Genomic DNA, 144,179 nt, shown 5'->3' with positions numbered 1-144,179 from the left:
TGTTTTTTTTCCCTCTTCAGATTGTACATTTGAAGCGCTTTCAATTTGTAAATGGTCGCTGGATTAAGTCCCAAAAAATTGTGAAGTTTCCTTGTGAAAACTTTGACGCTAGTGCTTTTCTGGTCCCACGAGATCTCAGTCACTGTCAAGCTAACAAAGACTTTCCTCAGGTAGATGATCAATGTAGGCCAAGAAAATGGGATGAATCTACAGTGCCGTGCCCTGGAAACAGTGACTTCATTATATCATCCACAGCAGCTGTTAACAGCTGTGTGAAAGGTATGCTGTTTCAAGTAATTTTTAGACTTACCTTGAGGTTTAAATGCTACCGTAATAATACCAATAGAAAACAGAATAGCAAAAGTCTGGGTATATACATGGTGTTAGAAAAGCTTACTGAAAATTAGCAGTGTCAAAGGTGGACGTTTTTCTAAGCAGCTTTTTAATTCAACAGTCAATATGATGCATAAGTTTATGTTCTCCCATGTCCAAACAGAAAGGTCTCACTCTCTCTCTGTTTCTGGTGTGTTTTGGTCTCTGATGTCACCTCCTGTGTCATTCCTCCTCGATCTTTCAGACAGGCATTATTTATGTTGAAATCCCATGTATATTTGCTAGCTGGCCTAGTGATTGATGACTTTACTCAAAAGCTTTAATCCTCTGTGTATCCTTTTTTACCATTAAGTTGTAAACTGCACGAAACAGCTGTGGTCCTGTGTGTATCCGTACTGTTTTCAGTTCATTTGTACCATCAGATTGTAAACTAATTGAAACAAGTGCCATACTATACAGGAAGAATGTATAAGAGAGGATGCCTAAATGTAAATTGTCCCTATAGTTAACTGACTCCACTCACAAGAAAAAAAAAGTACATTGTATTTTAAAATGAACATTTCTTTTGATGTATAAATAACAATTTCACTGTACTCTATACATGTGATAATATGATTACTGTTATTAATATAACTGTTACTTATGCTACACTGTATTATTGAATATGACTTTTGTTCTGCATGAATCTATTCCAAGATTAGAAGAAATAAGTTGATCAAAATGGCAGCGTCATAATGTACCAATACAGGAAATTAGGAGGAGGAGAAAGAGAATTGGCAAGACTCTGTAAATCCAATGAACTAGAATTATAAATTTAAAAACAAGATCTGAATAGCCACAACAGAATCTTTAAATCAATAATGCTAATATCATGAGTTTTCATGATAGGGGCTGCAATGTCTCTTAATTTTGCTGAATGGGACATTTTAGGGTTTCAGAGCCCTATACCTGAAAGTTTTACCTTAATTTTTTTTTTTTTTTTTTTTGCATCTGAAGACCACAGTTTTATAAACAGACAGATAGAACTTTATCTCCAGTGGAAATTTGTCCATTTGTCCATGTTAATTAAGTTTTTTTAATTAATAGATAAAAATGAAATCATATATGCACTCTGTGGTCTGAACATGCACCAGAATGACTGAAAAGAAATAAAGAAAACTAGCCAACCCACGGCGTAACATACGCCGCATAATTATGTATTGATGGGTGAACACTTGCTGAACAACACAGTTGTCCAAATGGGGTGGGTTTGTGGATACCAGTGTGAGTGAATGAAAAGATGGACCTCTGGAGAGAGCAACATACAATTGTCTGTGACTGAAAGCGGGATCCTCTGTGACAATGGAGGCCACGCTGGTGAAAGTTACTTCCCAGCCCCCCCCCCCCACAACCCTCTCTCTCAGCAGCACGCAGCCACCCCTCTCTCTCAGCAGCACGACGAGCCTCCCCAGCCCCCCCTCTCTCTCTCTCAGCTGCACGCAGCCACCCCAGCCCCCCCTCTCTCTCAGCAGCACTTGAGCCCCCTCCCCCTCTCTCAGCAGCACAGCCTCCCCAGCCCCCTCCTCTCTCTCTCTCAGCAGCATGCAGCCCGCCCAGCCCCCCCTCTCTCTCTCTCTCAGCAGCACGCAAGCCTCCCCAGCCCCCCCTCTCTCTCTCTCTCTCAGCAGCACCAGCCTCCCCAGCCCCCCCTCTCTCTCAGCAGCATGCAGCCTCCCCAGCCCCCCCCTCTCTCTCTCTCAGCAGCATGCAGCCTCCCCAGCCCACCCCTCTCAGCAGCACGTGAGCCCCCTCCCCCTCTGTCTCTCTGTCTCTCAGAAGCACACGAGCCCTCTCTCTCTCTCTCAGCAGCACGCGAGCCCTCACCCCCTCTGTCTCTCTGCTTCGGGCATTTCTCCCCTGTGCAGTATGTGAGCGAGTGAGGAGAGAGAGAAAGCCGGTACGTTACAGTGAGCGAGAGCAGGCTCGAAGGCAATGTGTTCCTGTGGTATAGCGGGTCCATAGCTCCCCTTCAAAAGGCCATTTTTAATCAGGCGACTGACAGTAGTGGAGTCAGGCACAGAGAAGGTCAGCTGCAGAGAGAGCGTCTCGACTGTTGCAGGGCCTGAAGCAGGTGAGAGCTAATGAAAATGAGGCACAGGGCTTATTGGGTTTTAAAGACTGCTTCCTTCATTGTGTTTTAACTTCAGTTTTAAAGGATTGCGCGGCTCTCACTTGCGCTGCCTGTGTGTGCCTCTGTCTCTCTCTGGCGTTGCCTCTCTGTGTGTGTGTGTGTGCGTGCGCGCCCCTCTGTCTCTCTGGCGCTGACTGTGTGTGCGCGGCTCTCTCAATCGCGCTGCCTGTGTGTGCGCCTCTGTATCTCTCTGGTGCTGCCTCTGTGTGAACCAAGGTTCCACTGAGGTTGACTAATGAAAAGTCAACGTGGCTCAGAGCTGCAACTGTACTGTGGCACAGACAAACAGAAATGACGGCATGTTTCCCTTGGCTTCGCGTCCGAGTTGGTGGGCGTGGCTCTGTGATTCTTTCGTCGTATCCAATGGTCTAAGAGTTGGTGGGCGTGGCTCCTTCCTGCGTGCGCCATTGGCGTCTTACTTGTCGGCGGTTTAGTGAATCCACGCCCCTTCCGGCGTGCTTTCCATGGTCGGCTACTTGTCTTCTGGCTTAGTGAATTATATATATAGATTATTGACTTGGCAGTTAAAGACACACTTCTGCTGAATGATTAGTTGGCTGAAAGTACTTGGTGTTAGTGTGTCAGAGAGATGATATGCAGAATTGTTCATAATGGCAATGTTGGCCTATTTCCTGCACTTTTAAGATTATCACACATACAGATGCACATACACATAGGGATTTTGTAGACAAAGCCTCAGGTGAAAGCCTAATTGTCAGTCACTCGGCAATTTTCTACTTAGAATTCCCTTCGCATTCAAACATAGATATCCTTAAATAGACAATGGAGCCATAATATGTCTAATGATTTTCTATAGAATTCTCGACTTAAGAACTTGGTATCACCAGCACTGACGAATATATGGGTGTCATTGTGACACGATTAAAACACTTTTTGGTTATGCCACTTACCATCCAAACAATATGCACTGCTTTTACCACAGTTGTCTTTTCTTTTGAGGAGTGACCTTAGCCTTGATAAACCCTACGGGAAAGTAATATACCAATCCCCATACAGGTGTCTTAATTTTCAATTTATTATTTCAGTCAGTCTAGATATAAAGACAAAGTATGGAAATTTAAAAGCAACTTGGTATATATTAAATAATAATAATAATAATGCCAGTAGAAAAAACTATAATAGGAAATCTAAGTAGCAAATTAGTCTTTAGAAAATGAATGTCAAGGATTAAAAGCTGTCCTGGAGCAGCTTTTGACTTAGCAATCAGTGTTATTCATTTGTTGCTTTAGTTGATGATCAGTCGCACATCTCTTGGTCTCTTTGGATGTTGCCTTTGCCCACTTCTGACATCCTTCCTATCTTTGCTGTTTCTCCTTATCTCCTCTTTCCGTTCTTCTCCTGGTCCATTGGTCAAGCCATATTTATATTAACATTACACATTTTTGTGATATGACGTGGGCTATTGTGCAACTTTGATTGGCTGGCTGTTAAAGTTCTGTTTCCAAGTGATAAGATAATCAACACAGCCTGAGTAAAACCATCAAAACAGATGTTTTAATTTGATAACTTGTACTCTCAAATTCATCTTGTTTCTCTGAGCAACATATAAAGAAATTATAGGCATCTGTTGTTTAAAAAAATTGCAGATATGGCATACCAGGACAGCTAGTACCTCTAAGGGGTCCAAATGTGTCCCAAAACTGAGCTTTCCCTTTTAATTATCCTGTCTATTCAGAGGGCCTTTTTTTGAAGTGATGTTACCAGCCCAGCACACCACATTGTAGAAAATAGCACTGTTCTCTCACAGAGCTGTCGAAGATGTGAAGAATGTTATTTATTTATTATTTTAAACAAAGAATGTATTTCAGTTTATGTCCTGAAATATACCCATGTTCCTTGGCAACTTAGCTAAATGAACATTTTTATGGAATTAATGCCTGCCTCAGGATAGGCCAGGTAAATTTGCCTGCTTTCAAATGAAGCTGGAGCTGAAATAGAAGCAGCATAAAATAGGAAAAGCCACTGCTCCATCAAAAAGAAATCCCTGTTTAAGAGTCGTCTAGAGCCCCCTTTTTTTTTTTTTTTTTAAAGTGGTTTTCAATTAAGTCTGATAACTTACTTTTTACTATATGGTATTGTATCATTTATATTTTTAATTTCTCTTTTATTAAATTGCAGCTTTTAGTTCTAATAAACTTTTCTAAAAGGAAAGTTTGTCCTATTCCTGACAAATGCACTGTTTTTTTCAGTCCCTCCCTCACCAGGACAAAAAGCTAATATATCAACCAGCAAAAGTAGTAATGTGTGCAATAGTCCAAAAACTGTGGTGAAACCAAGAGGACGACTACGTTTGCCACAACTAGGAGGAAAGCACAAACTGTCTGCTAGTAAAGAAAACCTGGACTGTAGCAGGGATGGAAGCCCAGATCTTGGCCAAAAAGATTCTTCAGACTGTGCTGTCAATGCCAGCAATAAAAACGGTATTGCTGAAGGCAATTCTTGTGACTCATCACTAGGAGACCTGTCAGCCAAAGACACTGAGGCAGTTTTGGTTAATGGTACCCTGTCAGAAAAGGAACCAACTGACTCTATTAACAGTAGCAGCAGTGATGGCCATGCTGAAAACCAAGCTGATGAAGACAGCAATGATGACCAAAGAGAGGAAATCTGTCTTAAACCTATATACAACTTATATGCAATTTCAGTAAGTACATTGATATTTTTACCCTTTTAACCTTGGCCATATCTGTGTACTTTTAATTTCTGCAGATTGTTGTTGAAATTGTGGTTTGTCTTTAAAAATCCAAATATTTAATGAAGAGTAGAAACAGTATCAACAGTGTTGCCCAGCAAGTTTTTAAGTTTTATTTTCTTGTGATTTATTATAGAATTGTTTGGACATAGTCACAGATGTACAGGGTGATGCAAAAAGAATTGAATACTTTTAAAAATTATTACTCACTAACTAAGCATCATTTGAATATGCAGTGTAAGTTAATCTGTAAAAGAACTCTTTCAGTTTTTTAGTAATCCTAAAAATGTTTCCCTCGTGTCAATCCTCTTCAATTTCAAAGACTCTTTGTAGTATGTCACTGCTGATGATTGAGATGACAACAATGAATGCATTCCTTCATTTTCCTCAAGTGCAAAAATCTGAAAACAAATTAAGATGACTAATATTCTGTACATACTTATATGTTCATTATTACACTTCATTTCTGAAGTATTTGATTCTTTTGAATAGCCCTGTTTTCGGTGCAGTTATTTTCAACATGATCTCTGCCAGCTTCAACAGCCTTTTCCAGTGAGATGCAAAAGCATGTATACCCAACTTGCAACAGTAAATCACAGTAAACTTGTCAGTAATTCCCAGCTTTCCCAACTAAACTCATTTTTGAAGGGTCTGGAAAAGTTCAAAATGTAAAGGAACACATTCTGCAAGTTTTGTGACTGTTACTGTTTTCACACTTGTGTCTGGTTGTATAGTGTCATATTTAATTAAGTTTTCAGCAACATTTTTGTGATGCCAAACTCTCCTTAAATGCTTCAGCAACTTCATAAAAGTTTAAATGTACAGATCTGAATTAAAGGTTTCACTTGGTCATGACTTTCTCTACTGAAAGGATGCTGTGTTCGCCAGTGACATTGTTCACCAAAAATGTTCCTGCAGATTTGCTGTGTTGTTGGCTTAGGCAAACATTTTCTTTGCAAGCACCACATGATGCTTTGCAAAGGCCAACATGACATTACAGAGCTGTAGCAGCCATAGTTACTGTATCATTGTTGCCATCTCTGTGTTGCAAGCACATGAGGGAACAAAAAATATCATTTCAGGTAATGAGATGTAGTGAAACCACACCCTCAACCAAATAGTGCTATGCGATATTTTCCCCTCTGTAACTACATTTCTTTCTTCCAGTCAAGGTCGTTTAAAGCTCCTGCGCTCTTTGATTGCGGTGTGTGGGTTGTCAGTAAACTTAATATGGTAAAAATGTATCCCAAAGCCACAAAGGCTGAGAAACACTATCAGATTACCATTCTGCATAGGTTTTAAAAAAATCTTGTATACTGAGATAGAGAAAAAGGTAATCAGATATACATTACCTAGATTACGTGCAAAGTAAAAAGAGTTATAGTCACCTAAAAAAAGTGTTAGTATCATATAATATTTGTTGCAGTTTTACCTATAGCAATTTATTGCATTTAGCTACATTTAATTAGGGTAATGATAGTGTAAATGAAAAAATGAATAAAATACACAACTAGAACGTAGCAGCTTATTATTCCCATTACATCTTTATATTTACGTGTGCCTAGCAACAATCTTAAAATAAACATTAAAGAAGCCCACACCCCATCCCCTTATCAGAAAACACAAGACACACCATGAAAAACTAAAAACAAAAGATTTCTGTTTTCAAGGCGGTTCTTTATTCTAGATGAAAGAAGAAAATGTGAAGCATCTGCACATGTATACGTACAACAAAAAAAGATTCCTGCTGTGCCCAGAGCCATAACTTCAAATGATGGAATGAGCCAGTTCCACGCCAATGCTTCAGGGTATGGCTAATGTGTGCCCCAAGACTGGCAGTCTCTTTTATTTTCATATTGCTAGCTTGTGGCCATTTGTTGCATTTTATTAGTGGTATTCGTCCCATCTGGGTCTTGTTGTTTGAGGCATGGTGATATAACGGTTAGTACTGCTGCCTCACAGCTGAAATCACATATTTGGCCACAATAATCTGTTCAGAATTGTTGGCAGACCTTTCCTTTAAAAGACCATTGCACCATTATAATCCCCTTAAAACTAGTTCAGTTCCCCCTTCCACGTTGACTTTAATGCATTTCAAGGAGTTTGGTTATTTTTGTGAACATTTCCTTCCGTGATGTGACTGAACTCTAGGTTAAGCAAATTCAGCGGGTTTGCTCATCACTAATCCAGAATATTAAATTATAAAGCAGTCATATATGTAACACTTGCATGATTCTAATCACAAAAGAAAGAACATGTATGTATTTGTTAATTTTTTATTATAAAGGAATTTCTAGAATTAACATGTTAAGTTGTTAGGAATAAGATAAAATCTTTAATCTATTTTTTTCTTTAAGTGTCATTCAGGAATATTGGGAGGTGGACATTATGTGACATATGCCAAAAACCCAAATAACAAATGGTACTGTTACAACGACAGCAGCTGTAAGGTAGTTTTTTTGTTTTTTATTCACTATACTGTATATGGAGTTTTATTTATTAGTATCTTGTCAGCTTTTAATGTGAGCCTGGTGGGATCATGTTTTGAAACTTCTGCTTTAAAATAAACTAGTATAAGCTCTTCTTGGAAATCTTTTTTCTTGAATGGCTAGAAACAAAACTGACACTCTTGACAGAGTTTGCACACCTGGAACAGGTTGACAGCAGCTTAGACTTTGCATTTAAACAAGCACATGTCACAATGTATGGAGTGGATGGACCCAAATATCAAAACACCACACTTTTTGATTAAGGATGGTTTCTTGTATCAGGTTATTTCTGATTGCATAGGGGAAGGCCTGATTGAACAGTTGGTGGTCCCATGCAGGCATAGAGAGACAGTTTTAAAAAATTACTCACACCCATGTTTTGGGGGGTCATCTTGGCACAGAGAAGACAAGGGATCACATTTTGAAACATTTTTATTGGCTGAATTGGCTGCCCCGACTGTCAAGTTATTTCCGCTCATAGACCTGCTAGGACTCCTCTCTCACTGATGCCTATTTTGGATGTCTCTTTGGAGAAGGGTGGGTTAGATATTGTTAGCCCACTTCCCAAGAGTAAGAATGGTTATCGAATGGTTATCAGTACATGCTCGTGTTTGTTGATTATGTCCTAGGTTGATTATACACACATATTGGCATTCCTTGTGAGATTTTAACTGACCAGGCTATGCCCCTTACTTCTCACATCATGAGCATGTAAAAATACCATTATTGCTTTTGCTTGACTTGTGGGTTAATTTTAACATACAAAAACAACACTGGCGGTACACCTTGTGCATAAGTGGCTACTATCATAAACACTTACCTCCGAAAGGAAACTGTGTGATTACATTTTAAATCCTAAGGGTATCTTGTTTATGTCAGGTATAACTCAACCGTAGTGTTGCAGTTTATTCAGTAGAATGTAATTTTTCATTTGAGATTATTACATTCATTGCTGGTACTTGTAAAGGTAATACAAGATACTAAAGCTTCACTACTAACCCCCCTTCTTCAACAAGTTTGTTCGCTAGAGACTAGTCCTTTACAAAATCCACAACCGACTTGTCCATTCACAGACCAAAAATTTTTTAACCAGTCAAACTTTCACAACACATGCTTTAGCTGAAATCTGTGGGGTCTGCCAGAACCTGGGCACCATCACAGTGGGAAAATTTTTAAAATGACTTGACAACAAACCGGGCAACGTGCTTTTTACTTGTCCAATGGTGGAAAATACCATAACCGTCCCCTAATAATAAAAAGCACCAATAATAATTTATACATAGTAGTTTTAAAATGATGGAAGAGAGAAAAAACTAATTTAGAGACACATCCTCTCTACCTAGTTCAATCCCCTAATAAGACATGCCCACCCCAGACAGCACTAATCGAGCAACAAGCATACAGCAAGATAAGCTAATAGATAGCATTTAACACTGAGACAGCACTGAGCCAGTAATGGTGTCATTCAGTTGTGACTGATACAGTCTTATCAGATGGTAGACCTAGAAAGTGAATTAATTTGACTTACTGCCAGGTAGAGAAATTGTTGATGCTAATGACCCCCCACAAAATAAATCTGTACATAATCATTCAGTTGCTGAATGAATCGGTTTAAACACATATGTAAGATTACATTTCCTCCTTTTTACAATGCTATACTATATACATTTGGCAGCAACTACAAAAATGCACAATGTTATGAATAACATTTTCAGCTCTGGACTCTTATTAGAATGGTTTTCAATTTCGTTTTCTGAAAAAGAATTTGATACAATGATCTTATATTTGATTTGCTTGAAATACTACAAAAGTATATACTAATCAGATATTTTTGTGAACTGTAAGTTTCTCAATGTAATATAAAAATGAAACTTATTTTTTCTACCTGGTGAAATGACAAAGGATTTATATATTTCATTGCAGGAGGTACATTCAGATGAGATAGACACAGATTCTGCCTACATTCTCTTCTATGAGCAGCAAGGGGTGGACTATGCACAGTTTCTGCCAAAGATAGATGGAAAGAAAATGGCTGATACTAGCAGTATGGATGAAGACTTTGAGTCCGATTACAAAAAATACTGTGTCCTCCAATGATATTTTCTCTGTTTGCACATGCAGACTTGTCTACAAAACTGTGCTAAACCACTGAAGCCTGTAGCAAAGGAAACCATGTTTTACCAATTAGTTCTGTACACTTTAAGCACAAGCTGTCTTTTTCAACGGCCACTGCATCTTGGTACATTATATGTGGAATGTCAGTATGACAGCTAACTAAACACATCATTTACTGTCCAGCCATTCAATTTAATGTGTTGAAAGCACTTTCAGGACAGCTGTAGTAGGATTTTAATCTTTTTGTGTTAAAGTATGATAGAAAATACTGTGTCATGCAAAATGCTTTCCTGGCCATGCCTGTTCTGAGTGTTTGGTTTTTAAACTACAGGCAGTTATTTCAGTTTTTAATATTTTGGCATTGCAAGCAGAAACTTTTATATGCTACCTCAGACATTTCTTGCAGTGTACTTATTTAAAGCTAACAGTAGCATGTCCCAAGCTTACTTTCCCTAACCATTGTGTGACAGTGGAGCCTTCAAATGTACTTCCGTATTACACATCATCTGAAAGAAATGGAAACACTTTGAATTCTGTACCGAGCCTTTGAAGAGTTAAGTGATTGATGGATTATTTCAAGTTTATTTCAAGTTGCTTTTCCTTTCTTCTTTTTATTTTATTTTAATGTGTGGGGTTATGTGCATTTTCCATGCATCTGGAAAGGTTTGTATTTTTCAACTTTGCTTTTATTTATTTTCTTGGACATTTTAAATTAAATATTCTGTTTTAATTTTTCATTTTTTTGTGTTTGAATTCCAGACCCCTTTTTTAATAAAATCACCTTTCATTTTCTCACTTACATTGAATGTTTGGAAATTCTGGGCTTAAATATGCCTTTTACATGAAATACATTTCTATTTATGTTTAAATGTACCTCTTGCCTCTTTGTTTTCCATCTTTAAATGATGAACAAACTAGTCACTGCTTGATTAATTGGTTTGCTAAATATTTCACATTCATGAGCCACTTATCTCTTATGGCCATTGTCAACTTATCGAATTGAATATGACGTTGTAGGCTGAATGTCATTTTGTTCTGAGCGCTGATTTTTGGCAATAGCAATAGTTCTGCCTTACATGCAAGGATGTTTAAGCTGGTAAGCCCAGATTTCTAAACTGATGATCAAAAATGCTGGAAAATCACATGAGGTTTATATATATAAAATTACAATGAATTGTAATTTTCTGACAATATAGTTCCAAAACATCAATACCATTTTCTTTAATTTAAACCGTTTTATTGTTTGATACTTTTGTAAAAGTAAAAACACAAACTGTAAAGTGTGTATTAATGAAAAAATACACTACTGTCTACACTACCATCTACTAGTACTAAAATAGAGTACTACTATTAAATATCAAGTATACTATTAAGTATTGATTGCCACATGATACTTGAGATATCTCTTCTTTTGCCACATGAGATATCAGTAATGAAAGCCATTGCTTGTCCTGCCGCCCTGATCCGATGTGGTAGTGCAGTCTTATTGTTCTTGCCTGTTATTTACTTTGGTTATTAATTTTTAAGGATTCCTATGAAATTTATTAAATTAATTTTTATTTTGTAAATATATGTAAAAAAAACTATTCACATTGCACTGACTAATTTTTTTCTGTACATAGATGATGTGTAAATAAGTTAATGAAAGTGATGTATTCAGATATTATATGTAAAAATGTTCCAGTTATTGTATAGTGTGATTTGTTCCTCTGTAACCAATATTCAGAAAACAAATTAAATAACATTATTGCAATTATAAAACTAAGGTGGTTTATTTAATGGATAATTTGACTGTTTTGTTTGTCATACCTTATTTCTTTTTACTTGTCTCTCTCAGAAATTATCCATACTGTACACTAAAATGCCCTCATGAACAGCTGATTTCTGACAGGCATGTACACTGATGTGCAGCAGGATAATACCTCTGACATTTTATAGATACTTTCAATTATAAAGCACAATTTTTAAGCATTCATTGCTGATAGATACTATGTTTATGCTAAGGATGCTCTTTGTCACCCTCTCATACTTATACTCCTGTGTAAATGCTTTTCCCAAGATTTCCTTGTAGAACAACACTGAATAGAAATAAACCTGAAGGTCTGACTGCATTTACTGCATCAAGACTAATTTCTACTCAGAATGACCTGTACCTTTAAAGTTACTGTACATTATTAATTTGGCTTATTCAAAAATAATGGTTTGTACAAAATGTTCACAATGTACAAAGGACAAACATTTACCTCTATAGTGAAGAAGGGGCCTGAGTTGCCTCGAAAGCTTGCATATTGTAATCTTTCTAGTTAGCCAATAAAAGGTGTCATTTTGCTTGGCTTTTCTCTACCTCTATAGTGAAGAAAAATAGGCATTGTGTTCAAAAAGGATGCATTTGCTTAAAATTCAATACTTTTGGCAGTGAGCTTTTGTTTTGTTTTAATATTTTATTTACTATGTTCTGTTTCCAATGGATTCATTTGAAAATAAGATATTACTGAGGCAGACATCATGGTGTAGTGGTAAATGTTGTTGGTTTCATATGAATAGGATATTTGCACAGTGTGCCGGGGTGACCCTTAGTAACTTCAACTACTCATGCCCATGATATAAAGCTACTGTATGCTAATAATATATTGAACACTGAAAAATCACACATTTCTTCTGCTGAATAAAGTAAACCTAATTTTATTACTGAATCCTAGTAACTACATTAACAGAACTTGTTTAGATGTTTGCATACTTCATAAATATCCCTAATAGCCTGTGCCAAGTAAAACCAAACAAAAAAAAAGCAGAAGCTAGAGTTTGAGACCATGTGCAGGTGAACTATGAGGTGTTAACCGTATTATAGCATTTATGCTCAGAGAATCATGAGAAATGTGACCAGCAGCTAGCCTCTCATCCATTGTAATAGAAACATACTAACATAAATACAGAAACCAGCGAAGCTGACAGCCATTATGGTGAAGTCTGCTGCAGAGGATGGAAAAATAAATGCTTTAGAACTTCTGATGGAGAAATTCTTTTTTCAGAGTCATATTCCAGTGTCTTTTGAATTAAGTCAAAAAATGCAATGTGATCAGAATCTTCACTAGTCCGATAGTTCTAAGAAGAGCAAAAAAAAAATAATTACTGTTAAGTTAATTTTCAGATTTATACATATATATGTAGTACAGTTGCATTCTGTCTTACCAAAAACACCTTGACTTAATATTTCATTTTGTTAATATCTTTTCATAGTCCTTTTCAACAATAAAAATTGGAACTGCTAACATTTGCATCTGAAGCAAAAGTCATATGGAGTTTTATGCCAAATGTCTTAACCAAACCAAACTTCATACTTTGTGTCTTGCCTGTAAGTAAGTGTGGTCTTTTTTGATTGTGCTTAGCTTTTTCTTGTTTTACTGATTTCCTGTAATTACATTTTAAGCATTTGAAATGGACAGTGGCTGGTGTATTGCACATTATAAATGACACAGGGCAGGCCCAGATGCTCACTGTGCCTTAGTAAGTAACTCTTGTCTGGAACAGCATCTCTGGTGTAAATGCTTTTGTAAAGTTGTCACATTGGGACATTCTAAAATCTGTGAATTATTGAAAAAGGCTTACCATCTAAATTGCATGTGAATTTTTCTTCCTAATTATGTGTGATTTATTACCTTCAGTGGTCTGCAGCGTTTCCTGATTTGTGCCCTTGTTGCAGTGTATTCACAGCTGTCAAGGTGATCCCCAGTAACATATCTTTGCCTCCTTAAAGAACGGGGAAGAGGAAAAACAAGTGGAATCAATATGGAAACATTCAATACAATGCTTTACGGTATTTCACTTTTTAATTTGTTTTCTAAAATACTAGGAGCGCATGGGCAAGTCTAAGATATTCCTACTTTGTTTGAAGGAATATGCTGAGTGGTATCGGCCCAAGGATCCTTTCCATCATTGCAAGATGCTCTTTGCTGTCATGAGTCTAAAAAAAAAAAAAATTAGTGTAAAAAATAAGAATATATCAATATTCAAAGTAAAATATTTAGTTGAATAATTGTCCTTAATTGAATTCACATATCCCATTATTAGTTATGCTTTTCATATTCAAAATGTAATTATCAAAATGAATCCTGCTGTTTATCAGACTTTGATCATATGCTATTTACTCCTGGCAATGTTGAAAATTTTACAATTTAAAGGATGTCACACTATAAGAATAAAAACACTTTATCAAGCTTCATTAAGACTGTGAGAAACTCTGACCTTAATCCTAAAGCAGTTGACATAACTAGTTATAACTAATATCTGAAACAAGCTTTATAACCTGTGACTAACAAAATTAAATTATTTATAGCAAGAAAAAGGGAAAAAAAAAACCCTCCGATTTAAAGATAACACACAAGTATTTAACCAAAGTCTTCAAAGTCATACTGTAGTAACTGCAGTTTTGTTTTCCTCTCCCCCATTGGCTATACAGTATGTTGTATCTATTGTTATCCGCCATGTCTTTGTTTATATTATAACCAATGATTGGTTTCTGGTTTGTTTGCTTACAATCGTATGTGTGTTAGTTTTTGCACTTTAGTGTTACTGTATTATATTTGTAAAAATGTGGATCCAATCAGTCTGCTTAATCTAGGTCACGGTCACTGGGGTGAGGATAACCCGAGTACCTAGGCATAAACCTGCAATGAGAATATGCATGTTACACAAACATCTGGGATTTGAACCCTGTATTCTGGAGCTCAGAGCAACAAGTGCTCACCATTACACCACTAAACCAGAGTTCTGAATCATCCTGTTTTCTGTAATTAGGGAAAGATTGATGTGCAGGTAGGAAACACATTTGAACATCTGTGTTCTTACACACCGGGCTAATTTATGGACCCTTGTCAACCCTATTAGCCCGTAGAAGGAAACACAAACACAGAAAGAACATGCAAAATCAACAGCAAAGGCACCCCAGTCTGTAGATGTGTTCGAGAAGAGCAAGAGCACACATTGGAACTCAGTAAATGCATGCACTTTATTATCCTTGTACAACATATTAGGTCACTAACCCCCATGGTGTGTATGGTTGTTTAGCAGTACCCATACAAAATAATCCAACATGTTACACCGTTAGTGCCATACTAAATTATTATGGGGCCCAAGCCTTGTGTGAAGATCTAGCAGACTGGTATAATAAAAATCCTCATTTTTTCTACTTGTTCTCTACATTGCTAACACATAACAGACTAGCAAGGCTTTCCATAGCATGGCCAAAATGACACCAATAACTTCATTAACCTAAAGGTGAAAACTGAAAGTTCATTATATTGTACGTATGTATTGAGATCTTTCAGATAGTGCTGGACTTCCAGCTCCTTTCACAGTAGCATTATTATGTACATCAGATAGGATTTAACTGTCTAGTAATAAACTCCCAATGATTTCCTATGCTACAGCTTAAGCACACCAGGTAAGTGTGTTTAACTGGAAGAACTGTAATGCACCCTACATAACTGGAAAAATGATGTGTTATTATCTAAAACTAGAAAAAAATCAAATTTTCATTGTGTGGAACGGTGCTTTTTTTTTTGTTTGTTTTTTTTGTTTGTTTTTTTTTTTGTTACTGTTGTGTTTTCCTTAAAGAAGAATTAATCTATGCTAATTTAAAATAGTCAACTGGGCCACTGCCTGACTTTCTGTTTTACTTCCGGTGTTTCAGTTAATAAGAAGAACCACAGTACGAGTATATCTTTGGCTTTTTGTTATCAAACAGCTTACTTCACTGGGTAAGGGGGAGATTTCACTTTTCTGATACTCACTTTTGGTATAATGTAAATCATATGTTGTATAATTTATATTTTTTTGTTCAGTGTTTTATTATGACAACAACATTTAAAAGAAAAACTGTTCAAATGTTTTAAAAAAACAAAGTCTGTATGAAATCTTGCTCAGGAACACCTAGATTCTAAACAAGCTGCACTCTCTCAATTACAAGTTTTTGTTCAAATGGGCTGCACTGAACCTTAAAGACTTATGTTGGCAGTTTACTGACTAACTACATGTGCATTCTTTTTTTCCCGCAACCAATGCATTTGTGCATTTTCTTTTTCTTGTTTAATTACCTCTAAACATTCTTTAATTCATAGTACTTAGTTTAAAATGATCAAACAATTTTACAGATTGCACATATAAAGTATGAGGATTAAAAACGTTTTAACCAAAGCCATCCATCACCAGGATAGGTTGCCATTCATACAAGTGGCATGCAAAAGTTTGGGAGCCCTTACTTAAAATGTCTGTTATTGTGAATAGCTAAGTAATTAGATGATGAACTGATCACCAAAAGGCATAAAGTTAAAGTTGAAACATTTGTTTTAATATTTTGAGCAAGATTACATTTTTATTTCCATCATTTATAGGTATAAAATTCCAAAAAAAATGAAAGGACCTGAAGAAAAAGTTTGGGAATGTGTCATGGTCAGTATTTAGTAACACTTTGGCAAGTATCACAGCTTATCAACGCTTTTTGTAGTCAGCTGAGTGTCTTTCAGTTCTTATTTGGTGTATTTTCACCCATTTGGCTTTGCATAAGACTTCTAATTCTGCAAGACTCTTGGACCGTCTTGAATGCATTGCACTTTTCAGATCTATCCACAGATTTTCAACAACATTTAGGTTTTGGGGATTTTAGGGGCCATGGCAAAACCATCAGCTTATCCCTCTTGTGGTATATTTCATTGTAGATTTTGAGGTGTGTTTCGGATCATTATCTTGTTGAAGGACCCATGCTCCTTTTAACTTCAGTTTTTTTTTTTTTTTTTTTTTTTCAGATGGTGTGATATTGCTTTCAAAGTTTGCTGGTATTTGAGTCCATTCTATCCTCTAAAATGACATGCTCCCTGTGCCACTGGCTGTAACACAAGCATAAAGCATGATTGATCCACCCCATACTTAATAGTTGTCGAGAACTTCTTTTCCTAGAATTCAGCACCCTTTTCTCTCCAAACATACCTTTGTACCAGTGCACAGGACTTGAATTCAGAATGCACCAGGCTTGTTTAGATACATACTTCAGGCACTGAAATCTGTGGCTAGGATACAGTAAAGGTTTTCTTCTGCTGACTCTGCCATGAATTTAATATTTGCTCAAATGTTGCTGCATAGTAACACAGCCCACCCCCACTCCAGAGTCTGCTAAATCTTCCTGAAGATCTTTTGCAGTCAAATGTTTTTTTTTATTTTCCTTTTCAGCAATCCAACGAGCAGTTCTTTCAGAAAGTTTTCTTGGTCTTCCAAACTTCCACCTTTCTGTTAACTGCCATTTCTTAATAAAATTATGAACTGAGGAAACGGCTACCTGAAAACTCTTCGCTGTCTTCTTGTTGCCTTCTCCTGCTTTGTGAGCATCAGTTATTTTATTTTTAAGAGTTCTGGGCAGCTGCTTAGAGGAGACCATGGCTGCTGATTTCTGGGACAAGGTTTGAGGAGTCAGAGAATTTACACAGTTTTGCAGTTTGCATCATCTGGGGTTTCCAACAGGTGACCATGAACAAGCCATAGCCCTAATTAGCTAAGGTAAATAAGGTCTGAGCTCTTGGTAAAAGTTACCCAAGACTTCAAATATATTAAGAGTGCCCTAACTTTTGCATGTTGCTCTTTTCCTTTTTTCACTGTACAATTGTACAAAAGAAAAACAATGCACTAATATTGCATAAAATGCTGAAAAGAAATGTAATCTTTAACTTTCTGCCTTTTTGTAATCAGTTCATCTTCTGCTGACTTAGCTATTCACAGCAACAGACTTTTTAAGCAAGGATGCCCAAACCTTTGCATGCAATTGTACAAAAGAAAAACAATGCACTAATATTGCATAAAATGCTGAAAAGAAATGTAATCTTTAACTTTCTGCCTTTTTGTAATCAGTTCATCTTCTGCTGACTTAGCTATTCACAGCAACAGACTTTTTAAGCAAGGATGCCCAAACCTTTGCATGCCACTGTAGTAGTATCATGAAGTATGAAGCCCCACGTGAATTTTTGACATCAATAACAGTCTGTCTGAGAGACCAGAGAGCGACGTCAGACAGGTGCATCAGAGAAGGAAACATTTCATCTGGATATCAGCCCAAATACTAAATCTAAAAGCAGCCCAGGACAACATCCTCATTTGACATTGCTGCTAATCTTCAGTAAGCTTTCCAAGATGTTTCTGTTTATATTTTGTATTGCTTTTTTTCTATTGCTATTATTTGATTTTAATAAATATCACATTGCTTTTAAATATCTATACTTGTCTTTACATCTAGAGTGATTGAAGTAATAAATTACAGGGCACTTGGTGCAGGAGAGACTGCCACTGTTCTTTTCTTAAAGGGGAATCAGACAGAGGAAGAACATTTCTAATAGAACAACAATGTGGTAACATCTTTGGATGGTGAGTAGTATATAAAGTTTTCCTGTGTCTAGAATATTCTTATAGACCAAAGTAACATTTAGATCTGGGTTATATCCAGACACTCCTGTATGTTGTTCATGCCAAAGATAGCAAGTCCCTATATGGAGTACTGTAGAGTGATGGGCACTGCAGCACATTTTTCTTACATTGCTTAAGTGAATTGGGTCTATGTGTGCATGCAAATTTTTGTGCGTGTTAAGCTTTGGGCATGATAGTAGACCAATCCAGTAACAAATTTGGTGAGTTCCACTCATCCCAAGGATACAAGCAGACTAGTGTATAGAAAAGACGAAACCATGCAACCTCCTATATATCGTACAAAATTAAACCTTCTTAGCATTAGACTTGAGCATCACTCGGACAATTGTATAGACTCACATAAGCGTTAGACCCAAGGATTACTCAGACTATAAAAGTTCGAACAGCGCTAGTGCCGAGCATTGCTCAGGAAATGATATAGGCATGTCTTGTGTAAGCAACAGGCTCAAGTGTTACCCAGGCAATGGTGCAGAAACGTTTTTTAGCCGCCCAGGTGTTGAACGCTCTTGACAGTGATATGAGCAGTGAAGATGAAGTGAATCTGTCTTCAGGCAGTGCAATTGAAATAGACAGTGAAATCGAAACTGATTCTGATAAATCCAAAGGTGACGCTCGTGTCAATCGCACATGTGCAGTGTGCTTTTCAAAAGCTGATCAATCTGGAAAGAAAATCCACAAGGAATCACACTATTATTGTCCTGACTGTGACTTTGGATAGTGCGTTTCACCATACTTTAAGATATACCACACAAATGACACAATTTGGCAGTATATAAAATATTTGCATTTTTATTATTTATATTATTATACTTTCTACTCTTCTGACTTAGTATTTTTAGAGTTTGGCACGTTTTACAGTAAAAAGATGAGTTTGTGACTCTCTGTATGACAGTAAAAACTACAAATTCAGGTAAAGGACAATTTTGAGAAAAATCTCAAATGCAAAGCATATAATTATACGGAATTTGTTTAATAAAACTTGCCATGAACACCACATATCCAAGGTAGTATTCCAATAGGATGCACCCTAGACTCCACACGTCACATGACTGATCCCATTTCAAGCCTAGATGGGAAATGTGAGAATCAAGTAAAAAATCCTGCACCCTATTCCCGATGAGTAACGGTTGATGACCAGCTGAAGTTGTGAAGTTTTGGCCCCCACAATGTATACATACCCAGGACGACCTCCGGTGCTCTGTAGTGCCGTGTCTGAATTTCTGAGCTGTGGTCTTCATTGTGATATACGGAATTGCCAAAATCTGCTATCTTTACATCAGGGTTCTTAATTTTTTTCTCGTACCTCTTCTTAAAAATAGCACAAGGGTTCAAATGAGAAGAGATTATGGATTTATTTAAAAAAATAGAGAGTACAGTAAAAGTATGTGTACCATTTTGTCATTGTATTCCACAGAATGCTCCGAATTAATGAACAGGATATTTTCAGGCTTGAGGTCCGTGTGTATCAGTTTACTCTGATGTAGAACTGTACATAAAGACAAAATGGTAAAATGATTTATCATTTGAAAATGTTGTACAAGTGCAACTTACTGAAACTTAAATCCCATTATTCCCTTGCCACAGACATGTCCGCTGGTTGTATAGCGGGCACCATTTCTTTGGTCATAAAAGGAAATGCAACACCAGTAAGGAAGCCCTAATGAAAAAGCAGAGACTTTATCTTTGAGAACTGAAAAACAAAGGATTGTTACAAATATGCTGGTGTAGCTATTTGTGCCTAAGGGTCGGATTTCAGCTGGTGGGTCCAATGTGCATTTTAAAGGCATAAAAAAAGCATGTCGAACAGTTTGAGGATTCCAAAACGGTAATGTGATGCTGGAAGTCTCTGCTCCATGCTGGTTATTTTTTAAAGCTATGAAAAAATATATTGGGTGCACATTTAATATCACAACTGAGAATGTTATTGTTAAAGTTGTTGTTGTCAACTTCCAGTTGAATATTTCTTCACATTACCTTTATGTATAAAGGTCTACAATTGTGGTAAGCCGGAGATACAAATCAGAATGTGAACCGGGGTCTTTCAATAAGCACTGGCCAGGCTTTCAACCATCAGGTAATTCTCCTTTTGAATTTTTTGTGATTAATTCTTTTTGTTTCTCAGTTTCCAGTTGGGATGTCATAAACGTAACGTTTCTGGCAGCTTGGCATTTCTACTTACTTTGATAAAGATATCTCCAGCCTTCCTTGAATGGACGCTACTTTGAGCGACATTACAAAATGAATCCACTGGCACAGTGAGACACCCAAGTTTCTCTCATACTGCCTCTTAACATTAGGATGGCAAAGACGGTAAAAAGAGCTGGGCATTAGCTACATTTCCACGCAGGGCTTTCCAGGCCTTTGGGTTTGCTGTCCTCCTTGTACTTATGCAAGGAATCTCCATTGGGGGCTCTAAAGTGGCCCTGTGATGGGCTGGTGCCGCCTTCTGGGAATGTGTCCTGCCTTGTTCCCAGTGCTACTGGGATAGGCTCTGGACCTGAGTCACCCTGAGCTGGATGAGCAGGTTGGAAAGTGTTGTGTGTTTAAAGTTGTCAGCAGGCCGGGTTCAAGGTCCATTCACCTGGTTTATGCTCCCTCTCACTCCCGTATTCCTATGGCTTCATTAAGTATGTGCCACTCCATCACAGTGTACCCCCAAGTAAACCCACACTTGGTCTACCTACGAGTCACTAGTTAGCACACGTTTCTAGATAAAGAAGAGAACTGGACTTGAAAGGACATGGAAGCTCCACACTTTGGAACTGAGTCAGAGTTCAGATTTGCACCACTTTGCCTCTGTCTCCACTCCACCATTAAATTCAATCCTTCACCCCATTTCTAATGAGTAAAAGTGGATGACCAGCAAAAGATGTGAAGTTTTGGTCCCAACAATGTGTACATACCCAGGACGACCTCAGATGCTCTGTAGTCCCATGTCTGAATTTCTTCAGCTGTGATCAGGCTGTCGCATCAGTCAAATAAGTCAAGACAAACATCCAGGCATTTTAAAGAGATAAATGTGTTAAAACAAATGTAAGAATTCCCAATTCTAAAGGAAGCAAGAAAGCAGAGGCAGAGTGCCGGTGACTATGCAAGAGTTAATGTAACAAAATGGGCTAATATGAAAAATGTATTGGCATTTGAGCTACACTAGCTATAGAAGCCCATGCACAATCAGAATTGGAGAGAAACAAGACAAGGCAGTAAGTGTGATTGGACCAAAAAAATGAGAATTAGCTATAGAAATTGGCGTGAGCCCACTGCTGTTCTTTTATGCCACTCATAGGCCATCTTAACATAACAATGCCAATTTCCTATGCGCTGCCATCCCCAAGTTTTAAATACAGATATTTTATAAATTACACACAGTCGACAGCCCTGAAGATCTGCCAGCCCATGTGTCGGATCTGCTCCAGGGGATAGGGGTAGAAGTTGTTCTCCTGAAGAAAGTCATATGTGCTAAGACCCAGCAGTTCAAACACAATGCAGACGTGGCCATGGAAATGAAACCAGTTTAGCATTTGCACGCAAGAGCTGTGGAAAAAAAATAAACACGTTTCAGGGTATCGTAGGTTATTTTGGATACATGGAGCCCATCACATGTTTGGATTACGGCCTAGAAGTCAATCCAGTGAGCATGCTCCACCTGGTGGTATCCCATGATAAAACTTTCATCAGTTCTGGTCAGGGATCTGGTAGTTGAGTCATGGCAACTGGACTTCTTTCTTGTTAGGTAGATACGTTTCACTGCTAATCCAAGCAGCTTCGTCAGTCAGGGAAGTGTGGAGATGGAGCAAGTCCTCCATTAAAACCACATTTTCTGAACTAGCGTTTTCTACCTCTGAATCATTTGTATGACTGCCACTATGCAGGAACAAACAGCTTTGTGGCCATTGTGGACTGAGTGCCCATCAATCGTAGTTTACTCTAAACATGACTTTTTAATTTTTTTTTATTCAATCAGTTTAAATAACAACTTTTGAATGGCGTGCACCATCACAGGCTATGAGGTACTCATAAAAATTATCATCTTGCTCCAATCATTAATGTGTTTGTTAAACTTGATGTCACATCCCTCCATTTTACACAGCATCATGGGGAAATGGGCCAATCCACACAGTGAGTGACAAGACTGGCATTTGATCTCAAAACTGGGGAACAGTGGCACTAAGCCATGGATCAGCTACCCCAAAATGAAGAAATGCCATCTTTCTATATTGAAATGTTTCACTTTCACAACTGTTTTGTATGATGAAGGTGTTAATGCTGCATCTCATTAACCAAACATGACACAACTCTACACATTATTGGTGCTGAATCGCATACTGTAGATAGAGGGGACACCTTAAGAAATGCACGTCGGTAGAGTAGACGGAGTTCTGCTTCGGGCAGACTTCACACATAAAACTAATGCAACTTACGATGGAGGTACAAGGGCCATGGTTCTCTGCAGCCTTTTAGCTGCTTTGAAGAGAAAACTGAGTGCCATTCTGAACAATGCCATACTTCCTCCTTGTGATACACTAACACTGAGGACTTTCAGCCAACGAATCGTTCAGCAGAAGTGTGTCAAGAAAATGCTACTGGAGCTCCTTTATACCAACTGCAATATGCCTGCCTGACTGTGACTATGACAGCCAAGTCAAAGGTTTTCTTTCTATATAATAATTCTTGTGTGTGTATTTGTTTGTTACAATATATATGTATTTAATTGCTTATTTATCAAGCTTCTTTAAAGGCCAGCTTGGTCAAATAATGTTCTGTCTGTCTGTTAATCCCTCTCCATGTGAAAGTGTGGCATCAAGAAACAACGATCATTAGATACGTTTCCTGGGCATGGTTTAATTTCAGGAAACAACGATCATTAGATACGTTTCCTGGGCATGGTTTAATTTCAGGAACAGAACACACACTTTGAGGCTGCCTGGCAGAGGTGGTTGAACCTTTTCTGCAGAAAAATTACTTCATAATTAATAATGAAAGGAATTCACTGACAACATACTGTTGGTCTTCTGGGTCGCACAAATTAATGTGTGCTAGGATCCTGGCCTCCGATCTCGCAGCTTTGCGGTAGGAATCCATGCCTTTGGCTATCTTCAGGGCCACCTGAATATCTCCCCTAAAAAAAATTAAAATTGGGTACTAATGTGTGAATTTCAATGTTTTAGACATTTTACATATGTCATAGATAAAGGTTTTGCTGTCTGTACTACTGTGACTTACAAAAGTTGTTTTGTACCATCATTTTGATACTCTCTGTAGGTTTTAAGCAATGGAAGAAATTACCAGCATTCACTCAGTAATAAACCTCCACCTTTAGACACAAATATGACGTAGACCTTCGCCTTCACTGGGCATGCACTTGTGAGTGGGAAAAACCCTTGAAGGGATAATAAAATCACCAACTAAAAGATTTATCACAAAACTGTAGCGTCTGGTCAATTATTTGCCTTCAACGCATGTATGCAATATTTAAATTGTGTGTTTTATGTCAACTGTGCGAAATGGAATGCATACAGGTAAGCAACACTTTTTATTGCTGTGATCACATTCTCTTGGACAGACTTTAAATACAAATTTCCAAATCAGAAATTTGGCATGAATCAAATTAGGTGTAACAAGTCAGGCAGTTCGGAGAAAGCAGTCCACTATTTTGGAATTTTGATTTTCTCGTGTGAGAGGTGTCCAATCAGGTTATTGAGACATCTTAATGGTCAGGATCCAATCAGGGAAGGCCTACATAATAATTATGAACATATCCAGCACAATTAAAGTTTATGTTTTGAAAAGTCTACGTTTTCATCCACTCACATTGCATTTTTCACAAGTGTACATCTCTCATACGTCTCCATTTTCGGAGGTTAGAAACACCAGGATAAGTGTGGATGAAGGGTGAAAATGGAGACTAATATCTGTGTTTTCAAATAAAAAAAACATAGGAATGTGGACGTAGCCCTTAGTGTCCTGCACTACAACTGAACACTCGTGTTGGTTGAATGTTCATTTATAAGTGTGGACCATGGAGCATTAAGGTGACGTGAAAAACAGTGATCTGAAGCCCCGTGACTATGCAGGGGCACTGACAGGGTGACAGGAACACTTGTCCCAGTGCCTGGGCTTGTGGTGGGCCCTAGATTGTCTATGCGGAAATTCAGTGTTAATGTAACGGCTCCCTTTGGTAACGATATTAACAAGAGCATCGGCAAGAACTGCATGGGGCTTTAGAAGGTGAGATAAGCATGATGACTTGAACCAAGTGGGCTGCTCTGCAAATCAGTTTGCTGCTTGTAGTGTCCCACTGCCCACCACAGGATTCAAGTTGCCTCCCACCTCAGCCAGATAGCATTCACTCCAGAGTGCCTAACTGAGCGGTCCTTAAAGGCCGCAGTCTGAAATCCATGAGAAATGACTTGGTTGCACACAACAATGTATTAAGAAAGACTAAATAGCCCTGCAAGCCTGTCCATCCATCGGGAGCTTGTGGGAAAAGCGATGTTTGTGGATGTCAGTAATGACTTTGTAACTGCGAAAGCTCAGAGGCGGATTCTGCAGAAATGAGTGCAGTAAGGTAGGACCTGCTGTTTACTAGATTTGTTTTCCATGATGTTAAACAGGATATTTTGTTGATAATCTTTGTTTCTAACTTCAAATGAAACGTTTTGAATTTGGGTTGAAATGTTACATAGTATCTGTTTATAATGTTTCGCATTTGGTGTGTAATGCTATAAAATACGTGTTGCTAATGTTCTGTTAGTACAGTGATCCCTCGCTATATCGCGCTTTGCCTTTCGCGGCTTCACTCTATCGCGGATTTTATATGTAAGCATATTTAAATATATATCGCGGATTTTTTGCTGGTTCGCGGATTTCTGAGGACAATGGGTCTTTTAATTTCTGGTACATGCTTCCTCAGTTGGTTTGCCCAGTTGATTTCATACAAGGGACGCTATTGGCAGATGACTGCGAAGCTACCCAACTTACTTTTCGTTCTCTCTCTCTTGCGCTGACTATCTGTGATCCTGACGTAGGGGGTGTGAGCAGGGGGGCTGTTCGCACACCTAGACGATACGGACGCTCGTCTAAAAATGCTGAAAGATTATCTTCACGTTGCTACCTTCTGTGTGCAGCTTTTAAGTATGCTGCACGGTGCTTCGCATACTTAAAAGCTCAAAGGGCACGTATTGATTTTTGACTTTGTTTTTCTCTCTCTCTCTCCCTGCTCCTGACGGAGGGGGTGTGAGCTGCCGCCTTCAACAGCTTTGTGCCACGGTGCTTCGCATACTTAAAAGCCAAACAGCCCTATTGATTTGTTTGCTTTCCTCTCTGTTTCCTTTGAAGAGGAAGATATGTTTGCATACTTTTAATTGTGAGACAGAACTGTCATCTCTGTCTTGTCATGGAGCACAGTTTAAACTTTTGAAAAAGAGACAAATGTTTGTTTGCAGTGTTTGAATAACGTTCCTGTCTCTCTACAACCTCCTGTGTTTCTGCGCAAATCTGTGACCCAAGCATGACAATATAAAAATAACCATATAAACATATGGTTTCTACTTCACGGATTTTCTTATTTCGCGGGTGGCTCTGGAACGCAACCCCCGCGATGGAGGAGGGATTACTGTAATGATGTTAAATGGCTCACACACTGCGAGGCTGAGGATGTGACCGTCAGTCCAGTTCTATCCCAACCCTCACTTGGACCAAATATTTTTCTTTGTAGCTTTTGTGGATTCTTGACATTCTCTTTATTGCATTGTGATTTATCGTGTTGAATTTTTTTTACACTTGCTTTCTGTTTCACTTTTGTATATTTTATAAAGTGTATGACGCTGTGCTCTCAGAAAGGTGATTTATAAAATCAACTCTTATTTGTTGACTGAAACATGCACATCTTCTAATAGTGAAGCTAATGGCGCATAGTAAGTGACAGCTATGAAAGACACTAAACACTCCTTCCCTCTATTCCTGAAGCACAGGGTCATAAAGTGTTGTGAACTTGGAGCCCTAAAGTATGCAGGTCTCAAAAGCACTTTCAAAAATGTCCACTAGAGGGGGAAAACACCGTCAAAACCCTGGGCAAGACACAGAAAGGGCCTCATTGGATCTGTATGCAATAATTGATTTATTCTTCACAAAGTAGTATTTCAATTACACCGAAGCTCTGATGCGCACCAAGTCAAAATGTAATTGCCACACAAGACAATTCAAAACAATATAGTGATCCAGAAAACACAGTCAAACAACAGAGCATGAAGGTCAAAATGCCAGTTAGTCACGAAAGCGCAGAAAAAGGCACAAAAACTCATCAAATTCTCTGAGCACATTCATAATGAGCGCCAAGGACTGTGGGAGACTCTCCGTATTTATAGGGCGAAGGGCAGTTCTGGTGGTGATTGGCAAGTGACCACCACCTTGAGGGAACCACCCAAAAAAAACACATGGAACATAGCCGAGGCAATGAACCGTAAAGAAAAATTGTTACATACAATTAAAAATGAACAAAGACAACAAAAATCATGAATTTCAACCTCAGCCAGGGGAGGAACCCCAGATGAGACAAAACACGAGATGAAAAGACATTAACTCAGCAGCACTTGAGGCAAGTAGGTACCGGTCTTGAGTGAGAAGTCTGCCCATCAAAAGCCGCACTTTCACTCAGAAATCCACAAATAAAACACACCAGCTAATCGAATATGCAAGTCTTTGTAATATTAGCTCATTAGGAGAAGTTAGACAAGGACAGGCCATTCCACCCAGCCAGACACTCCAATCTTATCCACTTAACTCCTTCAAAATAACACCAAGTCGAGTTTCAAAGGTCCCTAAACTTCTACTGTCTACCACACTACTTGGTTATTTATTCCATGCATCTGTGGTTCTTGGTGTGGAAAAAAAAAAAACCTCAAACATTTGTGTCAAATTTGCCCTTAATAAGCCTCAAACCGTGCACATGTATAATGAATTAATTCCTTTCATAATTCTGAACACTTAAGTCATGTCACCTCTCTGTTATCTTAAACTGAAAAGGTTCAGCCCCTTCAGTGTTTCCTCATAGCTCAAACCTCCCAGTCCCAGGATCAGCCTAGTTGCTCTCCTGTGGACTTTCTCTAGTGCTGTTATGTCTTTTTTCTAATATGGAGTCTAAAACTGAACTCCAGATGAGGCCTCCCTAGTACGGTATATAACTTGGAACATAACCTCCTTTAACTTGTACTGCACACCTTTTGATATATGTTACCTAATATCTCGATTGTCTTCTCGATCACTTCTAAACACTGTCTGGATGTAGACAGTGATGAGTCCACAAAGACTACTGGGTCCTCCTCATAAGCAGTATTCTCAAGTTTCAGACCTTCCGTTGTGTACTCAGATCTAACATTTTTATTTCCTACATGTAACATATTATATTTCATCTGCTACACATCTTCTCAATCTGTATGTTGTGCAAGTCCCTCTGCTACAATCCTATCCTGTCAATAAAGTTCACAAGTGGCAAGTTCACTTCTATATTATCCGCCATCTCACCCATCTTCGTATCATCTGCAAAATTAATCAGCTTGTTTTTTTTATATTCTTGTCCAGACCTTCTATGGATATTAAGTTGAGTAGCAGGCCCAACACTGACTTCTGAGAGACACCACATTTGACATCGTCCAATTCTGGTAAGGTTATTTGCAACATCACCCTTCACTTCCTGTGTTTTAGCCAATTTTGCACCCACCTACTCACTGTGCCCTTAATTACTACTTCTTTTAGCTTGATTCCCAACCTCCCATATGCTTTCTGAATAGCATGGCAGATAATATTGGGGACAATTAGAGAAAATCAAACTAATAGAATTTGCTGCACCCGTATCTCACACAGGCAGTGACCGAGTTGCGGCTTGACACCAGAACTGTTAATCTGGGCTGACACCACACTTGGCCTACTGTAAATATATCCTCAGTGTATTGAACTGTCTTAAATTATTGTATCATTTTTAACCACCTAGTTCTGTCCCTTTAACATTTATCACTTTTATGCCAGGTGTTTCAGAAACCCACCTTTCGTGATCGGTGCATTCCAACACTGTCCCAAAGACTCCTTGTCCTAAGGTTCGGATTACCTCATCTATAATGATAATAAAATTTACAATCTGTAAATGCATTTTAATGGATTCCAAGGTGGAATCGAGCATGACAGAATGACTATACATGTTTCTGTAATTTATTTTAACATGAGTTTCCATGACTTTAATCAATTTTAGAACATTCATTCCCATAGAAACACAAGCAATACTAAAATGCTTATAGAAACATTTTAATCAAAAGTAATTAAATGTCACTTTAATTAATGGGACAAATCAAACCCATACATGTCCTCCTCTACATGTAAAAGTCAGAATTGAAATCAATAAAAATCATCTCTACATCTTGCTCTTATGAAGTCTCCAGGCTGAGTAATCAGGTGACCCTCCTCATCATCCCTAACACTCCTTGATCTTTTCCTCTGTGGGCTCCTCTGGCACTGTCATCATCATTAGCATCATAGAAAACCGGATTTAAAATGGGGTGGAAAGCGGCATGCATGTGTTCAGACATCCAAGAATTGGAACAAGGCGTCATGACAAGGGTGGTTGGCAGGAACAAATTCAAATTCATCCCCAGAAGTGACAGGGTGACACAAATTGTGTTGCAAGAGAAAAACACAGCAAACAAATAAGTTTGTTCTCAGTTCAACACTGCATAAAATTCAGTCATTAGAAATACTGAGGAGTTCAGTACATTACGTGATTACTTCTTAATGACAGGACACTTCTAAAGAGCTCGGTGGCTGGCTTTCATATTTCTAATTTATCTGATAGCCAGCAAGAAAACCCCTCAGTTCGGATGGTGAGCAAAGTACACTGACAAGCAAGCACACCCGACTCTCGATTTACACGTTTCTGAAGTATGGTGATAGAACGATTGCCTCACAAAAACAAGTGGAAGGAAAATCCACAACTTCTTGAAATTATTATTATTTTCAGGCCATTCCTGCAGAGGATCCTGGGGATAGGAACCCTCTATCATGCCTCAGCCAGGGTTTCCCAGACGGCTGTTGGTCAAATTCATGCTTTAGGTCTTTTTTTGCCACTGTAACTTTTGTTCATTACTGGTATTATTCTTTGTTTTTGAGCTTGTCTTTAAGCAGCTTGTGTTGTGTTCCATGTGTTTTGTGGGTGGTTCCCCCCAATTGGCCAGGCCATGTGCCAGTCACCATCAGGAACTGCCCTATAAACATGAAGGGTCTCCCACAGTTCCTGGTGGTTCACGTCACACGTCTGGGAGTGTGGTGAGTTTTCTTAGGTTTTGCTGTCCTTCTTTTGCTTAGATTTCTTGACTTCTTGTGCCTTCGGATTGTGTTTTTAGGATGTTGTTCCCCTGGGATTGCCTCATTCATGCATTTTGTGGTTTTGGGTGATTTTTAGTGAGCATTTTTTGTGATAAAAAATCTTTTTATAAATAAAGGTGCCGAATAAAGACGCCATGTTTGCTTTTATTTTATTTTATTTTTTTTTGGGGGAAGAACGTATTGGAACTTATGTACTTTGGGACTCCTAGTTCACGACACCTTCATCCCTGACTCTGGCACCATCACACAGATACCTGCACTCCCTGGTACCAACGATCCTGTTTTACATCATGACTCATGTCAAACAGTGTGGTGGTGGCGGCACACAGAGTGGCAAATGCTGAGTGACAGTGTTACTCATAGCCCATAGCCAGAGCACATTGAGTCTGTCTGCTGGGGAAATGCCTCTGTTTCCTTCAGAGAATTGATACTCACATGTCTAATCGAATTTGATCTAATGATCGATGCCCTGTGTGTTCTTTAATACCATCATTTTTAATATACAGATCTTTCTAAAACTTAAATGTACCTGATACTGAAGAAATGAAAAGTAAAGTGTAGCAAATAGGAATAGGAATTACTACTATGGGGATGGGCTGCTCCTCCTTCCACCCGTTTTTCACTGTTCAAACACAAGCTTGCCAAGAGGGTGCTCACTTTGGGGCACAAAGTCAAATGTAGGCTGTACTGACTTGAGAAGGGTGCAGCCCAGCCAAAAATACTGAGGTACAGGAGAAAGAACAAAATCAAGGGAAAAGCAAATGTTTAAAGCCGAATGTCAAAAACTAAATATCACAAAAAAAAAATCAGGGCCAAAAATACAGAGCTTTGTTTCAGATATCCCGTAATCAAGAGCACAAAGAAGTGTCACTAGCTTCAGTCCAATCTTAATAGTTTCTGGAGACTGTTTTGGGGTGACTTTTTATACTGGCTCACTGATGATTTCACATACAGTGCAGCACCAATGAATTATGGGAAGGTCCCCATGGAAACAGGACAGCACAAAAGCCATAAATTGCTGGTACCCATTGTCAAAACAAAATCACGTCGGAAGGGCAGAAAAAAAATAATCAATTTTTAAATGGACAACCTGATTAAAATTTTCATTACAGAATTCGATTCCTTAATTGTTGCAACCCCCCAAAATGACACGAGATAGATTAAAAAAAAAGGAACTCAAATCATAACATTCATTGAGGGATGTCTGTTACCATTTAGTGTTCACACCAAATCCTAACCACACTAACGTCTAAACTTCAATTTCATTCTAAAACTGTGCTGAACGTTATGTTCTAAAACTTTATGGCGTTGTGACTCTGAAAATGTGTAATATTTCTGCATTCTGATACAGTAGAGGATGGTATTTACCTTGTATGTTTAAGAATAAATAAAATCATTATTATGGAATTTGATTAAAAAATTTAATTACTAGTGAATTGATTAAATCAATGCACATTTAATATCATACATACCTTTCTTATGTGCTAACACTCAAGACAGAGGCTCACTGTACATGGGAGGGTTCTGTCATTTGACTCCGCCCAAATCAATCCCCGCCTCCTCTTGTGACCCGCCCCAAAGTGTAGTTGTGCAGGCCAAGAAACACATGCAGCCAGTCGCGCAATGAGACTGCCAAAAGCTGCGCTGTTCTGATATGGCATAAATTATTGCCTAGAGCTATTTCACTGGAATAAATGGTAATCATGAAAATATGGGCTAAAAGTCTATAAGATAATGTGGTGACACCACCAACATGATGAAACACATGAAAATCATCTCCATGAAAGAGAGAAGTTTATACTCCAAAACTGAAGAGACACAGACACGTGCGAATGTGGCCATGGACAGAGGATGTACACCCTGTTCTGTTTGTTGTACATACAGGGTGGTCCAGATCTAATTATGCAATTATTGCTTTGCATTGCATTAAAAGTTGCATAATTAGATCTGGACCAACCTATAGTATGGTGTGTGCATGGCAATTGGGCGTAATTAGGATATTAGCCTTGGTGTTGTTTGGTATTAGATTGAAAATAAATTCAGTAATCTCACCCATCCCTACATGCCGACACACATCCTGGTTTTGCTGTACCACAAAGATCTGCTGTGGTCACATGGATATTGCTAGAATTGGATTGACACAGCCAGCATTGAAGCGGGCTCTTGCAAGTAGGGGTGGTGTCAAGGCCGTGACCCAATTGACATGTAACACTTGGGTCATTTGGAATCTTTCGACTTAAGTCCTTATAAAAAGGCCCACATTTCTTTGATGGAAGTTTGTGTTGTGGTACAGATTATAGGGTCGCCCAGAAGTGCTTCTTTTTAAACTTTTGTTTTAGTATTTTTGATTTTTTTTAATGTTTTACTTTGTTTATTGCATTTTTTTTAACATCACCAGATCCAAGTATGTCTTTCTTGGGCTAATTTTTAGCCAAACGTATTTTCGTATTACTTCACCTTTGCGTAAATCAAGAGGGTGGGTGCTTGTCATTTTCAGTTTGAACAAGTTAAGAGAAGTACAGTATGTTGGAAAAAAAAGTAACCACTTAGAGGTTAATAAATTATGAGAGCTTGACAGCCAGCATACATGTTTTCTAGTCTGGAGACCAATCAATATTCTCTGAACGTTTTTATGTAGATTTGTTGGCGTTAAAACTAAATCGTCTCACCCAGTCACCCCCGGCTTCCCTGTGCTGCCGCTTTGCCTCTTCTTTGTTCTCATTCTGCATCCTGTTCCACTCAGCTCGGTCACATCTGTGATTCTTCCAGGAGCGTCGTGTTTTATGTGGCTTGCAGCAATAGTTTTGTTGCGACTTCCACAGTTTGTAGGTAAACCATTTGTGTTTTGTTTTCCTAATTAAGTATCGACAACTGAAAACACAAAATAACAGATTTCATAAAGTTAATCTCTGGTGTTATGGTGGCAGGGGAAAATTATTTGAGCCATTACTACACTACAGTTATAGAGAGCCAGCCGTGGTACCCAGCATTGCCTGGGTGTATTATGCAATTAACATAAGAAAGCAAATGTTTCTGTCATTGCTGGCTGAAATGGTGCAACCATCCTCTACACCACCTCTCCGATAACCATCAGTTCCACAGCAGTGTGTGACTGGACTCCATAATTGTGGTAGTTCTTTGCTGGGCTGGAGCCATGACTGCTAGTTCTTGGCGTTTCCTAGTTTAGTGTCCTTTCACAAATGGATGTTTAATCACACAATAATAAATTGGCTTGTTGAATAATTAAATTGTTGATACGGTTGATATGTGGAACAAAACTACCATTTTTTGTGTTGATAGTATTGAAGCTTCTATTCATGATGAAACTTTTGAAATTCCATAAAATCTATACGTTTGTTGGATTACCTGTTATATATGTACAAAATTTCACAAAATCCCATTCTACTGGTTTGGAGTAATGCATGGTTTTTGTGGTACTGGCCCACCCATTACAACACCCCAGTGAAGTTCTTGAAACTCTGCAAAGCGTTAAGTTTAATATTTCGTGAGATTAGACACAAACGTTTTTTTAGTGTTGCACTATTTTTGTGCTGCTCCCCACCACACAACTGCCACCGTCATTTCCATTGAGTCACTGACATGGAATGTAGCCTTAACTGTAAGGTGGGCCAAATCCAAACAATATGCTCAATTCAATGGCTGAAACATTTTGGCTTGATAAAGCTGTCTTAGTTTTTCTCTCTGAAAATGTCTCGTCTCGCGTCTCTGAAAAAGTCTTGTCCCAAGATTTTTTTAAGGGACAAAACTAAAAGAAAAAACAGTGACGTTAGAAGAGGACGAAGACAACGTCAGAAAAGGAAGCCAAGAGATGTGCGACCATTTCATATGATCGCCAACGAAACCCTCTCATCAATAAAACCAATTGTTGAGTCAAAAGCCGCTGCAGGACAGCTTCCAGTCCTTGACATTCTTTGTAAGCTTTTTCTTAAGACATTATATATATATATATATATATATATATATATATATATATATATATATATATATATATATATATATATTGTGGCCGACAGCCGGGGTCCATGACCAGCCAGGACGCACCTTTGCTATATGTTCAGGGGGAGCAGCCATGGGCTGTGCAATACCTCCCCCTGGACGCTAGATGGCCACCTCCCTGGGTTGGAGCGGTGCCTCGGTTTCCTGCAGGGCTCCATGGGAATTGGAGTCGGGTGCAGCCCTGTTGGGTCCCGCAGGTGCCGCCAGGGGGTGCTGCAGCTGTGACTCCTGAGCTCGTATGGGCAGTGTATTCGCAACTCCCGGAAGTGCAGCTGGAACTCAGCAGTCAAACACCTGAAGCACTTCCGGGTGAACAATAAAAGGGGCCACCAGCCACCACTCAATGGCCAGAGTCAGGAGGAGGAGGACGAAGCTTGGAGGAGGAGTGGTGGTGCCAGAGAAGAGTGCTTGTGCTTGTGTTTGTTTACTTGTGGGACTGTGTGGTGCCTGTGAGTGTCACAGGGAAGATGTGTCCCACAGGTGAAGAAAAATAAAATTTTCTTTGTTTAATGTCACGCGAGACAAGGCAGTGAGACAACATTTAAAACAAGCTTACGGACATCTAACCTAGCAGCTGTTGGATGCTTTTGGCAGACACACTTCATGTGCTCCCAGCTCTTAAAACAACAACAACCGACAAGCAGAACATGCAGCAGCAGCAGCAAGCCAGCAGATGATCTGACCGCTTCTCCTTAGCGTCTGTTCAGCACAGACCCCCCCCACCCCACCCCTTCACAACGCGAGCGGCAGAGACAAGAAATGGCAAAAGGACAGCTGCTGTACAGGCTTTTAAATGATTGACGCGCAGCACAACAAACAGAAAACACAGCTCGCCAGCAACAGAAGATGATCCGACCGCTTCTCCTTAGCATGTGTTCAGCCACCCCCTTCACAACGTGAGCAGCGTTATACGACCTGCGAGAAAGAGATGTAACCACGCCCAGGACCAGAAATAAAGGACAAGTATTGTTTTTACAAAAGTTATAAAGTAAAAGTGAAAATAATGCATATGTAACAATTCCCATGAAAATAACAATCTCTTTAATTTGTATATCCAGTAAACCAAACCCGGGTGTGGGTGAGCGAGGCGAGCAGGGGGCAGAGCCCCCCTAGTGTGTGTGTATATATATATATATATATATATATATATATATATATATATATATATATATATATATATATCCATCCATCCATTATCCAACCCCCTGAATCCGAACACAGGGTCATGGGGGTCTGCTGGAGCCAATCCCAGCCAACACAGGGTACAAGGCAGGAACCAATCCCGGGCAGGGTGCCAACCCACCGCAGGATAGACACACTCACACACCAAGCACACACTAGGGCTAATTTAGAATCGCCAATCCACCTAACCAGCATGTCTTTGGACTGTGGGAGGAAACCGGAGCGCCCGGAGGAAACCCACGCAGACACGGGGAGAACATGCCGACTCCATGCAGGGAGGACCCGCGAAGCGATCCCAGGTCTCCTAACTGTGAGGCAACTGCGCTACCCACTGCGCCACCGTGCCGCCATATATATATATATATATATATATATATATATATATTATATATATACTGTGCAAAAGTTTTAGGCAGGTGTGAAAAAATGCTTTAAACAAAGAATACTTTCAGAAATATAAATAATGATTGTTTATTGTTATCAATTTACAAAATGCAAAGTGAGCGAACAAAAAAACGAAAAATCTAAATCAAATCAATATTTGGTGTTACTACCTTTTGCCTTCAAACCAGCATCAATTCTTATATGTACACTTGCACAAAGTCAGGGATTTTGTAGGATTATAGTCAGGTGTATGATCAACCAATTCTACCAAACAGGTGCTAATGATCATCAATGTCACACGTAGGTTGAAACACAGTCATTAACTGAAACAGAAACAGCTGTGTAGGAGGCTTAAAACTGGGTGAGAAACAGCCAAACTCTGCTACCAAGGTGAGGTTGTGGAAGACAGTTTCATGTCATGGCAAGATTGAGCACAGCAACAAGACACAAGGTAGTTATACTGCATCAGCAAGGTCTCTCCCAGACAAAGATTTCAAAGCAGACTGGGGTTTCAAGATGTGCTGTTCAAGCTCTTTTGAAGAAGCACAAAGAAACGGACAACGCTGAGGATCATAGACGCAGTGGTCGGCCAAGGAAACTTAGTGCAGCAGATGAAACACACATCAAGCTTATTACCCTTCGAAATCAGAAGATGTCCAGCAGTGCCATCAGCTCAGAACTGGCAGAAACCAGTGGGACGCAGGTACATCCATCTACTATCCGGAGAAGTCTGGCCAGAAGTGGTCTTCATGGAAGAGTTGCAGCCAAAAAGCCATACCTCCGACGTGAAAACAAGGCCAAGCGACTCAAGTATGCATGAAAACATAGGAACTGGGGTGTAGAAAAATGGCAGCAGGTGCTCTGGACTGATGAGTCAAAATTTGAAATATCTGGCTGTAGCAGAAGGCAGTTTGTTCGTTGAAGGGCTGGAGAGCGATACAATAATGAGTGTCTGCAGGCAACAGTGAACCATGGTGGAGGTTCCTTGAACGTTTGGGGCTGCATTTCTGCAAATGGAGTTGGAGATTTGGTCAGGATTAATGGTGTTCTCAATGCTGAGAAATACAGGCAGATACTTATCCATCATGCAATACCATCAGGGAGGCGTATGATTGGGCCCAAATTTATTCTGCAGCAGGACAACGACCCCAAACACACAGCCAAAGTCATTAAGAACTATCTTCAGCGTAAAGAAGAACAAGAAGTCCTGGAAGTGATGGTATGGCCCCCACAAAGCCCTGATCTCAACATCATCAAGTGTATCTGGGATTACATGAAGAGACAGAAGGATGTGAGGAAGCCTACATCCACAGAAGATCTGTGGTTAGTTCTCCAAGATGTTTGGAACAACCTACCAGCCGAGTTCCTTCAAAAACTGTGTGCAAGTGTACCTAGAAGAATTGATGCTGTTTTGAAGGCAAAGGGTGGTCACACCAAATATTGATTTGATTTAGATTTCTCTTTTGTTCATTCACTGCATTTTGTTGATTGATGAAAATAAATGATTAACACTTCCATTTTTGGAAGCATTCTTTGTTTACAGCATTTTTTCCACACCTGCCTAAAACCTTTGCACAGTACTGTATATATAATATATATCTATATATCCATCCATCCATTTTCCAACCCGCTGAATCTGAACACAGGGTCACGGGGGTCTGCTGGAGCCAATCCCAGCCAACACAGGGCACAAGGCAGGAAACAATCCTGGGCAGGGTGCCAACCCACCGCAGGACACACACAAACACACCCACACACCAAGCACACACTAGGGCCAATTTAGAATCGCCAATCCACCTAACCTGCATGTCTTTGGACTGTGGGAGGAAACCGGAGCGCCCGGAGGAAACCCACGCAGACACGGGGAGAACATGCAAACTCCACGCAGGGACGACCCGGGAATCGAACCCAGGTCCCCAGATCTCCCAACTGCGAGGCAGCAGCGCTACCCACTGTGCCACCGTGCCGCCCTATATCTATATATAATATATATATATCCAGACTTTGCTATCTACATTTTCTTTTATACTTTCTTCTACTTGTATTGTTATTATTTAATAAACACCATGTTGCTTTGAAATTTTTATGCTTTGTCTTTATATCTAGAGTGATTGAAATAATAAATTGAAAATTAAGAGTAGACACATAGGGTTTATCAAGGCTAAGAGGTCGCTCCTCAAAAGAAAAGATAACTGCAGTAAAAGGCAGGCATATTGTTTGGTTGCTAAGTGGCATAACCAAAAGAGTTTTTAATTGTGTCACAATGACACCTGTATATCCGTCAGTGCTGGTGATACTAAGTTCTTAAGTTGAGAATTCTATAGAATACTAGCTGATTACCCAGTGGCTTCGCTCACTGAGTGCATGGGAAAAATATAAAATGTAGTATTTATAAAATAAGTTTAATTGCCAATTTTATTTTTCAACAAATAAAGAGCACTTACAATAACATAGAAATCAACATAAACAACATTATTAACATCATTATCATATGAGAATATGAAGTAATAAATAAGAAGCACATTGCATATAAATATAAATTATTAAACAGTAAAATCTTCTTCTATAATACGCTACTGTGGCTGTTCATTTGTCTGTCCAGGATTTTAAATCCCCTGTAGCTTGCAAACAGTTTCACCCATTGACTTGAAATTTGGTACACATATAGTACGTGACGTCTACTATCCGCTTTTCAGGGTGATGATTTTATTACTCTTTTTATCTTTATTTTATTTAATTGTAGAATCAACTCTCGGCAGCGTGCAGCAGGGCGGCCATGCAGCGCATGCGTACGGGCGCTGTTCTCATTCCCTACCACCTTCGCTAATCATTCTTGAGGCAGATTGAAGACTTAAGTGCCAGATTAAGTGAAAGGTTAAAGAAAACGTACTAAGTAATTGTAACACAAAAACTAACTTAATCAGTTTTAACGCAAAAAGATGCCGACGAAAGAGAAGCAGCGGGCCGCTAGGGTGGAGTAAAGAAGAGCTGCTCAGGAAGCAGCAAGCGCATCAACCTCTGAGCAAACAAATGATAAACATACAGAGAAAGAAGATAAATAACATGAATGCTCATGTCAAGTGTATTCACTCCACGTTATCGTGAAGTACGCCGTTACTGGTATTTTGATACAAGAATTTGAACAACATATAAGAAGCGTATAAATTATTAAAGAGTAAAACATTAACATTTAAGAAGTAAAGATACATTGAGTACTACTGCAGTGCTTAACAGGTATACTACATTTTTTGTTTGCCCATTACGTGCATAAATGTATACATTTTTTGGTGTGCCTACCCGAGAACACGCGACATATAACTGACTATGGGAGACTGTGCGTTGAGTTCTTCTGCTGGTGTCCCTCATGGAATAACTGGTAATGTTTGACGAAAATCTCCTGTGAGTAAAACGACAGTACCTCCCATTATTTTGGTAGGATCTCGGAGATCTTGCATTGTTCAGTTCAAGGCATCATAAGCTCTTTTATGTGCCATGGTGCACTCATCCCAAACTCTTATCTTTGAATGTTGCAAGACGGTTGCCTTTCCAGAGCCCTTGCGTATGTTGCAAATTGGATTTTCGTCATGAGCAAGGTTTAATGGTAATTGCAATGCCGAATGTGCTGTACGGCCTCGCATCTAATAATGTAGAAGCGATTCCCCATGACGCTACAGCCAGAGCTGTGTCACCATTCGCTCTCTCTGCAAGAATCAGGTTTATTAAGAATGTTTTTCCTGTTCCTCTGTGGTCATACGTAATTTCCATCTCAAACGCTCATATGTAATTTCCGTTTCAAACGCGAAAAGAATTTAATATGTATAGATTGTGAGACATATTAAGGTTCCATTGTCTATTTAAGGATGTCTATGTTTGAATGCGAAGGGAATTCTAAATAGAATATTGCCGGGTAACTGACAATTAGACTTTCACCTGAGGCTTTGTCTACAGGATCCCTATGGATGATGATCTTAAAGTGCGAGAGTAGACCAACCTTTTAATGGACTCGGGAAGTCCTACAGAAACCCACGATATTACGCTCTGTCAACTACGGTCTGATCTTGCAGACACTGTGTAGAGTGAATCTCAAAGACTGAGAGACTGTATTAATCTATCTATCTAATATGGCCTCTGAAGGACAGCTGATCATCGAAACCACCCCATGGTATGCATGTAAAATTTCATGAACTTTTTCAGCCTTTTTTGGAGTGATGCACACATCCCATTATCCCTATTACAGCCACCCTTTCCAATGAAATTTTTGAAACGCCTTGTAGCCAGAATTTTAAGTTGTTTGATAAACATGCCAAAAAAATCATTAAGATCACTGGAAAAAATTTTTGGTTTTCTGAACCACATTACATTCCCTGTCTTTGATTACATTTCTGAAATGCACATATTTCAAGTAAAACCAACGGCAACTTGCATGCAAAATTTTGTGAAAATCGTTTTTACGTGATTGTCAAACAAACAGCCAAGATGCGATCCAAGGGTTGAAACAAGGCCCTTAGTGTGCAGAACAGATTCAGAATATTCAAAGGATTGTATTAAATATGTATTTATTTTGATGATATTCAACTTTCAAATGGTAATATTTAGCGTATGAGACAACAAAATGAAGTTGATCAAAGCACTGCTCCTGCAGAACTTGCTGATATGCTGTTTACGCCCCTCATATTTTGTTCTTTTTCATTCACTAGCAAGCAACCTGTTCTTTTTGCACCTACATAATTTATTTTTTTCTTCTAAACCCTGCCCTGCATTAGGAAAGCCATGCTTCATGAAGGCTGTGACGACATTGTGGCTTCAGTCAAATGTCCTGCTGCAGATGACAAGACCAGACTAGCTGAAGTATCGTCGCTTGTCTCACCATTTGTAAATGCTTGTTTAGATTGATTCCATTTTGTGCAGTGCTGTTTTGGCACACTTTGTACTCACAGTTGGCACAAATGAAATTCAAACACCAATTGGCAAGGTGCCACTTGTACAAATGGCATCATTTAGCTAAATATTAAAGAAGCATGAAGAAATGAAACGACTGTAAAAAGGTGACTTCCTGTGTTCTGTGTAGGTAATTACAGAAGAATGTACCGCTTCCTTGTGACGTAATTAATGTGCAGGTAAGGCACATTTGTAATTCTAAAAACATCTACACAATCAGGTCATCAGTATGGTTCTTATTCCTGGTATTGGTCGAAAAATCGATTCTGAACTTGTTTCGAGTACAGTAATCCCTCCTCATCGCGGGGGTTGCGTTCCAGAGCCACCCGCGAAATAAGAAAATCCGCGAAGTAGAAACCATATGTTTATATGGTTATTTTTATATTGTCATGCTTTGGTCACAGATTTGCGCAGAAACACAGGAGGTTGTAGAGAGACAGGAACGTTATTCAAACACTGCAAACAAACATTTGTCTCTTTTTCAAAACTTTAAACTGTGCTCCATGACAAGACAGAGATGACATTTCCGTCTCACAATTAAAAGAATGCAAACATATCTTCCTCTTCAAAGGAGTGCGCGTCAGGAGCAGAGACTGTCAGAAAGATAGAGAGGAAACCAAACAAATCAATAGGGCTGTTTGGCTTTTAAGTATGCGAAGCACTGCGGCACAAAGCTGTTGAAGGCGGCAGCTCACACCCCCTCCGTCAGGAGCAGAGAAAGAGAGAGAGAGAGAAAAACAAACATCAAAAATCAATACGTGCCCTTCGAGCTTTTAAGTATGCGAAGCACCGTGCAGCATGTCGCTTCAGGAAGCAGCTGCACAGAAGGTAGCAACGTGAAGATAATCTTTCAGCATTTTTAGACGAGCGTCCGTATCGTCTAGGTGTGCGAACAGCCCCCCTGCTCAATCCCCCTACGTCAGGATCAGAGAAAGTCAGCGCAAGAGAGAGAGAGAGAGAAAAGTAAGTTGGGTAGCTTCTCAGCCATCTGCCAATAGCGTCCCTTGTATGAAATCAACTGGGCAAACCAACTGAGGAAGCATGTACAAGAAATTAAAAGACCCATTGTCCGCAGAAATCCGCGAACCAGCAAAAAATCCACGATATATATTTAAATATGCTTACATATAAAATCCGCGATAGAGTGAAGCCGCGAAAGGCGAAGCGCGATATAGCGAGGGATTACTGTATTATGGGGTGCAGAGTCCTTTCCTGCAGAAACCGACCCTGGGCAGGTTGCCAGTCACTCGTACTGTGCCAATGCAGAAGTTCCATTTATCGGGCTGCGCACGTTTTTGGAAAGGTTGGAATTAAACTAACGCTCCTGCCTGAAGTCCAGACAGACATGAAGACAATACACAATAACAAGATTATCGGAATCAAGTGAGGGTACTGTGCAATCTCAAACCCAAGTCCAAGAAGCAGTGAGTCCACCATCTTATGCTGGGTTTTGTTCGGTGCATCCTGTGCGTTTGCAATGGCTAATACCATCGTACATTAATACTGCATTCATTCATTCATACAGCGTGATTTAGTGTGCTGTTTTCACATGTTCTTTGCCTGTTGGGATTTCAACCTCTCCCACTATGATAAAGAGGTCCATGCCAAAGTGTGATTTTAAATAAATAATCGAGTCCCAAAGCATCTGGGCTTTGATCAGGTGTGGGTGTGTGCATGTCGGTGCTCACTCTGGGCTTGATTGGGGTGCTTGGTTGATTATGCACTGGCGCGCAAATGCGAGCAGATCAGTCAGGTGCCTCATTCACACCTCCGAGTGGGCGGAGGATCAGAACTGCGCCCAATCAGACAGGATAAAGGGAGCCTGCATGGCAGAAAAAGGAGAGACAACAGAGGATTGAGGTGCCAGGAGAGGACAAGCCATGTAGTGAAAGCACGAGCGAAAGGCAGTGGGATCATTGGCGCCACCTAAGGGCAATGGATAAGTGTCTAGGGGCAGATCATCCCCGCTGAAGTTACAGTGGAACAATTGCAATAGCAGTAGAGTCCTCCCTAGGGATTCGAGGGGGCAAGAAGGAAGACAGGTGAACAACTGACCCCGAGCGATCTGGCAGACGCTGATGGAGGCGACAAAGACGGGTTTGATGACACGAAGTCTTAGCCGGCTGAGTGATCTGTGGATGAGCCAGAGAGACTAAAAGGGTGTGGCACTGGGCTCGGCACGGAATAGATAAGGAACATTAGGTATCCAATAGCTTTGTTTTATTCTTGGATTATTTATTTAGTTTTAACTCAGAAGACTATTCACTGTTTTTATTGGATTGTTTCTTGAAGGAAGATCACTGCACTGTGTGCACTTTTGTTTGGATTTTAATTAAAACATTTGGCACTACTGCGCCACCCCATTGCTGAAAGTGAGTGTGTGTCCTCATTTGCCCAGCTCATCTTGGTTCATGCCTAGCGATGGTTACAGGTTCAAGTGGCTCCTGGAAGCAACCAGATGGCTTTGAGCTAACTCAGACTTTTATGCTAAAAATTATTTTCCGGCCACTTAAGGGCTTTTCCCCTTACTATGGTGAACTATGAAACAACCAAGGAGAAAACTGATCTTCTGTTAAAGAATGAAGACAGTGGCTTTCCTCATAGTTACAAGACAAGCGACTCGCTTCAGGTAGTGGGTGGGACATTGACATTCGAAAATTCCTCCATCCATCAAACCCACTTAATCATTTAAACCCCATGCCTCCCCTGTTATTTAGACAATGTCTCACATGCAGAACTGATTAACATGGCCAGTCAGTAAGAGCCAAATCAACAACAAATCCGTCTTTCTATCACAGAGACTCACCGCCAAGCTACTTTCTGATAATGTTGTCTCATGGTGTCAAAGAAGGTCCTCTGCTGTCTGCACAGAGCAGTGCCTTTCCGGGGATCCCATGGCATGGCATCCACACAGTGAGAGCGATGGCTTCTGTGTAGTAACGTCTACAAGAAATGCAATATGAAAACAGATAAGGGATACTAGTTTTTGATTGTTTGAATTGAAAATGTCATCAGCTAGTCATTTACGTATTCTCAATACATGCTGAGAGAGCTGGAATACTCCATGGCACACATCTACTGGAGGCACCTCACGTTTTTTAGATAAACTAGGGGGCTTCGCTCGCCAACCCCCATGTTTGGTTTTCCGGATAGACACTTTTAAGATTTTTTTTTTTCTTTGAATTGTTGCTATTTCATTAGTTTCACTTTTATTTCAGAACTTCTGTAAAAACAATATTTGGAATCTTTCGAGTCCCAATATGCTGAATCTTTTAAATGAGGTCAGTGAGACACGTGTTTAATGACTTTGTACCATAATTCAGGATCAATTTCTCTGTTTGGAATTTCAGCACAGACAAAGCGATCTACATCATCAGCAGTTAATAATTTTTTTTGCAAAGTAACCAATAAAATGCATGTGAGGTAAAACACATTTTTGAAATTCTCTTGACTTAAACTTCAAAGCCTTACAATATTTACATACTTCTAACATATCACCTGTGTCCATATATTCAATCTCTATTCGTCTTTTCGTTATTTCTCCTAGTAATAATTTCTCTTTCTTTGTGCTAATGCGATGTTTACTGTCTTTGTTTTGACACTGTCATTTTTTTCTGCTTTCATATTCTGTATCTTGCTCTGCATGTGTTTCGCGCCTACATTTTTTTTTGAGTCTTTTGAATTCCAGTTTTCATTATCTCTAACCTGCTCTGCATGTGTTTGGCCCCTTTGTTTTTTAACCTTTTTATGACGTTTTACTTTATTGTCTACTCTGTCTTTTATTTTTGACCTCGCTTTGTCCTGCTTTTTTTTTTAATGGCACCTGGTCCATGGTGATTATTTTCCCTTTTTCAAGTAATAATTTCCATTTGTTTGCGCTCCTGCGATCTTTACTTTCTTTTTTTTTATACTTTCTAATTTTCCTACTTTCATATTCTTTAACTTTCTCCATGTGTGTATTGCGCATACATTTTTTTTTTTTTTGAGCCTTTCGAATTCCACTGCTTTCATAATCTCTAACCTGCTCTGCATGTGCATAGCGCCAACGTCTGGATTGGACATGTTTTTTTTTTTTTTTTTCAATTCCACTTGTTCCAGGCTAATAATTACTTTCCTTATTTTCTGAATTTGCACCTAGATTATTATTTTTATTTTTTGTCTCTCCAACACTTTTGAGTCTCTTTTCTCCGCGCTTTTTTCTTTTTCACTTTATCGTCTACGTTTCATTTATAACATATTTTCCTTATATGCTTTATATGCGCTGAGAGCCCTGGATCTGTGTGTGCTCAAAGCCAAAAAACATGAGTGAGTGTGTTGCCCGTCCCTTGCTCTTATTTGGTTGTAAGTAGGGCGTGTCTTGCAAGAATCTCGTGTTCTACGTCATCGTGAGACAGTCCTGGGTCAATCTCTTGGCACAAAGTCTCATGTTTAAGGTCCCCGCAAGACGCTCTGTGGCCAGTCTCTCTATTCTCGTGGGTCTATTAAGTGTCTTCCGTGATCTTAACGTGAAGATCACGTATCATAACCGTACTGTTTCTCTACAGGATTTTTTTTTATAATAGATTAAAATAACACATGGCAGTCGAGAAGAATCAACCCGATTTATATCCCATTTACATCTGTCACAAATAAAGTACATATATGAAGCCATTAAGGCCGGGTTTATACTTCATGAGACGCCTCCTGCAAACGCTACTGCTATGCAAGCGTTGTGCTATTTATACTTGTGCACATACTCTACGTACATCTGGAAGATTCCACCAGGTGGCAGTCCGAGATATCATCACTATGAGAAAATGGTCGCCTTCGCTGTGTTGTGAATTGCCTGAAACATCCATTAAATTTCGAGGACACCTTGCCATGATATCTCTGAAATGGATGGATGTTTAAAAATTCCATCCATCAATCCAGGGACGCACCCATTCCAGCTAGCATCAGGCATGAGGCAGAAATGATCCCTGGATGGGGCATCAGCTCATTGCAAGGTGAATCAAGCACACATATACACTACCGTCATTTTAGTATCCCCAAATCCCCAAACCTTCATGTCTTTGGAAGGAAACCGGAGCACACTGTGGAATCCCACCACAAAAACATGCGAACACCAGGGATGTGACTCCCTGCAAGGCAGCAAGCGCTACCACTCCGCCACCGTGCTGCCCCCACATGTGTAACTATTAACAGTATTCATTATTTAAATGAAGTTAATGGTTTATCTGTAAAATGTAATACACATTTCATCATGAAAGTGATGTCAAGTATAACTCTAAGGATTCTAAATGTGCAGAGGGCTGGAATATCATAAATTTAATGTGTTCTGTGTGGCGATTGCTGCTTGCTGCTGCTGTCAGTTCAGGATGAAGCCCCAGAAGCACATAGCGATTAACAACTTGGTCAATTTTAAGAAGACTTTTACGACTGTCTACTTTAATGATAAAATAAACTACGGGATTAGAGGAAATTTCCACTTTAATCATAAAATAAGCCTTTTTTAGTGTGTCTCTATTTTTTTCCCTGTGGGTCAAATATGCTGCCATAAATTCTGATGCTGTTGTGAAAGTGCAAAAAAAAACAAAAGACGGCACAGGAGATTTGATGTGAGACCTTTAAGATGTGGAAAATGCGACGCTTAAATATATAAGCAGCACAAATATATTTGTCTGTTGGGATTTTGCTTCACCACATTGAACCATTCATCAAACATCGAAGCACGCACATCAATCCCGTAGGATCACGGCATTCTGTCACATGTAGATAGTAAAAAGACGTCGCATTCAGACTTGATCACACTGCGCCCCGCGACTTTTTGCTGATACTACAACTCACACACATGGCGCGTTAATTTCTGAGGATGTGCTCAGAGGACACATCAAATGAATGCTGGGAACGCGTGGCAGCCATGATGCATGGGCATATGCGTTCTAAGCATGAAGTATAAACCAACCCTTAAGAAGGCTATCAGAATGTCAGCAAATCCAAGGAGGTTATGCTCAAGCTGTATAAGGCACTGGTGAGGCCTCATCTGGAGTACTGTGTGCAGTTTTGGTCTCTGGGCTACAAAATGACAGAGCAGCACTAGAAAAGGTCCAGAGAAGAGCGACAAGGCTGATTCCACGGCTACAGGGGTCAAATTATGAAGAAAGATTTAAAGAGCTGAGCCTATACAGTTTAAGCAAAAGAAGATTAAGAGGAGACATGATTGAAATGATGAAAATTATGAAGGAAATTAGTACAGTGGATCGAGACTGCTATTTTATTCATCGAGAACATGGGGACACCTTGTTAACGGTAAATGTCACACAAACATTTTTCTTCAAATAGAGAACCATAGAGATAATAAGCAACCAAGTAGCGTGGTAGACAGTAGGACTTTAGGGGCAGTTCTGGTGTGGAAAATCTGCAGACTGTTTAGATTTAAATTATTCTGCTCAAACAAGCCAGGATGAACTGAATTTAGAGAGCTTTGATTACAGGTATTGCACACGTCTGTTTTTGTACATTTTCCCTATGATGTACTAGTCTGTGTTTATTGGTTTACACGTTAATGGTGGAGAGAAAAGAAGGCACGTACATACCACAGAGCCTGTTTCTATTAAATTAAAACCTGCAAACAGACGGATGCTGTAAGACAAGATATTATCAAATCAGTTTACAGCTAGCGAAAGGAAGGAGTGAGGAGTTACTTAAAAGATCATAAAGATCAAACACTTTGATCAGAGTCCTTCATCATTAGGACAAGAGAGCCAATCAAACTGTCTGCAGTGTCCCAAAACCTAACGTATAGCTCATCTGATGGACCAAAAAAAAAAGAAGGTACAACATCAGAGATCAAGAGACATGAGAACATCTGATTTGAACGACAGAAAACATAATTATGAACAACGCTATTCGCTAAACCAAAAGCCCCCCAGGATGTTAACCTCTTGACACTTCTAACTTTTTCAGTCTTTTCTAAGATTGTTCAGATCCAAACTTTGCTGTCTATTTTATTTTCTATTATATTTTCTTCTGTTTGGCATTGTTTTACAGTATGTTAATAAACACCGCATTGCTTTTTATATTTTCCTATACGTTATTTATCTAGAGTGATTGAGGTAATCAACGGGTATCAAGTGTGAATTAGGTGACTACTGTCTCATTCACAGGGTTTATTAAGGCTATTGAGGTCACTCATCGATAATTAGAAATAACTGCGGTATACGCAAGACATATTTTGGTGTTGTGGTGTCAAATTTTGCATATAAGTTGATAAATATTTCCTATGTCTATTTGTAAGTCAGACAAAGCCAATGTAATATTAGTGATTCAAGAGAAATATTTTATTTCATTGAGAAAAGCAATACTTTCATGTCTAACCAAACCCCCCTTTCAGTCTTTAGGACTGACTCAGGATGAAAATTTTATGGCAGGCCTGGGGTGCCTCAGACTGGTTTCTCAAGGGTTTCTGTGTAGTACATTCATATGAGAAAATCCCCACGGGGTGGCTATAAACTACTGAGCTGGCAAGCTTCATTCAGCACAACAAAGGGTCTTGGGGGCAGGTGTGAAAAGGCAGCGTGTGCACCCACTGGTCTGAAGTATGGCTGTTCGGGATTGGTTTTGGATCAGACGCCATTCTGTAGCAGACACCCTGTTGGTGTAAGGATTTGGACAGAGAATCTATAAATTTGCTTGCTTTGGTTGCTAGCTCTAATCTCTCTCTCTCTCTCACACACACACACACACACACACTATGGCCATGAAGAGAAGAACACAAGCAGAAGGCACAACTTGGCCACCATATTGAGACAGGCATGTGTCTTGTCCTGAAGAAAGCGGACTAGAAATGATGGCTTAACTACAGACATTTGAGTAACTACAAGACTGTGTGCCATGTGAAACTACACATCTAGCATTGATCAGGTTGTATGGGCTTTCTAATATTCACATGTACTTTGCTTATAGTTATTATTTTATGAATATTATCAACTCCTCCTTGTCTTTTATTCTATGTAATAGCCTGAGGTTATAGATGTAGAAGGGAAGGTTGGGAGAAGTTATAAAGTACAATACCTTAAAAAGCATGGTAAGTCTATGGGATTTGAGGCATTTTGATAAAGTCTACACAATAAAGAAGACAAAAGGAGAAAGTCGAGTAATATAGAACTCTACCAAGACATTTGGTTAGTAAGTGGCATTTAGCCAAAAGAGCCGCGCTTTGGTGTGTGTTGCGATGACACCCACGGGTTTGTTATAGCTGCTGATAGTCAATCTGTAGATATGCAGAATATCGTGGCGTGAACAGCATTGGCACCACACTCGAGACTTTGCCCAGCTATGTGTGTGTGTGTGCATTAATCTTCAAGGGTGAGAGCATATGAACCCAATAAACATCTTAGACGATAATAAAGGGACCTCCAAAGCTCAACTTGATGTCATTTGAGAAGAATTAATTGGATAGGATGGGTGAGCTTTGAGGGCTGAATGGTCTGCTGTCGTCCAGATTGTTCTAGTATAGAAAGAACCAAAATACAATATGACCAAACTAAAAATAAGTTGCTCAGCCGCTGACAGTGAGGGGCACAGCAGAGCAGGAGGTTTATTTGGCTGAACTTGAAGAAGCATTTGATCACAATTTAGAAGTTAATAGGAAACATAAGAAAAGTAGAGAGCATGGACATAGTAGCAATAAGAAGAAACTTGCCATGTCTGGGAACAATGTTGGGTGGGGGGGTGGAGATAAAGTGATAAGCACAGATGTCCTATGTAAAGTCGCAGCACCCCACTGTTGATAACAAATGAATCCTTGCCAGCTGATAGCTGAAACATTTAAGGCCGTAAAGTCTCACGAGATCATCTCGAACATGGAATCCTAGCAACACCATTAGAAGAAATGAAAGACTGAAGAAATGCTTTTATTTTTTAACTGGATTACTATTGACATCGATTTGTGGTGTGGCTATCAACAGTAGATTATACAAAATGAATTAAAGAACAGAGCTAGCAATTGCACTGAGATCTCAAACCAGAATTGTTGTGCAGTAAATATGGCTTGCTTGATGGCAGGCTTCTCTTACAATTTGAAAGCAAATGCACCCTTAAAAGACTTAATAACAGCTCTGAGATAAAGATGTGGAAAGCTACAGAGCAGTGTAAGGGTGCGGAGAGCCGTTTAGAGCTCGGACATTTTGGACATCTGAACCAAACAGCATACAACACCAGCAGCTCCAAGCCGATTGTCCTCTCATGGTCAGTGGCTTTGCTTGAGACTTCGCTTAGATTCCATTGTCATGCCTGGCTGGGAAATGTCAATATATTATATTCGGATTGAAAGGATTTTATCATTTTAATAAGGCTTTTGCTTTAATGTCAGATTTTGTTCTTGTTTAATGACAGAACTCCTGTAACTCTTCTTATATGTGAATTTCCCCTTGGGGATTAATAAAGTTATCCATCTGTCTATCTGATAATGAAGGTCTAAGCATGCATTAATGTGCAAGAAAACACAATTTATTTGGAAGCCCTTTACTGCATTGGGATGGGTTGTCCAGTGGAGCACAAGAGGGGCAAACGATGAGGACAGTGTGTCTCCACCATGGGGTGCTTGTGTTCTTTACTGAGGCCGAACAGCCTGGACCCATACACATCCCTTTAGTAACCATGGTGAGAGCAGTGTGATGCAAAGAGATCTATGTATTTAACTGGCTTTAAAATGTAGGTTCCACCCTCAAAATATAAATTATAATAATTTATTACATACATATCCAGGCCAGAGAGAAGCCAAAGGAACTTTCATTTGTCATTCAGTTGTTCAATAGGGAACCTTGACAGCTATCTGAGTCTGGTCCGGCAGGGTGGGAGGCAGCATTGGTTGGCTTCTGGTTTCAAAATGGCGGTGGAAATCTTATTTGTAACATGATCGCTCAATCTACACAGAGAAGCTGAGCTCTGTCAGCCAAAATGAAAGTGTTGGTATGTTTTTTGGCCAAAGGGAGGATGTAGCTTTGCAGTGGTGATGTTTTGAACATATCACAATCAACCGGTTCTCAAATATTACACCAAACTTTGCATTCTCTTATAAAGTGTGAGGTACCACACAGATTTATACAGTCCACGTGAGATAATGTTAAAGGTGAAGGTGAATTCATGCAGATCGCTGGTTTTCATGGAGTTGTTGATGTGTGACGGCACACACGTTAAATTTATTTGCCCCGAGTGTGGGCTCGATATTACAGTATCAACACACTGGTGCTAACAGATGTCAAGTTGTATTGTGGCGGCTGGCGTATTACCCTGAAAATATGCATGACAGGGTGGGTGATTGACAACAAAATGTCTTGCATGTACACTGGGGTTTGCACTCCATGAGATCCTGGAACATACGTGTTACACATTACAAGGCCAGAAAGGTTCAAGATGGGGGGGGACCACGGGGTGAGGCATTCTTATTAGATCCATGAACCTTCAAACCATTCATTTAAATGAAAAATGAATGCAAATAGCTGAATATAAATTTGGGTAATGATTGTTTACATTTATTCTCACTCGATTGTTTTCATAGGGAACATCCTTTGTTATTTGAAACTGCTCAAAAAAAAAAATAACAGAACACTTAATCATCACAGTCTAACACCAAGTCAGTTAAGCTTCAGGGATATCAATCTGTCCAGTTAGGATACGCAAGTGACTGTGAATCAACTTCACCTGCTTTGGTGCAAATGAAAGAGACAACAGCAAGACAGCCCCCAAAAAGGCAATGGTGGCCACAGACAAGTGCTCTTTCTTCATCCTTCCTGGCTAATTCTTTTCTAGTTTTGTGTCTTGCTAGTGTCCTTGTCACTAATGGTAGCATAAAGCGGTACCTGCAGCTGATTCAGGCTGCACAGGTAGTCCAGCTCCTCCAAGATGGCACATCTATACTTGCCCTCACAAGGTTTGCTGCGTCTCCCAGCAGTCTCAAGAGCATGGAAGATATACCAGGGGAAGGGCCATTACACGAGGACAGCTGGAACATCATTATGTGAAAGAACATCAACCCAGCAGCAGGTCTGGTATCTGCTTCTTTGTGTGATGCGGAAAAGGAGGAGCACTGATAGCTTTACAAAATGACCTCCAGCTGGCTATTCGTGTGCATGTTTCTATCCAAACCATCAGAAACAGACTCCATCAAGGTGGCATGAAGGTCCAACATCCTCTAGTAGGACCTGTGCTCACAGCCCATCAACCTTGCTGCACAATTGGCATCAGTGTGAACCTGCTCTCATCAGTGAAGAGAACAGGTTACCAATGGCGAAGCTGGGAATTGTGGTATTCTCTGGCGAATGCTTTCCCCCTTGTCTTTCACCAATCAAAAGATGTCCATAGCCTTACTGTAGCCAGACTGTAAACTTTCCTCTATCTGTATCTATTGCTGACTCTCTCCATTTCCTCTCATCTTCAATCTGGTGCTCCTCATTATCAGTTGATGAAGGCTCATGGTAGGGTAACGTTCAGCAACAGGGCTGGACATTTTGAATTGTATGAGAGGTTGTTGTCTAAATAGTTAGAACAATGGTTCATTGTCCCTGTACTAAATGTGTTTTACTCACCACTAAACTAAATTGCGCTGGCAGCATTCATGACTACCATTAACTACACTCCTGGGGGGTGAACTCTTGTCTTGTCTGGAAAGAAAAGATGAAGTAAACAGGGAAGCTGGACTTCTTTTAAAATGATAAAGTCTGACAAAAATGAATACTGTGATATGGATGCACTTTCTAGAAGATGCTTTTACATCAAAGTGTACATATCTCTAAGTTTTAGGTCCACTGTGTTAATTTTTTGTGGGCAAAATTCATAGCTGGGTTGGGAGACAAAGCAAAAAAATTATTTTTTAATTACAGTCTGAGTTAATTTACAATCTGAGAAAAAATATAGCATGAATACGAAAACAGAACTTTAACATAACTTTAAATTCAAAAACTATGCTGCTGAAGCCTGCAAGTATCTGAAAACATCCCTGGATGACACACCACACACCCCGAGGAAATGTAAATACACCTGCCCACCCAACTTCGTGTCTCTGAAGAGCTGGACAGTGAGAGGTCACCGAGATCCTTGGAGGTAACCCATGAGAACAAAGAAAGAATATGAAAACTGCACACTGAGGTGACCCCATCCTGGAAATGAAAGGAAGTTTAGGTATACTGAAAGAGCAATATTACCTGCTACTATGTTATTTTTCTGAGGTTTGCATAACACAAAATTGCAGAATAAATCCAAGTTACTATGCTCGGTCAGGGGGCACAGTGGCAGCAGGTTTTCACTGAGGCCAACCTCTTTATGAAATAATGATTACAACACAACAGAAATCTACTTGTAAGGTTATACTAACAATGTAGGTTTAACATAAAATATTAATGGGCAAATTACCAAAAATAATTATCAATTTGGATTTTATATCAAATTAAGTAGATTATCATGTTAACTTGTAATATGTAAGAACATGATTACATAAATTGCAATTAAACACAGACATTTTGTTAGATATTCCAGTTTTAGACACTACAGCATTTCCCAGTATGACTTATTTCAGAATACATTAGACAATCACTAATGGTTGAAATGAAGGTTTTATTAGATCATCCATACAAAGGGCGTCAACAAAGACAATATTAACTTAATTGTACTTACGGAATTCTGTAATGGGGATGTAGAAAAATAATCCATCAAAAATCCCAATAATCAATTAGGACGAGGGATTATGAATTGATACCTATATCAAAATGTATTATATAACAAGTTACATACTATCTAACCTGTAATGGAAAAGGCGGCTTCCAAATGAATTTGGTGGATTGAAGGTTGTCAGATATAATCACGGTAAAACTATCAGTATTCTGATGCACTCTCTGGGCAGTAAAGCTTAATAAGGTGCTGGAGTTCAGTGGGATATCCAGTCAGTGGACACCTCTGATGAAGTTTCACATATGTATAAACACAGCGGTAGCAGAACACATAACCAGAGGTCGCCAAAGCGGTATCGTTTGAGCAAAACTTATGACAAAGAGGGCAAAGGGGCATCTGCCTGTGTACATCTAAGGGACTATTTTGTTGGTCCAAATGTACAGGAGGAGGAGGGGTTGGGAGAGAAGTTAATGATTTAATTGTGTCCTGGTTTTCAGAAGAGTACCACCAGCTGAGAAACTGCATGAAGAAGACTCCAACCGAGAGGCCCGTCGAAAGAGATGAGGCAACTTTTCCAATGGTCCGGTTCAGAAAAAGCTTCAATTTCTCTGAACAGCTGAAAATAGAAAAATGATTTTATTTAAGAAAATGTTTTCTGACTTTAGATGTCAATTGTCAAAAATAAAAGTCACATGCAGCTGTCTCATAGCATTACTGTGCTTAAACACCAGCATAAATAGGATTTCTCCTAAAATAATCTCCCAAGAATCAAGAAAAGCTGGTTTAGCAGATAAAACTCCAGTCTACAAGTTTCCTATAAATGTAAGAGCAATTTTTAGCTGTCACTTAAAATACCTAATTATGGCAACTATTATAGTTTCATTGTGAAAGTCACTCTGAAGTCCATGCATTTCATCAAAATGTATTATGAGAAAAAAAAAGTTTTATTCTTGCAAAGCTTTACTTTTTATTTCAAGAATAAATAACACAAGTTTACATAAAAGCTTTAAATCGCATAATCTCACTGTTGTCAATTACAGACTTGCTGTAAATGCTTTAATTTTCTTAAGCTATCCACTAAAAAAATAAACTTTTAATTCATCCAAAATTTTCAAGATTGAACATTTTATAGAAAAATATTTTAAAAATAAACATGCAAACATAGACATGAGGAGAAATAAATAATACAATATTTAAATAAGCTTTAACAGCTTTTCCGTAAAGCTATTGAATTTGTAATGATGGTGGTGAAAATGTAACTATTTGAGGCCTTGTTTGTATTCTTGTACTAGACACACTCGGACCTTCAGTCCCCAAACAAGCGTCTCCCATGAAACACAGCCCCCCGGGTCATTCCGCCAAGGCTGCTGCAATGTGCTTCACTGGCACCTGACAGGCATGCCGTTTGTTTCTTTTTTACTTTTTCTTCTTAAACAGGCTGCATGCATCCATGTTTCTTCTGTTCTGGCGCATGGACGACCTGCCTCTTGCCGAGTGAAGGACACAAAGACATCTTTCACTATCTGGCTGAGCCAAGTTTTAATTATGCTAACAACTGCTCAATTTTCCAAAACTATCTTAGCTCTGTTGTAGGTAAGCGCTGCATGCTGCACCACAGTGCCATCTGTGATTATCTTCCTTCCATCCATCCATCCATTATCCAACCCGCTATATCCTAACTACAGGGTCACGGGGGTCTGCTGGAGCCAATCCAAGCCAACACAGGGCGCAAGGCAGGAAACAAACTCCGGGCAGAGCACCAGCCCACCGCAGTGTGATTACCTTGTAGAAGTTGGTGGTCTGCTCATGGAACTATGTCTTTACACCTGTAGTGTGAAATTCTTTTCCTCCATGCGGCTGTGTATTTCTTCATGTTACAGGCCATACTTTTATTGTGTTCTCTTTTGCTTCCCATGCATGTTTAAAGTAATGTGCAGTCAGCGACTATGCTGAAGATTACCTTAGGAGGCCAAATGGCAGGGGTATAGCTTGATAGTGAAAAAAAGCCTGTAAGGACAGCATATCACTATAAAATCACTTCTGGCTGAAGATAACACAAAAATAATAAATGACTTAACTGATGAGGAATTAGCAGCTTTTGATATGAAAAAAAAAGTCCATGGGTGCCATTATTATATCACTTAGAAATGAATGATATTGATGATAATTTCAACATCAGTAAGCCTACAGACACATTTGTGAATGCTTGACTGCATACGGGATAAAGATCCAAATGTCTTCATTGCGTTTGCCCTGTCCTTGTTGCTGTACAAAAAGACAAACAGGTCCTAGCTGTGTCTAGTGTTTTCATTATAAGGTAGAACTTGATTTAACAAGCTGAACAATGGCACAATTGACAGGGATGTTGGTTTACAGCACTCTAGAGCAGGGGTCTCCAACTCCAGTCCTGCAAGTTTTCATTCTAACTCTTTTCTTAATTAGTGACCAGTTTTTGCTGCTAATTAACTATTTCCCTTTGTTTTAATTGACTTTTCTTGAGACTCTGACCGCTGAATTGATTCTTTTTTCCTTAAACGGCACCTAAACATAAATTTGATGTGAAGTGAGCCAACAGATGAGCAACCAAGTTGGGGCCTCAAACTCCAACCAACTTCACTTCATTCAGTTTCTTAATTTGAAGCCAATTCTCATTGCTAATTAAACCCGTTATTTAATTCCATGGCGCTCATTCTGCCATGGCAGACATTTCCAAAACTGTTGGTTTTCTTTTTTTAAGAGTGCTGTCAAAATGTTGTGGACCTGAGCAGATCAGCATTACTGAGGCCTTCACCTTTCTTTATTTTCAGTTATTGTGTGATGGACACAGGTTGTTGTTTATGTGTTGGTTCATTTTGTGTCTTAATATTGTTTGGTTGTTAATTAAGTAAAAAAGAAATTATTAAGGGGCCTGAGTCTTAAGATGTGCATCAATTAAAATTAAGGCACAGAGTTAATTAGCAGCAAAATCTGGTCATTGATTAAGAAAAGGGTTAGAATGAAAACCTGCAGCCACAGTAGCTCTCCAGGACCGGAGTTGGAGACCCCTGCACTAGAGTCTTAGCCAATACACTTCAGATGGGCATTTATATCTTTATGTGGTTTCTGTTTTTTTCTCACGAATTTCAAAAATGCTAAATATATTTTAGGTTAAGAGGATTATCCTAAATTAGTCCTCTGTAACTCTGTATAGATGTGTCTGTGTATGTGTGGATTGAGTTTGAGTAAGATACAACTTTATTAAACTTGAAGATTTCATTAACACATTCTCAAATATTTGAGTAGTTTTACTTATCTTGTTTAAATTATTCACCTTTGATGCAAACCTGATCCAGGACTTGGAGGAATACTTTCAAGTGCATGGATATCAGCTGCTGTCAGGTATGCAAGGCGCACTCCAGCCAACTTAAGAAGAGGTGAATGATGTTTAGTCCTACCAAATACATACAGCAACTGCTGGGAGAATATCCAGCCCTCCCAAGACATGCTGACAAAGGGGTACGCTGCAAGAAAAGCCTTGTAAAACTTCTTCTTAGGTGAGGCAGAGAGCTGAATAGCATAGTCATCTTCTTCCCGTAGCCTAGATGCAAACTTTTCCAGTTTTGTCCGTATGTAGGGAAATAGTACTAGGAGAAGAAGGGAATACAAGTGCTGTTTTTTGGGGAGGCCCTGGCTGGCAGGTGGTTGGGAAACCAAAGGTCGTCTTAAGGACATGCGTTTCAGGCCATAAAAGTTTTCTGCAAAGGAAGCACTTGCTTGGGAAAGAAAGTGATGCTGAAGTAAAAGGTTTAACACAGTATAGATCTCATCAAACCATTTCCATAAGAAACAATAGCGGGCTGGGTTGGCATCCACCAGGACCTACAACAACACAAGTGCATATCAGTTGGCTATGCAGAGAAGAGAGAGCATCTGAGCACTGGATAAAGTGAAAATTAATTATGTATGAACAAACACAATCAATATCACACAATTAACAGTCATAATAAAACAATTATTAATCTGCATAATTGGACTAGTGACTGTAAGGACAAGTAAAGGATAAAGGAATTGATATCACAAAATGAGTTGAATGACTTCTGGGCATCATGGGGATACGACAGTGGGTGCACAATCACTAATACTTCAACTGAAGACCGGCATCTAACAAAGCCCAAATTCTGTAGTGAAACACTCACGGTAAGCTCAAAATTTTGTGACCTCTTGGATCCATCCTGCATTGTGCCCACAGCATGTGCTAGTGGTGGTTGTGGAAGTGTGGAAATGCTTTCTTTCCTAGGCATCTAAATGCCATAACATACCAGCTAATGTTGCTAACCACGTACATCAGTTTATTGCCATGTTGCCATTTTTCAAGTGGCCACATCCAGCAAGATAATGCACCACATCACAAAGTATGCCTCATCTGAGACGGATTCCATGAAGATGACAATGACTTCACATTACTATAATGATTTGCACAGCCCAAAAACCACAATCCATTAAAGTACTGTTAAGACATGGTTACGGCTTTGGACTTCAAACCTGACACTGTGTGACCTGAGCAAGTCACGCGACCTGCCTGTGCTCCAATTTGAAAACCATAAAAACATGTAACCAACTGCAGCAAGTCGCCTTGGATAAAGGTGTCAGCCCCATAAAATAATGTAAATGTAAAATGAGGTGGAATAACAAGTCACACTGTGTCTTACAGAATCGAATATAAAATCCTACTAATAACTTACAAAGCCTTAAACGACCTTGTGCCAAACTACATCAGTGACCTTCTCCATCACTATGTGCCTGTCCGCCCACTAAGGTCCTCTGATTCTGGCAATCTTGTTGTACCCCTCACTAATCTACACTCCATGGGTGACAGGGCCTTCAGCTGTATAGCGCACAGACTCTGGAATGACCTACCAAAATTAATCAGGTCAGCTGACTCCATGAATTCTTTTAAAAAACAACTCAAAACTCATCTGTTAAGGAAGGCTTTTAGCTCTATTTGACTTTATTACCCTTTTCTCAGTTTACTTCTCTGTCAAGATGCTAATGTAACCTGTGTGTGTGTGCGAGACCATCAATTATGTTGTCTGTTTCTTTTTTTATTTTTTTCAGAATTCACTGTCTTAATCTTCTTTATTTATTTATCTGGTTTGTACAATGCTATATACGCTGCCGTTCTTTATTATATTCTGTAAGTGCCTTGAGCATGGGAAAGGCGCTATATAAATAAAATGTATTATTATTATTATTTACATTAAGAATATTTGGTCAAGACATCTGCAAAATATTGAGTCATCATGGACCAAATTCGCCAAGGAATGGTTGCAGTACCTTATATTATCTAAGTCTTGAAGAATCCAGGCTGCTTCTGGAGGCAAAATTATCTCCTACCAGCTACTAGAAAAAGGTATCTAAACTAACTAAATTAGCCTCTAGTACTCAAGTAAAGATAAACTAGTCCTCTTTAAAATTTGATACACCTATCCTGGGGTGACAGCACATAAACAGATCAACATTTATTTAACAAAAAATAAAACATGCCAACACGTAGAATTTATAGAGGGTTTTCGTTTATTTTTGCATCAACGTGGAATATCCATCCATCCATCCATTTTCCAAACCGCTGAATCCAAACACAGGGTCACGGGGGTCTGTCAACGTGGAATATACTGTATAAAAATACTGAATTTGCCTGGCATGGATTTGTAACATTATTCTAGTTCAAGTGAGCAGTACTATTAGATTATAATTTAGAGTTGTGCCAGATGTCTAATTTGACAAAATACAGACTGTGCGATGCATTTATCGATAATGGACCTCTACACGTTTTTCACACATATCACGTTAAAGATAGAAAAACATATTTAAATGTGGTACCTTAATGGCGTGTTCCAGAGCTGGTCTTACAGTTTCCATGAGGCTCTCTTGGGCAATAACCTCAAATATTGATGGTCTGTCGTCCACATCTGCGACGATGGTGGTGAGGTGCGCAGCTCCTTGAGCCATGGCGAAGTTAATCGCGTCCAAAGTAAATCGATGCGTTCTCGACTTTACCATACATCAAATGCGCCATAAATTGAGCCTCCCCTTAAACAACCCTGTAATCCCATATTCTCTCAAATAAGTAAGTAAACCGCTTTCCCGGGGAAAGAACGACATCAGATTATTCAACTCGTGTTCAACAAATAGTCACAGCATTGTAGATGCAAAGGTCCGTCACTCAACTTCCGGTTTACTAATCGATATGCAGACAACCCGGCCACCGTAGGACCGTGGGGGCGTGGTTATGGGGTGACGCAAGGATATAAACACGTCCGCCCCGCGCTTCCAAGTTTTCAATGCAAAGGTTAGGCTGTGACAAATACTTATTTATGTACTTACTGTCTTACAGTTTCTACCTGCAGAGATCAGTTTTGGTAGTAATACTATAATATTAGTAAAAGACGCGTCAAACTCGCCTCGTGTAAATTTGATCTCATGGCGAGGCTGTAACCTTATTTACTGGGATGATTTTGACCGTCTGTTGCAAGCAGTTTGTTTCTTTTTTCGGGGGTAGTCAAAATATGTGTCTTCACTGTATAAAGGAAGATAAAATTGAAGTAGGGATTTCTTGGTTTCACAGAGGCTCTTTCAGGTTGCTTCTGTATTAATTGAATCTATGAATATTTAATATTGCTCAATTAAATATTAGGTGATTGTAAATGTGTGCCAATCTGGACTGGTTTGTTTACAGCCTAATAAATTACACACAATAGTCATCAAATTCCCGTAGCTGGGAAAAAGCAGGTTAAAAAAATAAACATAGATGTAGGGTAACTGATATTTATAATATCGTAATAGTATTACTGACAATTCAAATCATCAAAGGTTTAACCGTTCTTATTATATGCATCATAAAACATATATAGAATTTTCCATGTTCACATAGGGTTCACTTATAAAGAATAGCGACTTATTAATATAGTGAACCAAAGTCTGTCCTGTGTGATTTAGCCTGTCTGTATTTAATCCTTCCATGCATTTTCTAAAGTGTATTTTTCCATTACAGGGATCTGGGGAGCCAGAATCAGATGTAAGACAATCAGCTCCAGACTGGGCAAAAGTCCATTGAAGGGCACATACACAGATGTCATTTGACTCTTTTAGAAGAGGTCAATTTAGAGTTGTCAGTCAGCCCATCAATAAGTGTCTTTGTGAAGATGAAGGGAACTGAATTTCCAGGAGAAAAGCAACAAATGGAAACTGCAGATTTCACACTGGCAATGACCAGGGGGAAAGGTTCAAACTTACGCCTCTAGTGCTTGAAGATAAAATTATCAGCTACTGTGCTCCCTGTAACAGAAACATTTTTTTAAAAACTGGGGTACAAATAAGTAAATGTTATTAGACAATTTTAGAATGAGGTTATGGTGAGTTTTGAAGTACAGATCCCAAGCAAATAGACGTTGTTGATTTTGCTTGGAAAAGTGGAAGGCATTTAGTCTCAAACCCAGAGGTATGCATTATGGCGTTCTGTTGCAGATTGTCAGGCAGAGTCAGAGGGGATTCTATTAGATATGCCTTGTGTAACAACTGGTCATAAGTAAAAGGTCCTGTTGAAGAAAAGTATTACAGGAATAGTGAGAACAACGCGATAAAGGGATTATGGGGTAAGAAGGTTGAGTAATATGCCACAACGTCGGTGGGAAAAGCAACCCGAGGTGTAACGTTCCCAGCTTCAACGAATATTTTACTGCAGTATTTGAACGTAACCGTTTTTATGAATTTGTTGGAAAGGTATAAATATATACATATATAGTCTTTCAATTTCAAAAATCAAGAACTGCAGCTTTTTGTTTAGATCATAGATTATCAAGATCTAGGTCAAGAATGTTCATCAAGAAAAAGAAAATGAAGCAAACGACTAAAGTAACCTGCATAGATTTCTTTCAGTGTGTTTATTCTTTCTCTTCTGAATATATGTTATATTACCGCTACACCTTCCTCTTGTAATTTTTTCTAACGGGGTTATGTACAACTATCTACAGTATATATATAAAACGAGCCTCTTTTTTAACTTTCAAAGCGTCTGTGTACATTTGAGTAAAATGATAAACGTCTAGACTCCGCCCACCAATGACATCATCGCATGGCTCTGAACTTTCACTTGGTGCTTCTCCGTTACTATTTCCGGGTGAAGCCCTCGGCGTTGTTTCCTCTGCAGGTAGCCTGTGCTCTGCCTGGGTTGCTGTTGGTCTTTTTGGGATAGCGGCACCTATTCTGTTTACCTAGAATTGCTTTGCGCGCATTTGGATTCTTTGCTGTTCGTTGGCAGGTCAGATATATCTGTTTTATTTGCATGGTCATATATGTTTAAGAAGATTTTTTTGTCATAATAGGAATGAGTAGGTCACACCCAACTCGGCTGCTTTAAAGTCCACATCCTTGATGTTAAATAATGACGATTGCGATCTTCCACATTTTAAAATATATAGTGTTATTATTGTTTATGTTGGTCTGTTGCGAGCTGATTCTGATATTTAATATTTCAAAACCTTTTTATTCCATGTGTTATATCTGATGATGGATAGAGAGGCGGAGAATGAGTTGCCTCAAAACACCAGTTTGATCTCGATATTCACCAATTTTAACTGATTCTGTGTGTTAGACAACATTGTTTAAAAAAAGTTAACTTATAAACTGCCTTGTTTAATAAAAATCGTAAAGGAAGTTGTAGCGATTAACGACTTATTCCTTGTTATCCTGTATTTCGATCGCTAGTAGTAGTTAACCTTTTGGAAGATTTACCGAGAACGTAATAGACTCTCGAAAATGTTGGCAGTTTTCCACAATTTACCTGAAGTACAAACATTTAAAGAAATTTAGTGGGGGGGGGGGGGGGGGGGAATTACCCTTTAATCCTTCACTTTATGTTAAATGATAAATACCTTCGCAAACCTCTTTGGAATTTTCAGAAATACCGTTACAGCATGCATTACAGCAAAACGGGTATCGCACATAAGATCCTGTTTTCACAGTAAAGATTCATCATTAACTATTTCAACCTTAAAAATCTATGTCCTGCACTTTTTGAGATACAAAATATGTACTAAAATATAGTATTAAAATATATTATTATAAAAAACTAAATATTTAGGCCAGCTTTAAGGATATTAAAACCCCTAAATTTGTATGACGGTATGATCAAAAAGTTCTAAAACTGACCTATTAAGACAAACACCAGTAAGTTTTTATTTTTCAGCATTAAAGCCTTCAACACTAATACACTTCCATGCATCCATCCATCCATTTTCCAACCTGCTGAATCTAAACACAGGGTCACGGGGGTCTGCTGGAGCCAATCCCAGCCAACACAGGGCACAAGGCAGGGAACCAATCCCAGGCAGGGTGCCAACCCACCGCAGGACACACACAAACACACCCACACACCAAGCACACACTAGGGCCAATTTAGAATCGCCAATCCACCTAACCTGCATGTCTTTGGACTGTGGGAGGAAACTGGAGCGCCCGGAGGAAACCCACACAGACACGGGGAAAACATGCAAACTCCACACAGGGAGGACCCGGGAAGCGAACCCGGGTCTCCTAACTGCGAGGCAGCAGCGCTACCACTGCGCCACCGTGCCGCCCTACTAATACACTTATATAATGTTAATGAAACTTTTCTACAATTTGTCTTGCTTCTGCCAGACCTGATGTCTGCATTATTGGCATAGTGGCCTCCCACGGAGGAAGTCCTTCAGATCTGAGAACAGGGTATATTCACATAGGGCTATGTCTGGAGACCCATAGAATCCATAATATTGCAAAGCGGCTTTTGAAACTAGGGCAGTGTGAGTGGGGGTATTACGTGAAATAGAAGGGGGGTGGATGACCGCTTTCTTTACTGCCTTCCCTTATTCTAGTGTAATATTTAGGCATATGCGTTACATAATCAATATGATCTACATGCTTAGTTTGCAAATGATCATGCGGAAACTGACTTGGACCATGGATTTCTTTGGTTTTGGTGTGGAATATAGTGGATAATATATATATTTAGAAGGTATGGCCTGTGGCATTCATTTTCAACCAAATAAAGAAGCAATATCAGAAACTGTTTTTAGCATATCATTTCCTAATACCAGTATTCATTATTGAAGGTGCATGCATTACATGATGGTACAGTGTTCTGTATGTAGGTGTGTGTATGTATGTGTTTATATATATATATATATATATATATATATATATACAGTGGTGTGAAAAACTATTTGCCCCCTTCCTGATTTCTTATTCTTTTGCATGTTTGTCACACAAAATGTTTCTGATCATCAAACACATTTAACCATTAGACAAATATAACACAAGTAAACACAAAATGCAGTTTGTAAATGGTGGTTTTTATTATTTAGGGAGAAAAAAAAATCCAAACCTACATGGCCCTGTGTGAAAAAGTAATTGCCCCCCTGAACCTAATAACTGGTTGGGCCACCCTTTAGCAGCAATAACTGCAATCAAGCGTTTGCGATAACTTGCAATGAGTCTTTTTACAGCGCTCTGGAGGAATTTTGGCCCACTCATCTTTGCAAAATTGTTGTAATTCAGCTTTATTTGAGGGTTTTCTAGCATGAACCCGCCTTTTTAAGGTCATGCCATAGCATCTCAATTGGATTCAGGTCAGGACTTTGACTAGGCCACTCCAAAGTCTTCATTTTGTTTTTCTTCAGCCATTCAGAGGTGGATTTGCTGGTGTGTTTTGGGGTCATTGTCCTGTTGCAGCACCCAAGATCGCTTCAGCTTGAGTTGACGAACAGATGGCCGGACATTCTCCTTCAGGATTTTTTGGTAGACAGTAGAATTCATGGTTCCATCTATCACAGCAAGCCTTCCAGGTCCTGAAGCAGCAAAACAACCCCAGACCATCACACTACCACCACCATATTTTACTGTTGGTATGATGTTCTTTTTCTGAAATGCTGTGTTCCTTTTACGCCAGATGTAACGGGACATTTGCCTTCCAAAAAGTTCAACTTTTGACTCATCAGTCCACAAGGTATTTTCCCAAAAGTCTTGGCAATCATTGAGATGTTTCTTAGCAAAATTGAGACGAGCCCTAATGTTCTTTTTACTTAACAGTGGTTTGCGTCTTGGAAATCTGCCATGCAGGCCGTTTTTGCCCAGTCTCTTTCTTATGGTGGAGTCGTGAACACTGACCTTAATTGAGGCAAGTGAGGCCTGCAGTTCTTTAGACGTTGTCCTGGGGTCTTTTGTGACCTCTCGGATGAGTCGTCTCTGCGCTCTTGGGGTAATTTTGGTCGGCCGGCCACTCCTGGGAAGGTTCACCACTGTTCCATGTTTTTGCCATTTGTGGATAATGGCTCTCACTGTGGTTCGCTGGAGTCCCAAAGCTTTAGAAATGGCTTTATAACCTTTACCAGACTGATAGATCTCAACTACTTCTGTTCTCATTTGTTCCTGAATTTCTTTGGATCTTGGCATGATGTCTAGCTTTTGAGGTGCTTTTGGTCTACTTCTCTGTGTCAGGCAGCTCCTATTTAAGTGATTTCTTGATTGAAACAGGTGTGGCAGTAATCAGGCCTGGGGGTGGCTACGGAAATTGAACTCAGTTGTGATACACCACAGTTAGGTAATTTTTTAACAAGGGGGCAATTACTTTTTCACACAGGGCCATGTAGGTTTGGATTTTTTTTCTCCCTAAATAATAAAAACCATCATTTAAAAACTGCATTTTGTGTTTACTTGTGTTATATTTGACTAATGGTTAAATGTGTTTGATGATCAGAAACATTTTGTGTGACAAACATGCAAAAGAATAAGAAATCAGGAAGGGGGCAAATAGTTTTTCACACCACTGTATATATATATATTATATACACACACACACAAGTCTTAAGTTAATACATTTATGTATTAATAATATATCCTAATGTTCTTACTTCTAGGTGGCCAGATAATCCTAAAGCCATGACAGATTCCAAATATTTTACAACAAATAAAAAAGGTATGTTTTCATTGTGTTATTTTCTGTTGTTCCCAGCAATGTGCCTAAAGTAAATACAATAAGGGAGAGTGAGGACAAGGTGAGCTGACTTATAATCCTGCTGCAAACAGACAATCCAGAAATGTTTATCAACCTGTTTCTTCTTTTACTTTGGAGGACACTGAAAGCTATATGATGAATTACAATTCATGCACCTAATGTAAAGCTAAATGGATTGCTGGATTTTAAAATGTACAAAGAACACAGTGGGCATCCTGTTTCACCCTGGCAAAAATTAAACTTGAGATTATTGAAACAGCCATAGAAAATGCAAATATGAAGAGTAATTTATCAAAAGGACATATTTATTTTAATACAGGTTAACTGTTTATAAAGGCTAGTATTTCTGTGTCAGATGTAAATCCCAGAGCTTATTTACATTTCAGATTTCTGACTTAACTATTTTTCAGACTTTAGATTAATTGATTTGAATTTTATTACTAACAGATGCTAGATGAACAGTTTTTTTCTTATCCTGCTTTATTAACCCAATCTCCTTAAAGTGGACCTGAGAGCATTCTAATAAATTGCTAAATTAGCATAAAGTATTTGAGAAAATGTACATCACATGCAAAATGACAATTTAATTGTCAAGTCGGTATTAATTGGACAGAATTAATCATATGCCACTCTTTTGTTAATGCATATTACATACAATCCATTAACAGCTAAATAGAAATACATGTAAAAATAAAATACATATTTGAAACAATGTATATGAGACTGAAGTACAGAATGTCGTTTTTTTATTTCTGTTTTTTTGTTTTACATATAGCACATACAATTTTAGTAAAATTACATTTCCTGTGTTTAGTCCCCCAATTTCAGCTGTGCAGAGGTTTTGGAGCAAATGAACCTGAAGCAAAAAAAAAAACAAAACCTGGTTAAAGTTAGTATGTGGTGATGTACCTTTGTTAACCATTAATGCCCCAACCCATTGACATCACCAGACACTAGATAACTTCTCTTGGAATGCTCTGTGGAACCTTTATGGTAACCTCTTTCAGTTGGTGCTTGTTTTGGGGTTTTCTGGCTTTAGTTTCATCTTCAATGGGTGAAATGCATTTTCAATTGGGTTTTAATCAGGAGACTGACTAGGTCAGTCCTTAACTTTCCACTGTTTTTGTTTCTCATTAACTCCTTCATTAAGTGAGTTATTGTCTTGCTGTATTGCTATCCTGTCCAATAAGCTTGGAGACATTTTTTGGATTTGATAACACAAGGTGTTTCTGTACACTTTGGGGATTCATTTTGCTGCTTCTGTCATCATTTACATCATCAATAAAGACCAGTGAGCCAGTTCCAGAAGCTGTCATGCATACACAGGCTGTGATGCTTCCTCCATGCTTCACAGATGAACGGTTGTGCTAAGGATCATTTGCATCTCTATACACGTTTCCCTCCCCGTCACTCATTTTGGCTTATTTATACTACTTTGGGAATTCCAGTCTGGTCTTTCTGTTGTTGGTTATGAGAGGTTTGCATCTTGCTGTACATCTTCTGTATTTCTTCTCTTTAATTCTTCTGCCAATGGTGAATACTGACACTTTCACTCCTGCAATTGGTAGATCAGCTGATCAGGTCTGCCTGGGGTGAGCTGCTCATTGTAAATTGCTTACATCTCTGGTGGTTTCTTTCTTTTTTACATATTCAATGCTGTTGATTTTGGAATGCCAAGGTGTTCACCAGTGGTTCTGACTGGTATTTCTTTAAACTCATTTATAAAATTACTTGCATTTCTGTTATAGTCAATTCTCTAGTTTTATTCTTTTTTTTTTTTTTTTTTGTTCATTTGATTTCAATACCGGACTCCAGTGACTACAACCAAACTTCCACACTCCTTTATATATTGTTAATTAAGGGATCAGGGAAAATGTAACACATGAGCAATTGAAATCAGCTGTTGATCATTTATCCTAATACTTAGGCCCTTCTAGAAATTTTGACTACTTAATGCCCTTCTAGAAATTTTGACTAAACACAGCAAATCTCATTTTTTTTTAATATTGTTTTTATATTTAAAATATTGCCCATAAATAAATGATGATATTCTGTACTATAGTCTCATACTAGCCGTCCTCTGTGGTTTCACCCATGTAGTAGTGAAACAGAACAGTGAAGAGGGCCCCGCCTGGCTCCCCACTCCTGATGTCCCCCTTCCCTTGGCCCGCAGCCTCTGTCTCGGATTAGTACGAATATATCGCTCCTGCAAGCGAACCATGATTCTTAGTGTGATGAGAGAAGTCACAAAATCAACTGGAATGTTCAAGCAAATTATAGAAGAAGAAACCCGATCTGAATCCATTAAGTAGTTCTCTCGTGTACCTTACCGGTGCTTAGCTAGAGAACGTTTCCGAGGCTTGAGCATGAGTGAGGAGGTCCCCACCCCCCTTGGCCCGCTACATGTCTCTTGGATTTGCGCAAATAAATAGGTACCACAAGCGAACTATGGTACATAGTACAATGAGAGAAGTCGCAAAATCAACCAAATTGTTCAAGCAAATTTTAGAAAAACCTGATTTAAATCCGTTAATTAGTTCTCTCGTGAAAAGCAGATAGACAGACAGACAGGCGTTGGATTCTAATATATATATATACATATATATAATATCAGAATAGCACACAAACCTACGAACAATCTGCGCACCGTCCTGTTTAATGCCAAAAACAAGAAATTGGCAGCAGAGACACGGTATAAGGGCTGAACGCACGCTAAGGAGAAGTGCTCGGATCATCTGCTGGCTTGCTGCAGCTGCTGCTGGCAAGCTGTATGTTCTGCTTGTCGTTGTTTTAAGAGCTGGGAGCACCTGAAGTTTGTCTGCCAAAAGCATTCCAACAACTGCTAGGTTAGATGTCAGTGAACTTGTTTTAAATTGTAAGTAGAGCGTGATGTGCAAAACTCACCGTCTCATGGGTTTTGCTTCCTAAGGTTGTAATGTCTAGTCTTGCGTGTCATCAAAGTTTCTCTCCGAGATGATCTGGTCTCGATCGCTTCGCTCAACCCCCCCGGAGGCGCACTACGATCCTGCCACATCGCGTCTCTCCTGCTCTCGTTGTGAAGGGGGGAACTGAACACACACTAAGCAGAAGTGAACGGATCAGCTACTGGCTTTGTTCTGCTTCTGCCAAGATTCCTGTTCTGCTTGTCGCTCTGCGTGTCAATCATTTAAAAGCCTGTACAGCAGCTGTCCTTCTGTCTCACTGCCTTGTCTTGCATGACGTTAAAATGTCTCTTGTGGGACGTCAAATTGTCTTCTGAAAAGATCAAGCCTCGTCTCCCTGCCAAGATTTTTTTTTTTTTAATATAATAGAGAGATGTCACTCATATCCTTACCCCGACATCCACATATCATATGTGTTTACAAAGTGTGTTTTAATAAGTTTAACATGTGTTTAAAGCGTGTGGGAGGGGTATTTTAAGGCTTAAACTATAAAAAAAAATATTTATATGGTCTTTCTATATTGCGGATTTTCACCTATCGCTGATGGGTCTGGAACGTAACTTCCGCGATAGGCAGGGGATCACTGTATAACAGCCTCTAGACACCTCCTATAGCCTTTGATGTGTGTCTGGATTCTGGATGGAGGTATTTTTGACCATTCTTCCATACAAAATCTCTCCTGTTCAGTTAAATTTAATGGCTGCCGAGCATGGACAGCCTGCTTCAAATCATCCCATAGATTTTTGATGATATTCAAGTCGGGAGACTGTGATGGCCATTCCAGAACATTGTACTTCTCCCTCTGCATGAATGCCTTTGTAGATTTCAAACTGTATTTTGGGTCATTGTCTTGTTGGAATATCCAACCCCTGCGTAACTTCAACTTTGTGACTGATGCTTGAACATTATCCTGAAGAATCTTTTTATATTGGGTTGAATTCATCCGACCCTCGACTTTAACAAAGGCCCCAGTCCCTGAACTAGCCACACAGCCCCACAGCATCGTGGAACCTCCACCAAATTTGACAGTAGGTAGCAGGTGTTTTTTTTGGAATGTGGTGGTGTTCTTCCACCATGCAAAGTGCTTTTTGTTATGACCAAGTAACTCAGTTTTTGTCTCATCAGTCCAAAGCACTTTGTTTCAAAATGAATCTGGCTTATCTAAATGAGCATTTGCATACAACAAGCGATTCTGTTTGTGGCGGGAGTGCAGAAAGGGCTTCTTTCTCATCACTCTGCCATACAGATGTTCTTTGTGCAAATTGCGCTGAATTGTAGAACAATGTACAGACATCTGCAGCAGGATGTTCTTGCAGGTCTTTGGAGGTGATCTGTGGTTTGTCTGTAACCATTCTCACATTCCTGCACATATCCAGCTCCTGTAATTTTCTTGGCCTGCCAGACATGGGTTTAACAGCAGCTGTGCCTGTGGCCTTCCATTTCCTGATTACATTCCTTACAGTTGAAACTGACAGTTTAAACCTCTGAGATAGCCTTTTGTTGCCTTCCCCTAATCAGTATTGAGCAGTTACATGCATTCAAATTACAGGGGTACCCAAATTTTTGCACAGCCAGTTTTTCACATTTGATTTAATTTCATACAACTAAATACTGCTTCACTAAAAATCTTTGTTCGGAAAACACCCCAGTACTCAGATGTTCCTAGGAAATGAAAGACATACCACTGTTATCTTTTTTGTTGAAAGTTGAGTAAATTATTATGCAGGCTAAGAGGGGTTCCCATAATTTTTTGGAATTGTGATAATAAAGCAACACAGACATCATAAAGATTTGGGGCAGCCACCCGTATATTGTTTTCCCAGCTGAAAGTTGAGTTTTTGAAGCACAATGTGCATAGAACAGTGTCCAAAACAGAACTGATCATTACAGATAAAGATGGAAGCTTTAAAGGCCCGTAAAGGAAGTGATGTTATTAAAGGGGCTGGAATCGGAAGTGATGTGTTCTGGCCCGGAAGTGATGGCAGCAAAGGGGTCAGCACCAGAAGTGATGTCTTTTGAGGTGCCGGAACCTTGCAGGATTTCCCGGGAAAGGTCTGTAGGGAACTGAAAAAGACAGTCAGCGCACTCCGCCGCCCCCTGGTTGGATGTTTTATTACAATTACTCAGACCCTTTAGCTGCCTCCTACTCGCATGTGTGTGACAGACTATATTACAAAATTAACCCCTATTACCTCATTATCCTATTATTTTTGTTTCTTACTGTATTCAGCACATCTTCCTTGAGACAGTACATTAACATAAAAGACTGAAGATTGTGCATTTTATATTGGCAAAAATTCTGCTACACTTTTGTCTAGCATAAGATCTCACATAATTCAATATTTTGGATTGATTACCTTTGTGTACAACCTTTTTGTTTGTATATTTTTCTGTGACTGGTATATTAATTGCCGTCAGAATTAAAGAAAAAAAAAAGTGTATCAGTTGAAAACTACCCGGGTCTGTATTTTGCATGTTTTGTAAGGGCTTTTTAGAAGCAGACCACACATGTCATAGACTCCATTAATTTATTCTAATGCAATTTGTTGTTGTGCTGGGGGTCAGACTGTATCACGGCTGTACAGGTTTTTGGCTGGGTGAGCATCATGATGGGGAGAGAGAAACAAAGTCTGGAATTGAGTAGTATTGTCTACTTATAATTTCATATAATGAAAAATGAGTGTTAGTGTGTTTACAGTAAGTTTCCTCTACAGTTTTACACTATCCAGTGATGCATAAAGCAAGAGTTTAACTTTTATAGCAAACATGTGACACAGATAATTTCATATAGGGAAATGCCAGTTACACTGTGCAGGTGTTGGATTCTTACTTTCCTACTTCATCATTTCCAAAAAGATGGTTTGTGTGTTTACCAAGTAATCCTCTGCTGCACTCCAACAAGCCTAACTAATGGATCAAATTTATAGATCAGATATCTATTTATTGTACCGTAGGTTTGAGGATCTAAAAATGTTGTTGCTCTGTGTCTGTAGTTCAGTGGTCCGCCAGTTCCATTTTAAACTCCCTTGATTGCAGGTTTTGGATCCAGTTAGTTCTTCACTGAATGAGTCATTTTGCCTGTACAATTGTTTAATCAGCTGATCTTTTTTTATTCTCCATTAAGAAAAGTGCAGTAGTGTAAGGTGTATGATGATAACAGTTTAGTAGGTTTAAATATCCAGACGTTGGGAGCGTGCGCTGATTACAGCACATTGCCATACCCACCACACGACGAACCACCTGAATTGGGACCCGAGTCTAGCCGTGCAACACCTCAGCACCTCGCTGGAACAGTGTGAGGTTTTTTTGCAGTGGCTGGAGTGCTAATCCTGCCACCAACCCCCAAGTTTCACCCACAAGTTAAATATCCAGAACACAGCAAAACAGTTGAATGAAAATTATTAAGAGAAAAATTATAAAAACCATGATTAACAATTTTAAATTATTTTCTTGTAATATATTTAAATGCTTTCTGCAATCCAATAAAAATTTAGCTGCACAGTTTTGTAATTTGTTGATTAATAACAAAGCATTGAAACTGAGAAATAATAGCTAGCTTAATTAGGATTGGAGTGCAATTGCTATAGTTCCCGTTATACAGTGAGTAAAGGTAGTCTTAATGACTTATGTGTATTGGTACAAACACAGGATCTGTAGCAGCCAGAAAATAATGTAGTACCACACCACCATAAAGAGATCTGGAAGGATGTCAAATAAATTTAGCATAGACAAATCTTAGTTTTAACCCTTTAGTTACTATTTCCTAGACATTTTCCTTGGTCTTTGTATTAATGGTATCTGCAACGTTTAAAGAGACTAGATTGAATACATAAATTAAAAAAAAAAAAAATAGAATCTTTTGTAGCATACATGTAAAACAAAACAATTTCATAAAAGCAGAAAGACAAACGCATTATCTGCCATGTTTTATCAAATTTAAACTTAGTTGACGTTAATGTATTAAGGATAGAAATGCATAAATAAACTTCAACTATTAAGAGTATTCAAAGATCAAAGTATGTCACACACAGAAAAATGTTGGACTTTATGCTAACAATAAGTTTTTAATTGTAGATTTTCCCATAGGGCAGTAAACTACTTCTCCTTCCTGTGACTGTCTTTTGTTATATAGCACTTGCATAAATTCTGTTTTTATGTAACAGCATGCATATAATATCGCAAAGCTTCTAAATTCATTAACAGTTTCATGAAAGTTTTCTGCAATACTGTACTCAAAATGTGTAACTTTGTGTATCCTATAATGAGATGCAGTGAGCCAGACGGAGGTGTATTTTTCCTTCTCCAGCTGGAATGCTAGAATTATGAAGAAATCTATTGAGGTGACATCAGTAATCTGAACTTTATATATATTTACACATTGGCTGTCTTTACCCTAACTACAAAGTTTAAAACAACAGTCTCAGAGTCAAAGTATAAAGTGTCCGTGACTGTTTGATTCTAGCAGTCTCTCCTTGGAGATGATACTTTCTCCAGGATTCCTACAAGATCAGCTGTCCCTCGGAAGGATGTTGATTGTGCTTTGTTTTTTTTCCGGGTACATTTCACTTTTTTCACTTTGGTCACACATTGTGTTTGCAGACTGCATTGCAGTTTTACAATATTTGAGGTTTCTGACACACACACACAGGTCCGTTATTGTAATTATTAAATAATTGCATCTGTTGGGTGGTTGGTGGTCATTATTATCAGATGAGACCCAGAAACCAAAGAGAGGCCCCTCTGAGGAGAACTCATACTTTAGCTAAAGTGTTGTTGAAAGAGGGGCTTATAGCTGAAGCTTAAACAAAAGAATTGTTTGCCATGTTAAGCAAATTGTGCAATTCTGCCTTATCCTGTACCTTTCCTGTCTCTGCTTATTCTTAAAGTATTCAGAGTATGAGATTTGCACAGTGATGTACAGTACATCCGGAAAGTATTCACAGCGCATCACTTTTTCCACATTTTGTTATGTTACAGCCTTATTCCAAAATGGAGTAAATTAATTTTTTTCCTCAGAATTCTACACACAACACCCCATAATGACAACGTGAAAAAAGTTAAATTGAGATTTTTGCAAATTTATTAAAAATGAAAAAATTGAGAAAGCGCATGTACATAAGTATTCACAGCCTTTGCCATGAAGCTCAAAATTGATCTCAGGTGCATCATGTTTCCCCTGATCATCCTTGAGATGTTTCTGCAGCTTAATTGGAGTCCACCTGTGGTAAATTCAGTTGATTGGACGTGATTTGGAAAGGCACACACCTGTCTATATATGGTCCCACAGTTGACAGTTCATGTCAGAGTACAAACCAAGTATGAAGTCAAAGGAATTGTCTGTAGACCTCCGAGACAGGATTGTCTCGAGGCACAAATCTGGGGAAGGTTACAGAAAAATTTCTGCTGCTTTGAAGGTCTCAATGAGGACAGTGGCCTCCATCATCCGTAAGTGGAAGAAGTTGGAAACCACCAGGACTCTTCCTAGAGGTGGCTGGCCATCTAAACTGAACGATCGGGGGAGAAGGGCCTTAGTCAGGGAGGTGACTAAGAACCCGATGGTCACTCTGTCAGAGCTCCAGAGGTCATCTGTGGAGAGAGGAGAACCTTCCAGAAGGACAACCATCTCTGCAGCAATCCACCAATCAGGCCTGTATGGTAGACAGGCCACACGGAAGCCACTCCTTAGTAAAAGGCACAGCAGCCCACCTGGAGTTTGCCAAAATGCACCTGAAGGACTCTCAGACCATGAGAAAGAAAATTATCTGGTCTGATGAGGCAAAGATTGAACTCTTTGGTGTGAATGCCAGGCGTCACGTTTGGAGGAAACCTGGCACCATCCCTACAGTGAAGCATGGTGGTGGCAGCATCATGCTGTGGGGATGTTTTTCAGCGGCAGGGACTGGGAGACCAGTCAGGATAAAGGGAAAGATGACTGCAGCAATGTACAGAGACATCCTGGATGAAAACCTGCTCCAGAGCGCTGTTGACCTCAGACTGGGGCGACAGTTCATCTTTCAGCAGGACAACGACCCTAAGCACACAGCCAAGATATCAAAGGAGTGGCTTCAGGACAACTCTGTGAATGTCCTTGAGTGGCCCAGCCAGAGCCCAGACTTGAATCCGATTGAACATCTCTGGAGAGATCTTAAAATGGCTGTGCACCGGCGCTTCCCATCCAAGCTGATGGAGCTTGAGAGGTGCTGCAAAGAGGAATGGGCGATACTGGCCAAGGATAGGTGTGCCAAGCTTGTGGCATCATATTCAAAAAGACTTGAGGCTGTAATTGCTGCCAAAGGTGCATCGACAAAGTATTGAGCAAAGGCTGTGAATACTTATGTACATGTGATTTCTCAGTTTTTTTTATTTTTAATAAATTTGCAAAAACCTCAAGTAAATTTTTTCACGTTGTCATTATGGGGTGTTGTGTGTAGAATTCTGAGGGAAAAAAATGAATTTAATCCATTTTGGAATAAGGCTGTAACATAACAAAATGTGGAAAAGGTGATGCGCTGTGAATACTTTCCGGATGCACTGTATATTAACATACAGTTACAATTCAGGCTGCCACATGAAATAATACAAGGCCTTTAAGTATCAATACAGTTGAATGGTACAAATGGCGACTCTTCCGTGCTAATTATTGTGTTTAGTCTCAAAAATGTAGTCATGACCATGATTACAGTGCTATCTTGCATTTTATCAATGCATCCAAAAACTCCCAGACTTAGAGTGGTGTTAAGTATTACATTCAGTTTGCAAATTATAAAGAAGCAACCCCTTCATGAATTAGTAACTCCCAGTTCATTTTTGTGACAGTGGTACTTAATTATGTTTGTATAAACACAGTTATACTCAAACAATTAATTAACTTGTGAATTTCATGTGTTAAAAGCCTTCATGTATTTAGAAGCATCCAACAGTGTTGTCTTCTTTATTTTGTTTGTCTCTAAATGTGCATACATCTTTTGTTGTAGGTGAGATATTTGAGCTTAAAGCAGAGCTGAACAATGAAAAGAAGGAGAAGAGGAAAGAAGCTGTCAAGAAGGTAATTGCAGCCATGACTGTGGGCAAAGATGTTAGGTAAGTCTGTTTTTTAAGAGTGTTACTATTACTACCCTTTGATCAGTCTTTGTCAGTATTCAAGACCAGTACAGAATGTTTACTCTGTTTGTATGTTCTACTGTTTTAAAAAAGTGTATATAGTGTTTTATTTTTAAACGCAGCCTCAAAAAGTGGTAGTTGGACTCAGATACTGTAACTATTATAAAAAGAATACATATTTAGTAGCATTGTTAAAAATAGTGGCATCCCAACTTATATTGTATATTCTTTTGCATTTTCAAATGAAATACCTTCAGAATCTGGACAATTCTTAACACGGCAATTTTAAATCTTTAGGAGTTAAGCGGCAAGTTTAAGAATCAAGAGCAATGTAAAAAAAAAAAAGAGACGATTATAGCAAGTTTTAAAGTAATTTCATAATTAGAAAAGAAAATGTTATCCTAAAAAACCAATAAAGCAAAATGATGAAATATTACACTTACTTAGCAGATCAGTTGTGAAGACATTTAAACCTTTAACTCCTGTTAACATTGTGTGCAAGTACCCAGAAAAAAGTTTGATGGGTTTGCTTGTGCATTGTTACACCTTTACTTAAATATTTTTGCTTTGAGAGTTCTGCTCTCATATAACCATTTATCCACAACTCTGGCTCACACTTACTCTTTCACATACTCACCTTTGATGATAAGGCCCAAAGGTTAAAAAAAAAAAAAAAAAAAAGTCTTGGTTTCTTTTTTTCTTTATTTTATTGACTTTAATGATCACATTAAAATAAGTAAAAAGCAGAAAATGTGGTTCATTCTTTTGAAAATAAACACCAACAACTATAGTAGCAACAGAACAAAAACACTTCTGCAGTACTAGATGAGCCTGAATGTGACATGGCAGTGATTTGCTCCGGCCTAAATCGTGTGTGTGTCTGTGGTTTATTATATATTTATTTTTTTAAGACTGTTCTAGTTGGATCTTTGTGTGAATTTGCAAAGAAATATTACCTGTGCACTTCTTTGTGTATACTTTAAATAATCAGATTACTTATGTTTTTCAGTTCTGTTGATATTTGAAAAAAGAAAAAATATTTCAATATGTTATGTGATAAACACCAACTGTCGTTCCTCATTCAACCCAAAAGATTATGGGTTTTCGACTTTGAGCCAAACTTGTGTTATAGACTTTTAAAAATTCCAGCTATAGCTGCAACTAACAGTATAATGTTTCCTCATTCTGCTCTTCTAGTTCTTTGTTTCCTGATGTGGTGAATTGTATGCAGACAGATAACTTGGAGCTTAAGAAACTGGTATACTTGTATCTCATGAATTATGCCAAAAGTCAGCCGGATATGGCAATCATGGCTGTCAACAGCTTTGTTAAGGTGAGATTTTAATCATTGAACTTAGTTATTTTAATACTCTATGTCCTTTATTGCATGCTTTAATTTTGTGTTTTGTGTATTTTTTATTGAAATAGTGTGATTACCTATATTATAGTAGTTTCAAATTTTTGTATTATGTTCAGTTTGTTTATCAAAACTTCGTTTTAAACATATAATGGAAAAGAATAAGTTGTAATTTTTAAAAATGTCAGAAAATAGTTTAAGGAGTCAATATCCTAGGTATTGTGGTACCATGTGTACAGTATACTATCATTCTTTAAAGAATGAATTTCCATTGTTCACAAACTGGTTCATTGATATGCTCTTGCTCCTTGGGATTCTGAGCAAAAAGTTTGTTTGTTTCGCATTTGTATTCATTTTATTGCCACTTACCACCAGTGACTGAAAAGTACAGAAGCATGTTCAGTAAGGACAATATTGCACAAAATATAATTTAAGCTTTGAAATGGAATGTGTTTTTAAACATTCATAGTGGCAAATGCATTTTACACCCATTTTGTAATGTGAGTATAGTTAGTATCTTACTAACCAACCAGAAGAAGTTAGTTTATCTTCTTTTTGAAAGTAGGAGTATGTGATTTATGCAGCATCAGCAATACTGCCAGGAGCATTACAATGCCTGATTCCTCTCTTTAGGCATATGTGGTCCAAATGTTAAGTAAAGTGAGTTGGAAGGAAGTGCAGCTGAAATACAGTAATACCACATCTAGTTTAATAGGTTTGGCACCAATATTGTGAGTTAAGAATTAATCCTTTTTGTTAAGTTCTGCAAAAATGAAATGGCACTTTTAATGTTCTCAACAACAGTCAGTTTATTAGCAATTTTTACCCTCATATGTCATATTGAAGCAGGTTGTAATTCTTGTTATAAATCTGCTAGCACTCTTTTTGCCAATTACAGTAACCTTGGACGTTCTATTCAGTCTCTATTTTACCATATCTCTTTGGTATTCTGTGAGATTTGGAGAAAATATTACCTTTCTTTTAATACTTTTTTCTTCTTTATTAGGATTGTGAAGATCCTAACCCACTAATCCGAGCCCTTGCTGTCCGTACTATGGGATGTATTCGGGTGGATAAAATCACGGAGTACCTATGTGAGCCTTTGCGAAAGTGCCTGAAGGATGAAGATCCTTATGTGAGGAAGACTGCAGCTGTCTGTGTTGCAAAGCTTCATGACATTAATGCCCAGATGGTGGAAGATCAGGGGTTTCTGGATTCACTAAGAGACCTTATTGCAGATTCCAACCCAATGGTAATTTTTTTTAACTCTGCTTTTTTTTTTTTTTTTCAATTATGCCTTCATATTAAGGTTTTAACATTTGTTTTCAATTAATATTTTAATGAAACACGATTAACATATACACTTTTTTCATATGAAAAAGTTTGGGAACCCCTCTTAATTCTTTGGATTTTTGTTTATCATTGGCTGAGCTTTCAAAGTAGCAACTTCCTTTTAATATATGACATGCCTAATGGAAACAGTAGTATTTCAGCAGTGACATATGCAATATACATCATAAAAAATTAGACTGGTGCATAAATTTGGGCACCCCAACAGAGATATTACATCAATACTTAGTTGAGCCTCCTTTTGCAAATATAACAGCCTCTAGACCCCTCCTATAGCCTTTGATGAGTGTCTGGATTCTGGATGGAGGTATTTTTGACCATTCTTACATACAAAATCTCTCCAGTTCAATTAAATTTGATGGCTGCCGAGCATGGACAGCCTGCTTCAAATCATCCCATAGATTTTCTATGCCTTTCTAGATTTCGAACTGTGTTTTGGGTCATTGTCTTGTTGGAATATCCAACCCCTGCGTAACTTCAACTTTGTGACTGATGCTTGAACATTATCCTGAAGAATGTGTTGGTTTTGGGTTGAATTCATCTGACCCTCGACTTTAACAAGGGCCCCAGTCCCAGAACTAGCCACACAGCCCCACAGCATGATGGAACCTCCACCAAATTTGACAGTAGATAGCAGGTGTTTTTTTTTTGGAATGCGGTGTTCTTCTTCCGCCATGCAAAGAGCTTTTTGTTATGACCAAATAACTCAATTTTTGTCTCATCAGTCCAACACACTTTGTTTCAAAATTAATCTGGCTTGTCTAAATGAGCATTTGGATACAACAAACGACTCTGTTTGTGGCGTGAGTGCAGAATGGGCTTCTTTCTCATCACCCTGCCATGCAGATGTTCTTTGTGCAAATTGTGCTGAATTGTAGAACGATGTACAGATACACCATCTGCAGCAAGATGTTCTTGCAGGTCGTTGGAGGTGATCTGTGGGTTGTCTGTAACCATTCTCACAATGCTGCGCATATGCTGCTCCTGTATTTTTCTTGGCCTGCCAGACCTAGGTTTAACAGCAGCTGTGCCTGTGGCCTTCCATTTCCTGATTACATTCCTTACAGTTGAAACTGACAGTTTAAACCTTTGGGTTAGCTTTTTGTAGCCTTCCCCTAAACCATGATACTGAACAATGTTTGTTTTCAGATCTTTTGAGTTGCTTTGAGGATTCCATGCTGTCACTCTTCAGAGGAGAGTCAAAGGGAAACACAACTTGCAATTGACCACCTTAAATACCTTTTCTCATGATTGGACACACCTGTCTATGAAGTTCAAGGCTTAACAAGCTAATCCTACCAATTTGGTGTTGCAAGTAATCAGTATTGAGCATTTACATGCATTCAAATCAGCAAAATTACAAGGGTACCCAAATTTTTGCACAGCCAATTTTTCACATTTGATTTAATTTCACACAACTAAATACTGCTTCACTAAAAATCTTTGTTCAGAAAACACCCCAGTACTCAGATGTTCCTAGGAAATAAAAGACATACCACTGTTACCTTTTTTGTTGAAAGTAGAGTAAATTATTATGCAGGCTGAGAGGGGTTCCCAAACTTTTTCATATGACACTGTATTATATAGAGTACAGCATAATGGATTGTCATAATAGCCACATTCAAGTCATTTACTGCATCTTTAGGCTTCACACCTATAGTTTTCCCCTGCCATTGAAGGTTGTTCTGTATATTTTTGAGTTTCTGCAGCCTTCTAATACACAACTTAAGTGTTTATTTGTAACAGCCTGGTTGCTGCCCAAAGGTTGTGGTATGAAATAAGAATATGTCTGTGAGAAATGTATCTTAAGACTAAAACCATGCAGCACACCAGCTGACTTTCTTGTACAAGGAATTTGTAGGGTATCATTTGTCATTGAGTTGATTCACAATGAGCCAGCAGGAGTGATGAATGAGAGCAAGTGAGAACTTTATTACTGAACAACAGGAATATGTGGTCTGTCCAAAAAGAAACCAAATATTATTTTTAAAATGCTTACACTTTAATCAGACTCGTCTCCTTCAAAGTATTCCATTCCTCTATGTGTTCACCACTCCCAACAGTTTTTCCATGTCTGGAATGCGTCCTGAAACCTGTTTTGTGGAATGTCACGTGTGTCCCTTGACGAATTTTCTATCATTTGAAATCTGTGACTTTTCAGGGTGGATTTCAACTTCAGGAACAAAGAAGAGTCAGCAGGGACAGTACTCCCACGTTTAATCGACAGTTATGACATGTTTCAGAGAGTTTTCAGCAGCTTTTAAACAATCTAAACTTCTGACTGTCTGTAACACGGTTTGCTTTTTGCTCATCTGCCAAGATTAATTGACATGGCGTGATCGAATAATTAAGGATTTTAAAGGTTAAGGTTGCCACTGCACATAACTAATATCACAAGTCTAACACATTGGCTCATTTACACACTATTTAGGAAGTTCTGTTTATTTTTGGACAGGCCTTATACTTTTTGTATGCATCCTTCACTGTTTATTAAATGCAGGAATGTGTACTGACTTCTACCACTATTCTCCATCACTGTAACTCTTTTAGCTAGCTGTCACTAATATGTTACTAGTTGTATCAGTGAATGAAAGGCCATGTAATACAAAAACATCTGTTACTTTCCATGTTTGCATTAAGATGTATAAAAATGAAACAGCGTAAAGCCACACACATTCTCACAGAATCTTCCCCCCTTGCATAGGCACTTTTCTGCTCGGTTTTGCAAACTGGCAGCACCCAGTTTCAAAGCAATCCTGTTTCTGTGTGGTCTCCCTTTTTTCAGATTCGCATCAGTGACGCGGGATTTATCAAATATATCGAAATTAACTGCATATCGTTTACAAATTTAATTCACTTGATTTTAATCATTCTTCATCAATATAATAGTGCACAGAATGAACAAACTATTCCAAATGCCATAGCAATGCTGCCTAAAGAAAGCTACCAGCATCTGCATGGATTCCACTCAGCTATGCTGCAGTCCATTTGAACTTCTCTTTGCCTTGCTTATTTGAACTTTTTCTTACTTTATGCTTGCTGGGACTGGCGCGACCCTGGATGGATGGAATAATTAAACATTTAAAAGGAAGATTTTTCAGTGTTTCTTAAAAGTTTTGAAGAATCGTTGTTCTAAGCTTATAGCTGGCTTTTCATTTATTGCAGAGTTTATTGTGTGGCAATTGGTTATGTAGAGAAGGATAGCAGAAAGACAGGAATTGGGGGTTGGTACGTTTGACAGCTGCATTTAATGAATCCATTCAGTGTCATGCTTTAATGCATTTCATCATGAAAATGATATTAAGCATATATCTTACTATTCTTAAATATTCAGAGAACTGTAATGTCATGAATGTAATGTATTCTGTGTGGCAGTCAGTGCCTGCTCACTGTTGTTTGCATAAGAGAAAGCCTGTTTAAGAAGCATGTAGTGATTAATGACTGGGTTGGGGAACACATGCTACTTAAAGTTACGATGGGATTTGAGAAACTCTAGCAAATTAAACATTGATTTTAAGATGAAGTTTAAGATGTTCTACTTTAATGACTAAACAAACTATGAGATTAAAGTGGAAATTTGAGATTAAATTCTACATTTCAACCAAAGATCAAATTAGAGTTGCTAATTAATCTAATGTATAAATTCTTTTTAGAATTCTCAGGTACTGTGACATAAACCTACACATACACAGTCATCTGTCCGACATGTTTCAGTGCACTAGCCACTGTGTAGCATACGTTGAAATTTCAAAGAAAAAACAAGAGTTGTGGATAGATTTTTTTTTCCTTTTCATGGTTGGCTTTTTGGCTTATTCTTGGTGTAATATTTCTGCTATTTTCAACCAAAGTCAACAGTAACTTTTACCATATGCCCAAAGTGTATCACCTCTATTATTGAAGTGAAGCCTAAAATAAATTTGTAAATTAGGTTATGCTTTGGAAAGTCACCCTTGCAAATGTACTACTGCAGGTGTTACTTTTTTTTTAGGTTGTGGCTAATGCTGTGGCAGCATTATCTGAGATAAGTGAATCTCATCCAAACAGCAATTTGCTTGATCTAAACCCTCAAAATATCAACAAACTTCTGACTGCCCTGAATGAGTGCACTGAATGGGGTCAAATCTTTATTCTGGATTGCCTATCTAATTATAATCCCAAAGATGAACGAGAGGCTCAGAGGTACGTATTCATAGAATCTCTGCCCACATCATCATCAGTAACTCTTTGTGCTTCCTGAGGCTGGTATTGTATTAAATTACTTGAATTAATAACTAGCATTATTTGTGTTAAACTTGCATTTTAGTTGCTTTATCAGTACATGCCTAAGTAGATCATTGTTATTATTTGTTTGTTTGTTTAAAAAGGTAATACACTCCCAAGCTTCTGCTTAAAGGTATTTTAGGACTTGGCAGTTGATGAAATCTCATGTTCACATGATTGAAAAAGGGATAATGATGGCATGAAAACTCACCACAAACTGATAATTGATCCTTTAGCAGAGGCATGCTTTCTTTGTTGAGGAATTGCTAAGAGTGACATCTCCCCCTCCCAGCAACTATGCTTTCTAAGGTGACAGGGCTGAGATGTATGTTTAATATGTTGGGAATTGAATGCATCAGTTTATGCCACTCAATTACAGCTGCTAATCTAGCAGTTAAACTTTGATGGAGCCATGCACGTCACAGGTTACATTCTGTGATGCATCTGAATGAAAGCACAAAATGATTGAAAATGGTTACAAAATACCTTCCATACATGTTGTTCCTCTTCATTAGTGGTGACTGCTAATTAGTTATCCATGTCAAAACTAGTTTACTTTGTTAGTAAGTAAAAGGTCCCTAGATGAAAATGAATTCATATTCAGTTGACAAGAAAAATCTTGGCTGTTTTATGTGCACATTTTTATATCTCTGGAATTGCTGTAGGTTGACACTCCAGAACCTAAGAGACACCTGTATATGGAGAAAGTGGAACTGTGACGAACACACACACTTTTGGTAAAAGCTATTGTTCATGGTAAAAGTTAATTTTATTTTTTGTATTTCAGTATTTGTGAACGTGTTACCCCTCGACTGTCTCATGCAAACTCTGCTGTTGTACTTTCTGCGGTGAAGGTGTTAATGAAATTCCTTGAGCTGCTGCCAAAAGACTCAGACTATTATACTACTTTGCTAAAGAAGTTGTCTCCTCCTCTTGTTACTTTACTTTCTGGAGAACCAGAAGTCCAGTATGTGGCACTCAGAAATATAAATCTCATCGTACAGAAAAGGTGAGCAAGTATTGTATTCCTGCCTCATTTACAGTTTTAGTTTGATAACATAACCCTGTAACACTTGCATTAATTCTAGCTTTGTCAGTTCTGTTAGTGTCTCAGTGTACATACAAAATTAATTAACAGTGCCATGCAGAAAATATTCAGTCCAAAAATATTCAAATTCTCTAATTTTACATAACGACAGTTTTTCTTAATTAATTTTGCATGTAAAGAATGTGACAGTGCCATGCAGAAAATATTCAGTCCCAAAAATATTCAGATCAATTCTTTAATTTTACATAATGACAATTTCTCTTACATTCTTTACTTGTTTTCATTCATCCATTCTTCTTTCTGTATTAATTGTATGCCCTGTTCCTGATAATGAACAGAACCAGTCCATGAGAATATTCCCACCACAATACTACACTTTAGTTGTGGTGTTTATTTGAACCATCGGCAGTGCTGCGTTAGTGCTACGTATACCTCTTTGATCACATCTCTCCTGTAGTTATCTTGAAAAACTCCAGATGTGATTTCACACAGCTGTCTTTGAGCAGTGGCTTCTTTTGTACCTAACTTCTTATAGGCCAGTATAATGCAGAGCTCTTGATAGTGTTAACTGGCGCACAATTACTTCAGTCTCCGCTATTGAACTCTTTAGCTCATTCACAGTAATTGTTTGCATTTTGTAAACTTGTGAGCAAAGCCACATTCTTCTTTCTTTCTCTTTTTGCACAGAGAATTTTGAGGGAAGACATTTTCTTAGCACTGTCTGGGTGGCAGCTTTACCGTCCTGATAACTGAGCCATCCATAAACTTTTTTTTACCCTTTTCCTAATTTATTAAGTTGTACATTTTAATGTCTAAATTGTTAAGAATGGATTTTAGACTTTATTTCTCACATCCTTCCTTCATATTTACTACTTGAATAATAATCTCTTAACTATAGTGCCCTCCACTAATATTGGCACCATTTGTAAATAAGAGCAAAATATCTTAGTTTATCTTATTGATCTTTCCTTCAATGTATTAAAAAATCTAAATTTTAATTGACTTGAAAAAAAAATTAAGAGAAGAATTTCTTACCATTTACCACTTATTTTTCTCAGAACTGTGTACCACAGTTACTGGCACCACCTTGAAAGTCATAAAAGTAAAATATAACTGAAGTATGTTCAATTCATATTTTATGTTTTTACGTTCATCATATGAGGTGTCAATATTAATGAAGGATGCTGTATGGCTTCCTTATCCAGAAAAATGTGACCGTTATGTAGGTCAGTCATAAGGTTGATGTCCTGATTAGGCAGGTGTTTTTCACTTGTGTAAACTTGAGTCCTTCCGCCACACAGGAAGCAAATAGCATATTTCCTTTTTTCCAAAAGATTTTTTTCTAATATGTAACATGTCACATTTAAAAAAAAAAAAAAAAAAAATTCAGTGCTTTAAGTTAAAATATCTCAGAAACAAATATCAGTGTAGGATTGATTATTCGGTAAAATGAGAGAATTGCTTAAGGGCTTGAATACTTACGTAGTAATTTTACATATATGGATAGTAAAAAATGTTGAAGCATCATTCAGTAATTGTGGCAAGTGATCTAATGTTTTAGAACTGAAACCTCAGTAAATAATTTAGCTACAGATAATCTAAATAATAAATCTTAGTTTTGTTTTTTTTTTTTTTTAATTGCTTGCATTTACAAAATTCACCAGCAAAACAGAATTTTATATTAATTCAGAAATTAAATCCTATGGGTAATATATATGTTTCATTTCAATTTTATCAGTTCATACAAGGTGTCATTCATAGAAAAGCAAGTTGTAAAAGTTAGAAGCAAAATTAAATTTTCTGTCATAGCAATGAAAATAAAGTAGTAATACTTTAATAAGTATAGCCATAAACTCACAATGTTCATATATAACTCAGGGTTTTAAAAAAGAAAAAACGTGAAATGTTGTTTCATATGTAAACATTCACACTAACTGTGAATTTGGGTGTTTTCTCAGGCCGAAACCGCAAAAGAGCACCCATTGCCTTCACATAAAAATTCTAAATGAAGGGAGTTGCATTGTTATCAGTAGTTTAATTTGTATTGTGATCTGGTAGTCATGCTGGATAAAAACTTTGGCTGAATATAAAAATATACTTTTGCAGTCATGAAAATAAAAATACTTAGAACCTTTAAAGATGCATCTTCCAATTACATCACTAGTTTTATTGTTCATGTTGTAAGTGCAGTTGTTTGTATTGTTTAAAAGCTGATTTGTAGTGGTGTTCTTACTTAAAACACTTCACTAAATTTGGACTCTGAAGGAGCCCAGGTCCAGTTATTCAGTCTGATTGCCATATGCTTGAGTTCCATGCTCAGATTTGTTATGGGGTGTCATGTTTGTGGAGTTTTATGTGTAGTTCCGGCATACAACAAACTTAACATTAGTTAAACTTAATATGCTTAGCAAAAATGTTCCATACTGTAAAAAAGATTGAAGATAAACTTTGAATCCTATCGTATTTATTATTTACAGGCCTGAAATTCTTAAACAGGAGATCAAAGTTTTCTTTGTCAAGTATAATGATCCAATATATGTGAAGCTAGAGAAACTTGATATCATGATTCGATTGGCTTCACAAGCTAACATTGCTCAGGTAAGCAACCCTTATAGCGTTAAAGTCTTACTTGGATATCTTTTAAAATCTATATTACTTTGCAAATTAATGTTTGAGACAAAATTATTTGTTGGTTGATATTAAAGGTCACAAACTGAAATCTGCTACTTACACAATTAAGTAGATCTTACACTTCAATTTAAAACTACAGGTTGACCCTTGCGATTCGTGGGTTTATGGTTTGTGGATCTGCCTGTTTGCTGGTTTGTCATCAATATTTAAATGGAGATTATTTTGTGAGTTTTGCGATCTATTGTGGAAAACTCGGTAATGCTGTTGCAGCGTTTTTTAAATGAACTGCAAATTCGAGCAACATCTGGGGTACTGCATCATTGGGCAGCTTAGGTGGTTGCCACGAGGGCTGCTGGGTAAAAGATGAGGGTGCTAGTTTTAAATGTATGCCAGAAGAAGCCAACTGGATCACAGTCAGTGGTTTCTTATTGTTTCAACACAACACTACACAATTGGAGTACAATTACACCCACTGGTTACAGTTTTCTCTGGGTTTATGTTCTTGTCTTGTGTCTACTCGTTCATGTGATTTCATCTGGATTGCAAAAACATCTTCATCTGGGAGTGCTCCAAACTTCTGCAAATCTTCACATACGCCAGCATCACAGTAGAACTAGTTATGACCATTACGCGTAGAATTTCAAAATGAAACCTGCCTAATTTTTGTAAGTAAGCTGTAAGGAATGAGCCTGCCAAATTTCAGCCTTCCACCTACACGGGAAGTTGGAGAATTAGTGATGAGTCAGTCAGTGAGTCAGTGAGGGCTTTGCCTTTTATTAGTATAGATGATACAAATGCAAATCATCTTGAACACCTGGACAAAGGGGGTAAACAGAAAGAAGTGTTAGAATGGCAGGGTTAGTTAAAAAAAATAAAAAGCATAATATTAAAACTCATTTGTTTAAGAATGAATTTTAGTTTGGGGCACAAAAAGATTGCCAGAATCAGAAGATGAAGGAGATTACTAATGTAGTCTGGTACAAGGCCATTTAAAACTTTACCGTATATGCTGGTTATAGAATTTTATATTCAATTCTGTAAGACACAGGGAGCCAGTAGAGGAGGAATAGGATGGGTGTTTTGTGCTCACTGGTGTTGGTCTGTGTAACGACACTTGCAGCAAAGTTTTGAACCAGCTGGAGCTGTGATAACAGATGAGAAGAGGCACCTGCCAGTAAGGAACTATACTAGTTAATGCGGGATGTAATTAAAGCATGGACACGTTTCTCTGCATCAGAAAAGGGCAGGAATGAGAGAACATGGGATATGTTATGGAGGTGGAAGTAAGAAAGTTTCCTAATGTGATTTTATGTGGGTAGAATAAGAAAGAGAGGAATCAAAAATGGCACCAACATTCCTTTCAGATGAAGATCTGATGATATTATCATCAAAAGTAATTGAAAAGGAGTTCATTTTCCTAAGCTGAGCTTTAGTGCCAGTTAACATGACTTTGGTTTTGCTAGTTTTATTTTAATCAGTTATGCTCTGTCCAGCTTTTAATTTTTTTATTGATGAACTTTCACTTCTACGTTAAAATAGATGTGAGTATCTTCTGCATATAAAAGATGAAATAGTCCATAGCTAAGAATTATATGGCCAAGGGAGAGCATGTAGATAAAGAACAGTAGAGAGCCACAGAGAGCCTTGTGGAACTCCTTGTATGACTGGTAACGTTTTCAGTCCCAAGCACTTTGTTCTAGCAGAATTTGAACTGTATATTACACACTTACTCTGCAAATTATTAGAAACACCTGTGTACCTGGTCATCTATGCAATTATCTAATCAGCCAATCATGTTGGAGCAGCACAATGCCTAAAATCATATCATGCAGTTACAGGTCAGGAGCTTCAGTTAATATTCACTTCATCAAACACCAGAATGGGGAAAAAATGTGATTTCCATGATTTCGGCCATGACATGATTGTTGGTGCCATACAGGCTGGTTTGAGTATTTCTGTAATTGCTGATCTCCTGGAATTTTCATGCACAACAATCTCTATAGTTAACTCAGAATGGCAGGGAAAAACAAATAACACCTTTTTGATGGGAGTTGTTAGAGGAATGGCCAGACTGGTTTAAGCTGACAGAAAGGGTATGATAACTCAGCTAACCACTCTGTACAACTGTGGCGAGCAGAAAAGCATCTCAGAATGCAGAATACATTGAGGCAGATGGACTACAACAGCAGAAGACCATGTCAGGTTGCACTCCATCACCCATGAACAGAACACTGAGGCTGCAGTAGGCACAGACTCAGCCACGGCCAAACGTAAAGGCCTGATTCTTATACTTTTCAGTTGAACCCAGCAGTCGTTGTCATTGGTGCTGTTAAGGGTAGTGATAGGAATATTTATGGCACTGGTAGATGAAAATGTTCATGAAAAATAAACAGTGTAATCTAGTCTCTAAATTTGTAGCAAGATTTTTGACTGTATTTGTTATGTTCTCCTCTTGTCTGCTTGGATTTTGTCTCCCGATTACTGTGCTTTTCTTCCCAAATCCCCAAAATGTTTGTTGATTAACTGGACACTCTAAACTGGCCCTGTGATGTTCTAGCACAAAATCTATGATTGGATCCTGCATTGCACCTTCTGATATCTGAATAAGCTCTAGGATACCTCAGTTTTAAAGCTGACATAAGTAGAGTCAGAATTTTGATATATGGATTGCTTACAATGGAAACATAAGTTACAGTGAAAACATTTGGTATATATTTAATTTTTGCATGATACACATTAACATAAGTTAAAATTGTAATGTGATGTTAAATTGCATGCCTCAGAATTGCAAATAGTTTTTTGTTTTTAACTACGTGACTCTGCCCTCTGCTCGCTTCACTCGCCCACCCCTGGGTTTGCTTTACTGAATAAACAATTTAAAGAGATGGTTATTTTCATGGGAATTGTTACATATGCATTATTTTTACTTTTACTTTAAAACTTTTGTAGAATCAATTTTTGTCCTTTATTTCCTGCCCCTGGTGTGGCTAAATACAGTATCTTTCTCGCAGGATGTATAACGCTGCTCTTGTTGTGGTGGGGGGCGGGGTGAGCGCACACTAAGGAGATGCAGACGGATCAACTGCTGGCGAGCTGCATGTTCTGTTTTTTGCTTGTTGTCGTTTTAAGAGCTGGGAGCACTTGAAGTGTGTTTGCCAAAAGCATTCCAAAAACTGCTAGGTTATATCTCCGTGAACTTGTTTTAAATTGTTTGTAAGTAGGGCGTGACATGCAAAAGTCACCTTCTCACGGGTGTTGCTTCCTAAGGTTGTAATGTCTAGTCTCGCGTGTCGTCAAAGTGTCTCTCTGAGATAATCAGGTCTCGTTTGCTTCACTCAACCCCCCACCCCCGGAGGCGCGCTATGCTCCTGCCACTTCTTGTCTCTCCCGCTCGCATTGTGAAAGGGGAGAGCCGAACGCACACTAAGGAGATGCGGACAGATCAGCTGCTAGCTTTGTTCTCCTGCTGCTCAGGTGCATGTTCTGCTTGTCGCGCTGCGCATCGATCATTTAAAAGCCTGTACGGCAGCTGTCCTTCTGTCTCACTGCCTTGTCTCGCATGACGTTGAAGTGTCTCTTGCGGGACGTCAAATTACCTTCCGAGAAGATCACGTCTCATCTCCCTGGTGTCCCTGCCAGGATTTTTTTTTTTATAATAGAGAGATATGTTTATGAAAATATCAGTAAATTAAGTTTTGAATGATAAACCTTTCACCAGGGTTGTTCATTTATAAGAAGAAGACAGTCTAATGTAAAACAGGTTTTTGTAATATTTCTTAACTTTAAAATATGTCCACACTTGGTGGATATGTATTATAATTATATTTGACTACAAGGAGTTTATTTTAAATAATAATGTAGGTAAATGCAGATAGCATTCTGGGTTTCTTGAGTAGGCACATAATTTTGAGAATGTTTATAGTCTTGTGTGAATTGGGACTTGAAGTTAAAGTTTAAAATATGGTATAAGCCAGGTCTGTTCAAGTCATGGCATGTTTTTTGGTTAAAGATGTACATTTAAAGTTTTTCTAACTGCCTATATATTTACCACTATAAAGTTGGACATGTTTTGTATTGTAAGGTACAGCACTGCCCTATAAGCTTCTGTCCTGTACAATACTTTAACAATCTTGTCGTTTTTTTTTCCTTGTTACTCATTTCAGGTTTTGGCCGAGTTAAAGGAATATGCTACTGAAGTTGATGTTGATTTTGTCCGAAAAGCTGTCCGAGCCATTGGAAGATGTGCTATTAAAGTTGAGGTAATGTGTGCTAAGAAAAAAGTCCCTAGTATAGTACTGTTCATTGCACAGTTCATTGTTCATTCTTAATATGCAAGAATGGAAAATTATAGTTTAAACAAAGTGATTGCAGCAACAGTAATCATTAAAATAAAGTCAGTTTAATTCAAAACTTTACCTCAACCCATACCATAAAAATTTTATTTGTTTCACAATAAGTGGTTATAGAACCGTGCCTCTACTATAGGTGAAATAGTAAACCATCCTACTGGAGTGAAACAGTAATGTATATTTCCTGAGCTGTATAAATTTCTCTAAAGAAGATTTTGTGTAGCTCTGAAATTTTAAACACAGTTTCTGCCCATTGACATGGTTAGGTGATGTTAATGTTTTTAAATTCTTTAACACTTCGGTTTTTATTTGGCATTAAACCTGAAAACGTAATGCATAATAAATACTTCTGTTATACAGGTAAAATCCCATTATAGTGAATACTGAAGTACCAAAATTTTCAGAATATAGAATACTTTTTGTGGGCCCAGACAAACATTTATACAACATCATGTTTAATGGATTTCGTTTTAAACAAAAATGGCCCTCTGCAGATAATAATGCAAAAAAGTATAATAATACTAAGTAAGTATAATAATTTACAAAAAATACTTGTTGCTCCTACACGTTTCACTGAGTCTTGAGGACCCTGCAGTAGGCTGTTTTTATTCCTGTTAGAGTAAAAGAAAGAAAGTGACAGTTTGTTGCAAAATTTCCGGTCTCAGGCTGTCTCGGCGAGAATGTTGGTGCGACCTCATACTAATAGCCGAATTCTGAGTTAGTGCTCCACTAAACGTCAATGTGGGTAGTTGTGTCGTGAGCAGATACTGTGCTGTTCTGTATTCATGCCTGTATTTCTATAACCAAAAAAGTTACATCTAATGTCTCATTTTCAAATAAAATATTTATTTTTTGCATTTTAAGAAGCATTTTTTTTCTGTCATTGTACCATTATAACGAAATTGTTAAAGCTACATCTGTAAACAGTTATACAGGTGTTTTCAAGCTTGGGTCACAGAGTTGCACAAAAGACATGAAGATTAGTCTAGGTTTCCATGGAAAATGCAGATACTTGAGACCTGTACCTGCCATCTCCATACAGAAATAAAGATTTATATAGGAGCTATTACTTCAGCACTCAAGATAGGAGCCATGACACGGGCAGTTGTCGTGCTTTATCTCCCATCTTCAGAATAGAACAACACCAGCGACTCGCAGTCATCACTGTCGAAGAGCAGGTCAAATCCTGGTGTTAAATGTTCTAAACATTTTTTTAACCATTTGATCACTTCTCTGTTACATTATATAAAGTTGTTGCATTCATTACTAAATCACATTTACATATATGCATTTAAATCAGTATTTCCAGCATGTAGAAATTGGAGGGCGAAGGCCTCAAACTTGAAACCTTTATTAAGTTTTTCTTAGTGAAAAACCTTCAGCCTCGATTTACCTTGGCAGTCGTACAAGGTTTCTTAGACTCCAACAGTTTATACACATAAGAGCACACCATACAAGATTTCACTTTAGCATAGTAATTGTGCTGGTAATTCTTTGTTAGACAAAGCCTTTATAGTGTGTGAATATACATATACCATGCAGCTAATAACATGTTAATCTAATATAAATAGGTCCATATATGGGACATTAGATCATCCTGTCATAGATTACATAGAGAGATGCATGATGCCTTCTTCCTCAAGTTCAGAGGTGACTAAAAGGAGCTGCATGCTACAAGTACAATAATTTCATCCTACTTGAAGCATTTAGACAAAAGGCAATATGTCTGAAAAAACCTAAAAAGCTAAAAATGTTATCAAAATACTTTACTGCTGGAGTCTTTCACTTGAGCATAATGTTCGCAGAATTTGGATTCATTATTCACAGCTCCATGAGTCGCCTCTACCATACTCAAGTTAAATGTTTGCTTTACTTTTTAATGAGTGTAAAAATTCAGCCAGTATCAAGCTCCTGTAGCATAATTCTTTTTGGAAACTTAAAAAAAATGCATTAATGCATTTTTTGTTATTCTGTTCCTTTTTGCATAATGTAGATCGTCATTTTAGGTTAAGTGAACTTCAGATTTGTGTTTAGTACCACATTTTTTTTCTGTTTCTTCCTATCATTTTAAATCAATGTATGGTCCTGACAGTCAACGAATTTACACTGTATTTGCATTAGATGACATTGTCTTTCCATCTAACTTTCATCCCGTCATCATTTTAGCCAAACACTGTAGTTCTTTGTGACATATCAGAAAGTTGAGTAGTGTTTGCCAGTGACGCTGTTCTCAAAAGTTCCTTAACAATCTTTCTGTCTCTCTCTCTCTCTCTCTCTCTCTCTCTCTCTCTCTCTCTCTCAAAGTCACTGACATTCCTTCTTTGTGCTGTGGTGCCCTCGTAAAGAGCAGCTGAATCTGGCAAACATTTTTATACATGACTCCATGACACTTAATGACATTTTTATTGTTGTTGTTTTATTCCCTTAATGACTTCACTTGTGTTGAAACTGCAATAAATTGTATCATTATTTTACTCAAATGCTTCCATTATCTGACCAGTGGATCAATTTCTGGGTCATAGGAAGCAGGTTCCTAAGTTGTAAAACTGAATGAAAAGTGGGAATCAGTCCTGGGCAAGATGAACCTTGTTACTGTCATCAATTTGACTAACAAGCATTTTTTGGGATGTGGGAGGAAAATGCACACAAACAAAAAGATGCTGTCTAAAGTCCACACAAGCAGTTGTAGACTGGGATTCCAACACAAGATTGTTAGTGAGCAGTACCTACTGTATATTCTATTTATTTTTTTTATATAACCACTGGCAGGATAACTTGACTAGTGTTGCAAAATGAGTCATGATCGAACCAATTGAGTGTTCTAGTCATTACATCACACTACTTGTATTTTTTTTGGCTGTTTTTGTATGTGTTTATTATTTGAAAGTGTTTTTTTTTCCCCAGCAATCTGCGGAGCGTTGTGTCAGCACTCTCTTGGATTTAATTCAAACAAAAGTTAATTATGTAGTTCAAGAAGCTATTGTGGTGATTAGAGATATTTTCCGCAAATATCCCAACAAGTAAGTGCTATATTGTTATACAAACTTTTCACAAAATTTTTTCTCTAAAACTACAGTATGTATTATATGTGTCTTCTAAAATTTCTTTACGTTACTGCATACAAAGATTTCAGTCATTTGTATAAATGTTCAAGAAAATTATTTTGAAGTGTTTGGTACTGAAAATAAATATCTTATGTATGCTTTATTAGTTAATATTTTCCTATCCTATGTACTATTTAATCAGTGATGGTTATTGGCCCAAATAAATTTAAAACAAGCAGATAGGTAACAGTGGATTTTATATGTGTATGTTTTTCAGGTAGGGAATGAACAAATCTAAAGATTATAGTGAATCAAAACATAAAGAAAGTGCTCCTGGCAGTCTAAGCCACCCCAAGTCCACTTTGAAAGTATTGAGGTCATGTAACCACCTTAAAAATAATAGGCTAGCAATTATTTTGTTTGGAAAGTACTATTGTGCATTCAGCAAACAAAGGAGCACAACATTTCCAATTTCACTTTATTTTTGTAAATATAATACAATTCATAGAGTACAGACACAGAACACTTGTACACATTTACACCTACAGTGCAGTAACAGTAGTAGTCAAACCAGACATTTTTTTATTTTATATATATATATATATATATATATATATATATATATATATATATAAGGGCGGCATGGTTCGCTTCCCAGGTCCTCCCTGTGTGGAGTTTGCATGTTCTCCCCATGTCTATATGGGTTTCCTCCGGGTGCTCCAGTTTCCTCCCACAGTCCAAAGACATGCAGGTTAGGTGCATTGGCGATCCTAAATTGTCCCTAGTGTGTGCTTAGTGTGTGTGTGTGCCCTGCGGTAGGCTGGTGCCCTGCCCAGGGGTTTGCTCCTGCCTTGCACCCTAAGCTGGCTGGGATGTGACAGGTGACAGTGGAGGTAAGGATAATAAAACCTCCAGTAATTGGCATTAATGGAAAAATAAGCCTCTGGGGCAAATGTGCAATCACTTATAACAGGCAAAGGCTCAGTCAGAGTAAAACATAGTCAAAGTTTTGGTGCTATGCCAAATTGCTGTCCACCCCATCCTGAGCTTTCTACAATTTTCTGAAAACATGCTAGACATCTATTAAAAAGACTGAATCATTTCATCCTTTTTTTTTTTGCCAAAGTTTGAAATATCATTGGTATCTTTCTTTTGGGTAGGAGTAGCAGCTTGCCAATATAACAGTGGCACCAACAGCCATAGCAGGACACTGAGGAGAGAAACAAAACAGATAACAATCTCTAATAATTCATTGTGATTTTCACACTTACAATTTTGTGCAAATGACTAGCAAACTGAAATGCAGTCAGCAAATCAAATTTGGGTATGATACATTAAACTATGGAGTGTTCTTCCTAGATTTAAATGCTGAGGCACGGTAGGCATTTCTTATGTAAGCAGGCAGGTCATTCTAAATCTTTCCATAGATTTGTACTCTTTTTAAAAATATTCTGTTTGTTATTACAGGCATAGCAAAATACACACCTTGTTTTACTTTTATCATGAATGGTATATGGCAGCATACAACTGGGCTAATGGTAACTAAAATACCGGGCATTAGATGTGTTTTTCATTATATAGCCTCTTCTTGTATATTACACATGAATCATAAGAGAAATGCAATTTTTAATTTAGTGACCATTTTGATTTTTTTTAACTTTATGCCAATGTTACATTGCATAGTTAAACTGACAGCCAATAATGTCCTGCCTGACAGAGCCAGTGGCCATGCACAAGCTTTATGGGTACAGCGAGTTCAGCCTCAATCTCTGACCTTTTTTTTTTTTTTTTTTTTTCCCTTTTTTAGTTTTTCCATTCTGTCATGGTGCATTAAACATGAGACATCAAAGCTTTTCTGTTTGCAAGGTCTAAAACAACTGTGTTCCTTATTCCTTATTGTTACATTATAGGAAATGTGCTTCTTGGTAGGTGCTCATTGGTTGTCAGCTGTCATACACGCAAGCTCGTCCCTATGACTTGAGACAAAATCAAGCCTCTGACTCACTAAGATTATGTACTGGAAATGGACTGAAAATCACTGGAGTAGTGGTTTGATGTGACATGATGTTTAAATGAGAGATTGCTTTAAGAAAGAATTACTTATACTTTGAAAATGTATAAATAAGGAATATAATTTAGATAAAGTGGGAACTGGAATTTAGTGTTTCAAGTTCATTGATGTACAGTCCACTCAGTTATTTACACCCCTTGTAAAGGTGAGTAAAAGGGTTGTAGGCAAAAAATAATTTTTTGGTGAGTTACCTTAATCTCACATTGAAAAAATTATTTAATTCAACTTTTAATTTAAGTAAATTTATTCTGAGAAAAAATAATCCCTCATCAGGAAATATTTTTTTTTAACAAAACCAAAAATGCCACAATTATTATTGGCACCTGTAAAAATTCTTATGAACAAAGTAAAACTGAAACTTTTTTTTTCCATTTATATATGACTTTTTGAAGTTGATCCAAGTGTAGAAACTGTCAAGTTGTAAGCCATTATTTAATGTTTTAATAAGGTGGCACATAGACCAAATTCCCTTATTTATTTAGCAACATGGGAAAGATAAGAGAATGCACAATTCAAACAAGAGAAAAGTGTATTGACCCTCATAAGTCAGGGAATGGCTATAGAAAATTGTGCCTGTCTGAAAATGCCCCAGTCTACTGTGTTAGAAATACAACACCAAAAGTCATAAATTGGGGTGCCGGCTGATGATCTCCATATAATTGATGCAAGATTGAAAAGGTTTTGACAAATTAAGTAAGTTCTTCTCAGATGAGAGTCCCAACAGAGACTGAGGAAGAATGGCAGTGGAGAAGTTTATAAGGCAGGGAGGCGGAAGAGGTGGATTCAGGTGACTGAATTGATCTTCAGGCCTGTAGATCGCCATTGATCTTCTGGTCTGCAGGAAGAAGAAGAGGAGAGGTATTAAGTGACATTGCCTACCCTCAATTCTTGTTGAAATTGCAATTCATTGAGCCCTGAAGTCTTCTTTCAGTTCGATTAATAATTAAATATGGAAGTATTACCAACGTGGTGGAAAGACGGGTAAAAAAAAAAATCCCCAAGGATCACTGTTGGGGAAATACAAAACAAAGAAACATCTTGGAGTCTCCATAACTACTATCATACACCACCTCCATGCCAGCAGATTATTTGGAAGGCATCCAGAAAAAAAAAAGGCCTTTGCTATCTTTTAAAGATAAATTTGAGCACATGAAAATTTGATTAGAACTGTGTTCTTTGATCAAGTGAAACAAAAATTCAGCTTTTTGTCATCAAGCACTCAAGGTAGTTGTAGCGTATGGTGGATGTTCTGTGTTGATGTGGGGCTGTTTTTCCTCCAAATGCTCTGGGAATCTCGTTGGGGCACATGACATCATGAAATACCAGGACATTTTAAGTTTAAATCTAGCTGTCTCTGCTAAGAAACTAAAACTGGGTCATCGTTGGATCTTCATCAGGACATTGATCCAAAAAAATATATCTAGCACAAAATCATGCTTCTACTATGTTACTGGCAAAGGGAGGTTGAACAAAGTATTAAATGCAGTGGTGGCAATAACTGTGGAACGTGTGTTTTGTTAATATTATTTTGTGATGAGGAATTATTTTTCCTTGGAATAAATTTACTTCAGCCAAAGGTTTGATTTCTCTCATTTGTATCAGTGTGTGATTCAGGTAATTCTTCAAAAAGTGTTTTTTTTTAATACATTTTTACTTATTTTTTCCAGGGGAGCTGGTAATTGTGGAAGGGCTGTAAATGTGAAACTTTCTGAGTTTGATATTCATTAATAAATGTATCCTTATTATTAGCTAAAAATGTGAAATCATACTTTACATATTAATTGCTGTAAAGTTAGTAAGTTTTCTGGCTATCAATAACATTTTTTTATTAATAATACAATTCAGTGTCAAAATACTGGGGTTTTCTCTTTCATGTCCTAAGATCATACAGTTCATATGCAAGTAACTGGATGATCTTAGTAGTGATTTCATAAACCTAAATAATCATCTTTATAATGCTAAATAAATGCATCAAAAACTCAAATTTACATAGGTGGTGAGTCATTAAACTTCGTTTTGAAGAGTATGATGCATCTTATGTAAGCCTTTTTTGTACAAAAGACCTGATAGAAGTACAACAAACTTTTTAAAAATATTGCCAAATTTAATAAAATCATCCTCCAATCAGAATTGCAAAACTTCCTTTCTGTGTTCTTCCAGGTATGAGAGCATCATTGCCACATTATGTGAAAACTTAGATTCACTAGATGAGCCGGATGCACGAGCTGCAATGATATGGATAGTGGGAGAGTATGCTGAAAGGATCGACAATGCAGATGAACTGCTAGAGAGCTTCCTTGAAGGCTTTCATGATGAGAGCACCCAGGTGTGTATTTGCATTGATTAATAAATGTGATTGATAAATAAAAGAAGACTATTCTTGACAACCCCTTTTTTAGCAGTGTTTTACTCAGATAAGTCCTAGACTTTGTGTTATTGTTTTTTTTCTTTTGATGTATAGATTAAAAGTATAGATTACTGTTTTCTTTTTGTATGTATTGGCTTATTTATGTTTTCAACTTTTAATGTCCAAGAATTATTTAAAGGATGTGTATTGTAACTGTTAGTACTGTTATTTTTAAATTAATTTCATTTCTTTATTATTTGACAATTGATAAGTTGTTTCCAAAGGGTTATCTATAAAGTTTTCATTTAACATTAAGTAGACATTGAACAGAGTATACCACTTCATTTTTATTTTTTTTAAACATTTTTGGTGTCTTACATAAACAATAATTTGTATTATTTGAGCTAGTCAGTTGGCTTTTCAGTAAAGTCTATCTAGTAAGTTTGATTTCCACATAGTTTATTTGTAAAAAATAAATAAAATACTTGCAACGTTTCTGAAAAACAATTTTGAATTATGTAGAATTTACTACCAAATGTATGTAATAGTTTGCATTTAACGTCAAGATCAAACTTTTTGAAACCCTTCTGATTTTGAGGACTGACCATTTATTTTTAAAAAAGCTTACCACTTTGCTTTTGGTCTTTACAAGGAAAAGGTACAGGACTTGAATAACAGAGCAGGATTGGGGAAATCGTAGCAATTACTAAAAAACTTGCACTGTTTAACTAAAATTAAGGGAAAAAAAAACTTGATATTGCTACTTTTATCACATTATATAATTAGTTTAGAAATAAAAATATGTGATTCATGTTTGCTTTGTATGTGCACATAAGATAAGATAGGTGGTTCATAATACCTGTATCATTCTTTATGAGCCTAATGCTGAAATCCCTTCATGTCTTTTAAAAACCCCCCCTTTATTATCACACTAGGGTTTATTTCGGATAATGTAATTATAATTCCAGGAAATGTATTTGAGGAGTGCTATAATAATTGAGGAAACTAAATGAATAAATAAATGTTGCATTTTTCAAATAGCAAGTCATGCTTCGAGCAACTACTTAATATTAATACCTTTTGCATGTTTGTATAGTATGTTAAATGACACATTTTAGGTATTTTATTGGTCCTTGCAGCATAATTTCCCACTGAAGTGTTTCCTTAACTTTTGAACATGTGTGTGGCTATATTCTTGTAAATGGCCCAAATGATTACAGTGCTCCAAAAAAGCTGATGCCATCCTTGCTTCATGCAGGATAGTGTCATCAGTTACCAGTAAAATCAGTCTCCATTGTTTGACCAGCTCAGCTGTGCATTTCGTGTTCCTTAAACTTGCAACTAGCGCATCACTTCACAGCGCATCACTTTTTCCACATTTTGTTACGTTACAGCCTTATTCCAAAATGGATTAAATTCATTTTTTTCCTCAGAATTCTACACACAACACCCCATAATGACAACGTGAAAAAAGTTTACTTGAGGTTTTTGCAAATTTATTAAAAATAAAAAAAACTGAGAAATCACATGTACATAAGTGTTCACAGCCTTTGCTCAATACTTTGTCGATGCACCTTTGGCAGCAATTACAGCCTCAAGTCTTTTTGAATATGATGCCACAAGCTTGGCACACCTATCCTTGGCCAGTTTTGCCCATTCCTCTTTGCAGCACATCTCAAGCTCCATCAGGTTGGATGGGAAGCGTCGGTGCACAGCCATTTTAAGATCTCTCCAGAGATGTTCAATCGGATTCAAGTCTGGGCTCTGGCTGGGCCACTCAAGGACATTCACAGAGTTGTCCTGAAGCCACTCCTTTGATATCTTGGCTGTGTGCTTAGGGTCGTTGACCTGCTGAAAGATGAATCGTCGCCCCAGTCTGAGGTCAAGAGCGCTCTGGAGCAGGTTTTCATCCAGGATGTCTCTGTACATTGCTGCAGTCATCTTTCCCTTTATCCTGACTAGTCTCTCAGTCCCTGCTGCTGAAAAACATCCCCACAGCATGATGCTGCCACCACCATGCTTCACTGTAGGGATGGTATTGGCCTGGTGATGAGCGGTTCCTGGTTTCCTCCAAACGTGATGCCTGGCATTCACACCAAAGAGTTCAATCTTTGTCTCATCAGACCAGAGAATTTTGTTTCTCATGGTCTGAGAGTCCTTCAGGTGCCTTTTGGCAAACTCCAGACGGGCTGCCATGTGCCTTTTACTAAGGAGTGGCTTCCATCTGGCCACTCTACCATACAGGCCTGATTGGTGGATTGCTGCAGAGATGGTTGTCCTTCTGGAAGGTTCTCCTCTCTCCACAGAGGACCTCTGACAGAGTGACCATCGGGTTCTTGGTCACCTCCTTGACTAAGGCCCTTCTCCCCCAATGGCTCAGTTTAGATGGCCAGCCAGCTCTAGGAAGAGTCCTGGTGGTTTCGAACTTCTTCCACTTACGGATGATGGAGGCCACTGTGCTCATTGGGACCTTTAAAGCAGCAGAAATTTTTCTGTAACCTTCCCCAGATTTGTCTCGGAGGTCTACAGACAATTCCTTTGACTTCATGCTTGGTTTGTGCTCTGACATGAACTGTCAACTGCGGGACCTTATATAGACAGGGTTGTGTGCCTTTCCAAATCATGTCCAATCAACTGAATTTACCACAGGTGGACTCCAATTAAGCTGCAGAAACATCTCAAGGATGATCAGGGGAAACAGGATGCACCTGAGCTCAATTTTGAGCTTCATGGCAAAGTCTGTGAATACTTATGTACATTCATTTTTGTCAATTTTTTTATTTTTAATAAATTTGCAAAAATCTCAAGTAAACTTTTTTCACATTGTCATTATGGGGTGTTGTGTGTAGAATTCTGAGGAAAAAAATGAATTTAATCCATTTTGGAATAAGGCTGTAACATAACAAAATGTGGAAAAAGTGTTGCGCTGTGAATACTTTCCAGATGCACTGTATCTATCCAGTTTTCACATAGAAGCCAGTGATGCATGTACTTCTGTCATTTCAGGAAATACATTTTATGTTACGTATTTCTAGAGTTCTTGTCTACCAATAAACTCCAATCTCCACCCCTTTCTTCACTCAGTTAAACATTTCATTGTTCTTAAATTTGGAACCCCATATCTAGTCAATATTCACAAAGAAGCCAGTAGTCTACTAATTATACTTAAATCTAATAGTTTACTGTATGCTTGGTTTCATTTTTTTGATTTAGTTTACATGTATTATTTTATGCTTTTGGGTGGTATTTGTAAAAAGAGGAATGTATTTGTTGGTATAGTTGTAACTTTAAGTTTGCATTAAATCATTTTTGTACATTTATGATTATTTTATAAGCATAATTTGGTTTCAATTTTACTACCTTCTCGCATTACTCTACTTCTATAGAGGACAGTTAATACATTTGACACTTGTTTCAAACAGGTTCAATTAACACTCCTGACTGCCATTGTAAAGCTATTTTTGAAAAAGCCATCAGAGACACAGGAACTTGTACAACAAGTCCTCAGCCTTGCCACACAGGTATATCAATGCTTTAAATATACTTTTTTTGCTTGTTCAGTCCTGACATAGACTATTAAAAGTAACGTTCTGTTTGCAGCTCAGTAAAACAGTACTGTTCTTTCTGCTGGACTTATTTATACATACATAGAATGAAAGTATAATGTTTCCCTGGTTCTTTGATTGTATCTTAAAAGCTTTGCTATTACTTAACCTCCTACCTAATAGTTAAGTCCATTAGAAGCATTGATATTGAATGTGTTGTTAAGTCTCCACAAAGCAGAAACTCTGCACAGTGGTACTTCATCATTTAAAAGGCAACTTTTTAAACTTTGATCTATGCATTTATCGAGTCAATTGCATTCATATCAGCTATGAAAAATAATAAAAATATCATGTACAAAGTAATCAAACTTTTCTTTGTACTCTCAGGACTCTGATAATCCAGATCTCCGAGACCGAGGCTATATCTACTGGCGCCTCCTGTCTACTGACCCTGTTACAGCCAAAGAGGTAGTTTTGTCTGAAAAGCCTCTTATTTCAGAGGAGACTGACCTAATTGAACCAACACTACTTGATGAACTTATCTGCCATATTGGATCATTGGCTTCTGTTTATCATAAACCTCCTAATGCATTTGTTGAAGGGAGCCATGGCATTCATCGAAAGCATCTGCCAATCCAGCCCGGAGGGTAGGTAAAAAAAAAAAGAAAAGTTTCTTAATCTATATTGAATATATATATATATATATATATATATATATATATATAATAATTGAATTTATGTCTATCTGTTAGAGCATCCCATGAAAACCACTACACCTATTTCTACAAATCTCTACAGCTAATTCCAGTATAGTCTGGCATAAACTATAGGCTAATAAAATTTAAAAGCTATGTAAAAACTATCATGTAGAAACAAAGTAATGAAAACAACCTCACTAAATGTTGCCACTATCACTGAAATATTACAAAATTTGTAGCACTACATATCCGTTATATGGCAGCAACAGTTCAATATTGTGCCTTACTAAAATTGTCTAAAGGAATGGCACTTTGTTTATTTAGATTCTGTCTTCTCTTGCATCTCAATTTAGTGTTAGTTATATGTCTGTCTATTTGAGCATCATGTGAAAGCCACCACACTTATTTCTAAAAACCGTTCCTTTGAATACATGTTTTCCTATGTTTAAATATCTAGAAAAAAATTTTAAAAATCTAAACAACCTCACTCATAATTGTCATTTTTTGCTGGATCTTTGTGCCTTTTAACCTCAATATCTACAGAACACAGCATGATATTGGTGTGGTGTGTACTGCAAAAGAAATAGAAACACTTGTGTAACAAGATCTCACCAATTTCAGGTGTTTATCTTGTCCACAGAAATTATTGAGATTTTTAAAATATTTAAGCCTGTTGAAAGGCAATAAGACTTTAATGTTTGCCGCTCAATTACTCTTTTATTTGGTAATGGTATCAAAAATCCATCTTTTTTTATGAAAACTCATTTCATGATGAGGAAAAAGGGTTGTTTTCAGTTTTTGCCTAGGGCCTTTGTCACTTGTGATGAGATCCGTGCTTGAGCTGGATTAAAAGGAAGTCTTTTGAAATGGCAGGAGTGCGGAGTGTTGCTCAGGAAGAACAGCGGCATGAGTGTCACTTGACCCTTATTTTTGTCTCTCAGTGACTGATTTGTACATTACAACTGTAGTCTATTATACACACCCTAATACATTTCAGTATTATTACTGAGTTCTGTTGGAGCATGTGAACCTCTGGTCCTCAAATAAAAGGGAGTTGAAAGAGGTGAATGATGAACTTGATTATGAATTGTATTGAATTATGGATTCTCACAGGCCTGTTTTAATGATTTTATGGTAGTTATGTGGCATTAATATGTTATTACTTTAAATTCACCTCACATTTTTGTTTTGTCATTTACATCACAGTTTTTTTTTAATGTTTTAAATACTCTGTCCCTGAGTTAACCTGAATGGAGTTTCTTAAAGCTCCTTTTCTATAAGCTGTCTTCTTTATTATTATCCACATGTTAAGTGGATGCAGCTTTTAGTGATGAAAGAGGGTAAGATAATCAAATGGCTCTTCACAGCTGTCAAGGGGAACTGCTTGAGGTGGAAATGAGGCAAATGTAGTCAAGATTCACATAACTAGTTGTTTTCACTTGATGGTACGTGAGCTGAACAACAAGAAATGCCATGTGTTCCTGACATTTTCTATGCTATTTTCACTTCCTATGACCTCAAGGCTTGATTCATATTGATAGATGTAAAACTACTTTTGAATGGAGAGAGTGGCTTCATTTGCAGAGAGCCAGCCGCTTTACCCATGCATATGTTCCACTGCATTGATAAACTGTGAGTTTGCATGTATATTATAAGCGAGCATGTACTCTCTGCAAGATGATGGAACATAAATGCAAAAAAAAAAAAAACATTTTGCACTAAATACTGATTTTTATCCCCAAATCACACAACACATACTAGTTTTGTCATGATAAACACATTTTGTCTGTATCATGGAAGTGTGCTTTGCCTTGTTTTACACTTGGCACTTTATAAATGTGTTCTGAGTCACTGATAAGCTCTGTTTGTGCTTAGCTATATGGTGCTATATTTATTTACATACAGATGTTTGCCTTCAGAAGACCTTATTTTTGGGATTGGCTCCTGTCTACCACAGTGCTCTTGTGCAGACAAGCGTGGATTCATAAAATTCATAAAGTGGATAGAAGGGCAGATATATGTGTATCAACAAACAAATAATTAAAATCCCTACATTGCTTTGGAAAAGGCTCAGCCCTTCTCCCCCCAACCCTTTTTCTTTTCGATAGAAATTTACAACTATTTATATCTACATAACTAAACCATACACATTTTTAACAAATAGTATAATACAGTTTATTAAGATTATAGAAATATGATAGTTCCCTTATGTTAAAGACAGAGTAATACATACGTGCAAGAGGCTGTTTTTCATTTGTTTACACATTCTCTGGTATTTCCTAGATCAGGGGTGGCAATCTCCAGTCCTGGAGTGCCGCAGTGGCTGCAGGTTTTCATTCTAACCCCTTTCCTAATCCGTGACCAGTTTTCATTACTAATTAACTTCTTTTTCCCTTCATTTTAATAGCCCTGTTTTTAAGGATTCAGTGCTCTGAATTAATTATTTTCTTCATTAAATGACAGCCAAACAAAAATCAAATGTGAAACAAGTCCACAAGTTGACCAGCTAAATTGAGGCTTCAATGTCCAACTAATTTCACTCCAACCAGTTTCTTAATGAGAAGCCAATTCTTGCTGTTAATTAAACTCATTATTTAATTCTATGGCTTGTTGCTGCTCACTGACACAGCAGACATTTGCATAACTGTTGATTTTCTGTTTTTTCTAAGAACATTGTCAAAATGTTTTGGGGACCTGAGAGATCAACCTTACTGAGACCGTCACCTTTCTTTATTTTCAGGTATTGTGTGATGGGCACAGGTGAGCTGGTCATGTGGCACCTTGTTTTGTGTCTCATTATTGTTTGGCAGCTAAAGAAAAAGAAACAACTAAGGGGCCTGAATCAAGTTAATTAAAATTAAGGCAAAAGAATTCTACTTCTTGAGGAGTAATTAGCAGCAAAAACTAATGAAGAAGATGGTTAGAATGAAAACCTACTGCCACTGTGGCACTCCAGGACTGAAGTTTGCCACCCCTGTCCTAGATAAATAAGCTAAATATAAATAATTTAATTTAATGTTTATCTTTCAGACATTTAGCCTAGCCTGACATCACAGTTGGCTTGCCATTGCTCGCTCGAATGCACAGCCTTGGGTGAGAGAGAGCTAAGCTGTAATGCTGTGACTAAAAGCTTTTTTTTAATTTAGGGAAAAGCTTATAAAAGTTAGAGGTTCACTTGACACTGTTATTTCTCAGCTTAATGCATATTAAAAGTTAAACATGAGAAGATCAAGCATTAAATGGCTGTGTTTACTAGCTACTCTGAGTTATTTTTTTGTTTTTTATAGGCACTAAGACTTTGAAGAGATGTCTATTGCTATGTGGATTTATATTGTCATTGCTTGGGGTTCAGTTAAATGAAGTTTTCTTTGTTATGGTTCCTTTGTGTGTGCATTTGCTGTGAAGTAGTTTTCTTTGGTTTAAATTTTCCCATTAGCTCTTTGCTGTGTCCTTTGCAGATTCCTAGTAAAATGTGAGTTTAGGTGCCGATATACCCTTACTGGAGTAAAAATGATGATGATAATAATACACTGTATTTATATAGCACCTTTCTCATGCTCTAAACGATTCACAGAAATTCAGAATGAACAAGACCGGATGCAAATATCTGCAAAAAAACACTAAATACAGATTAATACAAGATGCACAAAGCTTTGAATTAGAATAAGATAATGAGAATAAAATACAAAAATACAAATACTACAAGAAAACCATAAACAAATGGTGTAATTTGGGATACAAATCAGTATAGCTCCTACTATCAGATTGGGTTCAGTCACTAACATGAAGCAGAAGCTTAAAGAGCTGATCCCAAAGCAAGTAATCATCCTGAGGGATATCAGAGAGTGTCCAGCTAAAAGAGAGCTTAGGGGAGAGTATGCTTTCAAACAAATGAGCAGTTTGGCCCAAAACAGAGTGAAGAGATGTGTACATCTATTTTTTTTCAATAGAAGGCTGCTTTTGCTGATAGATTAGAGTCCAATTCCTGGCTATAGTTGCATGAGGGTCTCCTTTATAGTAAGCAAGAACTCCGCTAAGGGCGAATGACTTGCTAGATGTCTGTTGTTCTGGCAAAGTCTGCAAGGATGTCTGTCAGCTTGCCTTTAATTAACATGTTTGGTTATGAACTCAAATTTAGAAAACAAGCCAACCAAATGGTAGCTTATAGTAGAGCTGCAGTACAATTCATCCACTTAAAAGTACTCTTCTGGAGTTTAGATAGAGGAAGTGCAGCAGGCTCACTGCATGTCTCTATCATATAAGCCATCAAGTTTGATTCTTTAATAGCAAAAGAAAAGTTGGCAATCTTCAACGTGCGAGTTTAACATGTGACCAACTCTGGAGAAGAGAATTTCATTTTGTGTACAACTTTCATAAATTGAAGGAGCTTCTTTGTTTTGTAAGCTGGCCAGGCAATAACATGTTTTACAGCAAATTACCAGACACGTGTTAATAAATAGAAGATGGATGGAGGTTTATAATGTAGGTAGAAGCTGCTGAGTGGCTGGCAGGGTCTTTTCTTGGTTTGATTAAACTCAGTGATGGCTGACTACACTGTAATTATGGTCTTTGAGGTAACATACAGTGGTCCCTTGTTGCTAGCATAAAATGTGCCTTCTGAGAGTTAGTGGTCAGTTAACCCTTTACATACCCATATATGTTGCGTGTGCACATCAGTCTTTTTGCAACTCCTGCTTGGCAATAGAGAATCTGCTATTGAGAACAGAGAGCAGGTGCTGACACTTGAACAAGAAAGTGTAGACAAATTTCTTTTGGCTAAGCGTTAATGGTTCATTTCTTTTGTTTTCCAGCAATGAAACTGGTGAGAGTCCTGTTGGAGCTGGTCCCACAACCCAACTTGATCAGCCACAGGTCATCCCTTCACAAGGAGATCTCCTTGGAGATCTTCTAAATCTTGACCTAGGTCCACCTGTCAATGTCCCTCAAGTATCCTCTATGCAGATGGGAGCTGTGGATCTTCTTGGCGCTGGTCTGGACAGTTTGGTAAGCGTTTAAGCCTACATACTAAAAAAGCAAAACCATGGGAAAAATGTAGAGGTTAAAGTCATAAATTCCTGTCCCTTTACAAAAATAAGAAAATTATGATTCAAATTTTGCAGCTGATTTTTTAAATGTAGGTGGCAGTGATATTAGGGGTGATATGCTTGTTTAAACTCATGTCCGCTAATATGAATAATTTGTTTCATGATTTTGTTGTTGCAACACATTTTCCAGCATGTAAATATTCTCTTTTACACACATGCAATGTGAATACCTATAAGCTCCACCCTGTTCCTTAGGCCCTGTGTGTGCTACCTGACAATAAGGCTAATTCTGAAAAATGCCAAAAATATAATTTGTGTTTTTCTAAGACTGTCCATTGTCTTTCCAACGTTGCATAGTGGCTGCTACAAAGTTTACTCCAAACTGGGTGTTGGGGGGCAAGTGGACTAGGTTTTGGCTTGGTAACCCAGATAATTTTTTCCTTCACAGCTCAGGTAAATATCCAGTAAATTAAAAGAGCAGAAATTCAGCCTTCCGTATAGATTTATACCTAACTTTGTATGCCTCAGCAGTTGTTTGATACAGAATGGTCACCATTGGCAGATGTTTGTTTGTTTGTTTGTCCCTCATTTGACCACCTGTTTTCATATTATAATGATGGTCATGTTGTTATCCAGCCAGTATTTCTAAAATCCACAGGCTATCAACTTTCAAAAGAGCCCTAAGATGTTACTCTGGAGCAGTATGATAATTTGTTATGCACAAAGGAAGCCCTGCTCGACGGCAATGAGTTTTAATTCTTGCTGTCAATACAGGTTCATAATCAGCACCTCCAATAGATGGCACTTGTCAGCAAGTCATGCCATAGTTATTTTGTAAATGAAAAAGAGTAACTAATAGGCATTTTTATAGATACCTGAGCTGTTGCAAGGATAAACACAACTTAAACACCCAAAAACTTATACTGTTAATAACTCAACATAGGTATGTCCATTAAATTATATCAGGCTTCTCTATACATTTGCTGAGCATTAAAGTCAATGCTGAACAATTCCAGCTTCTCTCTGTTTAATATGTTCACGTATTTTACTTATTATACAGTATAAGAAAACACCCATTATTAAATAAATAACAAATTTACCATCTGTTTTAATAAACCAGATGTGATTAACTAAATGTTTTATTTTCAAAACCTAAGCTCAAACAGAACAGTATACAGTACACATTTGATCTCTTTGACAGCCCCAGTTGGTCTTTACTGTATTCAGGTTATCATGGCCTTGCTACCTAGGTCACAGTGAGACTGCTGATGATTTACAAGACGCTTTGCCTAAATTGTATGCCGTGAAAGCCTAGGAATAGCATATCATCAACTTGGAATACTTGTGCATAAAATAATAAATTCTTTGGTGATAATTTCTATGAATTCATACAGTAGATGTGAGTAAAAAGAAAAAAAACAAACTATCAGTCTTGGATATTGGATTTGCAAATGTCAAGATTGGAGCAGAAAATGTTATGACCAATGAGCGCATTGAGAACTACACTATGAAAGTACTATGATCAAATTTAATTCTAAACCCATTATTAATCTAAAAGGTAAAAAAACAAGCTATGATCTACAGAGCAGTGGGAAATTGTTATGGCTAGATTATGCATGTGGAATTCAACACAATAAGTCTTCTTGCCTGCATGCTTTCTAAAGTTAAAGCTTTTGGTGGTTCTTTTATGCTATGGGAGCAATTCATTTCAGGGTTTAGGGTCCACTGATTTCCTTATTATTCAAGAAAAGTGATAATAGAGAGAGGTCAAATATGTGTAAATATGCTTATCCTATGGTGCAGCATTTCTTTCCTAATGGTAATGAAATGCACTTATTAACAGAGCATGAGAAATCCCAGATTAATTTTAAGTGTATAACAGTGAAATATGCCACAGCAGTCTTAGTCATTACCACTTAGTGAAAGGTTCTCATGGAACAGTGCCGTTGTGTACCTCTTCCATGTAAATTGGAGCCTTATGGTGAGTCAGTGTCCTATTCACACAGTTTAGCTGGAAATTCTGTTTGTCAGGTCATACATGGATGGTGGTAAGAGAGCTAGCTCTGTAAAGCACTTTTGTCATGTTACATGCTGGGTACCACATAAATGTATGTGTCTGTGTGTGTGTGTGTGTGTGTGTGTGTATTTTTTTAACTCATTGTTATCAGGTCATTAACTAGAACCTTTATAGTAAGTAAAACATACTTTGAGGAATTGAGGAATTTCAGCTAGCCAACTTCATGCTGAAATACTTTTACTCAGTAACATTTTCTGACTTGCTAATTTCAGATCCAGTCACACTAATTCAGTTAGATCAGGTCTAATTTAGACCTGATTATTAATTAGGCTGTCCAAAGATACAAGTGTTTTTCTTCAAGCTTTCTGATGTAGACTTGCTTTTAGATGATTGTCTTGCTGCATGACTGATCTGTACTTCACCTTCAGCTCACGGGAACTGATAAGTTGTGACATTTTTATGAGAAATTTTTTGATACAGAAATTTTTTGATACAGACCTCTAATTGTGACTCGTTCCGTTTACATATTTTTCTAAAATGTTTAACATACCTCACACATGTGCTCTCTACAAACATGTTAAGTACACAAGTTTTTTTTAGTGAGTGGTCCCACTCTTGCTTACTTGTAAATTGTCTTTTTGTAATGAACACCTACCACAGTCGCATGGAAAAAGTGATCTGTAAATCCCGCATTCATGCAGAGATTTTGGTAAGAAGGTTACTCAAATAGATTTTAAACGCAAATACTCCAAAAAAAAAAAAAGAGAGACATTAAGTGGTATTTTAAAGTACTGCAGAGTGAACCATATAGCTCTAGCAAGCAGACATACTGGTTTTCTGCTTAGTTTGGTATGATTTCCATAATTAAAACGTTTGCATTTTTCTTTTTTCATTTTGCTTTTCCTTCTTCAGATGGGAGAAGACACACAATGGGTAAATAAAATCTGCTGTATTTATCTTTGAATCCTTCGTCTCTGCATGTGTTTCCTAAAGATTATCTACAATGAACAAAAAAATTGTCTCATTACCCATCATGTCTGTCTGGCAAATTTAATCAGATTTTTTCATATTTGACTGAGTGGGTTAGCTGTTGCCTCTAAGGGTACACTTTTTTGGCATTAAATTAGAGATGTTATCACTCCATTCATAAAGAAAATTACAGTTTTTATTCATTTGCATAATTATTTCCAAGGTTGATTGCTGAACAGTTTATATTAAATTCAACTGTTACAAACTATACAGTAGAATGTTCTACAATGCAAGTATTTCGCTCAATGTAAACAAATAACTTAGTCAGAAATGCAGACCATGGTTACTATTGTTTGTCAAAGTATTTCACTTAACAGTTATATAAGACATGGTGGGTTTTTTTTTTTTTTTTATAACTATGACACGTGTTTTAAAAAACCCTTTTAACAAATTGATTACAAAGCTCATACAACTACTGAGTGGTACATGCAAGTGTAATTGTTTAACCATACATTAACTTTGATACGCAATACATTCTGACCATTACTGATAGCATCTTGTTTATTCCAATATGTACAGTTTTTACAAACCAAGATGTAAAAGTGTACTAAATGTGACACTGTCTCTACTTGTAGTTTTGTAATTAATATCAAATTACAGGTGCATCTCAATAAATTAGAATATCATCAAAGGTAATTTATTTCACCAATTCAATTCAGAAAGTGAAACTCATATATTATATAGATTCATTACACACAGAGTGATATATTTCAAGTGTTTATTTCTTTTCATTTTGCTGATTGTGGCTTACAGATGATGAAAACTCAAAGTTCAGTATCTCAGAAAATAAGAATATTATGTAAGACCAATTAAAAAAAAAATATTTTTAATGCAGAAATGTTGGCCTACTGAAACGTATGTCCATGTATGCACTACATACTTGGTTGGGCTTCCTTTTGCATGAACTGCTGCAACATTGCGGTGTGACATGGAGGCAATCAGCCTGTGGCACTACAGAGGTGTTATGGAAACCCAGGATGCTTTGATAGCGGGCTTCAGCTTGTCTGCAATGTTGGATCTGGTGTCACTCGTGTTCCTCTTGACAATACCCCATAGATTCTCTATGGGATTTAGGTCAAGTGAGTTTCCTGGCCAGTCAAGCACAGTGATACCATGGTCATTAAACCAGGTATTAGTACTTTTGGCAGTGTGGGCAGGTGCCAAGTCCTGCTGGAAAATGAAATCAGCATAAAGCTTGTCAGCAGAGAGAAGCATGAATTTCCAGATGGCTGTGCTGACTTTGGAATTGATAAAACACAGTGGACCAACACCAGCAGATGACATGGGTCCCCAAATCATCACTGACTGTGGAAACTTCACACTGGACCTCAAGCAACTTGAGTTTTTTGCCTCTCCACTCTTCCTCCAGACTCTGGGACCTTGATTTCCAAATGAAATGCAAAATTTACTTTCATCTGAAAAGAGGACTTTGGACCACTGAGCAAGAGTCCAGTCTATTTTCTCTTTAGCCCAGATAAGACGCTTCTAACTTTGTCTCTGGTTTAGGAGTGACTTGACACAAGGAATGCGACAGTTGTATCCCATGTCCCAGATATGTCTGTGAGTGGTGGCTCTTGAAGCACTGACTTCAGCGCAGTCCTCTGAATCTCCCCCAAAATCTTGAATGGGCTGTGCTTCACAATCCTCTCAAGGCTGTGGTTATCCCTGTTGCTTGTGCACCTTTTTCTGCCACATTTTGTCCTTCAAGTTTCCATTAATATGCTTGGATACAGCACTCTATGAACAGCCAGCTTCTTTAGCTGTGACCTTTTGTGCCTTGCACTCTTTGTGGAGGGTGTCAATGACTGTCTTCTAGACAACTGTCAAGTCGGCAGTCTTCCCCATGATTGTGTGGCCTACTGAACCAGACTGAGAGACCATTTAAAGGTTCAGGACACCTTTGCAGATGTTTTGGGTTGATTAGCTGAGTGGAGTGTGACACCATGAGTCTACGAACTTTTTCACAATATTCTAATTTTCTGAGATACTGAATTTTGGGTTTTCATTAGCTAGAAGCCATAATCAGCAAATTGAAAAGAAATGAATGCTTGAAATATATCACTCTGTGGGTAATGAATCTATGTAATAAGAGTTTCACTTTTTGATTTGAATTACTGATATAAATTAACTTTTTGATGATATTCTAATTTATTGAGATGCATCTGTATATTGAGATCTTGGTCACTTATTATATCTTGAAAAAGTTTAACTTTAAAATTTGTGTTATTTTTTCAGTGTTCAAAACTGAATAATTATTCTTCAAAACACATTTAGGTGTAAATAATAATGTTTTTGAAAGGTAATTAATATTCCATTATTTTTTTCCAGTACAGAAGTATAGAATCTTTTTATTCCCTGTGGTAGTACTAAGTAATATTTAGGTTTGAAATATACTGGGGAAAAAATAGGTTGTAGATTTTAAGCATTCAAGACAAGTTTAGCTTGTGTTTGCAGTTTAAATTTCTATTTTCAAAACTACTATATGCCTAAAATTGTATAATTTTCTCAGATTTCAGAAATTGTTTAATATCAGATACTGTATATTTGCATGCCAATACCCTTTCCCAGTCTCACATTTTTGTTAATTCTTTTATGTACTTTTTGATTACATACAGTGATTTTGACATTGTTATGAATTTTTGTTGCACATTGTAGGCACACTTCAAATGTAACCAATAAAGTCGTGAGGTGCAGCAAAAAAATACTGCAATTTAGCTTCTTTCTTTTTTTTTTTTTTTTTAAATAAAATTAACTAGGATTGGTATGCAGTTAGAAATTATTTTTAATCGAAATATTTTAGGTTCTAATAATATTGATTTATGAAAATATAAACATTTTGTTTTTTGTTCAAATCATGATCTTTATGGCTAGGCATCATTAAAGAATTAAGTTGAAAAAAGTTCAAGAGCAGACAGTACCAAGACTAATGTACTACAAAAACATACAGGGTTTTTGCAAAAATATGCTATTTTTTTCTTTGAAATGCATTAGCTTTTTAGGTTTTCTGATCTTATTCTTGACAGTTCTAAACATTCATGTTTTGTTTATTGAGCACACTGTTTTTAATTCAATTTATAGTTTTAGACAGTGGAATACAGTATTTCAATTCACCCCGTGCACCACTGATAAGCGTGGTATCCCACAAAGCCAAAAAAACTGATGCCAGGATTGAGCAAAGTACCATAGCAATGTACCATAAGTAAGGCATGTCTTTTAGGCATTGAACGTGTTATTCTACAGATAGGCAATAGATAGTATTAATACATAGGCTACAAATTTGATGCACACAGTGTCCAAAGTGGTCTACTAGTTAACATTCTTTTTTTAATAGCTTAAATAATTAAGTATGTAGTTAATGTTGAAAGTATTTAAAATTTAAATACAGAATTCCAAAGTACAGAATTCTAGGCTGACATTACTTGGTGTAATGCTTCTTGTATGCCACATTAAAGGATTTCCACTGTTAATTATTTGACTGGGTATATTTTTTCTGTTTTCTTTTTCAGCTTGGAGGAGATCTTGGTAGTGGTGCTGGGGGAAGTCCTGCTGTAAGTTGCGGAGTAATTTCTTTATGAATCTGTGAAAGACTTTATTTTAAGCTTCTTGAGTCTTACCACTGTAAGACAGGTTCCAGTACCGCCAGCCTGGTTATTAGCTTACAACACATGTATTTTGTGAAACAGGAATGATTTTAATTCTCAGAGTAATACAGTAAAATAAATTGAATCCATAAGACAGACTGAAGTGCTGTACGTGCTAATTTACATTACTATTTTCAATTCAGTTTTCAATTTCTATTTATTTTTTCATAAACCAATGAAATCCTTCAACTTGTACTTTGACAATAAAATGGAAATGCTGATATTGGAGAGCCCAATATCATTGTACCATATACAATGCATAGAGTACAGTAATATAATACAATAATAATGGAAATTAATATGAACAGAGCTTTATTATCGTGTATATCGTTATATTCACTAGAGACCTAAATGAGTTGAAATGGTAACTTAAATTGATAACATTGTACTCCTCCACATTTCACTAATTGCTGTAGCAAAACAACAAAACCAGTAATTTATTATTTTGGACTATCTCCTTTATCCTAAATGATTTACATGATGTGGATAAAGTACAGGTGCTTACATATATTGTAAAATTAGAGAGCAAGTGGTAGGTGATTTGCTTAGGGTTGTACAGTGCTCTTAATTGCTTGAGCTTTGCCATGCTGTGTAATAACAAATCCACTGAGTTCTGACTTTTTATATAGAAGTCATTTGCCAAAGCACTAGCACATGAAGTATTATTCGTAGATTGATTCACAATTAGCAATGGTGACATGCTGCAATCAAGGGATCAATTTTCTAATGGGACTGTAACATACAAAATGTTATAAAAGTATATTACTCTGCAAGGTTTATGATGAACAGTCAGTCTTTCAGAGCAGTAGTCAGAATAAGGGTAATACTGTTATTAATGATAGGTATGTGAATGATAAGTACACATCTTTGAGTAGGTCCAATCTCATGAACTACAGACACACTGAATTGCTTGGAGAGTACTTTATTTTTACAAGACAGGAAACAACGGTCAGTGTTTTCATTATGATAGAGTTAAGATTTCAAGACCGTTCTGAACAATAAAAGAAAAAAAAAAAACAACTTCCAGGAAAGCAAATAAATCCACTTCATAGTTCATAGTTCCTGATGAAATATGTAAAAGACTGCTGCTAATCCTCTCTGGTCACATACTGTAGCTTTTATATACTTTTTTTCAGAAATGTAAAATATATATTTGTAGTAATACAGAATACTAAAACGGTGACTTACATTATCCAACTGACATGAATCTTGATGCTGTCCAGCACCATGATGAGCAAGAATACATTAAAATACATGTACAATGTTTCAATAAGTGACTTGTTCCATTAACAGCAAGCAATGTTTTAACAAATTTTTGAATATAAAACCTACCTCTCTTCAGGATCAGGGTTCAACACCCAAGGTCAGTTTTATATGCAGAGTATTCACATGTGTTAACAAATATATTAAAATTTCTGTATTCTTGAAAATATGCATCAAACTACATCTGAAAGGCAAGAATAAGACTTTGTGGAAATTATTGTAATGGAGTATGTTAGAATGTAATGGAAAAAACTTATACTTCTTAAATATTACATGGAAGTCATATGGATATGCTTACTTTACGTTGGTTTTTCAATTATAGGTTGGTCAGAACTTCATTCCTTCCTCTGTGCCCACCACTTTTGCTCCATCTCCGACACCAGCAGTGATTAGCAGTGGCTTAAATGACTTGTTTGAACTCTCTACTGGAATGGGTATCGCTACTGGAGGTTATGTTGCTCCCAAAGCTGTATGTATTCAAAAAATAATCAAATGGCATTTACTGTTATTATGGTATTTATTCCATTCCATTCAAACTAGTGTGACTAGACAAGGGACATCTATAAAACATTTAAAAAATATTTTTTGTTTTAATCTAGTAATTAACTGTTTATTACTAAACATCATTTTAAATAGAAAATAATTTTAAAAAAGGATGAAAAGAATTGTGATAGTCCACTAATTATCCTGATCAATTACAATATTTTACATAGAAAATATGGCTTTACTTAGTCTTTCTTTTCTGTCTCAGGTTTGGCTGCCAGCTGTAAAAGCTAAAGGCTTGGAGATAGCAGGCACATTTTCTCGAAGACAAGGGCATATGTACATGGATATGAACTTTACAAATAAAGCCCTGCAACATATGACAGACTTTGCCATTCAGTTTAATAAGAACAGGTAATTACCATTAAAATAGTTTAATACAGCACAGTTTTAATATGTACCTGCATCTGTGTACTTCTCAGTTTTGGAAAGCACTGGGATACAGTTAAATTTCACAAAATCCTCACTAGGGTATTGTACCACGTTAGCCATTATGGATGTAATGAGAAGTAAAGCAAAATAACACCTTTTATTGGCTAACTAAAAAGATTACAATATGCAAGCTTTCAAGGCAACTCAGGCCCCTTCTTCAGGTAAGATATAATATTATAACATTTAAAGATTATTAAATCTTGCCTGAAGAAGGGGCCTGAGTTGCCTTGAAAGCCTGCATATTGTAATATTTTAGATAGCCAATAAGAGTGAGTATTCCTTTTATATGGATACAGATGCCTTTACTCCAATTGGTTTATATATTAAAAAAGCAATACTGAATTTGTTTGCTGATTTAATTGTCTACAAGAGTGTCACGTTGGTCTTGTTCTGAGCCACCATGTTGAACTATTGTGCAAACTGTTGCAAAAAAAGGTGGGGGGGACCCCAAAGTAACTCAGTGGTTCAGAATTTTGGGACAGAGCATAGCCAATAACCAGCCTATTCAAATGGCCACATGCAGCCCAGAAGCAATCTCTGAGTGGCCCAGCCCATGGTTCTGTCAGAAACAGAGGAAAACAGGAAAAACACATTACGCGAGCCTTCAGAAATTCCTACACTACTGCAGCATGTGAATGCAACACTCTATGTAGCTGAGCAGCATTCAGCCCACAATGCAGTGTGTAATCATGTGTCTAAAGGTGGTGGTAGTAGTCTATGATACAGTGATCTCTTTTTTTGTGACGTACGTACCAGTACATTGTACCACCACCTGTACTTAAACAGCTGGTTGTGACATCATATACATATTAAATGATTCTATAATCAATTCTGTGCTGAGTCTTAGTTGTATTTCAGTTTCATCAAGTGAGTATGAACATGGGTTTTCACAAATTAATCTAATTATCACTCCAGTGAGAGCCTCGTTGCTGTCGAGCACTGTCTCTGCACTTCTCTTTATACGATTGGTTGGCCCTCCACTCACATGTTTTGATCCTGTTGATTCATGGTTGTTACGAGTACAGAAATCAGCCATTAACACTCAAAGCAAAGATTGAATTAGAAAGACTTCATTTGATGAAAACATGCAAAAGGTTTGGAAATTTTCTTTAAAACTCAATCAAATTAAGCACTGATTGCTTTGCGGGACTACATAACTTTTTTGTTGAATGTAGAGATTGTTATTAACCTACTGTTAATATTCTTTGATTTCAGAAATCATATGTTTGTAATTGTAAACTATCAAGGACAAAATATGCAGTATATTACACCTGGTTTATTGGTAGCATTGCCGCCTGGCAATAAAGAGATCATGGGATCACATCCCGGGTCCTCCCTGCGTGGAGTTTGCAAAGCACTTTGAGTAGCGAGGAAAGAGCTATGTAAATATAAAGAATTATTATTATATAATACTAGTCATTTAGCCCATTACAATAACGGGCGCTAGAACAGTAGTGCATAAACATCAGGAACAGTCTATATTAAATGGCAAGGGACTTTGACCTCATTCTTTTGTTGGTCATATTTTTCTTTCTTTCAGCCTTTCTTTTGTTGATGTTTACTTGCTGAGCTGACCATTCTTTGTGGGCTGCTGCTGTGTATTGTGTGTCTTTAATTTTCTGTGACAGTAATACTGTCTTGTACGTCCGCTGGCTTGTATGTCTGTAATATAATTTTCTCTGGCGGTAATACAGGCGTGCGCGTCGGTAATATACCTTTAATCTCCTCTTGACAGTAATACTGGCTTGTATGTGGCTGTAATATGAGTCACTGTATTGTGTACCTTTAATTTCCTCTCGCAGTAATACTGGTTTGTATTTCCGTAAAATGCCTGTAACTTTCTGTGACAGTAATATCGCACATCACAGCGTGCCCCGCACATGCACACTTCACCAGAAGAGACACACACACACACGGACACCTGGATGCACACAGGGATTTTATTAAAGAGGATTATTATGCAATTCTTATTTCAAATTTTAGATGTTAAGTTTTTTCACCAAATAAAAAAAACATGTAGTGCTAGGACTCTTGACCTATATATACCTTCACAGTACCTCAAACTTTATCCAAACACAACTTATGCGTACTGCCAACTTTTTGTTTACAAAAAATCCATCGCTAATCACACATGTAGTGATTTTAAAATGAACCTCTGTTCCCTCAGTCTACAGTAGACCTTGTATCCATCTGTGTTAGTTACTGTTATCACATGATATGGGTTTGTTCACTGACAGTGTTGATAGTTCTTTTTTATTTTGTTAAATACACTTTGTGCCTGGGTCATATATAACCAAGATATTTGTTTTATTTCAAAAAGTAAACAAATGTTTATTGCTAATACTGTTCTCTTTTTTGTGATATTTTGTACCTTGTAATGTGCCCTGTTCAGATGTAAGCAAAATGTTCATTTTATTTTGAAAAGGAAAAAAAAATGTTCTTGCTAATACTGTGCACTGTTTTGTTTTTATGCACTTTGAGATGTGCCTAGGTCAGATATGACCACAATGTTTATTTTTTAATTCAAAAGTGGAAAAAGAAAGTATTGCTTCTACCTCAGATTCTGTTCAGGTATAGCTTTTTTTGTTTTTATGCACTTTTCGTTGTGGCTGCATCAGATATGATCAAATTTAAAAGGGAAACAATGAATAAACATTTTTTGTTTTTGAATACATTCATTTGCGTTGATTTAAAGTTTGTTATTACGTGCTAATTACGGGCCGTTGAAAATGTCTGGCTCAGCTAAATTTGTGGGTTTCAAAATCTGGCCCAGCTGAATTTGTAATTGAATAGCCCTGGTCTATGGTTTTCCCTGATCAAATAAGGAATTTGTAAAAATTTTGCCAGAGAGTGATCCAGTGGTGTGGATATATATAACAAACATTTTATGTTTGTATGCAGAGCAGGTTAGAGATTATGAAAGTACTAAAATTCGAAAGTCTCAAAAAACTGATCATAAAGATCGTATTAGCATTAACAAATGGAAATTATTACTCGGGGAAATAATGGAACAGCGAAAAAGAGATTGAATAAATGTACATAGGTGATATGATAGAAGTATGTAGATATTGTTCGGCTTAAACTTAAAGTTGGAGACCTGTAGATTGTCTAATTCATGTTGCCATCAGGGAAAAGTAGCGTTTCTTCCCAATGAAGAGGCGTATCCCCGAGAAATAAAAGATTTGCTGTTTGGTGAAAGTGAAATCCGTATACGCGAGAAGCAGAGACGTGAAATTATCTCAGAGAAAGTCTCGTCCCAAGATTTCCTTTTAGAATAGAGAGATATATAGTATTACACACTCATAGATTTTGGGCTTTATATATTAGATATCATTCCTTATGTGATCATGTCTTACCTAATTCAAGACTGAGATGTTCACTATCTTCATTTTTGTCTCTGGTTGTTTATCCGGTGCTTCCTTTTTTATTTTCAAACAACTGGGCTGATATGGCCACAGTGAACTGTCTCCCTCAGCATGTTGTGGAACTTTAATGTCCTATTAAATCAGTTTCAATTCTGCTGTGTTTTGCAGCTTTGAAGTTTTATTTTTTGCTTTCAGACTGCTAATTTTCAAAGCAATCATATCACATTTACAGATACATAGTTATCACTTGTATTGTTCCTGGATGCTTCCCAGCTTAAGGCTATAATGGGACAGTATAGTGCATCTGTTTTTTGCTAAGAGGTAATATTTTCTTCATTATGCAAATGATCGATATATTTTTAAAGCATACTCCAGACCATAATTCTAATTTGTTCTCTTTATTTCTCCATTTTAAAACTATAGTATGAACTAAAAGGAAACTCAAAACCGACAAATCAATAGAATGGGGCAGACTGCCTTAAAGAGTCTTTGCTACTCATTAGAAAAAATCAGCCATTTAACAAGTACTTATTAGAGCACAGTTCATATAAAAAAACAGGAAACACGTAAAGGAAAACTGAGGGAGACGATCAGTGTTGTAATGGAGTGTAGCTCAAATTAAAAGAAACTACAACAGACAAAATCAGCTGTTTGCTGAAAGTTATTCCACAGTTGCTCTTTCTCTGAACTGCTACCACTTACGTCATTGTGGGTGAATGGGGAGCAAAAGAGACAAAGAACACAGCACCAAATTCTTTCAACATTAAACATTAACAAGCTATGCACACAGAAACTAAAGCAACAAGTTCCATCCTCCAGCTTTATGATCAGTTTGATCCATAAAGCTGGATATGCAAAATTTCTACCTGTTATTTAAAACATGACCGTACATGCTGTTTAGCTTCTAATTATACATACAGTGCAAATGTCACATCAACTGCAAATAAATCACATTTAAATAAATATTGACATTTCCTGTACAGATTTTCTTTTGACAAATGTATTCATAAATGTTGTTTAAAAAGAGCTATGCAGAATAATAGGCCAGCTGCATGGATGCACTGCAGCCTGCTGCATTATAATGCATAGTTGTTAAGCCCTTTTAACTATGTTGTACTTTTTTTAAGGAAAAGGTTACTGAACCGGAACAATTGATGCTTAAGCACATGACATGCCATTTATAAACCGATCAGTAATTGCATCTGAATAACTAAAAACTAGCCAATAATGATATGATACAGTACAATTTATTTTTGTATAGCTCAAAATCACACAAGGAGTGGCAAAATAAGCTTTAATGCGCCCTGTCTTTTGACAGACCCCTACCCTTGACTCTCTAAGAAGACAATTAAAAACTCCCAAAAAAAACCCTTGTATGGGAAAAAAAGTTTTTAAGCACAAATATAGTTAATTAAACCATAGAATTCACAGCGTAATAGTAAACTAAATGTAAAAACATTGAATAACACTGAGAAAACCTTGAACAACAGGGAGAACTAACACTGCAATAGTTTGCGCTATAGTGCTACCAACCGCTGGCTAAAAACACTTTTTTTTAATGAGTTTTAAGCACAGGGAAAAAAATGAACATTTGAAAAAATCTGTAATTTAATAAACCACCAGAAAAGTAACATTGCAACAATGCACGCTACGAACCCGATCGCTGTAAACAGAAGTGAAAACAAAATCAAGTCCAGTGCACTCTTTAACTGCCTTCCTACCTTATGCATCCAGCTCTCTCTTGCGCGCTGCCTGTGTGTGTGCGTCTCTCTCTCGCGCGCTGCCTGTGTGTGTGCGTCTCTCGCGCACACTGACTGTGTGTGTGCGTCTCTCTCTCTCGTGCGCTGCCAGTGTGTGTGCGTCTCTCTCTCTCTCTCTCTCTCACACTGCCTGTGTGTGTGTGTGTGTGTCTCTCTCGCGCTGCCTGTGTGTGTGTGTCTCTCTCTCTCTCTCTCTCTCTCGAGTGCCTGTGTGTGTGTCTGTCTCTTTCGTGTGTGTGTCGCGCTCTCTCGCGCCTCTCTCTCTCTTGCTCGCTGCACAGGAAATGCACAGGGAGAGACTGAACATGTACAAACCGAAAGGGAAACTGGCTTGTGTGATCGTGAACCAAGGCAAAAGTTTGGCAAACTTTTTGGTCGTAAACCAATTTGTACGTGTACCGAGATGTTTGTGAACCGAGGTTCCACTGTACAGAGCAAAATGCAAGAGTAGATGATACTGTACCACATGATAGGATTCAGATTTGTTTAGAGTCCTGGACACTTTGGCCATCAACCTGCCTCCCCCTACTGGCCATTCCACAGCTGAGTCAGTGCTGGGCCAACCAATCTGATGAAAGCACCCTTCTACCCGAAGATTCCAGTGCTCCTCTGTCAGAGATGACCTTTCCTTAGGCAGGCATACAACTTGGCAGTAGTGCAGTGGTGACGAGAAACTGAATAGGTGAAGTTTAATAACAAATTATAACTATCATATTACTTATGTTTTAGAGATAATGACTAACAACAGAGATGCAGCATGCACTGTTAATCAGCAGCTGTACTCTGGGTATACTGAACTGAAGTAGGGAGTCTTCAGGCGGGATTTGAAAGCTGAGACTGAAGGGGCACCTCTTATAGTAGCAGGCAGACCATTCTGCAGTTTAGGGGCCCTGTAACTAAAAGCTCAACCTACCACTGTTATTTTATTAATCCTTGGATAAATAAACGGACTGGCATCTTGAGATCTTAATGTGTGTTCTGGTTTGTAAGTCATGATAAATTCAGACAAGTAAGCCAGACCTTGGCCATTTAAGTAAGGCTTTATTTGTTAAAAGTAGGATTTTGAAATCTGCCCTAAACTTAACAAGCCATTGTTAGGATTTAATAACTAGAGTTATGTGTTTGTATTTTCTTCTTCTTGTAATAATTCTTGCAGCAGCATTTTGCATTAACTAGAAGCTGTATAAAGAACAATTTGAACATCCAGTGAACACTGCATTGCAGTAGTCAATCCTACTAGAAATAAATGCATGAATTCATTTCTCAGTATTCTGCAGACTTAGAAAACTCCTTAATTTCCCAACATTTTTAAGGTGAAAGAAACATGATTTGGACAATTTTGTAATGTGCGCTTTAAAAGACATACTAGAGTCAAAGATAATGCCTAGACTGCAAGCTGATTCAGTATAATTAATGGTAATTCCAACTGAGTTAAATAATGTCAAATGATGTAATGTGCATAATGATGGAGTACTGTCAGCACATTTCTTTAATTACTGGAATCAGTTGTGATAAATAAGAACTAAACCAGTCAAGGATATTGCCTGTGAGCCCTATGTTATTTTCCAGCCTGTATAGTAAAATAGAATTGGTCGATGATGTCAAACGCTGTGCTTAAGTCTAACAACATAATTACAGTGAACTGTCCTTCATTAGAGGATATCAGAATGTTCTTTACAACACACATTAGTGCCATTTATGTACTATGACCAGTGCGGAAGCCAGACTGGAATTTCTCAAATAAATTGGAATGTGTAAATTGTGACTGAAGCTGATTGGCAACTACTTTTTTCAAGAATTTTAGGGAGAGATGATAAAATTTGAAATGGGCCTATAATTAAGTATGTGTGGGTCTAGGTCTGACATTTTAAGTAATGGTTTGATGATTGACGATATAATGAACCATTAATAATCTTAAGAACAGGTGCTGCAATAGGACATCCATTGCACTTCTTACTCGTTTTGTTTGCACTGGATCTAGGGAACAAGTAGTCCTCCTACGTGGTTGGTCAGTGCATCAGTAAAATACATGAGCAGAAGCGTACAAAGTTTAAAAAAATTGAGAATATTAAGAAACTTAACAGTACAGTTATTGCCACGGCTAAATAAAAATTAAGAATCTAAGGAACAGAAAACTGATACATGATCAGAATATATGTAGATAACCAAGAAGGTGACAGAAACCAGCTATTTTCCAAGAGGTGTGTTTATAAGAGTGCCTTGTTATTTTAAACTCTGTGGTCGAGTGTTCGATCCAGTTCTTCAAATTATAAAGTGCAAACTATTACACTAACATTAATACTTTGTAGCATTGTGTTTGCCCCCACAGGAATTGGGAGGATTACAGGATATCTTTAACATTGGAACATGAATCTTTTTTCAGTGTTCAGTCTGTACTGTATTAGTTTAATAATTTATTCTGGAAACAGCATGTTCACAACCTCATGAATACACGTAATGCAATCTTATAATGTAATGTACATGTATCCCACAGAATGCTGAACACAGATTTTAATTTATTCAAATAAATTCATAATTTTCATATGTAACATTAAAATCTTAATTATTGGTTCAGATATCATCTCTAGTATGAAGTGAACCAAAGTCCAGCACCTGATAATCCAGCTAATAACTCAAGCCTATGTAGTAGAATAGGTTTGGTTCCAAATATTTTTTAATAAGTACAAATAGTGATCTGAAATTTTTTATCAGTTAAAAGATATTTTGTATTGTAAAAATAATGAAAAGGTGGGGTGGGGATGACCTTACTAATTATAGATCAGTTATATTAACATGTACCTGTATGACATGTTTTTTTTTAAATTGATTTTATACAGTGATTGAGAGACGGTTCAAGCAAATATACAATCAGTTCTATCATCCAGACATTTTCATATTAAATTATAGTAGCTGTTCAAATTGGTTAGGAGATGGTTTGCTATTCCTCTCAGAGAGCCCAATGTGAAATGGTCCATCTTATATACTGAGATATCAAAAGGGATGAAATAGTGGCCCAGACTGTTTATTTTACAACATCATTATTAATTCTTTAAAAGATTCTGAAAAGGCTTTGGACTTCATAGAGAAATGTATTTTTTCCCTAGTTTGGGCTAAAATAGGATATTCTTTTTCATTGAGCTGTGAAGGTGGGTTAGAATTCTTCCACTTGTATAAGATAGGACAAGCAAGCAATGTAGCATATAATGTCAGAATTGATTTATGTGACATAATATTATTCTATCTGGTGTTAATCCAAATAAGGGAGCATTTGCTGCAATTGTAAAACAAAAACTGACAAAAGAGGGAAGTTTTTTTTCAATGTGATCTAAATATAACATATTTTCAAAACATACTCAGTAATTCATGATGTAATTGTGTCTGTGCATATAGAAAAACATGAGTAAAGTAATGAATTCGTTAAAGAAGCAGTGTAGTTATAGAATCTTCATGAAGTGGTTGTTTTTAAACAGTAACTTCACAAACAAAAAATACAATAAAGTGCCACTCATTTTCTCAGTTTTATTTGCTTTAATGTAATTACATATTTAGGGTAATTTTAATCCCTGAAAAATGTCAAAGCATAAAGCTTTGTGCCCTGTGGTGGGCTGGCGCCCTGCCCGGGTTTGTTTCCTGCCTTGCGCCCTGTGTTGGCTGGGATTGGCTCCAGCAGACCCCCATGACCCTGTAGTTAGGATATAGCGGTTTGAATAATGGATGGATGGATAAAGTATTGTTATTAGATTTTAAGAGCTGATGTTAATTTGTTATGTTAATTTCAGAATTGTAGATGCTTTTTAATATAATCTGTAATGCTTTGTTTCAGCTTTGGCGTCATCCCTACCACTCCTCTTCCAATTCACACTCCTTTAATGCCCAACCAGAGCATTGAGGTTTCTCTTCCTCTCAACACTATAGGACCTGTAATGAAGATGGACCCACTCAACAATCTTCAGGTTATTTCCTTTTTGCTTGCTGTTTATCAATGTAAAATTTGGAAAATATGTTTTCCTCTGCTCATTATTAGACTAATACTTGTACTTTTTAACTTGTTAGATGTTTAGTCACAATAATTTTTATTCCATATAAATTCCAGAAGTATTTTTTTTTTTGAGTCTTGGTAACCTTACTCTCATTGATCTGACCAGTGTCTAATACAAAATTACTCACAATCTCTACCTTAGTGCTTATAGTAAAACCTGTGTCATTTAGGAAAGTAAAGCTTTAATATATAAGAAAGAAACAAAGTAAAAGTCAAAACCACAAAACTGCCTGAAAAGGAAAAGGGCAAATAAGTCTTTTAGAAATGATGTGAAATAGGGGTGTCATAACGTATTTAAGCTGTAAGATATGCTAAACAGAACCAGAGAAGGATTTGTAATGGTTGGTTGAGAATTCCTTGAACCAGTATGATTTTCAGTGATGAAGGGTGATATGTATATGTAAATATACGTATTAGCTCTGAAGTCATAGACAGCTTATGATACTTCTGCAACATTGGTGGCAATTTAAATGCACATAGATGTGTAAATATGGCAACGTTAAACCAGTAGGATTTTCATTGATTGGACTATGGAATCTGTCGACCATTACGACTTCTAATGGAGCATTTCTTTTAATAACGATAAAAAAGTTTAAGCATGCTGTGAAGTACTAGATAGGAGTGAGACCTGACTAATACAGGTGGAACATTGAAGGAGCAAACTTGTAAGGATTGGGTTGAAAATAATCAAGTGGTTGTTCCAAGTTCTGGGGGAAAAAATGGAAGTCAACTTCAAGTATAGAGTAGGCGTTAGTATGGAGTTTGCAAGTTGTGTTTTTCAGGGATTGAGAGAGAGAGAATGGTAGGTAATGATAGGGTAAAGGTGAAGGAAGCTGATAATAACACCTGAAGAGAGGCCAAAAATACGGACAGGCATGGTGGTAATATGCCCTGTAGGCTTTTACATTTTTGCCTTTTTAATAGTTGTGGTTGTTGTAATTGATTTATGCTTAGTCTGAAATATGTGCATCATACACAGGGTTTACAATTTTTTCATCAGGATAAAACTCAGTTTTATAGACTTAGGTCATACTTGTGTACTTCCATATAAAATATATTCTCCAATAAAATATGCAACAGTTGTTGACATATTTTTTAATATACTTATTATTACAGTATTTCATTCTATGTGATAAAAATTGAGTACTATGTAGCAAGTTTTTCTGGTCATTTTAATGGTTTTGTACACATTTTTATGTTTAATTTATGGGAAAAAACTATCCTGGGAATAAAGTCTGAGTTTGACCCTGCAATGTTACTGACATCATGTTGTAAATAAGAGTTCTCAAATTATATTTTTTATTTTATTTTCAGGTTGCAGTGAAAAATAGCATAGATGTGTTCTACTTTAGCTGTCTTATTCCTCTCAATATATTTTTTGTTGAGGATGGTAAAATGGGTGAGTGTAAAAGTCATTTATTTCATTCTGTGTTTTAGAAGATTGGACTTGCCTTATTTTTTTCCTAATAATACAGCCCTTAAACACATGCACATATCCCGGTACAACTTTTCCTGTTCATCTGTTTTCAAGGCATTTACAGTAATCAATTTCAGAATTATATTGTAATGTTTTGGATTCTACCCTAGCTGGGTCTGATAGCTTAGTACTTTTCTACACATGAAGTACACATTCAAATACACTCTTTGGACATTTGAGAAGTGTCGGGTATTTTATCATTAAAATGGCAAGTATTAAATTTCATGAAGGTGTGAGCTCAGTTTTTGCAGTACAAAACAGGTTGCCCAAATGATCCTACTTAAGTTTTATCTGTCCTGCTGAAGCCCCAGTCAGAAAGTCAAATATTGAAAATTCAGGAACATAACCAGTTCCTGGACAATGCCAAGCCATTAAATTGTTCAAGGATATTCACAGTCAATCTCCATCCTCCTCTAATCCAAAGACATACATTAAGATCACACATGATTATTACACAATCATATTGTATATTTAATCATTCACACTTCTTTGCAAACATCTCCTTCAGTAAATTACAAGACTTGTTATTTTGTATTCATTACTTTTAAAAACAGAATTATAATTCTAGTTAAGTAAAGGGTAGACCTTTGCTAACAATCCAGCAGAATCTATATATATAATTCACTAAGCCGACAGGGCACGCAAGACAACCATGGGATACGCATAGCCACGCCCACCAACTCTAAGACCATGGGATAAGACAACAACTCACAGAGCCACGCCCACCAACTCTAAGAATTCACTAAGTCCATGGCAAGCAAGACAGAGCCACGCCCGCCAACTCACAAAGCCCCGCCCACCAACATTTCGAGCGAGAGTGAAAGCATTTGCCAAGAATGTTTTCATTAATCAAGAACGAAAGTCGGAGGTTCGAAGACGATCACATACCGTCGTAGTTCCGACCATAAACAATGACGACTGGTGGCGTTATTCCCATGACCCGCCGGGCAGCCAACCGGGTAACCAAAGTCTTTGGGTTCCGGGGGGAGTAAGGGTGCAAAGCTGAAACTTAAAGGAATTGACAGAAGGGCACCACCAGGTGTGGAGCCTTTCGCGTAATTTGACTCAACACGGGAAACCTCACCTGGTCACGGAGAGGATTGACAGATTGATAACTTTTTCTCGATTCTGTGGGTGGTGGTGCATGGCCGTTCTTAGTTGGTGGAGCGATTTGTCTGGTTAATTCCGATAACGAAAGAGACTCCCTCTTGCTAAATAGTTAAGTGACCCCATAGCGGTCCACGTCCAACTTCTTAGAGGGACAAGTAGCTTTCAGCCATGCGAGATTGAGCAATAACAGGTCTATGATGCCCTTAGATGTCCGGTGCTGCACACGTGCTAGACTGAATGGATCAACGTGTGTCTACCCGGCGCCGAGAGGCATGGGTAAGCCGTTGAACCCCATTCGTGATGGAGACCGGGGGCTTGCAATTGTTCCCCACGAACGAGGAACTCCCAGTAAGTGCGGGTCATACACTTGCACTGATTAAGTCCCTGCCCTTTGTACACACCCCCCGTCGCTACTACCATGGTCGGGTGACTTGGTGGATTATATATAGAAAAGCAGCCGGAACCGCAAAGAACAATGAAAAGTCAATGTGGCTCAGAGGTGCATGTGGACTGTAGCAGAGACGAAAGCGACTGAGGCGGTGTTTGGAAAATGAAAAGTCAACATGACTCACAGGTGCATGTGGACTGTACACAGACAAAAGCAACTCAGGTGAGGAGTTGGGGGTGGGCACATGAGCAGGCAGTGCGTACTGAACGATGACTAAGAAATCAGCAGACTAGAATGGCGAGGAGGCGGATTGGGCGTCCTTCCCCTCTCCCCCTGTTCCACCCTCCGCGCCCAAGCACCGTCCAGCCACGTCCCTCGCTCTGGGTGGTGGAGGCATGACAGCGGCCCTCCAGTTTTCAGTCACGGACAATTGTATGTTGCCCTCTCCAGAGTTCCATCTTTTCATTCACCTACAGTCGTATCCTCAAACCAACCCCATTTGGACAACTGTGTCTTTCAGGAAGTGTTCACCCATCAGTACATAATTATGCGGCGTATGCTACGCCGCGGATTGGCTAGTTATAAATAAAACAGGATAATTAGTACAGCTAAGTAACTATTTAAATGCTCACTAGTCATTAATTTTTCCACACTCAATTATCCCTAAATGTAGGATGTTAATAGAAAATATTTTTATGCTTGTGAAAATACAACTTTCGGTCATTAAGCCTTATATTGTCTATCATTAGTATGTTTTTTTCTTATGTTTCCCTTTTCAGAGGTATCAAAGCTCTGGCTTTCCACTTATGTACATATAAGGCATTTTATTTATTTTGGAAGGGACAGTAGTTGTTTTTTCTTTATTTTGGTAGATCTTTATTGTTTAAAAGTAGTGTCATGTGCTCATTTATGGCTGATCAAGTTGAGGCCATTCGTACTTGCTGCCGAGGCCTATAGGAAAACAGCTGGGTAATAATATTGTAGAAACTGCCAAAACCAACTACTAGAGGCCACAAAGGCCGTTTGGCTTTTGTTTATCATGTACTTGTGGCAGCGATGACCATCATGCACTCTGCATAGACACAGTGAGAGAAGTAGTGCTGGAGCTGCAGAGGTAGCAGTGTTTCGGCTGTGTGTCTTTCTGTACTGATGGTGCAACCAACAAATACCCACAAACTACCAATAAGTGAAGGAAAAAAACTGTCATTGTGCTCACAGTGCTCAGTCTTCAGAAAACTGACTGGCAATGGCACTTTTTTTATGTTTTTCAAGCAGCTGCCACATTTTTTGTTTCTGATCTCTGTAGACGGTTCAGTTTTTTCTTCCATCAAGAATGTAGAAATACCTTGTAAATAATAATATATCTTTCATTATTGTTATATCACAGGGTCTTATATGTTTCCTGACTCTTGGAGGGCCCTTTAAAATGTGTTTTGATTGGTGCTGCCCCATGTGGTTAATTCATATACATTTGGCCTGCAATGCCTTCCCTTACATGGATTAGGCATATGGATGCCAAGACTTGAAAACTGAATTGTGCTACTCTGTACCGGCACACCCGACCTACAGAGCTTCAGATGCAATGAGCTGTATAATTTGTGACCAGCATGTGACAAATTTGACATATAACCAAATGGCCAGTCCCAAAAGGAGCCGTAAGTTGGCGCATGACTGTACACAACTTGAGTTCATGCTTCTTTATATAACATACCGTATGTCTTATTTTAGAGCGTCAAGTATTCCTTGCAACATGGAAGGACATTCCAAATGAAAATGAACTTCAGTACCAGATAAAAGATTGCCACTTGAATGCAGGTGAGTGTTGAGTAAAAAGAACGTTTAGTTTGTTTCAAATGCAAATTATATACACCAAAAGGACAGGCTGGGTTGGATCAGCTAAATTGATTGATTAAAAAAAAAAAATTGGGTATGTACCATCAGTTCAGTGTCTGGTTAAAAAAAAATTATATTCCACTGCTGAATGGCAATTTGTTGCTACTTGGAAATACTTCAGCTGTTTTCACATTTAGTATATATAAAGAAGAAACTTTGTTTGTTTGTTCATGCAATTGAATATGGTATAAATAAATAAAAAAAAAAAAAAAGGAACTGTTCTCTGATGCAGAAGGAGGTTAAATGGTTAGTTTTTATCAAAAAAAATCTTGGTGCTCCTAAGATGCAGAATTCAGTAGTACCTAATAACTTCTGAGCAGTGCAATGTAAACAAGAACAAAACCTGTATCCAAGGTATTTTAAAGGTGCCGAGTCTGAATTTTCGCTCCTTTTGACTCAACATCTGATAGGTTGGTCAGTTACAAATTGTAATTCAGGTGTGTATAAAACCTTTTGTAGTAAAACCTTAAAACCTCAACAAATGTGTTTTTCTGTCGTAATCTCCATAAATAATGCTCAAGAGTGGTCTCTTCGAGATTTCTATTATTAGCTGATAGACTCCTTATTTTGTCCTGCAATCAACTTTGCATGGCCTGTTCAAGATCTGGAACTGGATATACCAGACATTTCTATGTATTTGCCCATATCTGATAACTATAAATATTTTGTATCGATCTATTTTACAATAAAAGTTTTCCAAGCAGCACTGACGCCTACCTATACATTATAGCTTAGGGAGGAATTGTTGAACATTTAAGGAATGATAATCATTTTATAGTGATATCATATTTATGAGCACCATTTACACTGAATATTTTTTGTTATTGTTTTGCATATTTTTACAGGTGTCTAAGAAGTTCTGGTTTAGTGTTGATATAATATACTGTATGTATATTATTAGTATGTTTATTGATATGACTTTATTTAAATTGTATATCCTCAGCACTTAATTCCCATCTCTTAAAATTTGCCCTTAGTTTTAAACTAAGGTATGGTGTTCGTTTTTCATCAATATTTAATTACTTCTTGACTAGAGTGTACTTAAGATGCTTCCTTTTGATTGTTTTTTTTTTATTTTCATCTTTAGATTAACACATTAATTTCAGTTTTCTTGGGTTTTTGGTGATATTTGATTTAATTTTTAACTTGTCTCAAAAGACATGAAATTGTTTAAATATTGTCAAAAACTTTCATCAATTTACAATCTACTTGGTTGGGTTCTAGTAAATTTTATAGTGACCATTTATAAATGTGCAAAATGATAATGAATCTGTCTGTAATAAATTACCTTAGTGCACTGTCGGGCAAGTGGTGCGCGTGCCGTGGAATTTTCTAGGGGCGCCACGAAAATTTTTGTAAAATATTTAAAATTGCTAGTGTTTTTGAACTTTTGGTTGATTAAAAGATAATGTTTAAAAAATATATTTTATGTTGGAAAAACAGATAACGGTTAATCAGATTGTTGAATAAACGAATGTATTTATTTTGAATGCAAGTTAAAATTTTCGCTGTTCACCATTCATCATAATATCAACACCAGCGGTGTCAAAAACACATCTCGTGAGACTTAAAATGTCTCGTTGTTAGAAGATCTTGCTCACTGTACGGATAGAAGAAGGCGGAGCAAATATAGAACAAGAAAATTCGAACGCTACTGTTTTTATTGGCGATTTTCCATAGATTGTGTCGTCACGACTTTATTTATGGGCAGTCCCTCAGGTGCGCCGCGAAAGAAAATTTTTGGACTTAGTGCGCCGCAACTCGAAAAAGGTTGCCTTTCACCGCCTTAGTGCTTGGAGCACATTTGATATTGTTCAAATATTTTAATGTTGCAGTATTTAAGGAGAGGATTTGATATCCTGAATATGATCATTTCTTTAGGGACCTGTATTACTTCAACAAGCATAGAGCAGACTATTTTGAAACTCTTTTTAGGACAATTATTAAAAGTGTGTGTCTTTTTGTTGTTGCTTTTTTACAGACACTGTTTCGGGTAAACTGCAGAACAACAATATTTACACCATTGCAAAGAGAAATGTAGAAGGCCAGGACATGCTGTATCAGTCCCTGAAACTTACTAATGGCATTTGGATTCTAGCTGAATTGCGTATTCAGCCGGGGAATCCAAACTACACAGTGAGTAGTTGATGTAATCTCTGTTATCTTTGTGGAATGCTGTACAAGAGTATCTCTTAATAAATAACATTTTCTGTACATTAGTTGTTCCGAAATATTATTTGGGAACAGTATAAAAAAGAAATGTATTTCTCAACTACTTAACTGTCATATCTCACAGATCCAGAATTTGTTATAAACTACCTGAAAGGGTGCCTACTCTATATCTGATTTGTACTGTCATGCTTGCGAATTGAACTTCTGGCCAGCCTTTCAAAATCTTAAATTTGATGCACACCTTTTTTCTTTTATTTGAGGAATAATTTTTGTGGTATGTGTTAGACTTTCATGATAGTTTGAAATGCAGTGATCTACAACTGCTGTCCTAAAAAAAGGCTTAAAAGCCTATGTATACTTAAGGCAAAGGCCAAACAAATGGAGTTGTTTTCCCACTTGAAACATGCAGCATGCACTGTGCAATCTAGTTATATGTTCCAAAACCATTACCTAGTAAGTTTGGTGGTTTATAAGTTGACACATTTTAAAATGATCATTCTTGCACACAAGATATAAGGGCACAATACATGAATGCTTTGTAGTACTAGGTATTGGTTTTTTAAGTAGATGTTAGCTTTGATGTAAATTCTGCCATGAGCATCAGCGATTCCTCCTGTCTAAATTAAACACACACACACACACACACACTTTTTTGGAAATACAGTATTGTTATATGCAGTACTATTTACAGTTGTCAAGGTTTTATTAAAAAAAAGAAAGAAAAATATAACCTTTCTTTCCTTCCACAGCTTTCCCTGAAGTGTCGTGCTCCAGAAGTCTCCCAGTATGTCTATCAAGTGTATGATTCAGTACTGAAGAACTGAAGGCCAGCTCTATTAACATTTGCACCTGGAGAAAAGAACCAATTATTTAATGTTGGTTTTTAACCACTGATTTGTAACGTAAAAGTGAACTGTGAACAGAGCCATAATGAAAGCTCTTAATACTTTGTAACCACTGCATTAGCCACAGTTTATGGTGACTTTACATGTATTCATTCCACTCCTATGTTAGTGCTTCCCTTCCCCTAATTTCATTTTGTAGCTCTAGTTAGAAGAGGTTAAATTGTATTATGACCAAAAAAAAAAATTCTTTATGCTTGTGCTTTCCACTATACTTCCCATGTATACTTTCAGTTGTGGTTCTTGCACACATTTTTGTGTTTTGAAACTGTAATGAATGGAAACTGTTCACAAATCATTTTAATATTGCTGGGTTTCATTTGTAACATTAAATCCCATGTTGCATTAGACAATTAAATATTAAAATAGCACTACAGAAGTAAATTACAGTAATTGAAATGGAAGGATGTCAGTGGTTTGTGGGGGGGGGGGGGGGGGGGGGGTATATAGGAGCTTAGCTGCTAGTGCCAACTTTTCCTGCTATTTATCCAGTTCCATTAATAACTGAGTTTGTATGCTGTTAAACATTTATCATCTGCTTATAATTCTAGTATTTGTTTTTTCTCTTATAGCGGTTTAGATGCCCTACGTACGATCTGTACCATGCAGCTTCATGTCAGCTGGTAATGTCATGAAGAATAATATCAGTAAAATGGCTTTTGTTGCTACTTGAAATGATTTCCCCTCATCAACTAACAGCCTCTGTTTCTACTCAGTCTTACTCCATCCACGTATTTGTTTGTTTAATTTGCACACTTTCCTTATTTTACATTATGTCCCCTCAATACAGAATGAATACAAGTTAAGTGGCAAAATTCAGTTTATAATGTTCTTTATGCCAAACCTTGGCTGGTGTTGCACATGACAGCTAAGTGCATGTGATTGGCCCTTTCTGAGTTCTAGTGTGATCAAGTAAGGATTGCTTCATACATTGCTGTCTGCATTGGTTTTGACACTTTTTCAGTTTGTAGTACAAAGACATCTTTCAGACTTCTGTCTAGATGTTACTGTCTTTTATGTGTACTGTATTACACTTTGCAGTGTGCAAAAAATATTTGTGTGTTAACAACATCTTGCTTTTTGATATCTTTGTTATTATGCATTGAAGATTGCTGATAAGAACCAGACTGGTTTTATTGTTTTTGACTTTGTTCATTTTTAAACTGTAACAGTGTATCAGAAGCCATTTCATTTGGTTAAGATTAACATTGAAATGTGTGTTAATTCTTATGAATTTGGATGTTCAGTCGTGTATGTAATGTGAATTGTAAATGAATTATGATCCTTTAATAATCTGCACATTAATCAATTGATAAACGGAACCTGTTTGCCTTTTTAAAAATCCTTATATATATCCACAAACACTGGGCAGAGAAGGTTTTATGTGGACATACAATACATTTGTAGTACTTTAAGATTGCATTGTTGATCTATACCACTTGTGAACTGTATCGTACCTGTTACTCATGTTTATGGTATAAGTGGAAAAAAATGTAAACGGGGCTTTCTAAAGAATATATCCTTAGAATTTGTGTGAAATATTTTACAGTGATGTCCTGTAACTTAAGGAAAAGTAACTACCTGAATATGCTTTTCAGAATAGCCTAACAGTAGTCCATTTTGAAATGAATTAGTCAGTTTATTCTGCTTAACTAATCCTGACATCTGCTTTGTGTCTTATTAGGTCTGCAGTCAAGGAAAGGTAATAATTTTCTTGCCTATATTACTGAGTCATTCTACAATTTTAAAACGGCCTTTTGAAAATCAAAACAACAACATAATTGCTCCTTCCAAACATTTCTATTTCTGTGCATCACATGGTTAGACATATTTGCATATCATATAACAAGGTGACATAGTGTTCTTAGGAAAGTATTTGTAGTTTGGCACCTCTGTTAACTGTGCCTGTAACCTGCATGTTAGAAGCACTGTCCTCAGTTTAAATATATAGCCCATTAAGGACGATTTCTCTACTATTGCAGACTAAAAAATATTGCTAAATGATTGTTTAATCAATCAGCCATTATTTTATTTTGAAACAGTAGTCTGTTACTTGTACATCCCAAACACTGCAGAGACCTCTTTCTCCATTGTAAAAAGCTAATATTTTTGTTCGGTACTCACCCTTAATAATTGGCTCCTCCATCTTGCTTGTCTAGACCTTAATTGCAGATTGCACATTTTCTCTTGTTTGATCACACTTTTGGTTTACATATTGCTTTACAAATGGATGTTCCAGTGTAGCCGTGAAGAGGTATAAACTATGACTCTTGACTTCTCCCAACATTGAGAGATTATTTGATCTTACATTTAAAGCTGCTTTATCCTCCAGAAATAATTTTCTAACTGGTATCCATATTATATTTACCATTATCAATAAATGTGTCTTGACTTTATGTAAGACTCTTATTCCTTGAACATGAAGTGTCTGAGGATGCTAATTGCAGCAGTTATTTTTATTTTTATTGATTTTCATAAATTAAACACAAATCAATCAATTATATGATTAATACTACTTTCTGTGCATTTATGCTTTATATCAAATTAATCTCAACACCCCTTCCTGCCCCGGTTTAGTAATGTAAACAGTGCAAAGGAAGTGTATTAAATAAAATATGCTGTACATTCATACACTCAGTGGTTATTTTCTTAAGTATTTTCATACAATATTGAGTAGAACCCCTTTATACCCAGAGAAAAGCTATATTGACATAGTTCCTGCAGATGTTTGGCTACACATACTGATAACTAATTGCTCTACCTCTTTTTGAAGGTGTTCTTTTGGATTGGAGAATGTATTGGCTATTTAAGGAAACTGCAGTTAGATTCTTGTTAGTTGAACTATTCTGAGTATACGCATGCTTTCTAACCTTATCCACTATCCTGCTGTAAGTATCCATGGGAAAAAGAGTAGACTGTGTTAATAAGTGATGCACTTGACCTGCAACAGTGTTTAGATGCACAGTGGGGTTCAGAGGGCACTTGGCCAGTTTTAACAAACATAATATTTAATAACAAAACATTCACACACCATAAAAATACCACAGCTAGCCTGTGTCAGTGACTGAAGGAAAGATAGGTCTGTAAATTAATGCTATCTGTGCCAAATTCTGAACCTACCTACTATGTATTGCAGCAGAAGTCGGTGTCTCTCAGGCCAAGTGTCTTTTTCCTAATCTGCTATCATCTAGTTTTGCTGATTGCATCCCCACTATAGCCTTATATTTTCATTCTTAGCTGACTAGACTGGCACTCAGCATGGCCATGTGCTCCTTTAGCCAGTTAGTGTCATCATCTGATGTGTTGTGCATCCGTTGCACAATGCAGTTGTAAGGAGCTGCTATTGATTATTTTTGGCTGTTCTGCAAGTTGAATCAGTCTGGTCATTGTTTTCTGAACTCCATCATGAACATTGTATTTCCTCCAAAACACTAGCACTCACTGATTTTTATTTTTGTTGAATCATTTTCTAAGTTCTAGAGACTATAGTGCCTGAATATGACAGAGGATATGATGTTTCTAAAATGATGGAGCCACCACTTCTGGTAAGTGGTAACAGCCACTTAGATAATGCATCTAACATACTGACTGGAGAAAACTTAACCTTGTGGCCTTAGCAGCCTGCAGAATATGTTGAGGTGTAACCACATGACTGGCAATTTAGGTGAGCCGTCTAAAGTAGATTTATCATATAAAATGGGAGCTGAGTATGAGTGTGTGTGTGTGTTTGTTTGGGTAGGCTTTATATAACTGGAAGTGACATCTTTCTTGGGGCTGGAACCAAAAGTGACGTCTTACTGGGAGTCTGAACCTGAAGTGATGTCACTCTTGGTGCCGGAAAACCGGAAGTGATGTCTTGTATGTGAAATCAGGCAAGTTTTCCTGTGTTTGGTCTGCAGAGAAAATAAGGAAAGGTTTAGTGCACCCCACCACCCACTGGCCTGGCATGGAATTACCTTCTTTCGGTCCACTCAGCTTCCTCCTACTCGCACGTGTGTGACAGTGTATACATAACCTATTATGTGTGTATATTAACACATGATCCCATAACTATGACTGTAAGCCATTTAGTTCAGGATAATGGAGAATACTTCGAACTGTCCCAGCAACAAAGCAAACTTAATCTCACCAGTGTTGCCAGATCAGTGACCTCAAGCAAGCTCTTTGTCTCAATCATGAAAATGTATGCCCTCTTAAAAAGCTGCAGACTTTTTTTATTTATTTTTTCACAGCTTTAAAGCAGCAGTGTGAGAAAGTAACTGACAGACAAGCATACTTCTAGTAGATTAATTAATGACTTTAGATTCCTTGGCTTGATGTGGTTTTTCCCTCTCTCTCTCCAACTGTATATAACTTTTTTTTTATTATCCATCCATCCTCTTCTGCTTATCCGAGGTCGGGTCGCGGGGGCAGCAGCTTGAGCAGAGATGCCCAGACTTCCCTCTCCCCGGGCCACTAATTCTAGCTCTTCCGGGGGAATCCCGAGGCGTTCCCAGGCCAGCCGAGAGACATAGTCCCTCCAGCATCTCCTGGGTCTTCCCCTGGGCCTCCTCCCGGTCAGACGTGCCTGGAACACCTCAGCAGGGAGGTGTCCAGGAGGCATCCTGATCAGATGCCCGAGCCACCTCATCTGACTCCTCTCGATGCGGAGGAGCAGCAGCTCTACTCTGAGTCCCTCCCGGATGACTGAGCTTCTCACCCTATCTTTAAGGGAAAGCCCAGACACCCTGCGGCGGAAACTCATTTCAGCCGCTTGTATTCGCAATCTCGTTCTTTCGGTCACTACCCATAGGTCAGGGTAGGAACATAGATCGACTGGTAAATTGAGAGGCTCAGCTCCTTTTTCACCACGACAGACCGATGCAGAGCCTGCATTACTGCGGATGCCGCACCGATCCGCCTGTCGATCTCACGCTCCATTCTTCCCTCACTCGTGAACAAGATCCCGAGATACTTGAATGGTCTCGGATTTGGAGGTGCTGAATTCCATCCCAGCCGCTTCACACTCAGCTGCGAACCGATCCAGAGAGAGCTGAAGATCACGGCCTGATGAAGCAAACAGGACAACATCATCTGCAAAAAGCAATGACCCAATCCTGAGTCCACCAAACCGGACCCCCTCAACGCCCTGGCTGCGCCTAGAAATTCTATCCATAAAAGTTATGAACAGAATCGGTGACAAAGGGCAGCTCTGGCGGAGTCCAACTCTCACTGGAAATGGGTTCGACTTACTGACGGCAATGCGGACCAAGCTCTGGCACAGATCGTACAGGGACCAAACAGCCTTTATCAGGGGGTTCGGTACCCCATACTCTCGGAGTACCCCCCACAGGATTCTCAGAGGGACACGGTCGAATGCCTTTTCCAAGTCCACAAAACACATGTAGACTGGTTGGGCAAACTCCCATGCACCCTCCAGGACCCTGCTAAGGGTGTAGAGCTGGTCCACTGTTCCGCAACCAGGACGAAAACCACACTGTTCCTCCTGAATCCAAGGCTCGACTATCCGCCGGACCCTCCTCTCCAGAACCCCCGAATAGACTTTTCCAGGGAGGCTGAGGAGTGTGATCCCTCTGTAGTGGGAACACACCCTCCGGTCCCCCTTCTTAAAGAGGGGGACCACCACCTCGGTCTGCCAATCCAGAGGAACTGTCCCAGATATACATGCGATGTTGCAGAGACGTGTCAACCAAGACAGCCCTACAACAGCCCGAGCCTTGAGGAACTCCGGGCGTATCTCATCCACCCCCGGGGCCCTGCCACCAAGGAGTTTTTTGACCACCTCGGTGACCTCAGTCCCAGAGATGGGGGAGCCCACCTCAGAGTCCCCAGGCTCTGCTTCCTAATTGGAAGCCATGTTAGTGGGATTGAGGAGGTGTTCGAAGTTCTCCCCCCACCGACCCACAACGTCCCGAGTCGAGGTCAGCAGTGCACCATCCCCACCATATACAGTGTTGACACTGCACTGCTTCCCCTTCCTGAGACGCCGGACGGTGGACCAGAATCTCCTCGAAGCCATCCAAAAGCCGTTCTCCATGGCCTCCCCAAACTCCTCCCACGCCCGAGTTTTTGCCTCAGCAACCACCAAAGCCGCATTCCGCTTGGCCTGCCGGTACCTATTAGCTGCCTCCAGAGTCCCACAGGACAAAAGGATCCTGTAGGACTCCTTCTTCAGCTTGACGGCATCCCTCACCGCCGGTGTCCACCAACGGGTTCGGGGATTGCCGCCACGACAGGCATTGACCACCTTACGGCCACAGCTCCGGTCAGCCGCCTCAACAATAGAGGCCCGGAACATGGCCCATTCGGACTCAATGTCCCCCACCTCCCTCAGGATGGGGTCGAAGTTCTGCCGGAGGTGGAAATTGAAGCTACTTCTGGAAAGGGGCTCTGCCAGACGTTCCCAGCAGACCCTCACAACACGTTTGGGCCTACCAGGCCTGACCGGCATCCTCCCTCACCATCGAAGCCAACTCACCACCAGGTGGTGATCAGTTGACAGCTCCGCCCCTCTCTTCACCCAAGTGTCCAAGACATGTGGCCGCAAGTCCGACGACACGACCACAAAGTCGATCATCGAACTTAGGCCTAGGGTGTCCGGGTGTCAAGTGCACATACGAACACCCCTATACTTGAACATGGTGTTCGTTTTGGACAATCCGTGACGAGCACAGAAGTCCAATAACAAAATTCCACTCTGGTTCTGATTTCCATTCCTCCCAAGCACGCCCCTCCAGGTCTCACTGTCATTGCCCACGTGAGCATTGAAGTCTCCCAGCAGTACAAGGGAGTCCCCAGAAGGTATGCCCTCTAGCACACCCTCTAGGGACTCCAAAAAGGGTGGGTACTCCGAACTGCTGTTCGGAGCATACACACAAACAACAGTTAGGACCCGTCCCCCCACCCAAAGGCGGTGGGAGCTACCCTCTCGTCCACCGGGGTAACCCCCAATGAACAGGCTCCAAGTCGGGGGGCAATAAGTATACCCACACCCGCTCGGCACCTCTCACCGGGGGCAACTCCAGAGTGGTAGAGAGTCCAGCCCCTCTCAAGGAGATTGGTTCCAGAGTCCAAGCTGTGCGTCAAGGTGAGTCCGACTATATCTAGCCGGAACCTCTCGACCTCGCGCACTAGCTCAGGCTCCTTCCCCTTCAGAGAGGTGACATTCCACGTCCCAAGAGCCAGCTTCTGTAGCCGAGGATCGGACCGCCAAGGTCCCCGCCTTCGGCCACCACCCAACTCACACTGCACCCGACCTCCTTGGCCCCTCCCATAGGTGGTGAGCCCATGGGAAGGGGGACCCTCGTTGTCTCTTCGGGCTGTGCCCGGCCGAGCCCCATGGGTGCAGGCCCGGCCACCAGGCGCTCACCATCTAGTCCCACCTCCAGGCCTGGCTCCAGAGGGGGTCCCCGGCGACCCGCGTCCGGGCAAGGGAAAACGCCGTCCAAAGTTTTCATTCATCATAGAAGGTCTATTTAACCGCTCTTTGTCTCATCCCTCACCTAGGACCAGTTTGCCTTGGGTGGCCCTAACCAGGGGCATAAATCCCCGGACAACAGAGCTCCTAGGATCATTGGGACACGCAAACCCCTCCACCACGATAAGGTGGCAGTTATACTGTATATAAGAGTCCTGCTTTACCTTGGCGTCTGCAGCAGGACAAACCAATGAAGCCAAAGGAAGCAATGCATCATGTAGGAATAGCAAATGTAAGTGAAACTGTTGGCATCATTGCACAGAAGTCTAAATGGCTCACTTGTCTGGTCTCCTGTGTTATGCTGGTTTGCAATGGCTCTAGATAAAGCCTCTCTCTTCTTTAAATGGTTGCTTTTATGTTGTGACCTGGTCTCCTTGCAGGCCATGGGATTTATGACCTTGTCATGGTTTTAGATGTTAGGAAATAAGTTAGAAAATGTGCACATGGCATAGCATTCAGGTCCAATCAGGGACTTGGTTTTCTGACTTTACACTTTTTAGTTTCTTCATCAATGAGATACAATAGTTATCAGATTTTTGTTTGTTAAATAATTTTTAAACAGTAAGACCTATAGTGTTATGCAATTACATGAATTAGTAGATTTTATTTTCTCCCACAAGGAATGAACCTTGGTTTCCTAACCTTCTCATAATCCATTTTTTCTCTCTGACTCCTACTCTGGCACTGGGTGCAACTTGTACATTGACCACATTACTATCTGTGCTTGGCTGTGGAACAACATATTGAAATGGTGGTGACTAGTTAACCTCAACAGACACAGCGTGAAGTCCTCGTGTGAGTATATGACAATTCAGACTCCTCAGAGGCCATGTGATGATGTACTTTGTCTAGAACAGAGGTTCCCCACCCTTTCTATGCCTCATACAACTAAAAAAAATGTTTGATTTATGTTTACACCCCCTACAAAAGTAATATATGTAATGATGAAGTGAAATTTCTAATTTATTAACCACATACAGAACTGCAGGTGAACAAACTGAAAACTTAAAAAAAAATAAAATAAAATAATAATAATAAAATAAACTCCGTGCATTAAATTTAAAATGACCATTTTAACTTTACCAGTATCTCAGTAATCTTATAAATGTGTCCCGTATGAAGTTTAAACACTATTGACATTATCAGGGTTGGAGTATCCTGTGATGTATTAAGTGCCACAAGAAAATGAGACACAGTCAACGATCAGTGGTTTTGGGGGCTAGGAGACCCCCGTGAAGCAATGGGTGCTGGCACGCCACTAAGCAATGAAACACAGTCATCCACTGTTAACACCCACGCTGCAGTTCAAAAACAGATGTGTTGCACAGTTAAAAACACTGCATTACTGCCAGGACCACCGGCAATAGAGAGAGACAGAGTCTAAGCAGCAGGTGTTGCAATCAATTTAGTCCCCCTTGCCTCCGAACCCCCCGGCAAAAATGTCAGTCAACCATAGAAATCAATACAGTTTCACGATCCAGGCTTGCACAGAAATCGACACAAGACCTTGTCTGTCTATGCATGTCATTGCAAGGTCTAAATTCCTTCTCTTTAAAAAAGTTCCCCTCCTTTACAAACAGTCTACCCACAGAAAGAAACCTGCGAGAATGCTCATTTCTGCAGCTCAGTCACTGATGACAATTGCATACACAGTGCTTGATTCTTTTCATGTCATAGAACAAGAGCACAAACTAATAAATGACCTACAAGTGATTACACACTGTAGGACACTACCTGCACCACAATAAAGTCAGACAACGCACCTCACTCGAGTTTGATGAATCGTGACGTCGCCTTACTCTTTGTCGCACTCCTTTGGGAACCCCTGGTCTGGAAGCAGGAGTAACCTGGGACAGCTTCATTGACTTCCTGTATTCCATAGAGCTAAGGGTTATTTTCTAAAGGATCACCAAAAAATTGATTTTTCTTTTTCCTCTCCCCTGTTATAAATTAACCAGGTAAGAAATGTGACAAATGAGTGGAGACCATTCAGACCATCAAGCCCGTTTGTTGAGCTAATTGCTTTGCTGTCCCAACCATCTCATCTAGAATCTTTTTAACGGCTGTCAAGGGTTCTGTTTCAGCTACTTGTCTTGATAGTTCTTCCAGATTCCTACAACTCTTTTTGTTATAAAGAAGTGCCTCCTGGCGTCCATTTTAAATCCCCTTAATTTCCACTGGTGTCCTTTAGTAAGATCTCCTGCTGTCATGATTTCTGTTACTTTTCTCCACTATTTATGCACCGGCCTTGTACTGTTCTTTTAAAAGGGGAGGTGTGCTTATTTATTTAAATGTTCATTTGTAAGAAGCATGACTTTGCCTTCATAAATAAATAAACTGAATTTGATTAAAATCAGACCAAAGACATGCAAAACTGGCTGATGGGCAACACTGAATAGGCCGAGTATGTCTACTGTAGGTGTGCGATTCACATTAGGCTCTAGTGGCCATTATCTGGATTAGGTAGGTTCAAAGAATTGGTGGAAGGATGAATTACCTTCTGAATAAGAACTCTGTCCATGCTGCGGTATTGATCAGCTAATGATAACTGTACGTGACGCAGTCTTAACAGCTTCTCAGTCTGACTCTCCGCTAGCTAACACCTTGAAGCGCCTTCTCATTCTTGTACTGAACACTTTCCATTGCGCAAAGATAACAAACTGCTGATCCGATTGTTCTGGAGTTGCCAGTCTTCTTCCATCGTCGCATTGCAGGCCATATAGCACTTGCGCTCTGCCCCAGAGGACCCCCACACTGCCTTAGGAATAGGCGTCTACCCAGGATTCAAATAAGGTTGCATTATAACAATCCTTTTGTGTGCACTGCAGGCCCTTTGTCATTTGTGCTGCATTGACCCCAGTCTGCTTCAGTTTAAAGTCTCTGCCACATGTTTAAAAATAAAGAACCAAACCTTTTATGTCTGAATAAATGGCTTTGAAAAGAAGAAAAAATACTTATATTTGGAAATCGGATCACGCCAGTAACAGTGGAACTAATAGGTTTTGTGGAAAAGCCGGAGGAAAGAATCCCAGTTGTTTCACTGCGGGGAAAAACCAAAAGAGCGCCAAGAGATTTGTGTCGGTGCACGGTATGCAGCTTAAATAATAAATGAATTGAGGGTTATATGCTTTAATTCACACGTTGGGACATCCTGTACCTGACCGTAATCTTACACGTTAAATTATTTAAATATAGGCCAGCAACTCCTCACTTGTTTAGCATTGTAATAATTCAATCAAGTTGTTCAGGAAAAGAATAACATTTAGTGCTTCTCATTTAACCTAGAATTGAATTCCAGCCCCCCAGATGCAATCACTAGAAACAGCGTAATGTGAGAAATGAGTTAAAACACAAAAGTCCTGCTAATCTGCCTCCATCTCTTCTGTCTTGGCAGATTCAGACCTACAGGAGCACCTTGACAGTTTATTGAAGGGCTGTCACTTCAATTTGGGTGACACTTTCTTTATATTGAAACCAAACATCTACAGTGATTGCATTTTCATGTGCCATTTATAAAAACACTCAGGTAAAACTGTGTTTCTACATCACGCGGAGCACAGCAGTAGAAAGTACTGCGAGCTTAACAAGCCATAAACTAACTGACATAAAAATCATGGAAAGCTCATTCACATTAAGAAGATGGGATGCCTGAAATAGACAGTCGGGGGGCTTACATAAGCAAACTACATTAGGCAGAACATTTAAAGCAGAGAGGAGAGTCTTCAGTGTTGGCAGATTATAGACTGTAGCACACAGAGCCTAAGCCCACCATTTCCACATACAGATGGTGGCTGAAATAAGAAAAATGAATATATTGGTATGATCTGTAACCCTACTTGCTTTATATTATATATATATATATATATATATATATATATATATATATATATATATAAATTGTGTTATATAATAAAATATTATTATGTAATAGATAATAACAGGTGGCAACAATAGAACAATCTAGTCAAGAACTGGCCATTCAGCCCAACAAAGCTCGCCAGTCCTATCCACTTAATTCTTCAAAAATAACATCATT

The 144,179-nt window shown here is 38.1% G+C and overlaps 4 protein-coding genes across 10 annotated transcripts in view; 2 read left to right on the top strand and 2 right to left on the bottom strand.

Annotated features, from left to right (window-relative positions):
• usp32 (ubiquitin specific peptidase 32) overlaps positions 1-11,581 on the top strand; it is a 229,117-nt gene extending 217,536 nt beyond the window's left edge. For all 4 annotated transcript variants that reach the window (XM_028807041.2, XM_028807042.2, XM_028807040.2 and 1 more), the window contains 4 exons: positions 21-279; positions 4,714-5,168; positions 7,574-7,666; positions 9,629-11,581. In XM_028807041.2, the coding sequence (XP_028662874.2) occupies positions 21-279; positions 4,714-5,168; positions 7,574-7,666; positions 9,629-9,802 (981 nt within the window). In that variant the 3' untranslated portion in view covers positions 9,803-11,581. The remainder of the gene's footprint in view (positions 1-20; positions 280-4,713; positions 5,169-7,573; positions 7,667-9,628) is intronic.
• A 958-nt stretch (positions 11,582-12,539) lies between these two features.
• On the bottom strand, positions 12,540-32,522 carry LOC114655804 (dual specificity protein kinase CLK1-like). Its single transcript, XM_028807043.2, has 10 exons — positions 32,323-32,522; positions 28,324-28,390; positions 23,286-23,402; positions 21,651-21,817; positions 19,675-19,769; positions 19,462-19,591; positions 19,267-19,349; positions 13,702-13,781; positions 13,477-13,567; positions 12,540-12,922 (listed from the first exon to the last, which is right to left on the bottom strand). Exons 3-10 carry the CDS (start codon positions 23,363-23,365, stop codon positions 12,776-12,778), a joined length of 873 nt encoding a protein of 290 aa, XP_028662876.1. The 5' UTR covers positions 23,366-23,402; positions 28,324-28,390; positions 32,323-32,522; the 3' UTR covers positions 12,540-12,775.
• Positions 32,523-42,986: 10,464 nt separating this feature from the next.
• Positions 42,987-59,047, bottom strand: pex12 (peroxisomal biogenesis factor 12). 2 transcript variants are annotated; one of them, XR_007935633.1, is made up of 4 exons: positions 58,679-59,047; positions 56,130-56,677; positions 52,951-53,435; positions 42,987-43,117 (listed from the first exon to the last, which is right to left on the bottom strand). XR_007935633.1 is itself a non-coding variant. In XM_028807039.2 (3 exons), the coding sequence occupies exons 1-3, from the start codon at positions 58,856-58,858 to the stop codon at positions 53,024-53,026; spliced, it is 1,140 nt and encodes a 379-aa protein (XP_028662872.1). In that variant the 5' UTR covers positions 58,859-59,047; the 3' UTR covers positions 52,746-53,023. The 2 variants fall into 2 exon arrangements, 1 of the variants encoding a protein (XP_028662872.1); XM_028807039.2 differs by lacking the exon at positions 42,987-43,117 and having other exon boundaries at positions 52,746-53,435.
• Positions 59,048-59,882: 835 nt separating this feature from the next.
• Positions 59,883-135,062, top strand: ap2b1 (adaptor related protein complex 2 subunit beta 1). 3 transcript variants are annotated; one of them, XM_028807038.2, is made up of 23 exons: positions 59,883-59,952; positions 64,750-64,808; positions 74,764-74,869; positions 76,088-76,223; positions 77,254-77,499; positions 81,586-81,776; positions 82,645-82,866; positions 85,383-85,503; positions 89,700-89,795; positions 92,790-92,905; positions 97,161-97,326; positions 100,770-100,868; positions 101,280-101,539; positions 106,402-106,594; positions 109,565-109,585; positions 113,188-113,229; positions 114,908-115,054; positions 115,337-115,482; positions 124,509-124,638; positions 126,039-126,123; positions 129,428-129,514; positions 131,574-131,728; positions 132,514-135,062. In XM_028807038.2, exons 2-23 carry the CDS (start codon positions 64,772-64,774, stop codon positions 132,586-132,588), a joined length of 2,877 nt encoding a protein of 958 aa, XP_028662871.1. In that variant the 5' UTR covers positions 59,883-59,952; positions 64,750-64,771; the 3' UTR covers positions 132,589-135,062. The 3 variants fall into 3 exon arrangements, with proteins under 3 accessions (XP_028662871.1, XP_028662870.1, XP_051786765.1); XM_028807037.2 differs by lacking the exon at positions 59,883-59,952 and adding an exon at positions 60,955-61,115; XM_051930805.1 differs by lacking the exons at positions 59,883-59,952; positions 109,565-109,585 and adding an exon at positions 60,955-61,115.
• Positions 135,063-144,179: the final 9,117 nt, after the last annotated feature.

This window comes from Erpetoichthys calabaricus, chromosome 8, assembly GCF_900747795.2.
Source record: "Erpetoichthys calabaricus chromosome 8, fErpCal1.3, whole genome shotgun sequence".
Classification (NCBI taxonomy): domain Eukaryota; kingdom Metazoa; phylum Chordata; class Cladistia; order Polypteriformes; family Polypteridae; genus Erpetoichthys; species Erpetoichthys calabaricus.
This window is presented reverse-complemented; position numbering and strand designations above follow the sequence as displayed.

Excerpts from the sequence above, each read along its gene's own strand:
- LOC114655804 (XM_028807043.2), bottom strand. The coding sequence starts at position 23,365 with ATGGATTCCTACCGCAAAGCTGCGAGATCGGAGGCCAGGATCCTAGCA. Across the intron at positions 19,350-19,461 it reads AGCACCGGAGGTCGTCCTGG|GCTTGAAATGGGATCAGTCA; the intron begins GTATGTATACAT and ends TTTCCCATCTAG. Across the intron at positions 12,923-13,476 it reads AACGCTGCAGACCACTGAAG|AACTATCGGACTAGTGAAGA; the intron begins GTAATAAATCAC and ends TGCTCTTCTTAG.
- pex12 (XM_028807039.2), bottom strand. The coding sequence starts at position 58,858 with ATGGTAAAGTCGAGAACGCATCGATTTACTTTGGACGCGATTAACTTC. Across the intron at positions 56,678-58,678 it reads CTCTGGAACACGCCATTAAG|GTCCTGGTGGATGCCAACCC; the intron begins GTACCACATTTA and ends GTGTTGTTGTAG. Across the intron at positions 53,436-56,129 it reads GGATCAGGTTTGCATCAAAG|CTGTTCAGAGAAATTGAAGC; the intron begins GTGAATAATTTA and ends TTCTATTTTCAG.
- ap2b1 (XM_028807038.2), top strand. The coding sequence starts at position 64,772 with ATGACAGATTCCAAATATTTTACAACAAATAAAAAAG. Across the intron at positions 64,809-74,763 it reads TTTTACAACAAATAAAAAAG|GTGAGATATTTGAGCTTAAA; the intron begins GTATGTTTTCAT and ends CTTTTGTTGTAG. Across the intron at positions 85,504-89,699 it reads CACAAGCTAACATTGCTCAG|GTTTTGGCCGAGTTAAAGGA; the intron begins GTAAGCAACCCT and ends TACTCATTTCAG.